The 116773-nt window shown below is 38.3% G+C and overlaps 2 protein-coding genes across 5 annotated transcripts; one reads left to right on the forward strand and one right to left on the reverse strand.

The window, feature by feature from the left end:
• The first annotated feature begins 12624 nt into the window (after positions 1-12624).
• LOC5574256 lies at positions 12625-13609 on the forward strand. Its single transcript, XM_021840078.1, has 2 exons — positions 12625-12917; positions 12972-13609. The coding sequence occupies exons 1-2, from the start codon at positions 12823-12825 to the stop codon at positions 13198-13200; spliced, it is 324 nt and encodes a 107-aa protein (XP_021695770.1). The 5' UTR covers positions 12625-12822; the 3' UTR covers positions 13201-13609.
• On the reverse strand, positions 13212-115519 carry LOC5574257. Of its 4 annotated transcripts, XM_021840066.1 has the most exons (7): positions 91601-91962; positions 80897-81206; positions 47985-49032; positions 47772-47919; positions 29896-30934; positions 28223-29503; positions 13212-13822 (listed from the first exon to the last, which is right to left on the reverse strand). In XM_021840066.1, exons 3-7 carry the CDS (start codon positions 48841-48843, stop codon positions 13667-13669), a joined length of 3483 nt encoding a protein of 1160 aa, XP_021695758.1. In that variant the 5' UTR covers positions 48844-49032; positions 80897-81206; positions 91601-91962; the 3' UTR covers positions 13212-13666. The 4 variants fall into 4 exon arrangements, with proteins under 4 accessions (XP_021695758.1, XP_021695746.1, XP_021695755.1 ...); XM_021840054.1 differs by lacking the exons at positions 80897-81206; positions 91601-91962 and adding an exon at positions 115050-115519; XM_021840063.1 differs by lacking the exons at positions 80897-81206; positions 91601-91962 and adding an exon at positions 98960-99255.
• Positions 115520-116773: the final 1254 nt, after the last annotated feature.

The following is a 116773-nucleotide window of genomic DNA, read 5'->3' on the forward strand; positions in this document are numbered from 1 at the left end:
CTGTAAAATGTAGTTAAGGTGATTATAGAACGAAGCCATACCTCAAATTTTCAAGAGCACAAGACATGAGAACCAAACAGCGCTCCGCGTTGAAAATTCATCCCATTGATCACCACCAGCAAGCAAGTAATTTGATTGATTTTCAACGCTAACTGTTGTAAAAAGACCTGAATCACGTGAATGTGGCCTATAAAGCGAATCAGAACTGATGCACTTGAATACGCAATGAATTCGACACGAACCACTCGGATGTGGAACGAATGTAACATGAATCACTTAAATATGAAGTGATTCTGACCTGAATCACTTAAATATGAAGTATGACAGACCTGAAACTTTTAAATATAGCGAATCAGTCTCGATTATGAAGAGATCTCAATAAGAAAATTTTTAAAAATTAGGAGATTGACTTAATTACTTGAAAATGAAGTTAATCCAACCTGAATTACATAAAAATGAAGCAAATCAGCCCTGAATCTCTAGAAAATGCAGCCAATCGTACCTGAAACACTTGAATATGAAGTGAATTAGGCATGATTAACTTGAAAATTAAGTGAATCAGCCCTAAACTGTTTGAATCATACCTGATCAACTGGAAAATTCAGTACCGTAATCCGGGGGCAAATTGATCACTGGGGTGAATTTGATCAGGTCGGTGCCAAATAGCATTTCCTTTCAAGGATGCTAAATACTTCGTTGCCATCACAGACAGTTCCTAGTTTTCTAGTTTATAGATGTCTAATGATGATTTTAAATTATTTCATTTTTATTAAGGTCAGTTTTGCTTAGAAATTCACAGTTTTTGAAGGTGTTAGCAATACTGTTGGAAATGTCGGCACTGTAGTCTTCCTATGCTTGACGAAATAAATAAATAAATAAAATAAAGATAAACAATCCGCTGGTGCTAAGCCTGCATGTAAACTTTTGAGTGTTAAAAATATTGTGTTAGCTTCAGTGTGAAGTGCTGAACTCATTTTTGAAATCGTACAGCATTACAAGACTAGGTTTTCGCTCGTAAAACCGTTTATTGTTGAATAACGTGCTAATTTCAAGGGAAATTGCATACTTTTAGGCGTATTATGCAGATTTACAAAGTAATTTCGCAATAAAATGATGAAATACACGAGTTGTAAGAATTTTGACATAATTTTCAGATTCAGGAGACCCAAATTTAGTAGATAGGGAAATTTTACATTCTAAAATATGCTTTATTATATAGTGATCAAATTCGCCCCAATATGTCATTTACGATTTTCATATTAAAACTAAATTTATGAAATGTTGAATTTTATTTCATAAAAAAAACGATTACATAAACTGATAGAGATCAATGAAGTACTGATTTTACCGAAACAATTTTACAAATTTTTGAATTCTAAAGGAAATCATGACAAAAAGTTGTGAAAAAATGATCAATTTGGCCTCGATATACGGTAATACAAAACTAAATGACCTAAATTTTAGGTGGATCAGACCGGACCTATTTGAATATCAAGTATTTCATATTTGAAACAGGTGAATGTAAAGTAATTCAGACCTACATCACTTGAATATCAAGTGAATCAGTTATGACCGACTTGAATATGCAGTGAATCCGGCATGAATCGCTGAAATATGAAGTGAACCAATTCTAAATCACTTGAAGTGAATTAGGTATAAATGAATTGAACATAAAGTGAATCAACCTTGAAACACTTGAACATGAAGTGAAACAGACATGAACCACTTGAAATCAATCGAACATTGTGATTCAAACCTGAAACAGTTGAATATGAAGTGAATCAGGTATGAATCACAAGAATCTGACATAATTTATTTAATATAAAGAAAACCAAACCTGAGTTACTTGATTATGAGGTGATTCAAACCTGAAACACATGAATATAAAGAGGATCAGAAATTAATCACTCATTCCTTGTTGAGCTACCGTGCGAGACAGTCGATAGTTCTCGTGTGTCCGGGTTCACCCCCGTTTTTCCAAATCTTTGGTATTTCGACGCCTATTGCAAAGTGTTTTTAGTGCAGTGAAGAGCCTTAGTTCGGCTTGGAAGCGGAACACTTTTGGCGAAGCCATTGTGTTGCCGATTAATCGAGTTTTGCGCAAAAGTATTGAACGTTTTCGCCATTGCGTGGTTATTTTCCGATCACGTGTATTGTAGAAGACAACTCACACCTCGTCCCGTGTGCTACCTGAGTGATCATCGTTTGTGGTATGCATATAGCGTGCACAGCGGTGCGCTCTCCACACCGACAGTGGTCACCATCGTTATCGACGCCTGTGTTGGTTGGTGGCAGGCAGTGAGAGACCAACCACACATACACCGTACCAGCGAACCAGGAACCAGACCGTCCTTTTTTGATCACGTGTATCATCGAAGGCAGCTCGCACCCCGTCCCGTGTGCTACCTGTGTGCAGTGCAGAGTTCATCAGTGCGATCATCGTCTGTGGTGTGCGTATAGCGTGGACAGCGGAGATCAACCACACATCTACGCGTCCCAGCGAATGGTCGTACGTTACTTGCTACCTCTCCCCAAGCGTAGACGCCCATCGGTTACAGCATCGACGACGCCAGCGTGGATAGAGTAAAAGATAAGTACCTCTCGTTGTCATTCTCCTCTTCACGTCTTTTTTGATTAGTTTTTACTGCGTGTGAAAGTTTTCCCTCTTCCCTTTCCCCTTTGTATGTTTTTTTTTCAGTTTGATTCAATTTCCATTTCTGTGAATAGTGTTAGTTTGAGTTTTTCGTGCGCCCTTTGCGGTGTTAAGCTACCGCAATGGGTGTAGATGATGATGGCGGGGGAACGTCGTATCCCCTCACTGAGTCTTCGAATGTGTTGAACCAACAAAACACAAACACCTCTATGCCCAATCCATGTGTGTCCCCTCAATCTGATGTGTCTCAAATGGACACCAATATTCTACCATCTCCGACGTCCCCTCGCCTCAAGGCCTACCCGCCCGACTCTGGTGGGCCTTTTGTTGTTTTCTTTCGATCCAAAGGCAAACGGTTGAACACTATTCAGATTAGTAAGGATCTGACTAAGCGATTCTCTTCCGTTGTCGCCATTGACACAGTGGGTTCTGGTAAGCTGCGCGTCACCGTCAGTGACCGTAAACAGGCCAATGAGATTGTGGCCTGTGAGCTCTTTACTCGTGAGTACCAAACTTATCTGCCAAGCCATCGGGTTGAGATTGCGGGAGTGGTCACCGAAGGCAGTATGACCTGCGAAGAATTGATGCAAGGTTGTGGTCGCTTCAAAAACCCTTCTCTCCCATCTGTCCCCATACTGGAATGCAAGCAATTGCATTCCGTATCCCTGGTGGGAGAAAAGAAGATCTATTCACATTCTGAATCCTTCTGTGTGACCTTTTCCGGATCTGCTTTGCCGAATTTTCTTGTAATCGGCAAACTTCGTTTACCTGTGCGGCTGTACGTACCGAAGGTAATGAATTGCACAAATTGCAAGCAGCTGGGCCATACTGCCCAGTATTGCTGCAATAAACCTCGCTGTGCTTCTTGCGGGGAGAGACATGTGGATGGTGCATGTAGTATACCGCCAAAATGCGTTTATTGCAACGAAAGTCCACCACATGCCCTCGAAAACTGCCCGACGTACGTACGCCGGCAGCAACATCAGCGACGATCATTAGAGCAGCGCTCTCGGCGTAGTTTTGCCGAGATGTTGAAAAAGGCTGCTCCGTCTGCTGAATCCCAAAATATCTACTCTTCTCTGTCTCTTGATGATCAGGGCTCCGACTCTGAGGTTGGTGAAGGAATTTCCTTCGTTTTCAAGGGTTCATCGAGGAAGCGTGTGAGACTCCAGAGACCCACAAAAAAGCCTCGGAATCTGTCTAGCAGTGATGACCCACCAGCCATGAAAAATACTAAGCCTGTCGCGAAAGTCTCAAAGCTTTCACCTCCTGGATTCAAACTCCAAGAGGAAAGAGACTTTCCGCCACTACCGGGAAAATCTAAAATCCCAAATATTCCAAAATTTCAAACTGCTCAGCCAAAAGAAAGTTCGCATTCGGAGCCCCTAGGGCAACCTCAGGGCGTTCCAATGTTTACGCTTTCTGGCATTGTAGATATCATCCTTAATTTCTTCAATGCTTCTGACCCAGTGAAGAACATTGTCAAAGGATTGCTTCCATGTGTGACTCCTCTTTTGAAGCAACTGGCTTCTAGAATGCCCCTCCTTGCAACGATCATATCTTTTGATGGATAAATTATCCACAGAGGTCGAAGATATGATTTCTGTTCTACACTGGAACTGTCGTAGTATTATGCCTAAATTAGATAGTTTTAAATTTTTAGTTAGTAATTTACAGTGCGATGTTTTTGCGTTATCAGAAACATGGCTAACACCTGATGTGACCCTTCCTTTCCATGATTTTAATATTATTCGCCTGGATCGATCCGACTCATATGGAGGAGTGCTTTTGGGGATCAAAAAGCATCACTCGTTCTACAGAGTCGATCTGCCGCCGATGTCAGGCATTGAAGTCGTTGCATGTCAGGTGACTATCCGAGGCAAAAGCCTCAGTGTCGCCTCCATATATCTTCCTCCGAGATCGGCGATATCTCGCAGAGATCTCTCTCACATCTGCTCTGTTATGCCTGAACCACGGTTGTTCATTGGGGATTTCAACTCCCACGGAACAGGCTGGGGGGAACTGTATGACGACCACCGATCAACGTTGATATATGACCTCTGCGACGACTTCAATATGACAATTCTCAACACTGGGGAAGTTACACGAGTGGCACCTCCAGCTCAAGATGGAAGTCCTAGGGATAGCCGTTTAGACCTCTCAATATGTTCAAGCTCGTTATCGCTGGATTGTTCATGGAGGGTAATCCAGGATCCCCATGGTAGCGATCACTTGCCGATCGTAGTTTCAATTTCCAATGGAACACAACAGTCTTCATCCATCGATCTCGCCTACGACCTCACAAAGCACATAGACTGGGGAAAGTACGCGGAAACGATCATTGATGGAGAACAAGCGGTAGAAGTACTTCCTCCGTTGGACGAGTATCGCTTTTTATCCGAGTTGATTCTCAACAGCGCTCTTCAAGCCCAACGCCGTCCTGTGCCTGGTCCGTCGGTTCGCAAGAAGCCTCCCAATCCGTGGTGGGATGAAGAGTGTAAGGCACTCTATCGCGAGAAATCCGCCGCGTTTAAAGACTTCCGGAAACGTGGTTCAATTGACAACTATGAGCGCTATTCTTCCCTTGAACGCAAGTTTAAAAGCTTGGTCAAAGCGAAGAAAGGCGGTTATTGGCGTCATTTTGTGGAAGGATTATCACGTGAGACCTCGTTGAGAACGCTTTGGACCGTCGGAAGAAGAATGCGTAATACATCGTCGGTTAATGAAGATCGAGAGAGCTCTCCTCGGTGGATTATCGATTTCGCTAAGAAAGTTTGTCCGGATTCCGTTCCTGTTGATCGCGTGCGACGAGATATTCCGGTGGATAGGAACGCCATGGATAGACCTTTTTCGATGGTTGAATTCTCACTTGCTCTCCTTTCATGTAACAATTCCGCTCCAGGAATGGATCGAATCAAGTTCAATTTGCTTAAGGGCCTACCTGACGTCGCAAAGAGGCGCCTATTGAACTTGTTTAATCACTTTCTGGAGTGTAACATTGTTCCGGATGACTGGAGGCAGGTGAGAGTAATAGCCATCCAAAAACCCGGGAAACCCGCGTCGAACTATAATTCGTACCGCCCAATTGCGATGTTGTCGTGTATTCGCAAGTTGTTAGAGAAGATGATTCTCTTTCGGCTGGATAAATGGGTTGAATCGAATGGCATGCTGTCAGATACACAGTTTGGTTTTCGCAGAGCCAAAGGAACGAACGACTGTCTTGCGCTGCTTTCTTCAGAAATTCAACTTGCCTTTGCCCAAAAGGAACAGATGGGTTCAGTGTTTTTGGATATTAAGGGTGCTTTTGACTCAGTTTGTGTTGATGTCCTTTCCGACAAACTCCACGCAAGTGGCCTTTCATCAATTTTGAACAATTTTTTGTACAATTTGTTGTCCGAGAAGCATATGAGTTTTACTCATGGCAACTTGTCAGTTTCACGAATTAGCTACATGGGTCTCCCCCAGGGATCATGTCTGAGTCCCCTTCTTTATAATTTTTATGTGAGAGACATTGATGACTGTCTCATGGAAAATTGCTCGTTAAGACAGCTTGCAGACGACTGTGTTGTTTCTGTCACAGGACCAACAGCAGCCGAACTACAAGGACCCTTACAAGATACTCTGGACAATTTGTCTACTTGGGCCTTAAAGCTGGGTATCGAATTCTCTGCGGAGAAAACTGAGGTGGTTGTCTTTTCAAAGAAACACAAACCTGCCAAGTTTCCGCTTACACTCATGGGTAAGACAATCACTCATAGCTTGTCTTCTAAATATCTCGGGGTCTGGTTCGACGCCAAATGCACCTGGGGGAAACACATTGTGTATCTGACACAGAAATGCCAAAAACGAATCAACTTCATGCGAACTATAACCGGAACATGGTGGGGAGCCCATCCGGAAGATCTGATCAAGCTGTACCAAACAACCATCTTGTCGGTCTTAGAGTACGGTAGCTTTTGCTTTCAATCCGCGGCGAAAACACATATGCTGAAGGTACAGCGGATTCAGTACCGCTGTCTTCGCATCGCGCTAGGCTGCATGAACTCGACTCACACAATGAGTTTAGAGGTACTTGCAGGAGTACAGCCCCTGACAGATCGTTTCGCGGAGTTAACACTCAGATTCCTCATCCGTTGTGAGGTTCTCAATCCATTGGTTATTGAAAACTACGAAAAGCTGCTTGAACATAACCCTCAAACTCGTTTCATGAGTGTGTACTACTGGTACATGACGCTGGAGGTTAGCCCATCTTCGGTTAACACCAATCGTGATAACTTCCTAGAATTCGACTGTTCCTCTGTAGTATTTGATTTGTCCATGAAGCAAGATATCCATGGTATACCAGATCACTTTCGTTCAAAGTTTATCCCTCCCATGTTTGCAAGTAAATTCGGGCATGTCAGCGAGAGCCGACAGTTCTTCACTGATGGGTCAAAAATGGATGATATCACTGGTTTCGGTGTTTACAACGTTTCTCATAGCGCCTCCTTCATGCTTCAAAAACCATGTTCTGTATATGTTGCTGAACTAGCAGCTATATATTACACCTTAGAGTACATCAGTTCTCTCCCACCCGAGCACTTCTTCATTTTTTCCGACAGTTTAAGTTCTCTGGAGGCTGTTCGGTCAATGAAGCCGGTGAAGCACTCAGCGTACTTCCTGAATAGAATACGCCAGGCATTGAGTGCTTTGTCAATTCGCTCTTACACTATTACCCTAGCTTGGGTCCCTTCGCATTGCTCCATTCCTGGCAATGAGAAAGCGGACTCTCTGGCTAAGGTAGGCGCTAAAGAAGGCGATGTTTACGAGCGTCAAATCGCCTTCGAAGAATTTTTTGCATTGGATCAAGGTCTCCCGATCAGCTGGCAACAGAAATGGAGAGACGGAGAAATGGGTAGATGGCTGCATTCCATATTTCCACAGGTGTCGAAAAAGCCATGGTTTAAGGGGTTGGGCATGAGCCGTGATTTCATTCGTGTCATGTGTCGGCTTATGTCCAATCACTATTCGTTAAGCGCGCATACCCACCGTATTGGGCTCTCAGAAAGCAATCTCTGTGTTTGCGGCGTGGCTTACCAGGATATCGAACATGTTGTGTGGGGATGCGTTGAACATCGTGGCGTCAGATCTGAGCTGACTGAAACTCTCCGGATCCGAGGAAAACAGCAGAAACCTGTCAGGGAAGTGTTGGCGGGCCTTGATTTAGAATATATGAATTTAATCCATCTGTTTTTGAAGCGTATCAATATCCGGGTTTGATTGTGTTCGTTCCCTGTCTTTCTTTTTCCCATTCAAATTGTCCTCTTCTCGTCGTGTCTCCCACAAACCGTTTCTGTTTAGTTTCATTACAGATCTGGACATCCTGTCCCTTCAAGCTTCATCAGCTTAGTAGTCTAAGTAGCTTAAGAAATTCCAAAAAATCCTTTCCTTCCCTGTTTCAAATGTATCCACTAACCTTAAAACTTCCGCAAACTAACATAGTTTTTAAAATAAGTTCAAATTTCAAAATGTAAATAATGTAAAAAAAAGAAAAGATTTCGGCTCTGTTATGCCCTACGGCGCCTGAGCCTGCCAAATAAACGAGATAAGTAAAACAAAAAAAAAGAAATTAATCACTAGGGTATGGAGTGAAGCAACACGAATCACTTGAATATAAAGACAATCAATCCTGAATCACTGGGATATGAGGAGTTTCTGACTTGAATAATTTGAATATGATTTGCGTCAGGCATGAATCACTCGCACATGCATTTAAACATACCCGAAGCCTTGCATCAGATCTGAAACACTTGAATATGATATGATTCTGATCATAATCACTTTCACTTCCAAATGCCAAAGGCTATCTGAACAACAACAATTCTTCAATAAACATGTTCACTACACTCAGCCAGCACGTCGTTGGCGAGTGATGTGTAATATTTCAATACCTAAAACATAATGCGCTCTCGGGCTGGGCATTGGATATAAATAGAAAGCGTTGTGTTTGGATGGGCATTTAAGGTGATTATAAAACGAAGCCAAATTTTGAATTTTCAAGTGCACAAGACTGGAGAATCTGTCAAAAGTTCGCGTTGAAAATCAATCAAATTGCTTAATTGCTGGTGGTGACCAATGGGATAAATTTTCAATGCAAAGCGCTGCTTGGTTCTCAAGTCTTGTGCTCTTGAAAATTTGAGGTGTGGCTTCGTTTTATAATCACCTTTCCGCTTTGCGAAAAAGGACCACGTGATTATTGAGCTGAAATCGAATTCAGGTTAACTTCTGCGTCCATGAGTCCTCTCGTGGTGTAGGGGTAATGCGCCCTAAATAGAGATCAGAAAGTCGTGAGTTCGATTCTCACCGCGAAGACGTGTAACTTTTTCGCAAAACTTCACATCGATTTGTTTATTTAATCCAATTGCAAAGTATATTTAATGTTTAGTTTTTCGGTAGTTGTCAAACTTCCACTCGGCTGGTTAGCCGTAAACCATGAATCATAATTAAGGCCCAAGTAAAAATGGTGCAAAAGTCAAAAATGAAAAAGCAGTTTTCTCTTTTAAAATAAACAAATCGAAGAAAATAGAAACACACAGCTCTTTTATTTGCCAAATAAAAAGTCTGTGTGTTTTTATTTTCATCAATTTGTTGTTTTAAAAGGAGAAAACTGCTTTTTCAGTTCTGACTTTTGTGCCATTTTTTCTTGCACCTTAATAAAAAAAAACATGTTCATTACTGCTACCTAGTGACAAAATTATGAACTTAACTCTTTGCCTTCCGAATTTCCTAGACCTCGTGAACAACTTTACCAAAAACTTGAATATTCTTTCTAATTAAAATTATGAGATAAAACTTGTATGAAATTAAAAATATATAAATCAATCTGTTTTCCACTTGACTTTCTAAATAACTTTGCCGAAGACTCGAACTTTCAATTTCATCTGGTGCTACACGTAGCGAACTGGACTATCGAATTTCATACGTTTTGCCTCATGAAAGGTGGAACGATTATTGCAATACGAACGCTTTATGTATCGTTTCAGCATCACCCCACATCAAGGCGTCGATAGGCGCGGGGTGTACGCACGAACCTACCGATCGCAAGGTTCTTGGTTCAATTCCAGGTTGCCGCGAAAACTATTTTTGTTTTCAAATTTCGGTTTCATAAGGCAAATTTATGAATTTCAATCCGATTTCTTGTGGCGAATTGTCATAAGGGGTTCCTATTAGAGTGTCCATCCCGGGACATCCCGGGACAAAAGGTCCCGGGATTTGACAAATTTCGGGATTTCCCGTTTCCCGGGATTTTATTTCTGACATCCCGGGAATCCCGGGATTCCCGAAAAGTACGTAGAATTTGATGAAAACCACTAATTTTCAATGAAAAACAATGACATTTTTCCTCAATGAAAAAAAGAATAAACGCGTAATTATTTTCATGCAAAGATCAATTTAACAAAGAAGAAACACATATTTTAATTTGTCTAGTTGCAAAATTTGTAATGCTTTTCTTTCTAACATTAGCCGTTTTAATAAGCCTATGCTGAGATAACAAATTTGAAAGTACATCTGGACTGCCGCAAATCGCAAGTCAGTACCATATGTAAAAAGTAGATATTGAGAAAATTGAGAGAGAAGTTTTCAATCTCGTTTTACATACAAATATTCTAAAAAAATCCAGAAGATTCAAACATTTTTCGATCTCAATGAAACTTTCATAATTTGCTTTTCACTCCGTTACGTTTCCAAGAAAAATATAAAGATGAGCAAATAACGATTCATTTTTGTGTTACACGATGCGAAAATCTGCAGTGGGAATGACATGCATTTATTTTTTTATTATGGGACAATTCGACTTGGTGTTTTCTTTCCTAATATAACTGAACAAAAAGTGATTGTGGATACGAGTAACTGACATTGAAGGGATTTCTCGTTAGTGCAGCTGAAAGATCATAAGAAGATATAATGAAAACTGATATTTTGAAACTCAATTTTGACCAAAATGCAAATGGGACTGACTTGCTATTCACGGCAGTAAACTTCAGTCAATAATTTTTAGTAATTAACTTTCAACATGATCTGCAATACCTTCAATGATCTTAAATCGTTTCTTTTATTCAAAAATTTCTATCCTTTTCAAATGTTCGAAGCAAATTGCTTTAAAATTATGACTTAACTTTTTATCATACTTCCATTCATAAGTGTTATAGAGAATTTGCATAGCAAACCCGTACGTTATTTTGTCAAGTTAGGTTACTTCATCAGAATAAGAAAGTCTTATCTGAAATGTGATTTGCTATAATTAACATATTATTTTGAAAAATTACATTATCTGTTTATTTCGTTGAAAAAAAAACTGTATTGTTAAATTTGTACTTCCATTTCAACCGAAATGCTAGTATTATTGAAAATTTGATAAATCCCGGGATCCCGGGATTTCCCGGGACAAGCACAGATTTTTGTCCCGAATCCCGGGACGAGCAAAATGGCCGGGAAATGGACACTCTAGTTCCTATGTTTATTGATAGTCCATTTGCATGAGTGTAAACACTACAAGTGTCGACTTTATTTTCTTCTACTGGTCAATTTTTCATACCAATTAAAAATATTATACTCAAAGGCATGTTTATATCACAAATAATTGTTTATCATGGCCCAATCGCTTATCAAAGTGAATCCTGGGATCCAACGATCCTTCCCATTAACAAACATCCCTCCCAGTAATCTTTGTGGAGATGCAGAGGTAAACACGGTCTCCAAATAGCAAAGGTTACACACTAACATTCCTTCCTCCAGTCGCACGTGATTACCTGGCCGGCGCTGTTATTGATCCTGTATAAATAGAGGCACTGAATTATGCACACTGACGAAGATTATGGCCAATCCCAGCCAAACTTCTAGTCGATTCTTTGTGCATCTTCACTGACTTCGGTAAATCACGGAATAGCAACCTTTGATAGGTGTAGTCAGTCTAAGCTAAGTTATAAGTAAAAACACATTTTATCGCTGTCCAATTATAACTTTTGACAGCAATCGCAATTTTGGACTAGTTCAAATGGGGTTCCAGGTGTTCCTTCAGGAAAACTTCCAAAGATTCCTTCAAAAACTCCTCTCGAAATGTCTCCTGAGACTCTTCCAGAGGTTTTTCTCCAGAAACTCTTTCGAGAATTCCTCCCGAGATTTTACCCGAAATTCCTCGAAAATAATCTCTATCGTAATTCCAACAGGTTTTGTCAGAGATTCCTCCAGGAAGAACTTTTATTCACTACCAGATTTTCTCAACTGGTTCCGATAGGGCTCCAGAAATACCTTCAGCAATTCGTTCAGGAGTTTCGCCAGGAGATTTACAAAGATTTCTCGTCTACTCCTTCAGAGATTCTTCCAAAGATTCTTCAAGCGATTTCATCTGCTATTCCTTCAAAAATTCTTCCAGAAACACCAACAATTTCTCTAGGAAAATCTCTGTAGGGTGTTTTGCAGAGATGTCTTCAAGGCTTTCTCCAGGTTACATTATAATAATTTCTATAAAAAATCAGATATTTTTCCAGCGATTTCCCCAAATATTCTTTAGGTAGTCCTCTAAATATTCCTCTACAAATTATTTCTAAGAAGAATTCCAACGAAAATTTATACACTTATCCACCAATTTATCCATTTATTATATTATATTATTTATCCAAAAATGTAGTTGAAATGAACAAATTTGAGGGCAGAACTAAATAGTTTTACAGATTGATTTTTTTATATGGAAATGCACCACCTTGATGTCACCTGAGTTAAAGATATCGTACCTAAAACAAGTTCGGCAAACATAATACCATTATATTTCGTAATACTTTCAAGTTGTTTGATAAGGACTGTCCTCATTTGAGGACGCTGGGCGTTAACGAGTTGAAGGCGCAGGTTCGATGAATGCAATCAATGTATTATCTATTCTATGCAGACGGTGTAATGTATCCTTGGAAACTATAGAGTCATAACATATGATTTCCAAAGAGTCACGCAACTGCTGGGAATACGAGACGACACGAGGAAATGACGTGGTGCGGTGCTGGCTGAATACTTTACTATCGCACACGCAGATTGATTGGCAGTTGCATTAGTTTTGAAGTCAACTCGAGAAAGCTTGTGTCGATTCAAGGCAAAATATTTCGGACAGTTCCAATTATAAATCGACCGCTGGGTAAGCGATGAAGCATCAACAGGTGGTTCCGGATTATTCCGCGATGGTGCAAACCTCCGGCACGGTGCTGTGTTTGGTATTTTCCGGTTGGGTTCTTTTCAGGTATTGATCGAGATAAAAAATTACTTTAGGTAATTGAATTTGCGTTTCTTTCAGGCTAGTGCAAGCGATTTTTTGGTTACCGGGATATTTGGAGCAATCCCAGGGTAAATTGTATGACAAAATAGAAAGGAAGGATACAGCGCAAAAACCTTCCAACAAGAACGCCAAGGCCAAGGACTCCGACGCTGAGGATAACGATGACGACGATTTGGAGAAAAGTGAAGAAAAAGGCAATGGCGACGCGAATGAACCGGAGAAGACGGGAAACAAAAAAGAAAACTAGAAATCACTTTCTGATTGGTCATATTACTCTCTTTATTTACACAAGAAAGTGCTGGTTTCTTTCTAATAGCTACTCGATCCACTAAAACAGTACACACTATAATAGTCAGGCCTCAACAACTAGATTCCACTTCTCTCTATGTCTACGTGTCTTTGCTGGGTTTTGAATCTATTTCTAAATTTGAATCACGAATTAAAATAAACTATCGTCAGAAAATGTTTCCTATAATTGCTAAACCAGCGATTTGCGCCGCTGCTGAGTTTGGAATACAAACGCACAAAAAGCTAAAATCCTTAATCGATATAGGGTAACAACACAATTCGAACAGCATCGAAACGGAAATTGGAACACAAATGCAAATGAAATGAAATTCAGTTCTCAGGAGAGGAACGAACAATACTTAACACAGGTAAACCAGAACTGGAAGAAACGGTTGCTCTTCGTGGGGACACAGTTTTTTTTTTCTTCAATACGAAGAAAATCTTTTCAGTTTGGCATGCAGCATGTCTGCGACGTTCAAGGACTTGGGCGTGCTGCTGGCTACGACGGAAGATGATTCCGGCTGCGGAGAGGACGTTGGCGTGGGGAGCTTTTCCTTGGTTGAAACGATGCCGTTTTGTTCCTGCAAGTAAAGAAATAGTTTGAAATTAATATTTGAACAGAATCGATGGGTAATAAGGTAATACAACGTTTGAGATTTAGGGATAAAAAAACTACTAGCATTAAATGCGGTCCATTATCCGAAATCTGTCTTATTGCCTTTTTCATAGAGACATCGTAGAGCGTAATAGATTTCCAGGAGTTTCCAAGTGACTTAACCTTCCTACATTACCTAATGCATTAAGAAAAAGTAACACATTATGCATTGAGGGTCAAAAATGACCCATGGCTTTGAACCGATTTTCGTTCTTTTAGGTTTATATGAGAGATATGGTACACTAGAATGGAACCTTGGAAATTGTTCGTGAGTATGGCCATTCTGGGCACAAGGGAACCTGGAACCTGTTTCAGAAGGAACTGGCGTATATCATATTCAATAGTTCATACACATGTATATAACGACGGTTAAAATTTCATGGTTTTTCATTCAGATTTACAAAAGCACCAACAGGACCAACATCTAGATTTGGCCGGTTTTTCGGAGTATTACGGAACCGTTTCCGCTAGGGTGTGATGTAGACATTTTCAGACCATCATATAGCTCCATCATGCGACGGCTCAAAATACATGATTTTAGATGAAAATGGTCACCATGCCATATACCAGGCGTTATGCCCCTACTGGAACAGAGCCTGCTTCTCCGCTTAGAGTTCTTGTGAGCACTTCCACAGTTATTAACGGAGAGGTTTGCCATTTGACTGTTTTTGCCTATGTTTGTCGTTTGGCAAGCACGATGATACTGTATGCCTGGGAAGTCGAGAAAAGTTTCAACCCGGAAAGATCCTCAACTGGTGGATTTCGAACCCATGCCCCTCAGTTTGATCTTGCTGAAAAGCTGCGCGATTACCACTAAGGCTATATGGACCTCTCAAATATGAAGTTATCATACTCGATTTCCATTTCCATTCGAAATTAGAAAAAATGATATATAAGGAATCGCAATCATTAGACAAGGCATAATTCAAGGTTTGGATATGTAAAACGACATTCTTTTAGGAAAACCCCCAGAGATTCCTTCAAGAATTCCTCTCTAAATATATAAATAGACTCTTCCAGAGAATTCAGGGATAATCTCTACTATAATCCTTATAGCAATTTCTTCACCAGAGCTTTTGCCAGATATTCCTCCAGGAAGAACTATTGTTCTCCATGATACATTTTAGACCAGTTCCGATAGGTCTCCATGAATATCTTAGCAATTCCTCCAGAAGTTTCTCCAGGGATTCGATAAGGAATTCATTTAAGGATTCTTGCAAACAATATTTACAGGGATTCCTTTAGAGATTCCTCCAGAATTTCTGCAGAAATGTCGCTAGTGATTCATCCAGAAATTTTTTTACTGCGATTCTTCCAGGCACTTCTTCCAGAAATCCTCCAAGATCTGTTTCAGGAATTCTTTCAGGGAAAAATCAGAATTTCTCCAGATAATTTTCAAACGATTTCTTCTGGTATTTTTTTTCTCTAGAAAATCAAGGATTCTTGCAGAGAATCTTCAAGGCTACACTGTTTCAATTTTATGGAGGGATTAATGTTTTAATGATGAATGCTTTTATGGAGTACTAGTGGTCCCGGAAAACTTCGTCTTGCCATCAAGTAGGCTGGTGAAAAATATCATGGAACCTCCCATACAAAATGACACATGGGGCTCTGCACAAAAATCTGTCTCTCTCTTTTTCTCCTTCGTGAAATTAGTAAACAACAAGGCCAGTAAACGTCAAAATCTCATGCAAAATCAAAACAGTGCAGAGCCTCATTAGTACTCTCCCGTTTTACCATTTTTTCCGAAAACTTCCCTAAGCTTTTCCGTCACACGAACATGTCGGAACACTTCAAGAAGACAACAATGAAAGAATTGTGCAAATCAGTTGCCCCGTTCTCAAGTCATTTCGTGACATACGAACACCACTCCATTTTTATTTATATATATATAGATAGATGTTAAATCTTGAAGAGAAGAAGCACAAATTTTTTACTTATGACGACAAAACTGAACGTTTGTTCAAAGTTGTCTTGAAAGGTCTCTCAAGTGACTATAAGTCACCTGAAGAGATCAAAAATGGAATAAATAAATGATTTACTTGGATTTTCCCCAGTCCAAGTAATCATTATGAAAAAAAGAACCCATTATTTAGTTCACTTCAACAAAAAAGAACTAAATAATATTAAAGCTTTAGAAAAAGCTAAACTTATGTTCGATGTCCGTGTGACGTGGGAACATTTCCAGAAACCTGGAGGAAATTACCAGAACCCCACTCAGTGCCGTCGGTGCCAAAAGTGGGGTCATGGTACAAAAAATTGTCGCATGTATGCTAAATGCATGATTTGCGGAGGTTCTTCTCACGCTAAGGACGACTGTCCTGTGAAAGAAGATACCAGAAAGTTTGAATGCGCCAATTGCAAGGGCCCTCACAAAGCTAACTTTTGGGAATGCATTTCACGCAAAAGAGTCGTTGAGGCTCGTGCCAGGCAGATAAAGGCTAATATCCGTTACGATAACGGTCGTTTCCGGAATTTGCCTGGTAGAGTATTGAACAATGCTCATTTTTCAGTTACGATCGCTTGATTAGAAATCATACGCATCAGGAAGATCATAATCATGCTCATTCACAAACAAATTTTAATCCGTCGAGTAGCCATTCGAATCTTTCAATTTCGAATGTATCTACACACGGTAAATCCTTTGCCGATATCGTAGCAGGTAATTTGAACTCTTCCCCTATTCGTTCCATGAGTACCCATTCTGCTTGTTTCAAATCAAATGGAAAAAAACCCTACCGCCACAGGTAACTCCTACCCCGCTTCTTCGTCTACCGAAAATTCCAATGGGAAATCATCAGATGATATGTCTGCCTCTGATTTTAATTTTCTAACTGAACAATTGAATCTAATGATTGATGCAATGTTCAAAGCCACCACTATGACTGAAGCAGTCCAAGTAGGTGTAAAATTTACAAATCAAATTGTTATTGGATTACGTTTTTCTAATGGATCCAAATAATAATTTAAATATTTTAAATTGGAATGCTCGTTCTCTGAATGGTAAAGAGGACGAGCTGTTTAATTTTCTTACAGCTAATAACGTGCATATAGCAGTTATTACCGAAACTTATTTAAAACCTGGATCCAAACTAAAAAAAGATCCTAACTTTTTTGTTTATCATAATGATCGACTTGATGGGGCATGTGGGGGAGTTGCAATCATCATTCATAGGCGTATAAAACATCAACTGTTTTCGTCATTTGAAACTAAAGTTTTTGAAACTTTAGGTGTTTCTGTTGAAACACAGTTTGGTAAATATACTTTCATAGCTGCCTATTTGCCTTTTCAATGCTCTGGACAGCAGGTTAATTTGCTCCAAACTGACTTGCGAAAATTGACTCGCAATAAGTCAAAATTTTTTGTCATTGGTGACTTTAATGCCAAACATCGGTCATAGAATAATTCTCAAAGTAATTCCAACGGCAGAATTTTATTTGATGAGTGCTCTTCAGGATATTTCTCAATATAATACCCTGATAGCCCTACATGTTTTTCCACTTCTAGAAATCCATCTACGATTGACTTGGTCTTAATCGACTCTAGTCATCTTTGTAGCCAATTAGTTACTCATGCTGTTTTTGATTCTGATCATGTCCCTGTTACATTTCAAATATCGCATGAAGCGATTCTCAATCCTATCAGCTCCACTTTCAATTATTTACGAGCCGACTGGAATATATATGAAACGTATGTTGACTCTAATCTTGATGTTAACATTTCTTTAGAAAATAAAATTGATATTGACAATGCTCTTGAAACTTTAACAAATTCCATTGTGGAAGCCAGGAACATTGCAATTCCAAAATGTGAAGTAAAATTTGAATCCGTGATTATAGACGATGATCTTAAACTCTTGATCCGTCTTAAAAACGTGAGGAGAAGGCAATTTCAGCGCACTCGTGATCCTGCTATGAAAATTATATGGCAGGATTTGCAGAAAGAAATCAAGAAACGTTTTGCAGATTTAAGAAACAAAAATTTTGAAAATAAAATTTCTCAATTGGACCCTGGCTCTAAGCCCTTTTGGAAATTATCTAAAATCTTGAAAAAACCTCAGAAGCCAATACCGGCATTGAAAGAGGAAAACAAATTATTACTAACTAATTGCGAAAAAGCTCAAAAACTTGCTATGCAGTTTGAAAGTGCGCACAATTTTAATTTAGGACTTACTAGTCCAATTGAAAATCAAGTTACTCAGGAGTTCGAAAATATTCTCAATCAAGAGAACGTTTTCGAAAATGCCTGGGAGACTGATTTGGAAGAAGTGAGAACTATTATTAAAAAATTCAAAAATATGAAAGCTCCTGGCGATGATGGAATTCTTTACATCCTCATCAAGAAACTTCCAGAAAGTAGCTTATCATTTTTAGTTGATATATTTAACAAATGTTTTCAATTAGCATATTTTCCTGACAAATGGAAAAATGCTAAGGTTGTTCCAATTTTAAAACCAGACAAAAATCCTGCAGAAGCTTCTAGCTATCGTCCAATCAGTTTGCTTTCCTCCATCAGTAAACTTTTTGAAAAGGTTATTTTGAACAGAATGATGGCCCACATCAACGAAAATTCTATTTTTGCCAATGAACAGTTCGGGTTCCGCCATGGACATTCGACCACTCATCAACTTTTACGTGTAACAAATTTGATCCATTCCAACAAATCTGAAGGCTACTCTACTGGTCTTGCTCTTCTAGACATAGAAAAAGCATTCGACAGTGTTTGACATGAAGGTTTGATTGTAAAATTGAAAAACTTTAATTTTCCAACATACATTGTTAGAATAATTCAAAGTTATCTGTCAAATCGTACACTTCAGGTTAATTATCAGAACTCCAGATCTGAAAGACTTCCTGTAAGAGCTGGTGTTCCCCAAGGCAGCATTTTGGGACCAATATTATACAATATTTTCACATCTGACTTACCTGAGTTACCTCAGGGATGTCAAAAATATTTGTTTGCGGATGACACAGGCCTCTCCGCCAAAGGACGAAGCCTGCGTGTCATCTGTAGTCGATTGCAAAAAAGTTTGGATATTTTTTCTTCATACTTGCAAAAATGGAAGATTTCTCCTAATGCTTCCAAAACTCAACTAATAATACTCCCACATAAACCAAAAGCTCTTTATTTGAAACCTTCAAGTAGACATGTTGTCACGATGAGAGGGGTTCCAATAAATTGGTCAGATGAAGTTAAGTATCTAGGGCTCATGCTAGATAAGAATTTAACTTTCAAAAATCACATTGAGGGCATTCAAGCCAAATGTAATAAATATGTAAAATGTCTCTATCCCCTTATTAATAGAAAATCTAAACTTTGTCTTAAGAACAAGCTTTTGATATTCAAACAAATTTTCAGGCCAGCCATGTTGTATGCTGTACCAATATGGACTAGCTGTTGTAATACCAGGAAGAAAGCTCTGCAGAGAATTCAAAATAAAATTTTGAAAATGATTCTGAGGCTTCCTCCCTGGTATAGTACCAATGAGTTACATAGAATATCCAATGTTGAAACATTGAAACAATTGTCAAATAAAATAATCAATAATTTCAGGCAAAAATCGTTACAATCTTCTATTACCACGATTAATGCGTTATATGTTTAGGTTAAGTATATTCAAAGCGTTTTTTTTTTCTCTTATAAGCAGGTGAAATCAACTCACCTGTAAAAAAACTGAATTGCTACGGCAAATGAAATGTAATATGTTATTAACAAAATGTTAATAAAATCTTAGATTTGTTTTACCAAATTAGGATGAAAGTGTTGTCTAATAACACAGAACACCTAGATATAAGAAATAATGAATGTAATGTTTGGAATGATACTAATAAAAAAATTTAAAAAAAAAGATAGATGTTAATGTTCAATTTTTGGTTTTCATATCTCCAAGGTTTCCTCCAGGATATTTTTTTCAAGGAATACTCAAGATATTTATCTAGTGATTTCTTTAGATATCTCCAATTAGTCCTCTCAAGATTCTTTCAGGAATTATTCCAGAAATTTCTTTCGGGATTCTTTCGCGGATCGCTTCAGGAATTACTGCAGGTGTTCCACAACTCACAAATTCCTTTAGAATTTCATGCAGGAATTCTTCCAGAGTTACAACAAGAAAAATCACGACATGAATTATTTTAATGATTTCTCCAGATAACCCTCCAGGGACTCCCAAGGAATTTCTGCAAGGACTCGTTCTGAGCCTCCAACGAATCCTTCGGGGATTCCTCCAAGAGTTCTTCTTGAAAATCCTTCAGTGATTCTCTTATAAATTCCTGCAGGGATTTATTCAGAAATTATCTTAAGAACTATTTCAGGGAATATTTTAGAAAAACCTCTACAAAAATATCTCCAATAAACACTCTACATTGATTCTTTTTGGAAAATCTCTTCATGGAATCCACCTGAGATTACTCCTGGGATTTCTCCAAGAATTATTAGAGGGATTTCTCCAGAAGTGTCTCTACAGGGGTTTTTTTTCCAGGAACTTCTCTTTAAACCCTAGCTGCAAATTCTGTACAGTGATTCTCCGTAGGATACCTCTTCAAGATTTTTTTTTTTCAGAAGCCCTTCCTACAGTAATTTCTCCAGAGATTCATCCAGGGATTTCTCTAGTAAAATCTCTTCAGTGATTTCTGTAGAGATTTCTTCAGCTTTTTCATCAGGAATTTCACAAAGGATTGCTTCAGAAAAATCTCTAAATGATTTCCTCTAGAAATTGTTCCAAGGATGAGCTGGTAGACAATTAACTGCATATTTCAATAAATATGCTTTTCTTCTACGCAGTCGAAGCCGATGAAAAACAAACAGCGTAGCCAAAAAGCATATTTTATGTTCCAGGGTTTTTTCATAAATTCCCCCAGAGATTTCCTAAGGAATCCCTCGATAGGCCCTGTAAGAATTACTTCAGAGATTGTTCAAGGGTGTTTGAGAAATATCTTGTACTTGACGCAACGCAGGATAGCAGGGTTTAATGTGAGAGCTTTTCATGTGTAGACTGTTTGCGCGCCTAGACTGAAAGCTTGCTAGCGTGTGTGAAGAGGTGAATGGTACAGCCGATAAAAGGAAGAATGCAACTGAATGAAAACCCCAATCTCCTGAGCTGTCTTAGGAACATGTTGGTCCTTCGAGCCGGATGTTGTGAGTGGTTTTCCCGGATGTTGTGTCCGGAAGTTGTTGCTGTTTCGTGTGTGGTAGAAGAGCACCAAGTGCACAAGTGCGGCCGTGACCGAAAGACGATCATGTCCGTGGCATAGTGTGTGTTCGAAAAAAAAATACTGTATTATGTGCAATAGCGTAGCCCGTGATCAAATTGCGTTTTTGATTATGATCGCATTTCCTTCGGAATTTACGTCGATCCGTGATCGATGATTGGGTGAGATCGTGTCCGTAGCATGATCCTACGTGTGTGTAGTACCAATTTCCGGAAGTTAATTGCACCGTGTGCAGTGTAATAGCCCGTGGCTATTAGCAAACACTGTGTGGAGTGGCCCGTGGCCAAAGACAATAAGTGAGCGTGTACGTGGCGTGATGTTGCCCGGCGAGTGCTTCGTGCAGCCCGTGGCTGAGTTTAAGAATTGATTGTGCCCGTGGCACAGGAGTAAGTGAACATTCGTACGCACTGGTTGCGTATTTCGGCTGAAGCCAAAGAAATATTTTGAAAGCACTTATCGTGCTCGTGACACGAGTGGTGATTTGAGTGACACGGTGTGTTTCGTAGAACAAGTTTATTACAAAAAAATATAGGTAAGTCTGAAACTTCTCCACAATAAAGTCTAGGTTTCTCGCGTTCATTTGCTGCTAAAACCAAAATAATCGGTCGGGGGGTCCAGAGTATTTTTTTTTGTTTGATTTCGAGAGACTTGCACATATGTTTGAATTTGCCTATCTATGTGTTTATGTACATTAGGGCGGTTCAAAATTAAAAAAAATGTTTGAGAATTCAATCTCACATGTGTTGCTTACTATCCTAGCTATAAAAATAGTGTTCTGTGAAATTTGCAGCTTTCTAGGTGGTGATTTAAGATGGCCCAAAGACAATGTAGGTTTATATGGAAATTACTATGAAGAAATTTTGAGGTATGTTCCAAACACGCTTGTACTGTAATGTAAGTACCAACTTATTATACCATTGTAAAATCTCATTCTTCAAACCATAATAAAGAAGTTTGATGAAGAGAGAAATTCAATTCGACAGATAGCAGAAGAGATATTCATGAGTTTGTTTGCTATTATTTAGCTTAACCCCTCTACCGGCAGCTTCATTTTTTCAGCACAAAAATATATTTGAATCGCGATAACTTTTTTGTTTCTCTATATTTTTCCACCATTTTTTCACAACTTCTCAAAAAACTCTTCTAATTTTGGAATCTATGTCGGTATTGACCATTGGTCAACTGGTTTAAAAAAAAATTCGGTGTTCCTTGGGGGACCGACACTTCCCATATAAAATTTCAATATGATGTTTTAAGAAGTTTTCAAGATCTAGATACGGCTAGAATGGTACCAAAACATAAAAGCTCATTGCTCAAAAACAGTTACACCGATTTGTTTAATTTCTTCACAATAGACTTTCATCAAAGTTTAGGTTTGAAAATCGAATAACCGAATATGAGAAATAATCTGTAGCCAGAGATAATTACGAGAGTTATGGCTATGCGTCGGTCCCCCAAAGAATTTTGGAATATCTCCGAATATAGATGACCAATGCTCAAAACCGATACAGAATCTGAAAATAAGAGAGTTTTTTGAGAAGTTGTGGAAATTTTTTTCAAAAATATTGAGAAAGAAAAAAGTTATCGCGATTTGAATATTTTGAAAAAATGAAGCTGCCGGTAGAGGGGTTAATATGGGGTTATAGTACTGCAAACAAGTACAAAAATTCCAAACCCATTTTAGCCTCATGATGTTAGTTTCTGATCTGTTCATAAGCATATGCCATCAAGAAAATAACATTAAAGATATAAGATTTGAAACTTCTCAAATACCATCCAAATTAGCGTATTTTTCAGCACCATGGGGCAAGTATATTACATGCCTTCTAACAAGGTTTATCACATGCGAAGCCCTCTACTAGTTAATTCGAATAACTGAAATTGTGTTGTTTGAAAGGCGGATAAGTTACTTTTGTATCTAGGGGTCATGCACAAATTACGTCACGCTCCAAGAGGGGGAGGGGGTTAAGCCATGCGTGACAAGCCGTACAAAATTATTGGAAGACTCATACAGAAAGTGTGACAAAGGGGGGGAGGGGGTGGAAAAAAATGAAATTTAGCGTGACATAATTTGTGTACCATCCCCTACGAGTAAAAAGAGAAATCTCGCATAATTTATGATCTCGTCTTAAAAGCCATAGCTTGTTACAGTGAAACCTCCATGAGTCGATATTGAAGGGACTATCGACTCATGGAAATATCGAGTCATGGAACAGAAATCCTTTGGAAAGCAGTTTCGAGTGGGACCATCGTAGTAATCATGAAATTTTGTTTCTAGTATGGTTCCATGAGTCGATATCGAGTCATGGAACATCGACTCATGGAGGTATCACTGTACTACTGAGCAAACGAATGGATTTACACCTAATTTCACAATGCTACGACGAAGAGAAGATCCTCCTCTGTCTCCCAGCGGTGACAGTTTTTATTTTGGTCCGTTTATCTGCTTAATAACAACGAGCTACACACTCGGTTATCAAAAGGGTGAATATACATAGAAGCCAAACCTCGAATTTTCAAAAGCACAAGTCTAGAGAAGCAGACAAAGGGTAACTCACTGGTCACTCGCTGGTGGCGACTAATCAATAAAATGTTCAACGCAAAAGGTTGTCAAGTTCTCAAGATACAAATCTACAAACAAGCTCTTGAAAATTCGAGGTTTGATATCGATGCATCTTCACCTATTAAAAATATTTCCTAATAACTTCTTAGCGGAATTTGGGGCAAGTGTGCCACCTTAAGCAAATTGTTCTCTAACTTTGGTTAAAGCTTATAAAATTCACCAATTTAGCCTCATGGTGTTAGTTTCACATCTTTTCAAAACCACTGTGCCATTTAAAAAGAAAATAACTTCAAAAAGTATTAGTTTTGGAGCTTCTCAAACATCATCAAAGATAACCTATTTTTCGACACTATGGGGCAAGTGTGCCACCCATATGGGGCAAGACGGCCACCGAATGAACATCGCATGTTATTCTACTTGTAATTAAATTTTCTTTATTTCCTAATAATATTACTTACAAAGCAGACGCAAATCGATAATTTAAAAAAATAATTTAAGTTTACCGTAATAAGGGGGTGCTTTATAACAAGGTTAAAAACATGCGTAGCTCTCTATACTCAATTCGAATAACTAAAATGTTTGTTTTTGTCTCCATTCAATACAATATATGTATTACCCTTATATTACGGCGAATATGTATAATATTATACTAGATCAGCACTAAATAACGGTAAAATATTGATGTAGATATGTAAAACGGTACTTAATAAGCCGAAAAACAAGTTATCTTTGAATATTAAAAGAAAAAAAAAACACTTTGGGGGGCAAAATGTCAGTTATTCCCCTATTATACTTCAAAAACCACTACTGGCGCTTCATTTTGGTTTATTATTATCATTTTGTTGATGATGTTAACATTTTTATAAATTTCACTCCAACAATTTTCGTTTACAAAATAGGTGGCACACTTGCCCCAAAAAGTATAGGTTTCAACCAAACTGGATTTCGTATGTAAAACTAAATACTTTTTTCGTTCAAATGCCACAATAACTTACACATTATAATAGTTTCACGATGCACAGCACGCTAGAAAAATCTTTTAATAATTTACCTTTTACCATGCTATTTAGAAACAACGAAATCTTATAAAAATCCACTCAAATTTGGTTGTCTTTGCAAAAGTCGATGTAAATACGTGAAAAATAAAGCAACTTTCATCATATTTTGATCATTGTATTGTGAACTATAAGGAAATATATTGTTAAGCTCAAAAAGAAAATATACATTGTAGTTTTCATAAAAAAAAACAGGGGTGGCTCACTTGCCGCTTTGGCACACTTGCCCCAAAGTCCGCTACATCATTATGACCAATTTAAGTACGATTTTCAAGGTTTTTCGTGGACAATAGCTAAAATGCCGTTTGAGACAGTTTTGCAATTATGCGTATATCATATGTCATATATGCTTATTACAGCTCTTTTGAGCAAGAACAACTTTACCTTCCAAGCCAAGGTGTTCAAATGGTTTGATCTTGCAGTTTGTCCCGTATCTATGTTCAACGCAATGTGTGTCGGTACAAAAACATATACACATGAATACTTCACACAAAATAAAAAAAAATGTTCTGGACCCCCCGAGCGATTATTTTGATTTTGGTCGCAAATGAAAGAGCAAAGTCTAATTGTTTTTAGTTCGAAATTTCAGACTTACCTATTTTTTTGTAATAAAGTTACTCCACAAAGACACCGTGAGTGAATGTGTCCGTGACGCATTGCGAACTCGATTGAACAAGAGTGAACAAGTTCAAACATGAGCGACAGTGAAACACCACGTGAAGTGTTGAAAAGAAACATTTTGGAAGAGTTAATGGAATCGAATAGTGACAACGTGCCGCCAGTCCCGTCGGTGGCAGATCAAATAATTGCGAAGCAAGTTCTCGAGCAAAAGAAGATGATGGAAGCCAGGTTGGAAGTGCTGAAAGATCGGCGAGATCTGATAACAGAGAAGTTGATACGAATGAAGGAGTCTTTGAGAGGGGAGGGTGTGAGCATACATTTACTCAACCTTCATCTTGAAACACTGCGACGATGTGCAGATGAATTCGACAGGATTCATAGCGAAATCTCGGCACTGCTGCCGAAAGAACAGCGAACCGTACTACGTCAGGAGTACGCGGTATTCGAGGATGCCCATAACGAACTTTATGTAGACTCTGGATTGCGACGTCATCAGCAGTGACAACCGTGGGAAATCAATTTCACAATTGGTTGAAACTTGTTCGAAGCATGTTGATGCTTTGAATGGTCACAGCTATCCTGTCGAAGGTTTAGGGGAGTTGATCCTGCTTAGCGTTCTCTACAAGAAGCTTGACGAGGAGACACAGGAGCAATGGGAAATGAAAACACCCAGAGGAGAGGTACCAGAATACGAAACGTTTATGGAGTTCCTTCGTGAACGAGGACGCGTTCTGCAGCGTACGAACCGCTCACAGCAGCAGGTACAGCAGTCAACGGTTCAAGCGAGACAGTATGTTGCAGTAACTGGTAACAAAGCACCAACACAAGCATTGAAATCGTTCATGCAAACGGGTAGCGAAACGTGTCCATGCTGTCCGGAAGAGCAAGCCATCTACAGATGTATGAAATTTCAGGACATGAATTTCTCGGAGCGCAAATCCGTTGCCACAAGGATGGGCTTGTGTTACAACTGTTTGAAACTGAATCATCGAGTCAGTGACTGCCAATCCGATCAACGGTGCAAGGTGCAAGCACAGACAAACAGACGTAACACTTAGAACAATTTTCTTTAAAATCCATCGCCCACTTTACTGCGTCATCATCTGGTGAGCATGTTTCACGAAACACTGTTTCGTGCAACAAGACCGACAGAGAGCGCTAGTGACAAACGTCAAACACGTAGAAAAACGATGCGCGCGCCTCTTGTTGTGAGGATTGCAACATAGCGAATTTGAAATGATCGTTAATTGTGTGGTCGATGGAAAACTCGATAGTGTTACGTCTGTTTGTCTGTGGTGCAAGGTTGCGGTCGTAAGCATCATAGCCTTTTGAATCCCGAGGCTGAGATTTGGCAGAATAGTGGAGAGAGGTCTCCGACGCCAGAAGTTGATAAAGATTACGAGTCAAATCAACAGGAACCAAATGGTCGGCGTGCGACAACAATGTGCGCGCTGATTGATACAGCGAAGCGGCAAGTGCTGCTATCAACCGCAGAGGTCTTGGTGGTCGGACATGGAGGGTCCATCATCAAGTGCCGTGCCTTGTTGGATTCAGGATCCGATAGCCATATTCTCACGGAGAGATTGGCCAACAGATTGAGGTTAAAGATGAACCGCGTCAACTTTCCGATTAGTGGTCTCAACGACTTCCAGACCACAGTGAAGTATCTTGTATCGACGAAAATTCGCTCTCGAATCAATTCGTATGCGACGAGCGATTTGGATTTCTTGGTCGTACCGAGAATATCAGCAAAGCTTCCACAGGTGAAATTCAATTCCGGATCTTGGAGGGTACCAACAGGTTTGGAGTTAGCAGATCCATCTTTTCTTGTACCAGGAGAAGTGGATATGATTATCGGCAACGAGATATTCTTCGACTTGGTGAAGTCTGGACGCCTAAAAATAGAGAACACTGCGATTACGTTGGCTGAAACAGAGTTTGGATGGATTGCTGGAGGATCAGCGCAATTGAAGAAAGATGCACCACGTGCAGTACAGTGCCAACTAAATTATCGTACACAAGTTGGCAAGATCATGGCAAAGTTTTCCGAAATCGAGAACGATCATCTCGGTAGTGTATCAGCAGCGGTCGGTTCAACTGTCAAGAAGAATGCGAGAAATGGACGAGGGCGTGGTGGAGAACAACTCTCATTCAACGGCAAAAAGTATAAACTTGGTAATTCTTTACGGTAATTCTAACGGAAAACCCGTTACGAATCTTCAATCTGTTCATCAATGAATCTTGGAAGGCGAATGTTGTGTAGCGAACGAAACAACAAGGTTAATCCGTAATTTCTAAAATATACATTTTAATAAATATCAAGATATTAAATAATTCCCTATACAAGAAAAATATCCCAGAATCAAGAAAGTCTTGAAGTTGTCGATTGGCTAAGTTGGTTATTAGGCCATCTCTTATTTTTTCGAAAATGTGAAATGTTATAAGTTTCTTATTGTAAAGTGCTCATTTTGGTAAGAAAAAAATCAGGTAAACATTTTAAGTCCGTACGTGGACGCTAAGTGGTCCCCCAACGGCCCTGAAGGTAGATGACATCGCTCATACGGTGAATTTCACCGTAATCTCCACAGCTAAACAGTTCGGTGAAATAAAACACCGTAATTCCGTCGAAATGATTTTTCACCGAATACTGTAAAAATTTACCGTACTCCGTTAATTTATTTCACCGAACATTTTCAGCTGTTGAGATTTTACAGGGATAATTTAAGTGTGCTAAATCGAGCTCGCTGCTCTAGTGCACGCAACATGAGTACGAAAAGCCACGAGTAACAAATGCTCCTGCGCGCGTTGGTAGTCAGCACAGTTCATTTTCATTCATGATGACGAAGCGGATTTAACTCAAGAATAAGCAATGTCTTACCTGCATTCGCTTGGTACGGTTCTCCTGCAGACGCTGCATCAGAGTGATGCGTTTCTTCGGTGACACCGCTTCACCTTCCTGCGATGCCGCCTCCATGCTCAATTCTTCCACTGTGGTCCCATTCGGATTGGCCTGCGACATCGTTTCCCGGAAGTCCTTCAGATTGGCATCGATCATCCGCCGGAACTCGGCCTCGGTCGGACACTTCACCATCAGTGGAATGTCCGCCATTTGCACCACGTCCAACCCGGCGGCCGTTCGCGTCGCGTTCAGCTTGTTGAGAATCTCGATGGAAGCGGACAGCTTCTGCCGCATGGGAATGACGCTGTTCCGCCGGGGTATGGTTTTGCGCTTTTCGCGAACCAATTCCTGCAGGTGCGTGTTGGCAATGGAAGCAACTCGTTTCATGTAGCGGCGCTTGATCTGAATGTCGGACTGCTGCTTGGCGATGGCACCGGCTTTGCGGTCTCTCTTGACCACTGGCCAGTCGTGAATCATGGTGGCGCGTCGGGGAGGTGACATTTGCGAGGGGATGAAGGTACGCTCGTGGGGAACCTCTGGGGGACGATGAAGGGTAGCCAAGCCGAGTTCAACTTGTCGTGTGGCCATCTTGAGGGCCGCACCCCTGTACAGGTGTGATGGGATGGGTTTTGGAACGTGCGAACGCAAGGATTCCCGCTTGCTTGGGGAAATGGTGTTCACAGGAAGAACACGACTAGATTCGGATTTGGGCTTGGCCGGAGGCGATGGCTTGTCCAGGACTAGTTCCGGCAGGGGGAAGTCATCAAGATCTTCCTCTTTGTGCAGGAGGTGCGTTAGGTCGTACACAAAATCTTTGTCCACGGGTTTTACGCGATTCCGAATCGGTCGCTTCGAGGTAGGACTATCTTCGGGTGGGTCATTGTTTGGAGGTTTTTGTTTCTTGGCGAAATCTTCTACAGGGGTGATGCAAATTGATTCACGAAGAGCGCGGGTTGGTCTCCGTCGCTTCTTGAGGGAACTCGGTTCGGGAGTTGGCACGCTTGTGGTAGAGCTAAGCGTCACATTTACCGACGACGTCGCACTACTGTCCAACGTCACGTGGTCAGCAGTGACTTCCACGAAGGATATATCCGTCGTGCTGGTATCACAGATTCGACTCACAGCCTCGACGATTGAGTTGATTGGCTCGCAGTTGATTGGAGGGGTTGGTGGTACAGTCGCAGTTTTCTTGGTCTTTTCCACCGGCTGGAAGTTGATCAGCGAGCTAATGTCCTCCACGTCACCTTCGTAGTTGTGTTCCTGAAAATTCAAAAATGAATATCAATGAATAGGGCCGGTAGCGATTGTGCCTGAATAAGAGACCGAACAGAAAGCAAAAAGAGACCAAATACAGGGCTGGGAGCTACTGAGTGTCTCGAAAATAGGAACTGAGAAAAGAGATTAAACTAGATTTAAGAAGGAACCGAAAAGAGACCAAACAAAAATGAAATAAAGAAACCTAACAGGAACTAGAAGATAATAGTCAGATTTCTTATAGAATTAGATATTTCTCTAAACACATTTTTTTTATTTGGGAATTCGTGACATGACGACCAGTTTTACTGGTTGTAAATATCACAGTATGTATTTCTTCCAATACTTTCTAAAAATTTCAAAATATATTGAACAAAAAAAGAAAAAAATGTAGGTACCTGCATCAAATGATTGATGGTGTCCACCTTCCTGTAGCCCTTGAACTCACAAACGGCGCACCAGAAGCGCCTTTGCCTGCTGTGAAAAACCTTCAAGTGTCGTTTGTACTTTTCAGTGTCATTGTACTTTTTGAGACAACGGCAAGTTATCTCCTCTCCCAGTTGCAGCTTCTCCATTGATTCCTTCTCATGCAGTTCATCATTTTCGTCGACCTTCTTCTTTCGATTCCTTGGCGCTTTCTTCGCCGCCTTCAACGCTTCTACTTCGCTACTTTCGAACACATCTTGTTTGATTGGCACACTCGGCTGAACACTTACTTCAACGACAGTCTCTTCCACTAACTCATCCGTTTCCCAACTAATATCATCCGTTGCGTTTCGCAGCATAATCATTGGCTTCTTCCGCTTGCGTCGGTTGCTGCTCTCCAAATCGTCATGCAATGCTAGTTCTTCCGGTTTGATTGTTACGACGCTCTCGACTACTCTCTGCTGCTGCTTGTCGGCGTCTTTCGCTTCTTGACTGATACGTGCCTGCAACGTCGACAATGGCACATCATAAGAATTCGAGTCGTCACTTGCCGGCGGTTCGACCGGTTCAAGTTTGATTTTCGTTACCACCGTGGAAGGCGGTAATGATTCATCCTTAGTTCTACTTCTCCTGCTGCTGGATGAGCTGGACGAGGATGCCACAGGTGGTACCGAACCGTTTTCGGTCTGCCGCAGCTTGTGCACACAGGTTTGCATGTGAGTGCTGAGTACGGCCCTACGCTCAAAGGTCTTGCCACAGTATGAACACATTGGTCCCTGGTCAAAGTGTTCCAGATTCTCCATCCAGGCTCGGGTGGCGGCGGCTTCGTCATGTTCCAGCATACCGGCAGAGAACGAGCTGCCACCATCCTGGGACGAACAGGTAGTCGTGGAAGCTCCCTGCAGTAGACGGGAAACTTCGCGCGATTGACCCTTGACGACCACTTCGTCTGCTCGGACGCGCCGTTTGAGGATCGAGTCACGCATCATCTTTATGCGGCGCATGGATTTTCTGAAAAAGAATAAATTTATCAATCTTCGTATGAGTCACAGTTGAAAAAATAAAATGGAAATTCCATTCTGGAGAATTTTGAATTCATGTTCGGTTGTCTCTCGTTAAGTTCCTCCACCTAAAGCTATCAGTACACGCTCTGTCAAACATCGGTTTCAACTCTGACAAAATCTTTGCAATGTTAAACATCTATACCAATGCAAGCCAAATATTTGCCATAGTGTTCTGATAGCTTAACTAGTAGAATAATAAAAATGAACGTGACCGTGAATAGCGTTATTCATGCTTTCAGTGTTTTTGTTCTGGATTGTAGGTTAACTGCCCAGTTTTCTTCCAGAGAGAAACATAAATGTTGTTAGTATTCAATCCACAAAGTATACAACAACTACGCTAAAGCTAACGAGAATTCTTTTAGGATCAAACAACTATAATCTATAAAGTCTTTAAATTCAACGTCAGTCTAAGATTATTCTTGAATCCTCTTGAATTTAGGCTGTCGACATATTTTTTTTCTTCTTTATTTTAGTGTTTTTTAACTTAAAGCTAGTTCAACACTCGTCAGAAGAGGTCACCGAAATGGTGCCTCAGAAAAGAAGGACCCTTAAGGGGTGCCTCTTTCGAGCCCAACCAAGGGGTCTCGACAAACACAGAGTAACGCTATTTTAGCTGACTCACTGGACAGTCGACCTGTCGTTGTTTTACATGTAACACCCATCGACAGTCTTGAATTGAATAATCCTAATTGTGAATGCGCACCGCATAGTGCGAAACTTCCTTGTTTTTGAAAAATTTGATAACCTAATTGCGTATAGCCGCCGACTTTGGCGGTGGACATCTGCTTAGCCGGACTAAGCTGGCTTGTAGTGTTGGGTCATATTTGTCCGTACAGGTTGATAGCTTTTAGGAACTCTATTAAAGTTGACACGGTGGCCGCGTCGTTTCCTAGGGAGCTGCGGATACTTCCCGAAATTCCGAAGGATCTCCGGGCTGATTCGTATTGCGGACATGTACATATAAAGTGCTCGACGGAGTTCTGAACGCCGCAGATTGAGCACATCCGTCTGAAAGGACCACGTCCATCCATGTTATGAGAAACCCGCGTATGCCCGGTTCTTAAGCGGGAGATGACTCGTTGATCGTGGAGAAGAGGACAATCAACCCAGTTTTCGGTTGAGAGTTTGATTTTTCGCAGGTGCGGAGAGTAAGACTGAGCCCATTCAGTACCCCATACGTTCTTGAAAGTTTTCGTAATCCACCTTTTGACGTCATCGAAAGGAACCGTTTCTTCGAAACGAGGAGAAGAATGGCCAGTCCCGGCGAGGTTATCGGCAGCTACATTTCCGGGTATCCCACAATGTCCGGGAATCCATGCGTAGGTTGTGTTCGGCAGAGCATTCTCTAGCGTCCCCTGAATCCATGGATGTGTGGGCCTTTCAGATTGCAAGGCAGAAACCACGCTTGCTGAATCTGTAAGGATTAATACTGGTCGGTCGGATGGTATGGTGGCTGCTATGAAAATAGCAGCGGCTTCCGCGGAAAAAACGGAGCATATAGGAGGAAGACTAAGGCTTAGTGAAATGTCGGAGGCCGAAACTCCCAAACCGACGCCAAGGTTCGAGAGTGACCCATCGGTGTAGCGTTTTTCGTGACTGGGATACTTGTTATGTAGCCAAACGAGGACGGTAGCTCTAAGAAACGATTAATTGTCACCTGCGCGAAACTGATTTGCAATTGCGTTGTCTATGTTTGGTTTCGATGAGTGCCAACAAATATCTCCGTACCAGTGAACTTTGGCCACTGGGGGGAGGTCCACGTTGGCGGCCGACTGGAGGATTCTGCACGCTTCAGATAGGATAAAAATCCTGTCGTCTCCGGATGTTTTTTCGGTAATAGCGGCAGCTTTTCTGCAGACAGCCGTGTAAATGAAAAAACGGAAGGGAAGAAGACCTGCTTCGACGCAGCTTGAGTCCGCCGGAGTTGAAGGAAGCAACCCTGATATTATGCGTATATACCCGTGGTATACGGGAGCGAGAGTGCTAACGAGTCGGTCTAACGCTATACAAGTGAGTTCTAACCCGTATGTTAGCCTGCTATCGATTATGGCTTGCGCAACCCGGAAGCGCACTGCCCGATTGTTTGTTCGGTGGGGGCGTGAGATCGTCCGGATTATATTTAGGCGGGTTTGACAACTCTGCTTCACCGAGTCAAAGTGATGCCGGAAGGTGAGCCCATGGTCCACAGTGACCCCAAGCACCTTGACGGTTTTTTTGTTAGGAATAACTGCCCCATTGACCATAATTGGGACGGGGTTACGATGATTAGATGGACACACATGACATCTAACGCTTTTCGATGCGGACAGCTCGAAGCCGACTGCAGAGGCCCACTTATATACCGCGTTGACAGCTGCTTGGGTTTTAATTCTGACACGAACTGGTGTTTTACCGCTAACGACAAGAAGGATATCGTCAGCGTATACAAATACATATATGCCACTGGGAAGGTAGCTAAACACTCCGTTCATTGCCACCAGAAATAAGGTGACTGCTATCACGGATCCCTGTGGAACGCCGGTCTCTTCCCGATATGAGTCGGATAGGAAGTCACCAACAAGGACTCGGAAGGAACGCTGTTGTAAAAAATTCTGCACGAAACGCATGATGTGCCCTGATAGATTCCATTCAACTAGTTGACGGAGAACTAATGGACCCCATGTCCGGTTGAACGCCTTCGATAGATCTAGGGAAACGATCTCGGTATGCAAGCCACTGGAGTAAGCCGTATGTAGGACATCACCGAGTTGGGAAAAATAGGTTGAAGTCCCGTGCCCTGCTCTAAAGGCATGTTGTCTATGGTCCAAGAGGTCATGAGATTCCAGGAACTGTTTCAGTCGACGGTTCACCATCCGCTCCATCACCTTTGACATACAGCACGTGAGTGCAACTGGCCGGAATTTGGATGGGCCACGAGAGTCACTGTTAGTCTTCGGTATGGGGATGATAAGGCTTTCGCTCCATTCTGACGGAAAACTGTCCGTGAGCCATGTATTGTTGATGAGATCCAGGAGTTGTAGTTTGCCGGAAGGAGGAAGATTTTTTATGAGAGGATAACCGATGCCATCTGGACCAGCAGATTTACCGGTACTACATTTGATTGCGAATATTAGTTCACTGAGAGTGAATGGATTGTTGATTGGCGCGTTATCATGATCATCAGGAACGGAAAAATCAGCCACAGAACTGAGAGTTGGTTGAATACGGCGTTTAAAGAAATCGCTGTAGCTATCGATGGCTGCTAGCTTTGCGAAATATTCGCCTAGAGCCATTGCTACTGCTGGAGGTTCCGAAACATCAGAGCCTTGAATTTGAAGTGTAAGTGGTGTTGCTTTACGCTTTCCACTGAGAGCATTTATCTTGCTCCAGAGGTCAAAGGAAGTTTGTGTTGGATTGATGCTGTCCAAGAAATTTTCCCAGCTGGCACGCTTGGCGTCCGCGATTATCCTTTTGCATTCCATGTGTCGCCGCCGATATAGGTTAATTGCATTCTCCTTGTTAGGGTGGCCAATGGGAATACGCTTGACCGTGCGTAGTGCTTTCCTCCTAGATTTGACTGCTTTTCTGGTGTCATCCGTCCACCAGTGTAGAGCCTTCCTGCCCGGTCGATTGCTAGTACGAGGTATAGATGATTCCGCGGCATTGTGGATCACTTTGGCCAAATCGGTTAAGTTGGTGGGTGCATGATTTCGGGAAAGAAAGCGAAAGCTTTGAGTGTATTCGTTCCAGTCTGCCTTCTCGTACATCCATCTAGGCCGACGGGCCAAAGCCGGCGGGGAGGCACATGAGCCTATTCGAATAGGATGGTGATCGCTACCGTACATATCGGAGTCCACACTCCACTGAAAACGGTTAACGAAGGAGCGACTTACTGCAGCTACGTCGATGGCTGAGGAGGTATGCCCGTTAAAGAAGGTATTTGCACCTTTGTTAAGGACAATAAGGTCATGTTCCTCGAAAATATTTTGTAGGGCGATTCCTCTGGCATCAGAGCGGTGCCCGCCCCAAATAGGGTGATGAGCATTCATGTCGCCAACGAAAAGGGTGGGTCCGGGTATCACCTCAAGGATTCGATCAATCCGCTCACGCAGGTTGGGTAAGGTTCCGCAGGGGAGATAGACGTTTAAAACGGAAACCCTGATAGGCCCGTTAAGGCGTATTCCGACAACGGGTAAGTCTGAGTCGAGCCTGAGGACCTCAAAAGGGATCGACGTTAATACACCCAGGGCGACTGAGTGTCTCAAATTACTGCCACGGAGCATAGTCCAACGATATTGGCCACGAAGCGAGCGGTTGAGCTGCTCAACCGATACCCTGTTCACTTCCTGCAGAGCTAAGCACCACGGTGCAGTGTCATGAACTAGAAGTTCGAGGTTTGCGAGGTTATTATAGAAACCAATCATGTTCCATTGAAGGAGAAAGGTAATTGGTTTTGGCAGAGTTGGCGTGGGAAAAGAAGTTCGGGAAATCGATGAGGTTCCGCTGGAGTTCTGAGAAGTTTGCCGTAGAAAGGATCTGCCGCCCAGGTTGATGTGCTGAGAATGAGCTGCCGCTGCAACATTGGTGGTCAAGCTGGCAGTTTCGGAAGGCCTGGTTGTCAAACCGCTAATGACGGAGGGGGACTTATCACACGGGTTGAAGTGCCCGTGGAGCCCAGAGGGGGAGTCTATCCGCTGGGACCGGTTGTCCGAGAAGGATGTTTCGGAAAACCCTGACGATGGTATTGAAGGAGCATTCGGTGATGGTGAAGTTTCGACGGGATTTGGGTAGCGTTGCATGTGATGTCTAACAGGCACTCCAGGTACCATGGAGTTGGGCGAGCTGAGAGTACCGGAAAAGCTATTGACGGGGTGGGACTTACCACCCGGGTTGGGGTGCCCGGGGTGCCCAGGCTGCATCGCGAAAGAGCCGGCAGGGATACTGGAGGGTAATAAGGCTTCGAAATTGCTGGTATTGGTTGATTTGGCATTCGTTTGAGGAAAGAGGGCTTGACTTCCCACGTTGTCCATTGGGGTAGCGGGTAGAGCCCGACGCGTCCCGATTACTTCAAAACCTTCACCTCCCACGTCGTCCAGGAAAAATGGCTCAGAGGCCTGATTTCCCTCTTCCAGATCTTCTCCCAACGCCAGAGGTTGTCCGCCAGTTCCGGAGTGGGAAACGACCGCACCGACGGGGCTCTGGCTACCGGGAGTTTTAGCTGGGCAACGAACAGAAAACAGGAGCTCTTCGTCCATTTCTCCTTCAAGACGCCGAGGTCGACCCAACGATTCCGGTTGGGGTAGAGCGTCCGGTACATTGGCGCCCCGACTGTCAAGAGAGGTGAGAGGACTGATACGTTGGGCATGATGCCGGAGTCGATCCGGCGATGCTGGTTGGGGCAAGACTTCCAGTTCGCCGGCGCTCCGACGATCAGAAGCCATGAAATCGGTGTTGGGCTGTATGCTGCTATTTACGGTACCATTGAGGAAGGCTCTTTCGGGGGTGTCAGGTTTGGGGGGTTGGGGTGGCGGTGAGAAAATAGAGAAAAAGTTTGATGGACTTACCGCTTCTTGGGAATGGTCCCAAGACCTTCGGAGGCCTTCTTTTTCGTCTTTTTCTGTAGTTGGAATAACGATTCCGTTCGGGAGACGGCACTGATTGGACGTTTCACTGAAGGTGTGACTTGGTCGCTGGTTATTTCACTTTCACTCGGGAGAGAGGTTCTGGTACGTGTCGGTTTTGGTGTTTTCGGTGAAACCATGGTTTTCATCGGATTGGGTGAATAAAATTCAGCATTAACACTGCGGTCAGAGGAGGCTGATTCGGAATCTGAGAGTACATTTTGGCCCAAGTCAGTTTCAGTGCCGGTGATTCTATCGTTTGTATGGTGATTTTTTGATGGAGTGTTGATCGAACCGTCCGAGGTGGTCGATAGCATCGAGGTAGTGGTGTTTATTTTGCTAGAAACGGGTAATACGACTGTGGAAGTAGCTGACGGGATGCTGGTCGCAGTGGGTTCTGATGGACATGACAAGTTAGCGGCTGGCATCACAGCCTTCAGGAAGACCGAGATTTGCACTGTGAGTGCCTCAATTTGCTTAGCCTGCTCTGCAACTAAGGCTTTTAGCTGTTCAACTTCTTGGTTAGCGGCGGCCGGAGGGGCTGAACGGGCGGCAAGTGCCGCTCGAAGTTCAGCAATTTCGGCGTCTTTTGCTGCCAGCATTGTTGCCTGCTCTTCTGATCTCACGTTAGTTTGCTGAACAATAGCAGTGGTAGCGGGACCAGTCACCGAGGCGAAAGATCTACCACTTCGGTTCTGCTCCACTATTCTGCGGGCTGAAGGGTAGGAAAGGCCCTGATCGATCTTGATCCTTTGGACCGCGTTTTCGAACTGCCATAGAGGGCAGTCTCGGCTTGAAATTTTGTGATCTTTGGCGTTGCATGATTTGCAAAAGCTTTCGTGGCTACACTCTCTGTTCTCGGCGATCGGGTGATCCCCTGAACAGGTCCCACAGGTAGCGTTCTTGGCCTGGCACCTCAATTTAGTGTGACCGAAAAGCCAACAGTTGAAACACTGCATTGGACTCGGATAGTAAGGTCGAGTCCTGCAGCGAATATAGCCGAAGTCAATAGCATCAGGCCGAATAGTCCCACGGCAGGTGAGGACCAAGGCCGGAGTATTTTCTCTCGTTTGACCATTTCGTCGTGTGATCCTGCGGACTTCTTTGACACCCTGCTCCTTAAGTTCCTCTAATAGTTCATCCTCTGACCGTTCGATAACGTTCCGGCAGCTTACCACACAACGGACAGAGTTGAGGGTAGGGTGCTCGGTAACGCAAATTGCTGTACCGTCAATAAGCTGGCTCATTGTTAACAGCTTACTGTATTGTTTCTGACTCCTAACTTTCAGCGCGTAAGAAGAGGTCCTTCCTTCAGGAAAAGCCCCTTCGATTTTTCCACCGATAAATTTTTCCACCGACCGTCGGATTACGAATGGTCGATTGGGGAGAGGTTCATTTGCCCCCGACATCCTCATTAGGTGTAACTCTCCATGGAAGCCTTCCGGGTCCATAAACGGTGGAAGCGTAGGACCAGAAAACGTGCCATCAACCCTATTTCCTCCGAAATCGTTTTCGGGACCGTCCCACCAAGGAGTTGGGGGAGGTCCGGACGAACTAGCCGCCATGGCGGCCCCTTACTCTAAAGACACCACCACCACCAACTCACCTGAATTACGGCCTTGATGCAGATAGCGCCCAGAAACACCAAAACAGGAAGCAACGGTTGAACAACTTTGCACTCGCGCACTACAGAAAACTTTTTCCCAATGCGTAGGGATAATTATATATCCCGCACTAATTAAAGGTTCTACTGGTTTTACAAAACCTTCTCAAGGGTCTATTTCGGCCCCAGCACCCCAAGACTTGGGGGAGAAACCGTGTTCTTTGCTAAAATGCACTGGCGTATGCGAGGGAAATCACATTCAGGGGTCTATTTTGTCCCCGAATCCCCAGACTTGATCTTCTCTGCAACCTCAAGTTTTTTCACCACCGTTCACTATACGTCCGAATCCGTAAGCGGGAGAACGAAAGCGGCAAACAATGCTCTGCTTTAGGTCACCACCGGTCAGAAGTGTGCCTTTCCACCGATATGCACTGGCTGAGCGACGTTAAGTTTGGCAAAGTCAAAACTTTGCGAATAGTGGCGCACTCGCGGATGACCTTTTACAACAGAAAAGGTTCTGGATAAAGGATGTTCCATGCCCCGAAGGGCTGGAAATAGGAACAACTTCTCTTTGGAGTGTCAAGTAACACTGGTCGTGCACTAAAATAGTCACGAAAAAGTGACACGGCCGCGCGAAACCGTGATAAAAACGCGTTTTGCACTTCCCTCACCCGGGTGAAAAAAACTCGCACCGGCAAGAGGGGGACAGCCACCTGTGGCTATTAAAACTGTTAACACCAATCACTACAATCACGCACGTACCCCGTGAAAATAGTGAAAATAGTACGGTAATAACACTGATCACAGAAGAGACGAACGGTAATAAAAACGATAAAAACAGACGCAATTAAAAACCGTGTGCTCTCAAGGCCAGCTCGAAGCAAACTGATGCTGTCGACATAATCGTTTGCCTATCTGACATTAATGACAAGGCTTACATGTCCAAACATGTTCAATAAAATATGTCCTCTATGGTTTCAAGCTAAACGATTGTTATAGAATGGAAGTTAATATATCTATGAATGTAGTTCATAAATCTTCTAGAGCTTCCTTTGCCGATTGACCATTTTTGCCTGGCAAGCGCTCTATGTCCAGGTAAATAGAGAGAAAAAAAAATCCCCGGGGTTCAATCCCACAACCTTCAACATGATGGTGCTGAACAGCTCCGCGTTTCCGCTAGTCTATTTGCACCCCATGTTATTTGAGGTATTTCTTTCGAAATTTCCAGGTTTTATAAAAAAAATGGTAAACCTACTGGAAGAATCACTGAAACTATTTTCGATTAAATTCCAGGAGGAGAACAATAAAGAACGCTTCGAAAAAAGTTACAACGAATTCATAAGGGGTTCTTTAAGGAGGAGGGGTAGACTAAAGAATTCCTGGTAAAGTTTTAAGTCATCCTTAAAAAAACCTGAAGTAGTATCTAGAGGAATTGTAGGAGAGCCGCAAGGCGTTTCTTACACAATCTTTGAAGATTTCCTTAAAATCACTAAAAATCAGTAGGAATCGCTGCACGAGTTCCTGGAAATAATTCTTGATCTAAATTCTAGAGAAATGTACACGTAAAAAAAATGTGCTGTAGGAACTACCATTTCAGGGGGTTAACTTAAGCGCTCGCACCGACAATTTTCAGCAGACCACAAATGCGCATGATTTTACCATGTCTGTAGTCGAAATCAGATTGACGAAAAAGATTTCTGTCAAATGTACCATAAAGGTGGGTGGGATGTACTACAATTATATTACAATTGTACTAGTTATTTTCCCTGAAATTCCATTGTAATTTTAAAAATGGACGTAGTCAGCAAAAATATTTTTTTTAAAATAGAATTTTATCCCGTATAGGTATGGAAGAATTCTTGTTACAATTTCAGATGAAATTCTCAAACTTTCCAAGTCGAATTGTCTGAGAATATGTTCAGAAATTCGCTTTATAGTAAGGCATCTTCCACAAATTACGTAACCAGTGTGTCTACTCATTTACAGAAATGAAATTCCCTGATATTTTCATTTTTTTTAGATTTAAAGAAAAAATAATTCCAGGTTTACGAAATTTTCCAAAATACATAAATGATTGACAAACGGTTAAATTTAGGTGACTAAAAATTTATTTTCAAAGATTGGTTGTTTCAAAACCAACTTAAAGAAAAAAATCTAACGATAAATTTCAAAGTTGTTTTCACTTCAATTAAAAAAAATGTTTATCTGTTTGTTCTAAATGCGTAAACAACATACGAAAAATTTAGTGAAATTTTATGTTTATTATTTAATTTCCACGAAAAACAAAAATGTTCATAAAATTTTCCAAAGTGTCTTCAATCATCAAATCAGATATGGAAAAATATTCTATTTGATCTTAACCCTCTAATACCCAAATTTTTATTTTCGATCTAAATATCATTTTTAGTTATCTAAAATCGTTCTAAACACGTTTTGGGCAATGATTTATTTTTATTCGCAAATCTATGAATTTTGATTTTTGATTTTTATAATTTTTATTTTTGAACATCCCTATCCTTTTTCATTTTTTCTTGAAGCCTCTTCTAGTTACCTATTTTTGGCAACAATAAAAATTCAAGTTTTCACGGTACTTTTAGAAATAATAAATTTCAAATATTTTTCTGAAAATATTTTTATTTTCCGTGTAATTAACGGAAACACAGGTTTGGAATTATTTCAATACCACCAAGTCCTTCTTCTGTTATAGGTTAATAATAGAAAAATATAAAAGGTACGATTTTTTATATATCACGTTAAATAAACCCCAGGCATTTGTAGGTTATATAAGAATACAATTTTTCAAACAATTTTCAAAAATACAAAAAAGTTTCAAAAGTCATAAAAAACTTTTCTCATATGCGTGTTATGAGTCAAGGTTTAAGCCAAAAATAAAATCATTTTGATTTCCGAGCTACGAAAAAATACACAAAATTCCAAAGTGTACCCCGTCTAAAGGCGGGGTTGGGTATTAGAGGGTTAAAGAAAAAGTAACCTTTCCCTTAAAATGGGATTCAGATTTATGGACATTCAGTGACGTACCCAGAATATTTCTCTGGAGGCCGTATTATAATTTTTTTTCTGGATGGTATCATGGGGAAATTAGGGCTGGTAGCGTCTGATAGTCTTAGAATTAGGAACTTTAGAGAACTCTTGCCTGAAAAAAAAAATAAACCATCCATGAATTATAAATATAATCCTAACATGAATCACGAGTCGTGATCACGAACATGAATCACGAGTGATTCATGACATGCGAGCTGAATTCTTCATTTGAACACATTCTAAGAAAATGAAAAGATGACAAGTATATTACTGTCAATTTGTTTCACATATTACTCCGAAAACTTCTTCAGGAGTTTTTTTTGTGATTTTTACGAACTATTTTTTGTCATTCTTCGAAAAATATTATAGATACCCCTCAAAAATGAAACCACGCTAATTCAATAAAAACCACACTCCTACATCTATCACGGATGGTTTTCTACAGTTTTGGCTAAGAGATTTCTTCGATGATTCCATCAGAAATTGCTAAAAAAGATCGTTTCAAATATTCTGGAGTTCTCTGGAAATTTATACATTGATTCTTCAATTGATTTCTCTAGGACTTACTACAATTAAACAAAAATCCCAAGGAAGTCTTCAAAAAAATTCCAATTAATGATCCTGAATTCTCTACAGGAAAATGTAAAAAAAATCACGAGGAATTTCTAAAGAATATCCTAGTGTAATTTTTGATGAAAGTTGTGTGAGTTATTATGATGAATTTCCTAGGTTTTCTTGATAAATTGCTAAGATAATAAATAAAAAAAATCTAAGGTCTGAATATTGTCTTTTTGAAGATTTTTTTCGGACATAATCCAGCAATAACTGTAATAATTTCTGTAGCATTAACTGGTGTGGAACCTTGAATGAAATTTTTAAGAATCCATGGTGATTTGTAAATTGTATTTGAAAAATTATTAGTAAAGTTTTTGAATCGCAGCACTAATATTTTGATGATATGCTGCAATTTATAGAGGAATCATTGGAAAAAAATATAATATATTTCATCGAATAATGCCAAATGAAATAAAAATGGAAGTTTTGAGCAATTCCGAAGAGTCATTATGGATGGTTTTTGAAAGAATCCTTATAAAAATGCCTGGATCAAATGAAAAAAGGTATTATTGTAGGGTTTCTTGTAAAATATTGATTTCTTTAAAAAGATCTGGAATAAACCTTTGAAGAAGAACTTCTGTAGGACCTGTGGGAAGAATCCTAGAAGTAATACTTGAAGAAATCGACGAAAGACTCAGTGGAAAAATATGCGAGAGAAATACTGAGATTTTTTCATCGGAGTAATATCTGTAAATATTAACTCCAGTAGCGTAAAAGTGTTTTAAAATGTTTTGGAACAAATTCTGAAGAAATTCCTCTGAGCCTCCATTGAAACATTGCTGTTGTCATTCCTGGTGGAGTTCTTGAAAGTATTCCAGAAGGAATCTCTGAAGAAATAGTTACGTAATATTCTCTGAAGGTTTTTCTGGAGCCTCTAGAATGTTGCATCAGAATTCACTGCAAGCCTATTAACTCTCTCTTTCCCACGACTTTGATCGACAATTTCTTTATGAACAAGCGTTTTATAAAAAGTAATTAAACAAACAAATGATTTATTTTTTCAAAATCAATTCAATGTTTTGGTTGTTTTACTATAGTAAATTGATTGTTTATCATAAGTTTTACTATTTAAACAGTTAGTTGACTTTTGGATTAATCTGATAAGTATAGTATTCATCTGGTTCGGTTTGTCTCAAATTCGTCGAAAATTAATGGATCTCTGAAGCTACCATGGGAAAGGGAAGGGTTAAGGCGGAAAAGGTGACTTTAGAAACCATACTAATTAAAATTTCGTTAGAAACCTTAACCAAAAGAAGATACTTTTTAGAGACATGCATTGAAATAGTAACCAATCCTTTAAAATGGGACCTGCTAACCTGAATATATACTTTTTTCGTACCTGTTGTAACCTTTAATCTTTTCCTAGAAAATTATTCTTTCATATGCTCATGAAAGATACCCAACTGGAACCGGGAATCTCACTTGCATTTACCATTTTGGCAATCCTAAGCCCTGCTTCTTTGTTTAGACAAGTTGTATTCGGAATAAATAAAAATAACTGAAAATTAAATGATTGAATATCTCAAGTAGCGTTGTAATAGCGGCACAGCCGAAAATTTTGATGATTGGAGAGATTTTGTGTTTTAAAAAGGACATATTCTACCATGTTTTACTGGTTCGAATTATTTCCCCTGAGTATTACCGCAAAAAAAATGCAACGTCTAGATGTGGAAATATTAACCCGAGATATTCGGCAAAGTTGAAGCATGGGTTGAGAACTTTCCAAAATGGCCGTTCAAGTTGTCATATTTTGGCAACACTGCTATCAAAAGAGCCAATTATGTGAGGGTGTGATATGCAAATACCAATAAAAAAGAAAAGATCAAAGCCATAAAATTTGAGCGGAATAGAATAATAGAGTGTTTGGCAACATAGCAATTCTCTTCAACTGTAATCCAGTTTTTCATTAAGGTTTCAAAGCTTTGTCCTAGCTGGCAACACTGCTCAAGTAAAATTCCACCACCAGGCAGTGCTAGTGTGCATGAAACTTTTGTTTTGCGGATATCTTAGGATCCCGACCACTTAGAAAGATGGCGTCTTCGCCGGAGTTTTTCAGTAGCTCAAAGACTATCATTATTCCCAGCCAAGAGATTTGAGATTTTGCCACCAGGCGGCGCTAGTGAGCATTGAATTTTTGTTTTGCGGTTATCTCAGAATCCTGACCACATGACGACGTCTTCGGCAAAGTCGTTCAGTAGCTCATGGGCTATCATTATTAAGAGAAAACAACTTCACAGAAGACGCCATCTTTGTAAGTGGTCAGGATCCTGAGATATCCGCAAAACAAAAGCTTCAAGCTTATTAGCACCACCTGGTGGCAAAATTTTGAATCTCATGGCTTTTACAAAGTTAGCGCTTGAGCTACTGAACAACTTTGTCGAAGACGCCATCGGAAAAGTTAAAAAAAACAGCAAGTCAGATTGTCCCATAGTGAAAAGTAACCGCATATCAGTCCCATTACAGATTTCCGCACCGTGTAACACAAATAAAGGACTGTATTCTGATCATCTTTATATTTTTCTCAGATAGATATCGTAGTGTATCGTATCGTAGGTTGTGCTGGGGTCACGAGGGTACAAAATTTGGGAAATGTGATTATTTTTTTATTCATTGCAGTTACAACACTGAAGTTTTTATGTAAAACGTTTGATAATGATCGATTGTTATCATTTCAACATAATTTTTATAAGTGGACCGTCCCGGAACATCGTAGCCGGTTCCACCAAGGCCAGTTTGGAGACATTTCCGTTTCATGTCCAAAACATACCGTGCGACGTCTCAATCTTCTTGAATTCGAAAGAACATATCAATAAAGGAAAAATAAATTAAATATCAATAGATTTGGCCACTCCAGAGCACCTGACACAGTTCTTTGGTAACGACTTTTGTTCAAAATTCTGCTAAGAATTTTCTTATAATTCTGCAAAATAATATTTTCCGGAAATTTCTCCAAAAAGAATACAGGTCGTTTCAACAGACACTCTCAGGTGAAAAATATCTGTGAAGAAGTTGATGAGAATACCTACAACTCTAATGAAAAGTAGGTAAGGTACCGCGGGACAAGTGGGTAAATGGGGTAAGTGAAAATAGTTAATATATTTTTAAGAATATGTGAATTACCGTATTAAATTAATGCGTAAAGCCATTCAGAACATTACGATAGGTAAGAGATTCCTGAGATTTTTCAGCCATTATTGCATACTAGAGTGAAAGATTGTTAACCTGTCAACTATCACTCCGTAACAAGTTGGCGGCGTGCAATCTTATTTTAATAATTTCAGTGGAAAAAAGTTTCGGAAAATAATTTTCTGTAACACTTCTAAGTTGTCCCGTCTGACAGTTTCAAACTGCAATAAAAAAAGTTTTATAATTAATTCGACGTAGACCTAAAAATAACTAAATTTAAATAGGGTAAAAGCACCGGTTTTGGCCAGCCTAAAATGTCAATAAAATTACATGGGAAGCCGCATTTATACTACAAATACGTCAAATGCAAGCTTTCAATCCATATTATCTATGTAAAATATCGAAACTGAGCCAAAACCACTTTTTCACTTTGAAAATCTTGTTGGTTAATATAGGTCACCAGTACCAGTTTTGGCCAGAGATTTACCTTCGGTTCCTAAATTGGCCAATCGCATTGATTTCTCATGAGAGTGGCCAAATTAAGAGTACCCTGGCCAAATTAGGTGTATGGTAGTTAAAATTATAAAGAAAATGAATTGTTTTCCTTATGCTTTCAATCAATTTGGACGTATAAATTAATGTAGTTCTATCATGGGAATGTGATCTACTCAATACGAAAGGTTTTATACTAATTGGCTATGTAAAACGGTGTATGATTCACTATGGCTACAATTGGCGTATGGCCAAAACCGGTGCTTCTACCCTACCGCCAATTTTCTAATCACGTGGGGCAAGTGAAAAGTTTCTCATTACAGATTGAATTTGTGTTTTCTCTGAAGGTAGCTATAAGTAAACATGGTTCACATTTATCATAGAAGAACAGAACGTGCTTGTAATTCAAGAAACACTACTCAAAGCGTTAAAAGCTATTAGAAATCATGAAACTTCTCTAAAAGAGGTTGCCAGACATTACGATGTAAATATGTCTACTTCGGACAGCCGATTAAATGGAAGACGTTGATTGAAAAGTTCCAATATAAGATAACGCACGGAAATCTCGAAAAATGTCTATGTAAAGCTATTTCAAAACGTAAAAATGGGATATAGGCTTTTCCACATAAAAAAGATTCCAAATACTTAATTAAAGGATTCCGTTTGATTTCTCCCGAAAAGTTATCCGACTTTATTAAAAACAAATATCGAGCGGTGGAAATTCTACAAAGCAGAAATGCAATTGCTGTACCATAATGTAAGAACTAACATTGAAAATGTTGCAGTTATAATGTTGTCGAATCATTCAACAAACATAACTGAACAGAAGAAATATAACAAAATTTTCTTTGTTTGCATGTTACTTATGTTATTGTTCATTGTGACGCCTAAACAAATGTCAAAGATAATAGAAATCGTGAATATAACTGTTAGTTTTTGAGTTTATTGTTCAAAACGATAAACCCATAAGTGGGGCAAGTGAAAAGTAAGGAGACATTTTTTAAAAACTTTTTCTGTATTGTTATCTTTAATTTTACATAAAAATTTATTTCAGCATACTGCTTATATTTGGTGGGAGTCAAGCTAAAAAATATACAAGACCTCATTTGTTTCAATTCAAAGACTCTAGAATTTAAAGAATCTCAACTATGCGAATTCCATTACCCACTTGCCCCACGGTACCTTATGTTAAAAACAATCAAAAAATGAGTTTTTTTTTCAATCTATAAAATTTTCAGCGCAGCTCAACTACTTCTATCAATAAATGTTTTCAATATTTTACATTTCATTACGATTATTTATTTAGATATAGAGTAGAAGCACCGGTTTTGTCCAATCTAACAGCACAATTAAAAAAAATAGTAATATACGAAGAGCTCTACATGTACATGTGTATGGAAGATATCGAAACTGAGCATAACCCTCAATTTCGCATTGAAAATCGCGTTGGTCAATTTACAGTATTAGACAAAACATTTGCAACTTTTTCGATTTTCCATACAAAATGCCCAACTTTGGTAAGCTCTATCTCAGTTATTTATGAACCGCCATGAAATTTTGGCAGAACATCAGACATAACTTGAATTTTAACATATATTGAGTGATTTTTCCAATCGCAAGTTCAAAAGCAGTGACGATTTGACTGAAGTGAATTTTTTGAAGATTTTTTATAAATGACATAACTAAACATATTGAAGGAATAGCTTCATGGTATCTTTAGCAATGTTGTAGATTTTAACGAGTTGAACAAGTTTGCTGAAGACAGTTTTTTGTAAGGTTATCAGATTTTGAGATAAAAGTTTTGAATTTTTCGTCGAAAATTACACTTTAGTTAAATCGTTATTACTTATAAACTCGTGATTGGAAAAATTATTCAAAAATATATGTTGAAATTCAAGTTATATCTGATGTTCTGTGAAAGTTTCATTCGAATCGGTCCATAAATAACTGAGAATCAGCTTACCGAAATTGGTCATTTTGTATGAAAAAAAAAGTTACAAATGTTTTGTCCAATACTGTAAAACCTCTTGTTTATCAATTTGGACGACTAACTGAATGTTGTTCTACTAAACAAGAAGTTTTTTATACTAATTTCCTGTGTAAAACGGTGTAGATTCTACTATGGCTACAATAATTAGCGACGTCCAAAATCGAAGCTTCTACCCTAAGAAATCTACAGATAAATCTCCCATTCCATTTCGTATAGAACAAGTGTTTTCAAAGAGGCGAGCCAGCCTCGGGCTGCAGATCTCTCAAATAAAAATATCTATCCATAGACCAACACATTGCTGTCACTCATTACTTACTTGTGATCATTGCAGAGATGCCGAATAACCGCCCCCGGTTGCATGAACGTTCTCGGGCACGAAGGGCAGGTATACACGTAGGTCGACGGCGTGTGCTTCATGTCGGTGTGCAACTTTAGCGTCTTCTCCGTATCGAACCGAAGATTACCTAACGATGAAAATCAAAACTAGTAAAAACCCTGTTTTGCACACACGGAATCACATCACACTCACACTCTAGGCAACTGTGACCTGCGGATGGCTCACTACTGCCATCCTCCGGCACCTTGCCATCCTTCTCCAGTTCGATGGGCTTGAAGTACTGCTCCGATGGTCCCCTGATAACGGGAAGCGTAGATTGGGGACGAGACCGCGGCTCGAGCACCTTACCGTCCGGTCCTAGCACCGTGTTGTTGTTATTGTTGTTCAGGTTCTCCAGTTCACCCACCTGTGTCCGCATGCAATCCACAACCCCCAGCCGAACGGTTTGGAAAACAGCTGCCTCCGTTGTTGGGACCCGATCCAGCTGCAGCAGGTGCTGCTGCCGGCTCAGATCGTCCTGTGTTAGCTTATGGTTAACCTTATCGTAATAATCAGTCATGCTCAGTTCGGTGCTGAGCTTGTGTTGCTTCCGCCGCAGCCGCTCAATGATACTGGACAGGTCTTTGTTCAGGATGTCGGCATGGGCCTTCTTCGCTTTGTTCTGGCTGGCCTGCTCGGCTTGCAGGATCGTCGCAATGTCCTGATCCAGGAAGCCATCATTTTGGAAGTGGAAGTGCTGGGCCGCATTGAACAGCTTCCGGCAGTAGACCCGCTTGTGCGATATGAAGTTGGTCAAGCTGCGGAAAATGTTCCGACAGACACGACATTCGTACAGGACGTCGCATTCGCTGGTCAGGAGCTTCCGGATTTCCTCGGTGCCGGCTTCGTACGCTTTGAATGCTTCCACGAATCCGGTGACTGCGGTGAGGATCGGTTTCCGCAGTAAACTCAAGTCAATGTGGCGCTGGGCGGTGGCACTGGATCCACCACCCGATGAGGAACGCGTGGCATCGTCATCCGACTCGGCGATTGATTTACGAATGGAGCGCATTTTGTTACCTAAGCTCGCACGCTTTATCCGGGATTGGTTACGTTTGTGATAGCAAGGCGCTTATCGATTAAAAGTTACAAACATTTGCGTTCAATTTCAGTCTAGGAGGTACCGTGAAGCAAGCCATCGTAACGGTGAATGCCGTTTGAATTCTGACTAATTACTCATTATAGCCGTTGAAACGCCAATCTGTAAAGAAAAACAGAATGAACGATTAATCAAATGATAATGGGTTATTTTTGCTAGTAATTAAATATGCACTTAATTATCTTTCAAATTGCAGGTACGATTATACGCTATGCCCAGGAAATTCAAGGAAATTTCCATTACGAAAAGGTCCTGGACCGACCAGGAATCGAACTCAGACTCCTCCACACAGTCGCGGACTCTAACCATTTGGCTAAGGAAGGCCCCCCTCAGAGACACCTCCAATGCAAATCCTAGCTACGTCCCTGAATTGGTTGTTCCATTTATGCAAAATGGTACACGGTGGTTATGTTTCGTCGAAATAATTAAGTTCCAAATGAAATGTGACCTCATGTCGCAATTACTTCTTCTCACTCCCTCTCTCTCTCTCTCTATCAAACCGATTTTACCCAAACGCTCGTTGGTAGGTACCTCTCGGGACAATAAATCACAGACATTGTCGCTCAGGTTAACCCGAAATAATGGTTTCGTCGATTATGTGCATTTTCTCTGCTTTGTCGATGCTTTGCTGTTGCGAATTATTTTCATTGAGAGTAGTTGTTTCATTCACAACAGACAAGAGCGCTTCTATCGGCTGTCTACCGTTCGATGCTAACGAACGAATATAACGAACATGTGTCCGTCCTTGAGTGTAAGTATGAATGTAGATATGGGGGGTGATAGTTAGAGGTAAAGTGCATTGATTGACCTAGAAAAAAGTTGGCAGCTTTTTTGCTAAAATCGTCGGTTGTTGTATGAGTATATGGGTAGGTATAGGCAGTATTCAACCAGCTCACATAATTATGTATCGTGTTACATGCCTATTTAGGAATCTGTTTATGAGGCAGCAGGAATATTTTCCGTCCGATATGTCACCGCAGACGGAAAAAATAATAAAAATTGTGTTATTTAACATTTTTAGCAAAATCGGTCTATACAGAAATTACTATGGAGATATTACGAAAAATGTTTCAGAAACCTTAGTACTGTAATGTAAATACAAATTCATTATCTCAAAGTAAAAACATATTATTCAAACCATAAAAAAAAAGTTGGAGAGAACAATTCAACCTGATGGAGGGGAAAAGAGTTACCGTTTTGTCTCAAATTCCGAACAGACTCATATTCCGAACACTTGGTTTTTGTATGGCGATTTGGTTGAAATGTTTCGTTGAAATATGTCACCAAACAACAAGGAAATGGCAGTCTATTGCAATTCAATTTCAACGTCTCCAATATAATTTATACCGTGGGAGTAATGATGATGCTCTAGTTTGAGACCAGTAAAACAAGCTCATATTTATTTATTTGCCAAATTATTCATTTGAATACGATTTATTCGTGCTGTTCGGAATTTGAATCAAGGTGTTCGGAATATGAAACAGAATGAACACAGTGTTCGGCATTTGAATCAAAATGTTGTTCCATACTTTTACGTAAAACAATACTAAAACTAATAAAATCAACATTATTATTGGTATAACCAACAGCTAACCGTTAGACTTTGCGAAGAAATTAAAATTTACACAAATATCAGTCAATTTATACCAATCAGATGCATTTGAAGTCCTTGTTGGCCTTAAGTGTTCGGATTATGAGTCAAAACGGTATATATCAATTATACTATGTAGAGATTAATCGATAATTCATACCACAAGTGTAGTAAACTATGTGGATTTCGCTTATCAGTAGATGCTAGTAGTAAAATTAAGCGTTTTTTATTCATACATATTCAAAGTGTGTGGCAATCGTGTTCGTGTTAGGTGAGCTCGTTTCATGCTTATGATAACACATTTTTATCGTGGCAACGTTTATGTAATTTTCTATCAAACTTAGGATGGTTCGCCACAACAAGTGTCGACATTACTAAAATAACCTTTGAATAATACAGCGTTATGAATGTCGACGTTATTGATTGATCTTCTATCAATATATTTTCACCACGAGACAAAAATTCAAAACTAGTTTTAAGTAAGAGACGTATTTTTTCTCCTTATCCATGGATGGATTGCATCACTGACCAAAGGTTTATTTTCCTTACTCAACATCCTTCCCGTAATGATTGTGGATATGCAGAGGTATTTTCGGTCTTTAGAAGAAACAATGATTTACACTACAATTCCTTCCCCATTCCTTCCCATTCTACTGACTGTAAGGACTTGGTCGTTGCCATTATTGATCATTAGAAGAAGATGCTAAATTGTACATTTTAAGAGTAAGCGGAAAGTCCCATCCCTTATTCATTTGGAACGAAGTGCAATTCTCACCTGTTCCGATCAATCACGGATTAGCAACCATTGACATACACAGTTAGTTTATGCTATATTAAACCGTTAAACTTCTGCAAAAGCCTTAGACAAAATAAGCATAGAACAATAATCTCAATGAAGGCTCCTATTAATCATATTGGCATTATTATTTAATATTCAAAGCAGTCTTCAGAGGATATTAGACTGGCCCTAAAACAAAAAAGTTGTAAAACTCAACGGGGCACCCCCTAGATATGTGCCTTAGGGTAAGAAAAAAGGTCTCTCAAAATTTCAGCACATTTGGTTGAGCCACCAGCTAGCGCATTCAATTCAAAGTTTGTGTGGGATATTCTTTTCAAATATATTGAAATTTGACCCTTTGTCACGGTTTTGTTCTGTATACTAATTGATCGTGTTCAATTGGACCCAGAATGACAAATACACTAGTTGATACCCTAATGAACATAATTGCAGAAGGTTGTATCTGGATTTAAGCTAATTTTCATTACCCTTTCAGTTGTTGAAAGTTAGGCTCAGATCAAAACTCCCGTACAGTCACATATATGCATGTGCCTTACACAGCAGCTCGCCCAGCGTCATAGGTGGCTATGATGCGGATAGTGGTAACCATCATGCTATGTTGAAGAAATACAGAGCTGTATTGCACATCTACTTCAGAGAGTTAAAAGGCCAACTTTATCAATTTTAATCATGATACAACCTTCTACAATATTGTTCGCTATGGTATTAAGTAGTGTTTTTGACATTCTGGGTTCAATTGAACGCGATCAACAATTTTCCTGAACCAAACAGTAGATGATGTACTGTTTCCCATATGTTTGAGCTGCAAATCCCATATTAACTTCAATCCAAATGCGCCAGCTCGTGGAACGACCAAATGAGCTGAAAATTTCAGGAAGTCTTCCTCTAACCCTAAGTAATAATTCTAGAGGGTGCCCCGTGGAATTCTACAACTTTATTTTTCTCCCATACTGAGCTGGGCCAGTCTAGAGGATATACTTGGCAAGATCTTACCGAATCAGAGGGAAATTCTTTGGAAAAAACCGAGAAATTCTTTCAATCTTGAAAACAAAATTGCGATCGTTCGCGAGAGAACTTTTAACGGTTTCCTGGAAAAGCTTTCGACAATTTGTTGATGGAATTTTTCCTTGAAACCATTCTTAGATTCTCACTTTGAATTTTGTAGTACTTGGGCAAAGACTTCTGGCTGAATTCTCGGCGGATTTCTACATAGGATCATAGTAGATATTGTATTTAGGTCATCCAATTCAATGGCTTAAAATTTTATTTTAAGGAGTTCAATACCTAGGAATCTACGGCATGATTGTTGAGTCTAAAAAAGGGGCGCAGACGCAGGTGCAAACGTTAAGGGTGAAAAGTATCATTTCGTACCAATTTGATGTATTGAAATAATTCTCTTGAAAGCATATACTCTATCGCTAATGATGAAATGTACAACATTTTGAAAAAGTTTAACACAGTTTGTCTAGCTCAAGTAAAAAGTTTAAACTATGAATCTTGCGAAGGCCTGCCTTGCTCATTAAAAAAAATAGTTTTTTTAGAAAGTAATATCACAGGAAAAGTTTTGATTGTTAAATTCTGTTCGTCATTGAAGGTTTTTTTTTGGTAAGGCAAGTTTAAATTCAGTATTACAGTAAGGTGGGGCAAAAGTTCGACCTTTAGTGGTATAATCGAAGATTCCAGAAAAACAATAGCAGTTGAAACAAAATAAATACCATACAGTGAATATTCAGCATATTGGCTATAATTTTGCTGCACAAACTTGCGTCAAAATATTTACCCATTTTAAGTTATAACAGTTTTAAAATTTCTTGTCTTAAACGAACTTTTGCCCCACCGGTGGGGCAAGTTCAAATCTAGTGTGGGGCAAAAGTTCGCTAGCTAAAACACAAAATATCTATACTTTTATGATAGGCATACTTTAAACCAACCGTAAACTTAAGTTCGCCGAAAAATACACACTAAACTTTCATCAAAAACTTACCCAGAATAGGGTTTATTGAAATATACCCAAAAATAGCAGTTTTTCACAAAACTAAGTGAAAATGTAAAATGTTGGTGACATTTTTCGCACGATCGGGCAAACTTCGCTAAATTTGAAAAAAAAAACATGTGAATTTTAGGCAATTTTAATTTTTTATCCGTGAGTTTATACCATTTTGATTCAAATTACGGACAGCTTCAAATTCCGGACACTGTACTTTGTATGGGAAACATTTCACACGAAATGTTTCAATTTTTGCCGTTCGAAAGTTCTCACTTTCGATGCTCGATTCAGTTAACATTTTGCCTTAAACGCTTCTTTAGTGGTTTGCTGATCTCAATTAATGATTTGACTTTTCTATCTATGATTTTCATGAGCTGTCCGGAATTCGAATCAAAGTTTCCGGAATATGAGGCAAAAGTAAGGAAGCGTCCGGAATAAGAACCCTGAAATGTTCACACATTTCTATTTATTTAAAATTATTCGTGTTGCGGAATCAAAATTTTCATCCGCCTTTCGAAAGATAATTGTTTTGAAGGCTCGATACGGCGAAGGAATCATAGAGAATGATTAATTTTATATGCTTTCTTCTTCTTCTTCTTGGCATTTACGTCCTCGCTGGGACAGAGCCTACTCAGCGTAGTATGAGCACTTCCACAGTTATTAACTGAGAGCTTTATTTGCCAAAGTTGCCATTTTCGCATTCGTATATCGTGTGGCAGGTACGATTATACTCTATACCCAGGGAAGTCAAGGAAATTTCCTTTACGAAAAGATCCTGGACCGACCGAGATTCGAACCCAGACACCTTCAGCATGGCTTTGCTATGTAGCCGCGGACTCTAACCGCTCGACTAAGGAAGGCCCCTATATATGCTTTCTGATGAGTTATACTTCACTGAGGCCTTAAGTGTCCGTAATATTAACCAAAACGGTACATGGGTCGAACTTTTGCCCCGCTGATTCGAACTTTTGCCCCACTATGGGCCAAAAATTGTTTCGAAGCATATATGCAAAAACTAATACACATCAAAACATCCTTATGATAGACCTTGAAATGCCCTTTCATAGAACATTGAAAAAGATTTTATCTTTATTTGGTTCCATGCAACGAAAGTTTGACCAAAAATTGCAATATTCACGTCGAAAACCAACAATTAGCCATAACTTTTCCAAATCTCAATCGATTTTTATGATATTTGGAGTGAAAGTTTCTTACTTGAATAGCATTCGAACTACCATGGCATTTATAAGTTTTGTTTTGAACTGAGCTAGAAATCTTAGTACTTTTGTCCTACTTTACTCTATGTTTATCATTTAGTTTGCTTCTTTTGGCAAAGAGTATTGATGAACATTTTGAACTAAATATGTTTCAGAAAGTTTACTATAACCATTGGCGTAGGAACAGGGGGAGCCAGGGGGACCTGACCCCCTCTAGAATCATCCAGACCCACCCCCACCCACATAGACCCTTAAGGAAAGTTTTATTAGAATTTCTAAAGGAAGAAAAAAAATGAGCACTTCATCAGTATGTTTACCATAGTACCATCGGATTTCAAAAAAAATACCTAAAATTTTAGTTACAAATACTCTCAGTAGAAATTTTATCATAAGAGACGAAGAAAAAAGAAGAATGTTTGTAGTAAATACTAATAGGGCCACTTAAGCTTTTCTGTAAACAAGTTTCAGAAATTTTACGGTTTAATTCTTGAATGTTACGACAGGAATTTAGAAATTTTTTTCCGAATTATATTTAAGCTGCAATTATTTGAAAAAAATACCCATAAAGTTCTTTCGAACCTTTTTGTATGTGTCTCTCTAGAATGGAATGATTTGTTTAGGGATTTGTAAGGTAATCTCTTAAAAATATTGATATATTCCTGGAATTTTTTTTTACCAAAATTGGAGAGTGGATAATTTTTTAATGTTTTTTATGGTTACCATTCGCAAGAAATTGGAGTTATTTCCAGAATCTGGAAGAATACTTCATGGAACTTCTATAGACATTTTTTGAGAAGTTCATGAATAAATTGTAAAATCTAAATAAATTTGGTGAAAAATTTCTTCAAAAAATTCCCGAAAGAATCATAAGTGCGTTTTAAAGAAAAAAATAAATCTTTGAAAAATATTTAGATGAATCTCTGGTAATTTTTTATGGAGAATCTTAGGGAAACAAGAATATACTTCTCAAAGAAATCCCTAAATAAATTACTTGCGAAATTTTTAAGTATTTTCGTGGAAGAGTTTTTGAAAGAACAAGTTGAACGTATTCCGGTAGGAACTTTATAAGAATATATATTTTCGAGAAAGTTTCGAAGGAATGCGAGTTGTTGCTCCTTGATTGTAGAGAAATCTAAAAATATCATAAGTGAAAATAAGGTACCCCGGGGCAAGTGAGAATCCGGGGTAAGTGGGGCGTTTCGTCATAGCTCAACTAGGAAAAGTTTTTCATGGGGGTATTCTTCTAGAAAGTTGAAAATACAATGACAAAGAATGTATTTAGTACTAATCATATTGTTATTTTTATTACCATGTGGTTCATGTAACAGTTGTTAGTTCAGCGCCATTTTCAACTTGCATGACAAATTGTGACATGTTTCACGTCTTGCATTGACTCGCAAAAAATAAATGTGTTTTAAATCGAATTCCCATCAGTAAGCTATATTTTTTAGCATTATTACAAGCTGTTAACGATACACCAGTATTTTGTTTTCATTGCATATGAAATTTTCGATGGTCTATCTTACCCCAAAATATATTTGTACCAAAAACTAGAATCAAAACTTTTCGTACACGTTTCATACATTTTGCTAGAGAGTAGTACTAAAACATTCATACAAATGATTTTTATCAAAAAAGATTAACCTTAAATTACGTAATTGCATAAGAGGGAGACGAAAAGTGTTATTATTCTTTATTTTTTAATTTATTTCTTATTTTTGAAATAAGACTTCTAAATTGAACAAACACACAGCTGAAATTTGAAATGCATCATGAGAACGATTACTTTTCTATGTTATTTGAACTTTATTTGTTATTTCTACTAAATTAAGTAATGATGGAAAACAATTCCATCCCATAAGGTGGTTTTCTGCCATGCATATAAATAATAACAAAACAAATTTATAATTCCGTCAATTATTGGTTGTTCATGTGCTACATTTTAATTAACAACTTTTAAATTATATATTTTGAACATGTTTAATTCCTCTTTACGCTTTTATTGAGGAATTTTCAGTTAATATTAAATGTGAGGTGACATACTATTAAATAAAGGGTTTCTTCCTAAAACGTAACGTATTTTATGATTGATCCCTTATGTACATCAAATATGTACTTAAAATTAAAAATCTATGACTTATCAATCCTATTATTGTAATGGTTGACTTACTGATGTGGATTGACGCATGAAACTGGATGTGTCCCACTTGCCCCGCTTAGCGAGGTAACTGCGTCCATTGACTCGTTCTAAAACTTTCTTCCAAGGTTTTCACAATTTCGAAATTATTCGATTAGTTTCATGCACACACCAGCAAATATGTTGCCAAAACGTGATTGTGTTGTTGGATTTGAAAGATATTGACATTTGATAATTTTATTGAACAATTTGTTTGAACTATCGTTTTTTTCGTTCCCACTTGCCCAGCAGTACCTTATACAGATAGATCTGCGGTGAACTTCTCTGAGAATTCACGAATAACATTTTCCCAATTTTTTTTTTTTATTGCTCGTGAAATTCTTGCGGAATATTACGAAGAATCTTTACAGTAACACCTGAAAGAGTTATTATTTTTCTTGAGGAAATCTGGATAATTTTTACTGCAATTTTTACAAACAATCCTGTAGAGAAACTTTGGGAAGGACTTCAAAAGCAAAGTTGAAAAAACTCTTTAAAGAATTCGTGGAATGAATCCTTGCTTGGTGATCTGGAAAACATTTGGTGAGACTCATAGAATTTTGTGTACTATTTGTTGGAGAAATCCTCAGTAATTCCTGAAAATCCTAAACATACTATTAATGAACTACTGGAATATACTTGAAACTAACAATTGGAATTTATATGTAATAAGTACGTAGAGGACCTTCCAGGAAGAAATGATTGAAAGAATTTCTAATGCATTCTCTGGTGGAATTCTTCAAGAGATTTTTTAAGCAATTCGATAGAGATTTTTCGAGAAATTTTCTGGTGAGATCAGAAAGTTCAGGGAATGATTTTTCGTAGGAATCCCAGGACGAACTCAGTGAAAACTGGCAAAGGAACACTGAAAAGTACGAAAATAATGCACGAAGAAATTGTCGTAGGAATTCTCAGAGGAATCTCTTCAAAGCACATGATTCAATACCTGAAAAGTTTGTGGACGAATCACAAAAAACATCCCTTGTGAGTTTTTTTTGCTAGAATTTTTAAAGGATTTTCGACTGAATTACAAAAGAAAAGAATCTTTTTCGAAGCGAACATTTAAATTCACAAATATTACTGATGTGCCGTGATATAAGACAAAATAACAAATAATAGGATCAAAACAAATCTGTTAATTCGTAGTTTTATGAGTTTTATTTGTGAAAATCGTGATTATCGCATCCGACATTACTTTTATAAAACAAGTATATGATAGGCCCCCCCTAGGCCCCCTTCTGAAAATAATCCTAGCTACGCCAATGACTATAACGAAGAAAAGATACTGTTGAAATTAAAAAAAAAACAAGTTCATAAATAGAAATATGTGTTCATTAAGATAAGAGCAATCAAATCTATATAAATAAAAATGGAATGGTGTTTGTATGTCACGAAATGGCTTACGAACGGGTCAACGGATCTGAATGATTATTTCTCCGTTTTGTTCGTCAAGGGTTCCGACGTGTTTGTGTGTATAAAAATCCCAATATATTAACCGGGAAAGTCGGAAAACGAGAATGGACGGAACTGTCCTTTTGCATGGATCGATCCATAGCATTTATCAACAGCCTACTTGATGGCAAGACGAAGTTTGCCGGGACCACTAGTTTAATATAAAAATCTCAAAAATTGGGCTGAATACATAACTTTTTTTAAGATTCTACACGCATCTAAATAGCTAAAAATCAATAAAATTTCGCTCATTGAAAGACGAATAACGTAAAGACAGCTGACTTTTACCAAAAGTTACTTCCACAATACTTCCGGGGCTTAAAATTCAATGAAATTTGTAATTCAAACAAACAAAATATTCAAATACTTTTCTAAATACTTCCCTGACTCAAGTATTTTTTTTTGTAAATTTGGGTTTGGAGCCAGTTCGGAATGAAGAATCTGAAAATGAAATGATCTTAACAACTCTTAAAAACTTAATTTTCGAAATTTGCGCAAGAAACTCCCTTTTTAACTTGCCCCTCCAATATTTTCATGAAGTTGGCGCCTCTGATCGCAGGTTCTAAAAGTTTGGTAATCCTTGTCCTAGAACTTTCTTTGAGTAAATCGTTGTAGTAACTAAAGAAATCGATGAAATAATGGAAGATTTCCGAATGAAATCCCGAAGAATTTATTATACAATCTTTTGGGAGATTTTGTAGGAATCCTCAATGAAACTATTGACCAAATTCATAAAAGAAGAATCAGTGTACAAAAATGTTGTAGCATTTTTTGGATAAAATTACTAGAATAATTCCTGGAGGAATCCCTATACGGGGATTTCTGAAAAAAACTTCTGAGAAAGTTCCCTGGATTCCGTGAACAAATATATGAAATAGTAACAAGGAAAACCCCTATACGATTTATTAAAATCTATAAATCTCTAGAAATACCTGAAAAACTTCCAGTAAGATCCAGGAAGATCCACTGTAATAACATGAGGTATTACTGGAAGAATCCTACCTGAATTTTTGGAGGCCAACGCTTTTTATGGAGAAATAATATCGTTCAAGTGCACATCTACACCCTCCAGCGTTATAAAATTTGTGAATATGTATGCGTTTTTCACCAGACATTTCAAATCAACTGACTTTGAATCACTTTGACAGTTTTTCTATGGAGATGACAGACCCATGTGCAGTTATTGGGTAAAATTTCCCAGTTTACATTTTAATGAAAATAATGATATTTATGGTACTTACTGTCTTAAGTGACTATTTTCTAGTAAAACTTTGTTATATTTCTGTAAAATTCGATTGTGCTTAAGATGGCATTTAAAACCATCTTCCCCTGAACAGATACATGAACAAACATGTCAATTGAAAAGGCCTATTGACCCATTCTGCCCTAAGTGAAAACTCTGGTCAATAGGCCTTTTCACAAGACGTTTCAAATCAGCTGATTCGCTTTCGCTGTTTGACAGTTCTTCTTCGGAAATGACAGTCCCGTGTATGCACCGCTTCGGCAGATATAAACAAATGCATACACGGAGCTGTCACATGAAAAGGCCTCTTCTTCTTCTTCTTTCCGGCGTTACATCCTAACCTGAGACGAGACTCGCGGAGACGGTCTTCTTTTTCTGCGATTGCTGAGTTTTTCCTTATTCCACTCAGTGTTTACATCAATCTTGCACAAGCCGTTCAAGCTCTCACACGGCCATCTCAGCAAAAAACTTTTGCGTTGGCATCACACCGAAGCATAAACGGCATTTTAAGTGAAATTTCATGCCAGTAAACGTAGCAGACATTATAAATAACTAGTCTTGTGTTTAGATTTATCAGCAACTTTGGAAAAAACTGCTCCGCTGACTGAGGTTTTTTTATGATAGTTTATTTTAAATACAATAATTTTCACTTTTTCAGCCATAAAAACGACGGGCTGCATTTGACGGTTCGTGACAGCGGAATCTAGGCTGCATATGACGTTGATATTTTTCCTCTTCGCGAGTCGTTCTCAGATCCTGACATGTGACATAAAAAATAAGCTTCGTAGATTAGTGCACGCTATGTCTGAACCAAGAGATTATAAAAATGGAATGTACATCGGCTTTTCTCGCTAGAGATTAGTTCTTCTTCTTTCTGGCGTTACGTCCCCACTGGGACAGAGCCTGCTTCTCAGCTTAGTGTTCTTATAGCACTTCCACAGTTATTAACTGAGAGCTTACTATGCCAATGACCATTTTTGCATGCGTATTTCGTGTGGCAGGTACGAAGATACTCTATGCCCTGGGAAGTCGAGAAAATTTCCAACCCAAAAAGATCCTCGACCGGTGGGATTCGAACCCACGACCCTCAGCTTGGTCTTGCTGAATAGCTGCGCGTTTACCGCTACGGCTATCTGGGCCCAGCTAGAGATTAGTATTTGGTCTATATTTTCATAATCAGAAGGTCTCAAAATATTGTATCGGTGAAATTTTGATTTTTTTCCACTTCTAAGCTATTTTATATACTAACATCTATGGAACTCCACTTTTGTTAACCAATGTATGGGAAAAAATCACCGAATATTTCAAAACTTTCTGATTATGAAAATATGGAGCAAGAAAAAATACGAAGTATATACGATTTTAATAATCTGCTAGTTCAGACATAGCGTGTAGTGTCCTTATGAGCACTTCTACTGCTATTAACTGAGATGAGAGCATTCTTTGACAATTTACTATTTTTGAACTTATACATATATCGATCAACAAGAACAAATATATTGTATGCCCTCGTAAGTCGAGAAAAATACCAACTCGATAAAATCCTCGACAAGCGGGATTCGAACAGACGACTTCCATAATAGTATTGCTGAATAGCTGCATGTTTACTGGTACGACTACATATTTGGTTGAATAATAAGATAAATTGTGCAATCCCGGCTTTGCATACAATGCAATTTTGCTCTGGGAAAAGGAAAAAAAGTTTATTATGTTCTTCGATTTCAAGCATTTTTATTTCCTTCTTCTGTCCTCCATAAAGTAAGGCCTTGTTTAGGAGTTTAGCTTAGTTTAGCAACTTTTTTGCAGTTCGCAATCGTTAAGTTTCTCTGTATCTTGTGATAAGCAGCGCGTGAAACCCTTATCTTACATCACGGAATCGGTCTCAAGTGCTGTGTTTGGGTCAATATTTCCTAATCGAATCCCTTCCTAGTAGAAAAAAAAGTGGAGCCTAACAGATTATTGCCTTCCATACTCTTCGGAAAGTATACGTTACATTAACCAAAAGAGTGACGACTAGAGTTTGAAGGAATAGATGACAGACAAAATTGCAATGACATTGTACCTTGGAGGAGTGTCTACTGAATTGAAGTTAAACTGTGTCATAATCATCTACCAGTCGTCATTTCTTATCAATTGACTCGGACTGGTTTATTGGTTGACAAATCAATTGATTTTTTTCAAGATTTTTTTAGTTTCACTTGTTTTATAAATTATCTGCACAGTTTTTCCCCTTTTCTCGCTTCACATATTAGCAAAGCCATGAAAGCACATGTCATTCGATCACGATGGCACGCGGCCAGTTCACAGCGTGTGGCAGACATAGATGAACGATAACATTCACGTTTAGTTACACTCACACCGTCCCAAACGGAAGAAAATCCCAACGGCTTTCGCTGTTTAGTGTAAATACAATTTGAGTAGATAGCTTTACTCACATGTTACCGCATTGTGGTTAGCGGAGTGGCATGCTCACTGTTTTGTCGATATCAGAAAACGAGAGCCGTCAACGAGTCGAGAATACCTCTATCAGTCGATCGGGGAAACACTGTCAACAAAATTTCGCATTTTCTCGATAACAGCCAGCAGCCAGGGATTATATGCTGAAAATGCAGGATCTCTTACAAGCTACAGCTAACTAAATATAGCAGACCGACCAGCATTGTTCGCACTTGGCTCAACTTGGCTCACGGAGGCTGAGTAATTCAAGACGAAGCCATTCATGTGAAATAACGATCCAAGGAGTTGTGACTGAAATGGAACACCGGGTTCAGATATAACGAGAACGCTGTTCCTTGCAGAGCTTAATACGGTTCTTGCACCTGAGAATAGTGAGCGTTGAATGGTGACCATCATCTAGAAGGCGCTTCGAGGCCTACTTTTGGACACCGAATTGAGCGTTTCGTAATAAATTATTTTCTAGCTTATTTGAGTTGCGTAAAGACTTATTACGCAACGCTAATTCATTACACTACTGATTTGAGTTGCATAACGAAGAGCTCTATTTTTAACAGCACTCATCATACAGTTATGCAACTCCGTAGACTTGGTTGGATAACACAGCGCAACAAAAATGACATTTTTGCGTGTCTCAAGGATCAAATTATGTGTCTCTAGTAGATTTTGGATTGCTGAATCTCATAACGTTTTCAGAAATTTTCCAGCACGTCAGGATGTTTAGCTACAGGTCGCCAAAGTTGTTTAAAATGCTGGTTTAATTGATGTTTACATGAAATTTAAACAATGATTTATCAAAAATTTTAGTGATCTAAACCATCAAGCATGCAAAATAGGCCTTTGACTTTCATTTCAGGTATAATTTGGTTGAAATCGCACGATTAAATTTCGATTAAATCAATTTTTTCAACATACCAACAGTCTTCATACAAAACATTTCGTTCCCTTGTATGGCAATATACAATACTTTTCTAATTCATCAAAAAATAACTTATGAGCATCAAAAATATTATGAACTTTGTTGATAAGTATTGTTATACACTTGAAGTATGAGTTCTGAGGCAAATTTAGCAAATAAATTACCATACAAGTTGGTAAACTTGCATGCAAGTTGGCTGAAAAAGTCAAATTTAGTATTTTCAACATCAACCTAGACGTGCTATGATGTTTCTGAAAACGGCAATGAATTCAGCAACCCTTAATTAAGTTAATAGCGGTATTTTGATGCTTGAGACAAAACCGTGTTTCGCAGTGTAATTTTTTACGACTCTGCGATTAAAATCATCATTTCGCACCTTGTTAGGAAACTACTGAAACCTATAAGGTACAATTTTACGGTTTCAGACAAAACATGCAACAACAATCAAACCAATCGGCTCCAGTTTTGCTGTAGAATAAATCTCCAAAGCAAGGTATCACATTTGCTTGGAGGTGAATTGATTCTGTTGGTTTGAGGTCGACTTATCAATAGGATATATTAACCGGGCGCAAGTTCGTGTAGGAATGGAACATCGAAAACATGGCACCAGCAGCGATGGAAAGCCTTTTTTTTATTGAAAAGGGCACAGACAGAAAAGCGCAAGGATATGCCATATGTACGTGTGTGCTTCGGCTGCTGTGTTCGCACTCGTTCCCCTCTTGGAGTAATAATGCGATCAAGTCTATCCCTCAATGTGGTGAGGTACGTCCATGTTTCACCAACCTGAGTTCCAGCTGTGTCGGAGATGCTAATAAGATGTTTTGGAGTGATTTATAATTTGAAATTCAGGTTGCATAACCTGGTCAACTGTAATTTTATATACAGTAATACCTCGATATAACGTAACCTCTTTATAACGTAACTCGATATAACGTAATTTTTACCTCGATATAACGTAACTTTTTTTTGACCCCATTTATTTTTACAATTTTTATCAAAAACATGGTTTATGAACTGCTATAAACATTTTTCAAGATTCAAACACCAACCAATACTAAATCAAAGCAATTCAAGCGTTTATCTCAGACAAACAGACGTAACACTTATAACAAATAGCGATCAAAATCATAGTCGAGAGAGCATGTACGCCCAATGCTAAAATTGATGTATTTGGCCGGTAGACCAACAGATGGCGGTAGTGTATAAACGTCAAACACGAACAAAAACTATGCGAGCGCTGCCGGTGGTGGACTGACCACCTACAATATATTTGAATCGACCGTTAAAAAGGTGGTCGATGGACAACGGTAAGAGTGTGACGTCTGTTTGTCTGTGCGTTTACTATCACTGAATACAGTCATAAATCGATATCGAAATTTCTCGACGGAGTCTGAGGATGCCTTCAGATATTCCGACAATAATTGCTCCATGGACTTATCTTAAACTTTCCTGGTAATCATGTATAAACTTAAAACCTATTCTTAAAATAATTCCGACAGGGATATTTCAGAAATTCTACAAGTTGACCCTCCAGATATTCATGTGTTATTTCTCCAGGATACAACTATGCATTTTACAAACAATTCCACATATGATACCTTATACTTTTCCGGAGTCTAGAAATTTATAAATTATTTCAGCATTTTTTCATGAATTCTTCCAGCGGCCTTTTTAAAGAACAATCCAGTTATGATTCTTGGAATGCTCTACAAATTATATAAAAAACCGTACAGGTATTCGTCCAATAACCTGAAGAACAATTTTCTTGGCATTTCTCCACCAATTTAATTATGATTTTCTGCAGAACTTTTTACAAATATTTATGCAGAAACCATTCTATATACTACTTTAGGTTCTTCAAGGATTCTATGTCAAATGAAATCTTTCATTGATTCCAACACGAATTTGTAAAGAAAGATTCCAATGATTTCATTGGGTTGTTCAAATAATTCTTGAAGACGATAAGTCTAGAAATTTTTCTATGGATTTTTTTTTATTACAAAAATATATTCAGGGATTCCAAAAACTGAGCATTCTCCTCCGGAGATCCTCCAGAAATCTCTCCTAAAATACTACCGAAAATTCACAACGTATTCGTTCTGAAACTTTCGCATGAAAAATTACTCGAAGATAGTTCTTGTTTTCGACAGTTTTCTAGTGATTTCTTCAGGAATTCTAAAAAAACATTTTTCAAAGAATTCTTGGGACATTCATTCTAAAATTCTGTCCAGAAATTACAAAAAGATTTGCTTTAAGAGTTTTACCACGAGTTCCTCATAACAAAAATCTTGAAATTCCATAACTGCTTGCTAGAAATGTTCATGGATTGCTCAACATTAACATTTTTAAAGAATTCTGAAAGATCTCATTTATGAATTTATTGTATAGTTTCTCCGAGTGTTCAAGGATTCCTCCAAAGTTTTTTCCTGAATACATTTCATTAGGAAATACTGAAATAAAAAGGTAAAAGTAAAAAATAAAATAAGAAGAAAAATATAAGAAAATTTCATATGGAAAAATATTTTAAAAAAATATGTGAGATAAACTGAAAATGCCTGCTAGTTCAATAATATCAATGTAAGACCCATTTTCTCACCAAACAATACATGATGAACGAAATTCAGAAAAAAAATTTGCTTCGATATAACGTAACCTCGATATAACGTAACGAAAATTAAAATCGAGTTTCGTTATATCGAGTTATAACTGTACTCAGTTTATAAAACACAGCAAAAAATAAACTGTAATATCGTGTTATTTCAGCTGCACGTCAGTCTCGTCGCAAATACTTCTTTTAACGTAAAAAAATCGAACAGCGGCAGAAATTGCAAAGATAATGTATAAGAAAACTAACATGATTTGATCCTAGGTCTAACGATCTTCGGGAAGGAAAAGAATGTTAGTATGATATCATTTTTTACTAAAAATCGAGTATACCTCTGCATCTTCATGGTATAAAAAAAATCGTTTAAACGCACGGTTCAAAATCAGGATCTACCAATCGATAGAACCGGTTTGAGAGGTTACCGAAAAAAGATGTAAAAGTTTGATTAGGATTTGAGCCCTGGTCTAGCCAGTGTTAGTGACACGTCCGATGTCTCACCGGTCATCTCACCAGGATGAGGGATGTGAGATCAATTTAGGACTGTGCACAATGAGGATCTATCGATTTAGGCGATATCACTTTGATTGAATATCGGATTTGGAAATACCTATATTGGATTTGACATTATCGATATCGAACCGATATCCGATAATTTGAGGAAGAGATATTCAAAAGCAATACTGACAATTTAGGATTTATTCTACGATTGCATAGTCCAGTACCTGAACTTTGTAGTAATGCAATGCCATACCCAGCGGCTACCTAATTTTCGATTGAATCATTTTCGTTTATGTAAATACTAGATAATGCGTTCTGAATTTCGGACTTGTTATCGGACCGACAAGAGTACTATCGTAAAATGTCGGGCCGAGAGATATGGGATATCGTATAGATAAAATTGATCCGATAATATCGATATTTGCACAGCCTTTGTTTAGTTTGCTACAAGAATAGTTGCTGCTAATTGAATATGGTTTCTTGCCATTTTTGTGAATCGAATCCGATTACTTTTTGAGCAGAATATTTAGATCGGTTCGAATTCACTTACGTCCAACTAATGATACATTGCCAAAAATTACGTCGGCCGATATCAATTTAAATTTTTGCTGTGTACTCAGAATATTTCTATTGGATTTCCCTGGGAGAATTCTACCTTTTGAGACCATCTTTACGATAAACCCGGAAGAATCTTTGAAGTAATAGCAGCAACGATTTTTAAATAACTTCCAGGTGAATTCTTGGATACAACCGAAACAAAAATCTTGGTGGTGTTTCTTGGGGAGTTCGATTGAGAACCGCGGAATAAATTTCTAGCGAATTCCTAGTATCATCACCGCAGGAAATCGCACATGCTTGAATTGGTTTCTGGTGTAAAGAAGGGGAGAAAAAAATACAGTTGGGAGAATATCGGAGTAATTTCATTGAGGGTCTCCGAACATCTCTTAGAGAATTTAGAGTTTGAAATCTTCTGAAATCTGAATCCCATCCCCGAGATAATCACTAAAAATTTCTGTTAGGACTTCCGGAAGGGAAGCAAAATGTAGTAGGCTTTGGTGAATAAATCTAAATTGAAGTAGGCATCGACTTAGACTTATGACTGACAATGACTATTACGTAATAAACTATTGAAAAGAGAACTCCTCAATCTTATTATTTCCTGCAACATCAGAAGTGGGATAACCAAAATGTTTCTTCGAAGCCAGCGAACTTCAGAAGAGTTAAGCCAAAACCAACGTGGATCAGCGGATTCCAATCTAGGGAATGGAGATCTTGCGCATCACGAAGTTACTTGGAGAATTACTTCGGCAGCATCCATTTGCAAAAATGAGCTGTCCACTAAACGTTCTGAAGCATAACAAAGCCTACTTCAACTCGGGAGTTATAGTAGGCTTTGGTGAATAAATCTAAATTGAAGTAGGCATCGACTTAGACTTATGACTGACAATGACTATTACGTAATAAACTATTGAAAAGAGAACACCTCAATCTTATTATTTCCTGCACAAAGCCGTTGGTCCTGAGATGAATTAGCCCAGAGCTAAATATCTCGTTAATAAAGATAGAAAAAAAAGAGTTCCTATAATGCTCCAGCGAGCATATTGAACATATTTCAAGCTTGACAATGGATATATTTTTAACGTCTTCAGAATTTCGGGAAAAAGTTCTTACTTTAGGAAATCATCGTTCACCTTTCTACAAATAGTTCTACGGATCAATTCTGAATTGGGTAAGTGTACCAGTTATGGACAAAATTGTTCCCTATTTCGCCATACGTGATAATTTATTTATTTTCATTTTTTTTATTATTCTGTGTGTATAAGTAGATTAATTTGATGTTAAAACGATCGAAAATAAAAAAAAGTTAAGGTTTTCGAGAATTTATATATAGCTAAATAACGAACAACTATAGAGCGGTTCCACAGAAAATGAAGACTTTTTCCCCAAATTTTATTTTTATATTTTTTTGATTTTGATGAAATTTTGCACATGCTTTCTTTATGCCCAAAAATGCCTTTTTGCATCATCGGTTCGCCATTTTGACTCTAGCCTTACTTTTGAGAAGGGCCTAAAAAAATTCCTTAATAATTTACAAAAAATATAACTTAGAAACGGTTTGTCCGATCAGTTTGGTGTCTTCCACAAAGTTGTAGGTTATTGTTGGGACTGTCTGGAAAAAAATATACACTCCAAAAAAAGTGTTGTAATTTTTTATATTTAGAAAATAAAGCTTCAAAATCAATTTTCTCAAAAATCGTATTTTTGATTTTTTTTAATTTTTTATGTGTTAAAGTAGACAAAAAATAAAGTCTTTTGCACAGTGGGTCAAGATGGAGAAATCATGGACAAAAAAGTTATGATTTTTTTTTTAAAAAAGGTGAATTTTTGAAAATGGTCAAAATAAACTTTTCAAATGTTTTTCAGCTCGATTTTATGAAAGTACGCAAAATTTACAACAAAAAAGGTACACGGGAAAATCAGCCTAACTTTTACCGTTTTAAAGATACAGCGATTTTAATACAAAATTATGATATAATTTTCAATTTTCGGTCATTTTTGAATGTTTTTCGGGGCTCATAAGCCTAGAAATTTGTTCATTGTCTGAAAGAGCAGATAATTTTTGACTAAAATGTTTGAAAAAATATTGATTTGGTAATTTTTCATGCTATGAGGCGAAATAAAAAATGTGCCCTGTAAAAATGATTTATTTTATTTTCTTTTTTTTACGAAACATAACTTCAACATTCAACATTGTGATATTTTGATATGTAATTATCAAGAAAATATGGAACAAAATGTTAAAAGTTAATGAATAACAAAATAACGTGAAATGCATTTATATCGATTTAAGATAATGAAATATTTCCATTCGAAAACAAAAGCTTTATGAGTAGAGGAGTAACGTGCCCAGTTGTCTCACACAAATATACCTGATGTTTTCTTAAAGTACAGCACGTTGGTATATTTTTGTGGTCGAACAGAAACGTACCTAATAGTTGATTCAAGTACCCATGTTGGTATAAAAAAGAGCTGATGCAGCAAAGACTCAAGCAAGTGATAATCAAGTGAAAAGTAAAAGATAGCTTAGAACAATGAAGTATAAAACGAACACCATCAACAAAGGTTGTGTAAATGTGTTTACAAAAAAGTTACCGAAATCTCACGGAAGTAATATTGCCAAATTAGTTGAACTAGGATTTGCAGATGAAAATCAGCTTAATAAAAAAAAAAATTTGCGATTCGTGTCGTTTACAATTGTCCAAGAGAACAGCATTATCAAGCAGTGATGACTTATCAAGTAGTGAAGAGGAAGATGTTTGCATGGAAGAGGAAACAATAGAAGCATCAGCATCAGCAACTTCAATACAGTCAACGGATTCCAATATGAATATTCCTAGTCAGGAGTCATTGGAAGCAACGTCAGCAACTTCAATATAATCAACGAGCTCCAACTTGAATGTTTCTAGTAAGGAGACATTAGAAGTTAGGCAATTTTCAAACTGTAATGATAGTAAAAATATGTAAACATTATGAAAAAGTAAGAAATCTGTATCAAAATAGGACGCTCCATCATTGTATAAGAACATGAAATAAAATGCTTTCAGAAAAAAAAATATTCTTCATTTTATCAACTCGAAAAACATCCGAAAACAACCAAAAGTTGTGAATTTTCAGTAAATTTAATTTTAAAATCGCTGTATCTCGGAAACGGTAGCAATTAGCAAAATTTTCTCATATACCTTTTTTGTTGCAAATTTTGCGTACTTTCATAAAATCATTCAAAATTCAAATTCGGGTCGAAAAGCATTCAAAACGTTTATTTAGACCATATTGAACAATCAACCTTTTTTTAAAAATCATAATTATTTTGTCCATGATTTCTCCATCTTGACCCACTGTGCAAAAGACTCCATTTTTTGTCTACTTCAAAATATAATATCAATATAATATAATAAAAAAACGATTTTTGAGAAAATGGATTTTTAAGCTTTATTTTCGAGATAAAAAAAAATACAACATATTTTTTACAGTGTATATATTTTTCAAGATAGTTCCAACAATAACCTAAAACTTTGCGGAAGACACCAAACCGATCAGACAAATAGTTTCTGAGTTTTAATTTTTGAAAATTGTTAAGGCTTTTTTTCCTAGGCCCTTCTCAAAAGTAACGCTAGGGTAAAAATGGCGAACCGATGATGCAAATTCGTGATCAAACGTCAACATCCCACCGCAAAATTGCTAGTGTTTGGAGGTGATTTTAACCTCCAAATTGCCAAATAACCTCCAAATCATCACCTCCAAGTTAGTTCTAGTAACCTCCGTTATATGCAATATGGTGGCGCGTCGATCGTCGCAAGTTTATCGTTAAACAGTCAATAGGCATTTTTGGGTATAAAGAAAGCATATGCCAAATTTCAGCCAAATCAAAATATACAAAAGTAAACCGACATTCGAATTCAAATGGAACCGCTCTATAGCCGTAACTAGTATACTTTCCGTATGCCTGGATTTATTCTGTAATTCTTTGAGAAAAGTTCTGTATTTTTCCTACGACTCCTGCAGGAATCTTTTACGGATAAATTGCAATTGTGTACTGTTTGTTGCCCAGAAGAATTACAGAATGTTTGTAGATATTTCAACGATATTCTTAATAACGTTCCTGCAGAAATTCCTAAAGCATATACTTGTGGCATTCTCATAAGACATTTTGCATGATTTCAAATAGCTGTTAATGGAAAAATCGCGGAAGATTTACAAAAAGTAATTCCTATCAGGCGTTGTCTGAAAAGTGAAAACTCAGTGCAGTGCAAAAAAACATGCGTACCAATCCGAAATTAATTGTTCGTCTCCCAATCGCTCCCAAAACGACAATTCGTCCGCAAGGGGTGTGCTGCTGTCGTCATGATTATGGTTTTCGAAAGCAATGTCAAACCCTGGGAGGGAGAAACCAATACAAAATTTCTGTACGTCATAGTGAGCCGAGATTCCGCTGTCACGAACTGTCACTGTGAGCCCAGATCTCAAACATTGGACTAACATGAAAAAAGCGCGTAACTGATTAATACACATTTTCGTATTTCTTCAAAAGTGATAAAAATCGAATGAAAATCAATTCATGCACATAACGCAAGTAATGTCACGTGAGCACCATTTAATCTGATTGAACATAAAGCATTGAAAAACGCATCGTTCTACTTTTTCTAATGAAAATGAATATTTAGTGCATAGAAAACTGTGGCCCTTTTTCATGTTTGTCAGGAAAGATCGAAGGTGCACAACAAAAGGAAACTACCGGTTTTCTCGAAGCCTGCCTTGATTCTTTTTGGCAAGCTGGAGTTATCTTGCAGTTCAAAATAAAGTTGTCTTATATTTCGTGTGTAGTATCGGTGCCTCCCTCCCAGGTCAAACCCATTCATGATTTCAAAACATTCGGAAGAATATATTTATTTTCATCGCTTAAGTGAAATAATGTATGAAATTGAATGAAATCCAATGGTAGAAAACACATTTCTCTATCCAATGATATATTTAGAGGCAACGGAGAATGTTCCGAAACGTGGTTTATTCAAGCGTAAAAATTCGCTCCCAAAACGACAATACGTCCGCTGGGGTGTGCTGCTGTCGTCATGATGATGGTTTCCGAAAGTAATGTCAAACCCATTCATGGTTTCAAAACATTCGGAACAAAAAAAATATTTTCACCGCTTAAGTTAAGTTATGTGTGAAATTGAACGAGATCCAATGGTAGAAAATTCATTTATCTACCCAATGGTATTTTTAGAGACAGCGGAGAATGTCCCGAAACGTGTTTTATTCAAGCGCAAAAATCGCTCAGGCGAAAGTTCCAATGAAACTAACCTGGTTTTCCAACCTCAAACTAGTGCTCCTACCAGCCGGATCTCAATTTTTATGAAAGTAGTGCAATAATACAAAAAACGAACGTATGTAGAACATAAAGGATGGATATTCCTACCTTTTCCGCCAAAATATTTCACTGTTAACCGTCTTGTATCAGAAAATAAAACATTTTTCCCCACAGCGACATGTGATGGATGCGTGAAATATCAAATCTCTCATCTACTGACTAGTTGCGCTACCTACACTGAGAACAGCGTTGCGGTTGAAAATACTATATCAGAGGGTTAAAAATTAAATACACAACGCCACTTGATTTGTGCAGACTAAATTCGCATTTATTTAGAATATTTTGTGCATTCAATTTTACCATGGCACCATTTGTATAGTAAAAATGACTATATCATGGTTAAAAACTTGCTGCAGACCAGAATCGAACCGAGGATCTGGGGATTGTCAAGCGCGAACGCTAGCCGCTCGGCTATCGACGCGGTTGGAATGAGAGGGAACAAAACGCAAATAAAAAGCGTTCATGATAGCTCAATCGTGGTTGGAATAGTAAATTTAAAAACACGTTCATGGTTCTCATTACTGCAACGCTTGTTTCAGTGTAAGTATAGATGGCTAACAGTATGTTGCGTTTCGCGCTTGGAGGCGTATTCTGGACAAACATTTGAAAAGGGCACATCGACATTGGTAAACATTGGCTTTGCAAGACGCTGTTGAGCCCAATTCAACTCGATCACGCTCACCAATACCACTATCAGGAAGAGCTTACACCAATATTTCTGATAGTGGTGTTAGTTTACGTGGGCGGGCTGAGGAGGACTCAACAGCAACGTTTCTAAAAAAAGGCTCAAGACCAAAGATGGAAATCTAGTGATCATGACAAAATAAATGATTCATCGCGGTTGTTCTTTATCCTGCGATCATAGCAACAACGATCAACCTTTTGTCGTTAAGCTATCACAACAAACTACGCTCCGCGAATAATGCATCGTTCTGCATGTGCGCTAGCGATTAATTGTTCGCTAGTCAAAATTTCATTATTTTGATGATTCTTTCGTCTTTTATTAGTGATTTGAATTCGGATTTGCTGTTTATTGATCTTTAATCATTTTGGCATGCGCTCCAAGAAAAATAACAGCGCGCAGGCGGCATGATTCGAGTTTGATCGCTACTTGTAACAACATTCGATAAACTCTTTGTCCCACGACAAACAGTGCATCGGATGCTTGATTTATCGGTCCAACGCGCGCGTAGTGAGGTCTTCAAATCATGTTGCTGCCAGAGCAACGGCCCTCTAAGACCGCTCAAATACCATGTTGTTTGTCGCTAGAGTCAATTTTTTTCCATCCTTGCTCAAGACCTCTTGGGCCCTTTTCAAATGTTTGTCCAGTATTCTTTGCGAGTAAACTCAAAGCAAGGTGCAGGAGACAATTTGTTTTTGTGCGAGACAATGCAAAGCACAATCAACACTCTTTCAATCTCTTTCCCGTCAGCACAAAAAATCACTCTAGGAAAATTTCAGCTAGGTTCGCTTTGAAGGCGGACAAGCTAAATAAAAGCTCTTATAGTTATGGATCTTAATGTATTTGGTAAAGTTATAAACATAAGGTAGTAATAAATTATGTTTATCGTGCTTAAGAGTTTTGACAGTCACAGATTAGTGAAATGAATACAAGTGGAATTTTTGGCGTGTGTACAAAACGAAAAGAGTGAAAATGAAACAACTGGATACCACGCAGTCCATTGCACATTGCGAGTCAGCACTGCCGGGGTGCAGTGCAGAAAAAGTAATCGTGCACGTCTCTTTCAAGTTTAAGGTGCTGTCTTGCAGCAACGCGTGTAGCACCGAAAGAATTTTGAGTCGCACCCCATCCCTGATTCCTATACAATTATTTGACGAATCACTGGGGAAAAATAAATGAATTTTACAATGTTTGAAATTATTCTGAAGAAATCTGTGGAAAAAATGCAGAGGTGTTCTCTATGTGTATGAATTTCATATGAAAATGGACATGGAAGAATTTTCTCTAAGATGCGTTAGAATTCCTAGATAAGATATCACGAAATGCGCCACAAAACAAGATATATTCCAGTAGATGGCTTATATCAAACCCGAAATCGGCCGACTGAAAGGTATTTTTGCTTCCTCTTTGACGATAGTAAAATCTGTATACGAAGTGTTTAGTTGTGTTTCCAGGAGATTAAAATTAAAATACATATGGTACTAATAATTGGTGAAATCCTTGATGTATTTTTGAAGTAGTTCTTGAAAGGTACAATCCATGGAGTAATTTCTCTCGTTTTTGAAGAAAATTCTTCTGGGATTGCTAGATGAATTTACGGAAATGTTTGATATGGAACAATCGCTGCAGTAAATTTAAAGGCCCAAACGCAATGATAGCGGAAAGTGGAACGGCAACGGAAAGCGGAACCAGTTCGCTAGCATAAACTATGACATGCTTGTCGACTCAGTATTGGTTCAGTTTCATTCGTTGACAGCTCAGTCGAGATGGTGTGATTTATGCTGGCGAACCAGTTCCGCTTTCCGTTGCCGTTCCGCTTTCCGCTATCGTTTCGTTTGGGCATTGAGAATCCCAGAGCACTTGCTTCAGAAATGCGCAGACTTGGTAACTTCTGTGTAAAACCATGGAGTAATTCTTAAACGATTTCTGGAAAGTTTTGGGTTAGACTTTGGGAGGATCTTGGAGAAATTCCACAAAATTAATATTTGAAGAAATCTCCAGAGTAAACCTTAGATAGACGTTACGTCAAAGGTCAGTTTTCATTCAGCTAGGCAGAGTTCTCGCATACTCTGAGATAACGCCCTAAAAGCCATTGGTAGCCACGTGCGTAGCTCGTTGTTTCTGAGCAAATGGAAGAATAAGCATTCAAACCAACATCACGGACAGGTCAACATGGATCCTTTCTTCCCCATAACGTTGTAAAATAACATGAAAATCCATTGAAATGTTCAGAAACAACTAGCTACACACATGGTTACCAATGGCTTTTAGGGCGAGATCAGAAGTTATGCGAGAGTTATAGTCCAACATTTGAAAACACTCTCTTTGTAACAGAAGTCACTAACGGAGATAATCGATTTAACATGTTGAGTCTTATAGCAGCTTATAAAAGCATTGAAAAAATGTTTTGTTTTCGCAAATAAAACTCTTAGATGAGTGCAATGAACAGTCTTTAAGGAGTTTCATCACTTCATGACAAAACCACGTTTTATTTACATTTGCAACATATGATGTTTTCAAATCTATAGTCTAGAATCGGGAAGGAGTGATACAAAAACGGTCTCTAGAGCAAGCTGAGATCCAGTTATCGCTCAGCTTCTGAGACGCATAGACGTTTTCACGATTGCGCTCCTCATTAGTCAAGCATTTTTTTCAGATCGTTCAATCGATATTTCTGTTTGTGCCGCGTCGCGTGTGTGGTCGCGATGAGGCGAGAAAACACTTTTCGAATAGACTATTCGTGCTTCCCAGTGAAGCCGTCTTTCGAAAAAGTGCACGGCTTCTGCCGTTCAGTGCTCGGGCTGAAGAAAGAAGACGTCGAAAGACTACAGTGCCATAAGGGTGAACAGTGTGCGTTCGTCAAGGTCAGTGACCTGTCGCTCGCACAAAAAATCGTGGACGAACATGATGCCCGTCATGAAGTGGATTTAAACGGGAAGAAGCACAAGCTTCGTATCACCATGGAAGATGGTAGTGTGGAAGTGAAGATTCACGACCTACCCGAACATGTGTCCGAACAGAAAATAGTCGATTTCTTGTGTGCGTTCGGCGAAGTGATCGCTATTCGAGAGCTAACGTGGGGAGAGGGCTACGAGTTTGCTGGTATACAACTCGGCATATGGTCGGCCCGTATGCTAATACAAAAAAACATCGACTCGTGGGTCACCATCGACGGGCAGCAGGCATATATTGTCTACAAAGGGCAGCTGCAGTCATGCAAACACTGCAAAGAGCAGGCACATACTGGCATCTCTTGTGTACAGAACAAGAAATTGCTAGTACAAAAGAGCTACGCAAACGTAGCGAAGCAAGCTGGATCGACACGACCACCACCGAAAAAGTCAGCTGGCGCGAAGCCGCCAAGCTCAAAGCCGACCGGGCCGAAACCTTCTTTTCTCCCTTCACTAACGTCGGATGCCTTCCCCGAACTTCCGAAACCTTCGAGCCAGCCCGAACAGCCTGGCTCGGCATCTAGGATCGATTTGACGACGTTCCCCCGCCCGCAAACCCAACGCGCGCATGGCTCGTCGTCATCGCTCCGAACTCCACAAGTCGAAGAGTCACCAAAAGCCAGCATTGTTTTGGTTGACTGCTTCAAAAAGCCAACGAATGCGATACGATCGCAGAGTAAGAGCGGCAATGGCAACGAAACTGACGATTCTTCCACGAACAGCAGACGAAGCGCGCGAGGCCGTCCACCCGGCAAAAAACCCCGTCGGGAAGATGGAGACGACGAGCAGGATGAAGACTATCACCCATAAATGGCTCTCTCGTCCTATAATATCTCGTCCATCAACATCGGCACGATCACCAACCCCACGAAACAAAACGCGCTACGTAACTTCATTAGCAGCCAGAGCCTCGATATTGTGTGTCTGCAAGAGGTGGAAAACGACCAGCTCTCCTTGCCTGGCTTTGTCGTATACACCAATGTAGACCACACGAGAAGAGGTACGGCCGTTGCGGTGAAGGAACACATCCAGGTCTCTCACGTCGAGAAGAGTTTGGATAGTCGACTGCTTGCGCTGCGAGTGCAAGACACGACCATCTGCAATATTTACGCTCCCTCTGGCTCTGCGCAACGTGCTGCTCGTGAGGAGTTCTATAATGGAACTCTCGCCTATTACCTCCGTCATCGTACAGCACACGTCATTCTCGCTGGCGATTTCAATTGCGTATTGCGCGCATGCGACTCGACTAGCCCCAATACAAGCCCTGCTCTAAAGACAGCCGTGCAACAGCTACAGCTGCATGATGTGTGGGAAAAACTGCGCCCACGAGACCCTGGCTTCACCTACGTTTGCCGAAACGCGCAATCGCGGCTCGATCGCATTTACGTCAGCAATGGTTTGCGAGAAAATTTGCGAACTGCGCACACTCACGTGTGTTCGTTCACGGACCACAAAGCGCTAACCGTTCGACTATGTCTTCCCCAGCTCTGACATGAGCCTGGGCGCGGATTCTGGTCTCTGCGGCCGCACCTTCTGACCGACGAAAACGTTGCCGAGTTCCAGTATAAGTGGCAATATTGGACCCGGCAGCGTAGAAACTACAATTCATGGATCGATTGGTGGCTCACGTACGTTAAGCCGAAAATAAAAAGTTTTTTCAAGTGGAAATCTCGAATTGTTTTCGACCATTTCCACGACCAGCATCAGCGTTTATACGCTGAGCTACGATAGGCGTACGATGGGTATTACCAACATCCAGAAATGCTACCCACAATCAACCGGCTCAAAGGGGGAATGTTGGCTCTGCAGAGAAATTTTTCCCACATGTTCATGCGCATCAACGAAACCTACGTGGCGGGTGAACCGATGTCCATCTTCCAATTGGGAGAAAGGCGACGTAGGAAGACCGTCATCACGCAGCTGCGAACGGAAGAAAATGAAATTATCGACGAGCCACAAGCGATCGAGGCAAATTTGTTCAATTTCTTCTCCAGCCTCTACTCGGAAGAAGCAGCAAATAACAACGAGGACGGCTTTGCCTGCCAACGTGTCATCCCACCGAACGACCCGGTGAACGAAGCATGCACAAGCGAGATTACCACGGCAGAGATTTTGTCTGCTATTAGAGCGAGCGCACCGAGAAAATCCCCGGGATGCGACGGTATCCCAAGAGAGTTTTACCTCCGCATGTTCGACGTCATCCACCGAGAGTTGAACCTTTTGCTCAACGAAGCACTCACCGGCAATCTCCCCCCCGCGTTTGTGGAGGGCATCATCGTCCTGGTGAAAAAGAAAGGAGGCGACAACACGGCCCGATCATATCGCCCTATCTCGCTGCTCAACCAGGGTTGCCACATTAAAATCTGTATTTTCGTCTCGAAATATCTGTATATCTGTATCCTGGAGCAAAATATCTGTATTTTAAATCTGTATCCCTGAAAATTGATGAAGACATGGGAATTTATCATGGAATTCAAGGAAATACCAATCATTTGTACCTGCAATGACGACTTTTCATAACAAAAGCTTGAATTTCAAGGTTCGCAAAAGTATTATTTTAGTTTTTGTTCGAATATCTGTATGAATCTGTATAATTTTGTTAAAATTCTGTATACAGAATCTGTAATTTTCTAAAATATCTGTAATCTGTATATACAGATTCTTGGTACCTTAATATTAGAGAAAATCTGTAAAATACAGATAAATCTGTACATGTGGTAACCCTGTGCTCAACAGCGACTACAAGCTGCTATCACGCATTCTCAAAACCAGGCTTGAGTGTGTGATGAAAGCACATGGCGTTTTGAGCGGCGGCCAAAAATGTTCGAACTCGGAGCGTAATATTTTTCAGGCCACTCTCGCTCTTAAAGATCGAATAGCAAGTCTACGTCACCACCGGCGCGCCGGTAAGCTCATTAGCTTCGATCTTGAGAACGCCTTCGATCGGGTCCGTCATTCTTTTCTGTTCGAAACCATGCGCTTGCTCGGGTTTAACCAGGAACTCATCGCTCTGCTCTCTCGTATCGCCAGCCGCTCATCCTCTCGGCTGCTCATCAATGGGCATCTCTCTCGCCCGTTTGAGATACAACGTTCGGTCCGGCAAGGGGACCCCTTGTCAATGCACCTCTTCGTGCTGTACCTCCATCCACTGGTGTGCAGGCTCGAGCAAGTGTGTGGCGACGATCTCCTGGTGGCGTATGCGGACGACATCAGCGTCATCGTAACATCGACGGCGCAAATCGAAGCGATGAATGAAATATTCACTCGTTTTGAGATAGTCGCCGGAGCAAAATTGAACCTGCGGAAAACTGTTGCCATAAATGTTGGGTTTTGCGAAGGCAACGAAATAGATGCCCATTGGCTGCAGACAGCCAACACTGTAAAAATTTTGGGGGTTGTTTTCTCGCGTAACAGTTCTAAAGGGCCAATGATCAAATTGTAAACAAATCGGGTTTTGATACCATTCGATAGCATCTCCCAACACCCACAAACTATGCAAACATTGTCAACATAATCATAAAACTTACCGTTATAAACTCGGTTTTCAAAACGGCCAATAACCGCTTTTTTCCAAATCATTCATTGGCCCCCACTCGAAAAGGCCAATGATTGGTTCTCGCTCCATCAAGAGGGCCTACAATCGGAAAATTTCGCAAACTGTCATTGGCCTTAGCATGGTGAGAGGCCAATGACTCTCTCTTGCTCATTCATTGACAACCGAAAAGGCCTAGCCTTCGGCCAAGCACGCTAATAAAATTCTATTTTGGCCAATAAAAAAGGCCCATGCCTTGATGAAAATCGAAAATGGGCCAAGCATTTAAACTTATCATTTTTTCCACATTTTTGTCAGTTTTCAGAATAAAATCAATTATTAGCGTGTAGTAATAGTAATTCGTCACTCAATTAGCAAGAAATCACATTGATTGAATTGAATACTGAAAAATAGGAATTGAAAATGTGGTGAATAATATTCAAATCGAATTTTCTCAGAGTCAACGATCTGAGGATTGGCCCTTTTGAATTGTTACGCGAGTTTTCGCGAACTCAATACGTTTGATGACAACCCTCAACTGGAACGTAATGATTGGGAAATTTTCGCAGCAAATGTGGCTGCAATCTTTGCGTACGCTCACGTTACAGCAGAAGGTGATTATGCTGAACACGTTCGGTACCTCAAAATTGTGGTACATCTCATCAGTGCTGCCACCCCTTGGGATCCACACGGCGAAAATTACATCAACGATGGGTGCATTTTTGTGGAGAGGTGTAGTCGCCCGTGTCCCGATGATGCAGCTAGCTCGTAGTACGGAACGTGGTGGGCTGAATTTGCACTTACCAGCTTTGAAATCAAAATCACTGGCAATTAACCGACACATCCAAGAGATCGATTCCCTTCCTTACTACAGATCCTTTCTCTTCCACGCTCATCCCCGCCCTGCAATTCCAATAGATCATCCCGACATCAAAATCATCCTCTCAAACTTTTCCCAAATTCCACACCTTGTCCAACAAAGCCCCTCCGCCGATCTAATCCACCGGCATTTCGTGCAGCAAACTGAATTGCCAAAAGTGGAAAGCAATAATCCAGCATGCAACTGGCCACGTGTGTGGCGAAACATAGCGGACAAACAACTATCTTCGGCACAACGTACTCAACTGTATCTGTTCGTAAATGGCAAAACGGAGCATCGAAAGCTGCTGTTCGTGATGCAGCGAGTGGCTGACGAGTACTGCACACACTGTGGGAACCAAGTGACTGAAACGCTCCAACACAAATTTAGTACCTGCGCTCGTGTCGGCCCGGCATGGACGAGTCTACAGCAGAGGCTTGCAGGACTGATGAATGGATGGAGACGATTCTCTTTTGAGGACCTGCTGAGACCTGCTCTGGCAGGAATAGGACGAACGGCAAGAGTGAAAGTATTGCGAATGTTAATTAATTACATCTGCTTTGTTAATTCATGTAACGATAGAATTGATGTAAACGCTTTGAATTTTCACTTAGATTTAGAATTTTAAAACTGTGTTACAAATGAACTGACCATAATAAAACCAAATTTTATACCACAAAAAAAAAAAAAAATTTCAAGAGATCAATCGATTTGTTTGAGCGGATGTCATGGATATTTATACCAGAGCATTCAAAATGGTTTTGAAAGGTAGTTAAACAAAATTGATGAAACTTATCCGTATTTGAATCTTTTGGTTTTCGCAAACTACATTTGTGTTGCTAAAATCGATTTGGGACTGATTTGCACTGTGAAAAATATGATTCGTTTCGGGATTACAATAATGTAGTGCAACTTATAATGGCGATGATTCGATTATGTTTCTTAAAGAACATCGCATCGGAATCAAGTTAGGAAACTGGATGCAAACAACTAAGATGAAAAAAAAACTCACTCAGAGAGATAATGGTATCGTTATTAACACTCCCATTGATTTCTATTTACCATCACCAACTACCTTCTTCGACAAACACGTTCCAGTAGATTACGCACTGATAACTGCTCAACTTACTCCTGTCAGCCTTTTATTCTTCTTCACCACTTACAGTCCCACATATACCACCGTAAAACACTACAAACACTTTACTCCATTGTCAGATACCGTCCACTGTCGTCATTGAGCAGAGCATAACCAAATAACGTCAAACACTGACTCCTCGTGAGGTAGCACTTGATGTTTCCTTCCACCGCGATATGTTGAATCGTTTCTTCCCGCACAAACATCCTTCTGGTATTCAAATATGTAGTCTCGTTGCCACTGGTGGCGGCTGTAATTAGAACTCACGTTAAAAATAGCACCAATCACTACGACGAGACAGTCACGTCTCTATCGGTTTTAACCAAGCACATGCAGTAGCAGCACAGGAAGGGTACGGCCAATCCGAAACCGAATTGCACAAATTTCAATGCCGACCAATTACCGATTCGAGATCTGACTGAAGCTGTCTAGCGCACAAGAACCTGTTGTGGGTATGACGAAGCCTTATGTGGCTCTTTGCGGTTGCCAATCTAGTCGGCTATGCTGGAATGATTCATCACATTTCGCGTTTAGCACTAAATCGGCACTAGAATCTCAGCAATTGGTTTGCCCGTTTTCAAACTGGTATCGTTGCACTTTCCCGCAAACTTACGCAATTGGTTGCTTTGATTGCACACCACTGCCCTGTTCTGTGTAGCACTCGGCGATGCACTTAATTAACCCTATTAGCCGGAGATCGGAAGTTGCCCACGCTGTTGATGGGAGCACTAACTTAATTTTCTTCTCGGTTTTGATGGATTTTCCGAACCGTGTGGTTTCGATACCGCACTGTTTTTATGATGAGAATTATCTGCTGCGTTGTGGAGGGTGTATGAGTACGAAAAAGCACGTCCATTATTTCCTTCGTCGATCGCTCGCCGCTGAGATTAACTGTCATTAAAATCCCACAAAAGGATCGAAGTGCTGAGCTTCATAAAACATAGGGACATGGATGCCAGAAAGACGAAAGATATTTGGAAGACAATCTAATTATTGGATTTTGTTTGGAGTTGTCCGGTTAATGGACAATTTTTTTCTGGATTTATCTGCAGTATCTGTGCCTCCCTCGCAGGGCCAAACTATTTAAAAAATAATAAACTAACAACAATAAACTATACTTTAAATAATTTAACTTTTTTGAATTAACTTTTGTTCGAGCTTTATTTTAGAAACATCATTTTGTCAGTCGAATTGTTGAATAGAGCTGTGAGCTAAAAAAAAAAAATACATGCATTCTGTCAGATACTCATCTAGGAATTATTTCAAGGATTTCTCGCTGATCTTTACTAAAGAACATATTTAACAGTAAGAGATTCTCGATTATAACACTTCAATAATAAAGCTTTTGGGAAGTATTTAACTATAGATCGAAAGACAATGCTCTTGCTTTGCGTTTTATACAAAAAAAAAAAACGCAACAGAAGATGATTATGCAGCTCAGTTATTGATTGAAGAGAAAGTAAATAAAGAGAGCTTGTCAATGATAGATAGTTCTTTTTGAAAAGTTACACGAATATTGTTCCATGATTTATGCCAGGGTATTTACGTCAAAATTCTCTGGAATTTTCAATCATAATCGGCTCGAAAGTTCCTTAAAAAGAATTCTAGATTTCTGCAAAAACTCTTTTCAAACTTTCTCATGGTATGTTGGGCTAAATTACTCCTCGTCGACCAACTACAACATAGCGTAACAAAAATGATATTTTTGCGTGTCTCTAGAATAAAATTATGAATCTCTAGTAGATTTGGGGTTGCTGAATCTGATGCCGTCCTCACAAATGTTCAAGCACGTCACAATTTTTTGCTACAGGTCGCCAAAGTTATACACAACACTAGTTTCATTGATGTTTGCATGCAATTTTAAAGTACGATTTTTGGTGGTCTTATCGATTTTTTGAACACAATTGCAGTCTCCATACATAATTCTTCATTTCTCTTATATGACAATATACAATACTTTTCTAAACCATCAAAAAATGGCTTTTGAGCATTGAAAGTAAAAGTTTGAATATTGTGGCAAATTAATCAAATAAATTACCGTAGAAGCTGATAAACTTGCATGCAAGTTAGCTGAAATAATAAAATTTTGCATTTTTAACAGTCCTTAACTCAAAATCTAGATGCGTTATGATATTTCAAAAAAAAAAAGGAAAAGGATTCAGAGACCCTTAATTAATTAAATAGCGGCATTTTGGTGCTTGAGGCAAAAACGTGTTCCGCAGTGTAATTGAGTGTCCAGTGATTACTTCCGTCCAGAGACATCACTGAGTGCACTTCTTGAATTCTTATAAAAATCCATAAGAAGTTCTCCATGATTTTCTTCTAGAATTTTACCAGGACATACAACGGCAACCACTGCACTGTGCTTTATTTGGTCGATTTCATGCGCTTTTTAAATAGCGCCCAAACCGTTGATTTTAGCGATATAGTTTGTTCGGAGAAGTTTCTTGGTATATTAAAGCGCATCTTCTGATGAGAAAAGTTTTGTGATCAATCCACCAAGCAGTGAGATAGAAAAACTTTTTTTTTTCAAAACATTTAGATAGACATATGGTGTCTTCGGCAAAGTTGTAGAATTGGCAATTTGAAACAACTTTGTCGAAGACATGATTTTTCTATCTCTTATACTTTTTTAGATATATGCCGTTGTATGTGAATGGCCCCTAAAAATCATATTTTGAATCCTAACTTTTTTCCAAGAATTTTGACATTTTTCATGCTTTCTACAAAGCTTTTTTTGTCATGAAAAACCCGTGTTTTTGCTGAGCATATCATCACGCTATCTTTTGAAGTAACAAAGTTATTTATCAATTACTCTTTTCAAGGGGTAGTTTAGGCCCCTATAACTGCCTTCGGCGCAAAATGGCGCAAACAGCTCTTACAAATCATGAAAGAACCATATCTTCCCTTTCGGCAGATGATAAAAAACATTTGTTTATAAGCGTCTTTTCATGGGTTCTAACTAACAAATAAGCCTTATTAAAACGATTTCTACGGATAATTCCTCTACTTTAAGAGATAGAGAGGTGCGATGTTCAGCAAAAACACGCGTTTTAAGATATCCAACAACTTTGTGGAAGACATGACAAATGTTAAAAATCTTAGTAAAAGAGTTACGATTTTTTAACAGAATGTACACAAAGCCGTATGAAAAAAAATCGTTCGAAATCATTATGTTTTTATTGTTCTTTAAGGATAAATCTTTATTTTGTTTGGAGATTTGCCAAAAAATTTGTTTCAAAAATCCACCAAACAGTATTCAAAAATTTCTACCATGAAACTATCAGCAGAAACTTTTCAAAGGAAAGTCAGGATGTTTCATATAGATTGCTTTAGTGATTACTTTTGAAACAGCTTAAAGTATTGCTAAAGCTGCTAATACATCCAAGAATTATTCCAGGACTTCATTTAAAGCAGGTCTGCCCAACCATTTTAGCTCTTTTTCGACATAAATGGTTGGTGCTTTTGCAAAAATAGACCGATGTCTAATCCATGTCTGAAATTCAAAATTTATATCAACCTATTTGCTGCCGTTGCAATTAAGTCCAAAAAATTTACTCACTGATTTTTACCTTTGCTTGCATCGCTAGCGAAGAGTTCGATAAAAATTTAAAATTTTCAGCATGGATTAAACAGATATACTACAAATCTTTCATTTCAGACTAATTTTGTTCATATCGGTCTATTCTTGCAAACGCACCAACCATTTATGTCGAAAAAGAGCCAAAAAGGTTGGGCAGGCCTGATTTAAAGGTTTCTCCATTATTACTCTACACGCAGCGAACTGGACTATCGAAATTCATACATTTTGTCTTATGAAAGATAGAACGATTAACGCAATACGAACGCTTTATGTATCGTTTTAGCATCACTCCACACCAAGGCGTCGATAGGCGCGGGGTGTACGCACGAGCCTGACGATCGCAAGATACTTGGTTCGATTCCAGGTTGCCGCGAAACCTATTTTTGTTATCAAATTTCGGTTTCATAAGGTAAATTTATGAATTTCAACCCGATTCCTTGTGGCGAATTTTCATAAGGGGTTCCTATGATTATCGATAGTCCATTTGCCTGAGTGTACAGTTGTTTGTTTTTCTTTTGTCAGAGAGGTTGCAAAAATCCTTTCAAATTCAGAGGTATTGTAGGAAAACCAAAACGAAAAATTCTTGAAAGAATTAAAATACAATTGAACCGATCTTGAAAATAATGGTAATGTTCCTGAAATGTTTCCGAGTGTTTTAGGGCGTAATGGGGGAACGTGTCCTATACTTTGAAACTTTTGATTGATTTCGGCGGGGTCCTTTCTCTAGATATTAGGCTCATATTTGGATAGAATATGCGTCGTAAAGAAATGCTTCTTATTTATTTTTTAAGACAACACGCCCAAAAAAAACATGTTGAATAGACTGATGCAAATTCAGAAGTTTCTGTTCCCCTATGCTTAAACGATGTCAATTATGATAAAAATCATTCTCCCAAAATTTGAAGTGATTTGAAAGAAATTTGGTTGTGCACACGCCATTTGAAGTTTATATGGAAATTACTATGGAAAAGACAAACCTTTTGTGTTCAGTCCTCTAACTGCTCGTAAACATAATTTATGGAAAAGTGAACACACTCTTCTCATGTAAATTCTTCCCAGCTACAACTTTGCCGAAGACCACATTTTGATTGGACGTAAGGATAATTTGTTATCATTGATGAGAAAGTCTAAATCATGCTGAGATCATCATTACTTGCATGAGGTGACCAATCGAATAAGTTTTCAGCTCAAACGGGTGTTCGGTTCTCCAGATCCGTGCTCTTGAAAATTTGAGGTTTGGCTTCGATTCATCTTCACCTTCAGAGCAACACTGCTTTTTTACTGTAGAACATAGTAGCCTGGATTACTTTGATCTATTCTTCCCGCCAGGAGCACCACTGTTGCCTGCTGGGCAGTTTGTACCGTATGCAAAATGCGTACCCAGTTTATGATTATGAATAGCAATTTATTCTGACGTCCAATCAACATGTGGTTTTCGGCAAAGTTGTAGCTGAAAGGATTTCGCACGAGAAGAGTTTGTTCACTTTTCCATAAAATATTATGACGAAGAGATAAAGGGCTGAACACAAAAGGTTGGCGTTTTCCATAGTAATCTCCATATAAACTTCAAATGCCGTGTGCACAGTCAAATTTGTTCCGAATCACTTCAAACTTTGGGAGGACGCCTAATCTGAAAGCCTTATAGAAATATCCAGATAAATCTATCAAAAATCTCTTGTAGTACATGAAGAAATTTTGAAAGAGATTACTATCGGAATCCATAAGCATTTTTTTTTTCAATTAAAACAAATTTCAAAAAATAACCAAAACAATTTTTGACGCAAAATTTTGATTTTTTTAGTTGAATTTTTTGAGTATTATTATGAATAAATTTTTAAAACAACACCAAATTCATGTAGTGCTATAGCGCCATGTAAACTTAAATGAATATACAATCAGTTTTGAATTAAAGATGCTTGAATTTCACATGACCGTGTAAATTTAAAGTGAATTCAATTGAAAATAATTGGTCGTTGAAATTAACATTTATTTTGATGCTCCAAATATGTGCCTGAAAATAAACATTAATTTACATTTTTTTTAACTTTGAATATCTCAAATAATCCTCCAAGTTATCCACTCAATAAACAAAAGATATGCTAATAGTTTTTGATGTCGACAGAAAAAATATTAATTCAAAAGTATTTTTTGTACATTTATGACTGTTAAGCATTTAAAAATTTAAAATTAACAGCACAACAACATGAAACAAAGTGAAAAGGATTGTTTTACATTCCATTTTTTTTTTTTCAAAAATAATAATACCAAAACACTTTTGAAACTACAAATTGAAAAGTAACACTTCACTTTTGCAAAAACAAAATAAAATACTAAAATCACTAGTAAGCCGAGCAAATACCTTTAAACTCTAATATGTGTTGTTTTGAAAGAAATTTAAACTAGATAAAAGATTGGTGGAATCAATACAATGCGTTACAATATCATTAACAAACAAAGACTGGAATTTCGAGAAACTCACGTGGCTCTTTCCAGTAACCCAAAAACGTGAATCTCATCAAGTAGCCTAATTTTCTAAAACACTAGTGTCATTGAAGGCTGTAGGAATGCTAAATGTGAGAAATGCAGCGGAAAATAGAACATTTTTCACAGTAATTTTGGGTTGCCCTTAGCAACGGGTGTTTTGCTATTTTCAAGGCTTTTTGCCTACAGCAGTGATGAGCATGAAGTTCACTGGCTTTGCTGACTGTCATTTACTTTGCTTGGCTACTGTAGAGTGAATTTCAAGATTCCCCCCAACTCTGCTCATGTGTTATCATATGTGGATACCATACAATACTACAATATTCTAGAACTCAAGCGTGTGCTAGAATAAGGGCGTAAGTAACATGTTCGATTTCTCTTCATTGTCTCTGTCTTCAGTGAATAAAGGTGGCAACTTTTCCAGCGATGCAATCTTGCTTCCTGAAGTGCAAAAGTTCCAACAAACCTGCATCTTGTCACCCTTATTCATCATGTTACTTATCGATCATGTTACTTACGCCTTTATTCTAGCAGTGTTGTCGATCTGTAAAATACGATTGAATCAAGTTGAGGAGTCTCATTATAATTCCCATTTTATTGAGCTTGAAAATAAACATAGAAATGTCTAATCCGTCAAGTACATTACTGAAGTCGGTGTAAAGTGATTCGGATTGGTTATCTCTATCCATTGCATTTAAAGTGTAATTTATAAATTCCAAAAGGATTTTTGTAGTAGAACGACCTTATAAAAAACATGTAGTACATTGGTTTTTCATGCAAAAAAAATTGTCCATGCGTTATTATGCAAAACAAATGTCCATGAAATCCGAGCACAGAGCTCGATTCCTGAGGTCATTCTGCACCTCTGGGCCAATTTAAAAAAAATCCTTAGGAGGAATCTCGAGAAATCTTGATTTGAATTTCTTGACTTAAAAATTCAATATGATCCATATTAAAATTTTGCAATAACACTGAAAAAACCTACAAAAACGCTCAAAAAGTTGGAAAAACTGTGCTCAACTAGTATATAACGGTTACCGTTGTTATAGATATAGTTATTATAGAAATATTTACAACTGACTTAACATACCAGAGTGGCTTAAGTATGTTTTACATGGTTTAATAGAATACAATCTAAGAAATTGATATTTAATATACAATTGATGGTACGTTCGATAAACGTGAAATATTCAATGCTGAATATTTTTAAATTACAGCTTATTTTTCGACTTTCACACTAAGTGACCAGCCCACAAAAATCTGCCGTACTTTTGCTTAATAAAACTTGCTTTTTTGTACATCTGGCTCTACTCTTGATGTTTACTTTTAGTTTTTCACTGAGGATTGCCCTCAGCAATTTACGTACAAAATATCCTGTTCTATAATAAATCTTCGAGCTGTTTAGTAGAATACCTATAAGTAGATGAAAAAAAACAATTTAGTACTATACCATTTAATTCCTCTAGAGTTTGTATCCTTTGACAGATACGCGTACTTTGACCTCAACTGTAAGGCCGTCTTCAGTGTCGTGTAAGTCGAGTCTAGTACACGACACTGAAGACGGCCTTACAGTTGAGGTCGAAATACGCGTATCTGTCAAAGGATACAGACTCTAGTGGAATTAAATGGTATAGTACTAAATTCGGTTTTTTCATCTACTTATCCTGTTCTACATTCTCAGCCACAACAAGTTATCATCCTACACGGGAAACATGATAGTCATATGTCACAAGTGTTCGAAGATTAATAAAGTCTTTAACAACTTCAAACAAATCCCCAATAAGTACTTCTTTAGTATTAACATCACTAGGACTTTCACACTATATACCTGTCCTGTAACCATTTACTTCGTTTTATCTTTTTCTGGATTCATCGTCAATCTGTTTATTGATTTATAGGTCGCGTTCAACTCAGTAACGAAAATCAAGCTGTTGCAAATAATATTAATGGCTTAAAAATAAAACTTATAGCTCATTAAGCTTGCAAATACAATCAAGTGTAAGAATTGTAGACGAGAAGTTTTTTTTTTTTGTAAAACTACACGGAATGAAAAGAGATGAGTTTCCGAATTTACTGCTCAATATTGCGTTTTGTCGCAAATACTCCTTGAGTTTGCAGACGATGACTTTATTGGAGTCGATCGCAGTGCAGTAGAGCAGGGTTTCACTATTTTACAGATGGACAACTAGGATAAGCTTATAATGCCATTCTCTCTACCCAAACGTATATGGTTGCATGTAGAGAAAAAAGCAAGTTCAGAGCAACGAAATCATTCCAGATTTGAAACAAATGGTTGATACTTGCTCTAATCGACTACAAAAGTATTCACATGGCTTATCTTCTAACTATTATTGTGCTACATGTAAATTTCATATTATAACGACGGTAACAATGTTAAACTAATAGAGAACAATTTGGCCAACTTTTTGAGCGTTTTTGTAGATTTTTTCAGCTCTATTACAAAATGTCGTTAAAGATTATATTGACATTTTTAGTCAAGAATTTCAAATCAACATTTCTCGAGATTCTATTTTTGTGTTCTACTCTTCAAGTGCAGCAGATATGGCTTGATTACGTTGGTTGATAATATATAAATAATTTTCTAAACTTTCTCGAGCTCTTGAGTTGGTTGCCTATAAATTTTATGAGCCCTTTGCTTACGATTTTTCAAATTTGTTATTTGCTTATTAATGCGAACAGAGTTTTTCAACGTCTCCGTAAGAGTGGAATTTCCATCTGAAAAAAAAATCCGACATTCTATCTGATTTTTTAAAACGGACTGCCAATCTGTTTGAATCCATCATAATTGGCGTTAACTCGCTTATTTGGAAGGCTCAGGTACCGTAGGGCATAACAGAGCCGAAATCTTTTCTTTTTTACATTGTTTACATTTTAAATATTGTTTTTATTTTAAAAACTTTGTTAGTTAAAATAACAAATTAAGTAGGGGAATTTACGTATTCCCGGCAATCTAAGCCGATGCCGTGCTTCTTTTGTAACTTTCTCGGACATCAGCAGACAAATTACGTGTTTGTCTGTCTACATTTACGCATTGCTCAAATCCTATATTGATTTAAACCGACAAACTTGTTAAAAGCTTTTTGGAAACGTTTTTACAACGCTTCGAGCATCTCTTGTCAGTGTCACTATTGTCGGCAGCTTTCCCATAAGCACTGCAGGCAATTCTCTTCGGCAGCTCCAAATCAGTCGCATTTTGAGGCATCTCTGGCGACATTGTATGTTCAGTCGCAAACAATCATCGGAATTGGTGTGTTTTGGTAGAAAAATACAATGAATTTGGCGTTTGAAAATTGATTGCCGATAATAGTCGAATGATGCCGAAGCCGTAAGTCTCCCTACTTTTAGTAGGAGATGTTTTAATTGTTACCTCGGCATTGGACAAAAGTTGGCACTAAATTTTCAAAACAAAACAATGAAAATACCTTCAACTGCTTCAATTTGATATATGAATGTAAAAATACTACTAAAAATGAATGAAATGTACAAAAGATAAAACATTATTGTTACGTAATGTTTCATTACGCTACTCAAAACAGAAGCGTAATGGTCATTACGCAACTGATTCCAGTTGCGTAATGACTATTACCACATTTTGCAAAATACCACACTTCCTAATTCAGCGCAGGAAAGTAGGCCGTTTCATGACAGATTGGCGCAATGAAAAACAGCCTATTACGATGAGAAATTGCTAAACCCATTTCATCTGAGATTCCCGGATCCTTTTCCCAGTGGATCCGAATTTCAGTCTTTTCCCGCTTTACTAGTTTTTTTCCCGATTTAGTAGGCATCCCTGCTTAGAAACGACATTCTTCCATGTACCTATGTGTAAGTGTGATGTGGCTTTTTATTGCAGATATCTATAACAACTCCGGACATCAATCTACGTTCGATTGAAAGACATTTTCCGAGAACAAGATGAACCTATTCACCTTCATAATAGTTCAAGTACCTATCTATTCATTTCTCGAAGTCAGAGTCAGATAAAGGGAATCACCTTACATCATCACAAACCGTCAGTGATAACACGCGAGAATTATACTCACTCAACCACAATAGGGAGCATTCACGTAATCCAAATCAAACACTTCTTTCGCATGTCTAAGCTATTGGTCATCTGACCGTAAGTCCAGCGTCAAGCAGGAAATTAATCTTCTCTCATTGTACAAAAAAAAAACGACGACGACGAGCAGACTATCGGAGAGTTTCGCCAGAGCGCGTGACATTTTTAGAAAAGCCACTACACTATACTTGCCCGTATGGTAACTTTTTTACCCCTGCAAAAGCGCTACAACTATACCGTTTCGTTGTTTGGTTACCCCGTATCTCTTCGAACAACCCGTCGAGAGACTGACTGTTCACCACTAAACGACCGAAGGTGTTGAATGTTAAGCACGTTAAGTAAGCACCAGAAACTCTGAATTACCCACTAATACACTCTGAAGCAGAAACATGTTTCGATTCGATTGTTCCATACACGAAGAGTAATAGTATGATTCAATCGTACAGATGGAAAACTCAACGGGATGAAAACGCCCATACGAGGAAATCGGTATACTAACAATTTTCGAAGAGTCGTTTATGATAACCAGATGATGAGAATGATGATACGACAGCAGCCTGTAGCGAAACACGATTTAACGGCACGGTAACTGTTAGCGCCACGCGCCTTTTCTTCCCCCCTTTGCAAGCAATATGCAGTGCACTTGTACAACACCGATAATATGTATCGTCCGCCCGAGACTCGATGGATGTAGAATAGCAGAAGCCAGCGGCAGGCCTTGGATAGAGTAAGCTTTGCACAGACACAAGTAGTCTTGAACCACCACAGCAGGCTGTGGAGAACGCGCGCACGATACCAACAACAACGTGGACTTACCGGCGAGAGACGACCGAAGCTAGCGAAAGTTACCGAGAGACTAACGGCCACGAAGCACGTGAACACAAATAGAGCGAAGTAGGCCTTGTCGCGGTGCTTTGAATCCGGAAGATCTCATGAGAGTGCAAATGAATCTAGAGTGGATAACACTCCTTACAATATTCACGCAAGTTCCACTGGTTCAACGGTTTTAACACACAGCATGTGTTGAATTTACAATAGAAGAACGGTAAACTTTCAAAATTCATGTTTTAGATTTTTTTACGATTTTAAGGATCTACTGCAATGCAAAATTTAATTCCAAAAGCAGGGTGGCCATCCAATTTCTGTTTTGAAATTTCCGTCGCTTCCAGTTTCTCCAAAAAAAATTATAAGGACTGTTTTTTTTTGGATTTCAGTTTCCACATCCTAAACTATTTTTTACTGAATTCAGTAGTGTCTAACAAACTAAATCAGCTAAAAAAATAATCGATGCAGAAAAAACAATCACTACAATGACGCATTTATGATATTGAACGTGAGATTTCATGAACATATACCTCGATTTTTTGACAATCAAATTTCATGTTTTATTGTGTTTATTTTGAAAATTCTCTGTTCTGCGTTAGCCGCCTAGTTCTACAACAGCGTTCTGCGTTCTACGGCATGCTTGAAAATCATTGTATTGTTAAACGAAACTGTCTAATCAAAGTATGCTAGTAGAGTTCAAAGCTTTGAAAAACAACATAAAACAACAGTCAATAGTGTGGTTTCCAAGGTATCATAGCAGCCAATAAATGATGCCTTGTTTTGACAATTTAAGTGACATTTAGAAGTTCGACAGTCAAAACTTCGGCGAAGTTCGGCATCGGCATTCTAATTTGGTGCTTCGCCGACGCATAAGAATTAGCTTTGTCAGCGTAACACTAGTTAGAATGTCGACGCCGAACTTCGGCAAACTTTTATGGGAGATAATTCATTTTCTTATGAACTTCAGTCTAAAGTTAATCTGAATGCACAATAACAAACAGTAATGTGACAGCTTAGGTAACTTTCTGTTCAACCGTAGAACGAAAAATTATCTCTAAAATTGCAATATTTATTGTTGTTCAATGTCTTCTAAACATGCGTCATGTTAACTTAAATACTGTAAGGGTTTTTCCAACATGCTTGCTATGCTTAAAGAATGATGGTGTCCGGGTTTGTTACAAAAATAATAAATACCTATACGACTAAGTCACGTCACCATCATGATGTCCATTTCATCACCAGTGCATTGATGGTGATGGACTATGGATATCAGGTGACAGGTTAAAGAACCCTCAATTAAGAAAGTAAAAAGGCACTATTTTTTCTACGAATTCTCACGAAGCGCTTGCCAAGGACAATGTCTTTTAATCTATAGTGAAAACATTTCCAAAAGCTTTAATCGATAGAGAGTTAGAAAGGAAAAAATCTCTCATTGTTACATAGGCGCTTTAGTAAAATTCAGTGACGATTGTTCCGAAAATTCCACAACTACAATATTTTTCTTTCGTGGATTTATTGTGGTTTGGAGATTGATCCAATAGCTCTTCCAGATTATTCTCGAGGAATGGCTTTAGGAGTTGTTCAATCTAGTCAAGCAAGAATTTCATAACAGATTACTCTGAAGATAATGCATCATTCATCAAGATTTTTTTTGATTAGCCTTCTGCAGTTATTTCGGTGTTTCTCTATTTCCAGAACTTCCTCCTGGAACTCTACCATGAGTTTTTCTACGAATTCTTCTAGGGATACAGACATTTTTCTAATGATCCTTGCACGAAGTTCTTTAGATCGATGTTTTCCAGAGATCCCCAAGAAAGAGAATGTGCATGTGTGTATTATTTAGCGCTAAGACAACCTTGGCCCCGCAACAAAGAATTATAAACAGGATTTTTTTTAGAACCCGGGGCACAGAAAATCCTAGACCGAGTTTTCACATAATACTCCATGTCTTTCTGACAGAATACTAGGTGGATTTTTGTCGGAAGTCTGAGAAGTATTCTTTGAAAATCCCAATTGGGCTAGCTGGGCTGAATTTTCTATCAATATTCGAGTTTCTGACACAATCCTGGATACTAATCTCACAGAATTCTGATGGAGTTTCTTCTTCAGAATCCTAAGCACGAATGTCAGAAAGTTTTATAATAATATTCTTTGTTTTTTATTTCTAAACAACCAATAAAAGTAAGAGCACAGCACACGCAGTCCACTCACACGTCCCTAGTAGCACTGAAACTACTTGATTGAAATTTAATAAGAATGTTCATTCTTAGGTTTAATTATCTATAAGGATATTTTATAAATTTCTTAAGAGTCCATTTTTGTTTTTGCATGAAAATTGAAAATAATGTGTCGTTATGAAGGAGACCTTGATATGATTTATCGTTTGTGTAGATTAGATGCTTATCGAATAAATAATCAGAAAAGACATAAATATTCTTATTGTACAATCACAATGGTTTGGGTCCCCTAACACTACTCGATTCCGGTTAGTGAAAAATTGGACTTTGTTGCCATAATAGGCGCTATGGAAGGCTATATTTATGATCGACAAATAATCTATAATATTGTCAGAATGGGGATGGTGGGGACTTGGGAAAGTAGTTTTCATTCTAATGAAGAAGCTGTGGTACAAAGGGTTGGACTTAAGCCGAGACTTTATTAAGACTTTTGTTCAATAATTACTTATTATGCTCACTGCAGCTGTGGTGCAGGATACTAAGATAGCAACCATGTATTGTGGAAATGCCTCGAACACGCTATTATCAAACCTGTTTTTTTTTTGTTTGAGTAACGCTCAAGGCCAAAAAAAAAACTAAATCTAATATGGATCTGGATACTCATCTTACATAACTCCAATGTGATTTCTTTCATCATCCTGAACAGGAATGTCAGAAAGTTTTATAATAATATAGTTTGTAAATTCTAAAGAACGTTTAACAATGAACATTTGTCTTTACAATAATTTTGTAGTGAGAATAGTTGTTGCTGATATTACAGAAATTGCTTGATAAATTCTTTTGAAATATTTGACATACAACCTCAAACGTAGAGTAGGGTTAGGGCAAAAGCTCAACCTTAGAGGAATAATCAATATTTTTTATGGTGCCAATAGTGGATAACTTAAGTAAAACATTCATCACATAAAAACAAAAAATCCTAAAAGAGTGTTAGTGCTCCAATAGTAGACATTCGGTGATGATGCAAAATAGTTGATTTAACATTTTTCATCGGAGCAGCAGCTAAAATCTTCCGAATGAAGCATAAAGATCATCTCTAGGACTTGTCTTCGTTTTTATATATCGTAAACCGGGGTATCATTGATCAGCGGGGTAACATTGATCGGAATGACTCATCTCGTAATAAATTGGTATCATCATTTATTTATGAAACATTTCCAAAGCACGAATATTGCTTCTCTTTCATATATTTATGAGCCATTAAAAATTAAGATTTTTGCAAAAATTGCGTAAATTTATCAAGTTTGCGAAACAATGATTTCAATGGTTAAGGAAGACACTACTGAAGATTCATGTCTCACATAGGAAAATGCGGTTCTCGCTAAAAATGACATCGCCAAAAAAAAATCCGCTGTCAAATCTTTTATAAGTATGTTCAATTAGGCAACATTAACGAATTACTGTTAAGAATGTAGCGTCCCCTCAGGAAATTGCCTACCTTTAAGTGTATTCCGCTGTTCGAGGTGTTTTTTTAAATTTTAAATAACTTAAAAAGTAAATGAGATGTAAGCGTTTGGACATCATATTCGGCCTCAACGACCATGATTCACGTAAGTAACGAAATTTTCAATATTGCCGAACGTTGTTTACATGGATGATCAATGTTACCCCATATCAGCTAAATGAAAAAAACACATAAAATATTTTTGTAAACATGCCTAAATCTTTCAAAAACCAAAATTCAGTATATATCCACGAGCTATGGGTAGCAGTACTTGTTTTAAAAATATAAAACTCAGAATATTTACATTTTCGAATTACATATTATCCTAAAAACTGATCAATGTTACCCCGGATTACGGTACCTATTTTTGAAATTGCTTCCATTGGTTGATCCACTACTGGAACACGACGCCAACTACTGGTGAAAGGGAGCTTTTTATGACTTTTTGATAAGGTAAACAAGCAGAAAATTGGCAAATCGACTAATCTACACGCGATCGATCCACCAAAAAAATAGCGCACGCCGCTTTATCGAAAAATATACGATTTATCCCTGGACATCCAATATCAACGTCATATGCAGCCCAGATTCCGCTGTCACGAAACGTTTGTGGAAAAGTGAAAAGTATTGTATTCAAAATAAACTGGTAATAAAAATCTTAGTCAGCGGAGTAGTTTTACCAAAGATGCTGATAAATCTAAACACAAGGCTAGTTATTTCTAATGTCTGCTACGTTTGCTGGCATGAAATTTCACTCAAAAGCCTATTTATGCTTCGGTGTGAGGCAAACGCAATATATTTCTGCTGAAATGTTCATGAGAGAGTTCGAACGGCTTGCACATGGTGGATGTAAATAAAGAGTGGAAAAGAAAAAGAAAACTCAGCAATCACAGAAAAAGAAGACCGTCATCGTGAGTCTAGTCTCAGATTACAACCATTGGTACCGGCACCCTAATAAATGATATTTTGTTCCTGAAAAGTTGTTTATCCTTAAGAAATTGGAAATTGCGTTTTGCCCCGGTAGTACATATTATCCCATGCACCCCTATTTCAACACTTTTTTTACGGCTGAATCTTATGGCCGCACGGGACGTCATCATAATCACCCTATCCATTTCAAGAAGCAAATCCCAAGAACCACTCCATATATCGATGCGAAAAAGTATCACTATGATTCTATATATGTAGTGCACAACCCGATAAATTTTCAGCTTCATCGGTTCACTAAAACTCGAGATTTGCTTCCACAAAGTTTTGATGATTATTGTTAGAGTGAGACGAAAGATAGGGAAAATAACACGGTCTCCGGAATAAATATATTCGGTAATGCGATTCCATACATTTGGCCATTTATAGTGTCCTAAGAATAGAAAAGATGTTTTTTGATATGTTCAAATTTTAACGTTTGGAGAAGGAGTGACAGTATCGAAATATTGGGGCAGTGATAAAAAATGTGAAACATGTTGTAGACATTTTTGATTCAACCAGAAACTTTGAGTTTATTGCGGTGTTCAAAAGGAAGTCTAAATTTTTAAAGATTAAATTGTGGTACCGAATACAGTCGCCTCTCCACATCTCGATATCGAAGGGACCATCGAGATAAGGAGAGATCGAGACAAAGAACAATTTTTTGATGAGTACTAGATAGAAAAACACTCCGTTGCCAAGAAAGTAATACACAAACAGACGTCATTTTGCGCTCCTAATTTGTTTTGAAACCCAAAACTTTGGTCTAGTAACCTTTGATATTGGTCATATCGACATACGGAGAGAAAATTAAGAACGAAAAATCAACAGAAACACATCGAGATATGGGGATATCGAGATAAGGAGGATATCGAGATATGGAGAGTGAAAATGTATGCAGACTGAAGGGACTTATTAAATCATCGACATAGGGAGAGATATCGAGATGTAGAACATCGAGATGTGGAGAGTCGACTGTATTACCATTTTTCTACAATTAACGATTATCTGTAGATGTAATCTCTTGTTTTCCGGTGATTATCTCACATTCCAGGAGTTGCCAGTAAAATGATCCCGTCTTTTCCCGCTTTTCTAGGTTTGGATTTCGATTGAAATAGCTTCCCACAAGTTCTCGTGAATCACTTTTAGGGTGTGCAAACTATGCGGTGAGAGAGCATGTTTCTCAACCTGCATATAAAACACGAACGCCACAGCAAAACGAACGGAAGAAATTGACATTATTATCGAAGACGGTCGAAATGGGAGTTGATGTCGCTTTCGTTGGAAGAATCGAACAATTTCGCAATGAATTAGGAAACTTTACCGCGTGTAAAGCCGTCATAAGCTAAACGTGGTGCTGGGTGCGATAAAGTTATGGCTAAATAACGCACTGGAATATGATAACCGGTAAGCCGATGGGCAGCAAACGAAGAGACGTCGATTGGACGTCGGTGGAGTTCAAAAATAGATCTTGATGATGGAGGTCAATATGGTGTTGCCGCGTTCATGGACGTAACAATTTGCTGACGTATGCCGAATAAAACCATAAAACGATACTTAACCGTGTGGTTAAAACTTCGAACATGGATTGCAGCACGAAATGCACATTACAGAAGTGGAACACTTTTTTCAATTTATTAGTATCTTCAAACATTACACGAATTTCTTTTATATTCTATGATAGGTCTTTGGATTGGATTTGTATCGGATTCGGATTGGCTTTGAATTGAATTCGGATTGGATTTGGATTAGGTTTAGATTGGCTTCGGATTGGATTTGGATTTGTATTGAATTTGGAAACAGGTTTGCTTGACCACGAAAAGCATATATTCAAAATCTATTTAAATAACATAGTCTTGTCGATAATTAAACACAAGTTGTTTAACACCAATAAGTTTTTATGTTGTCGAGTTATAATTATTCGGTAGTGTAGATGAGAATACATAACTTCTCTTCCGCTTTGTATTCACGTAGGTAGAGTGCTTATCATCGTGACGAACAAATTCACTCTCAGTTTAACGTATAGTTTGACTCCAATCGCAGTAAGCTCAGTTTGCATTGCAGATAATGACTGTGCATTGCATACATGGTTTGCTTCGATATGGTATGGTTTTGGCAAAGTAAAGCGCAGACTACTAGATTGATTGCACCACTAAATCGAGGATAAACTCAGAAGAGGGAATATCGAGTCAACAAACCTTCCTTACCCCAGTTTTTTATCTATCAAAAGTTAAAGAGTCGTTTTGTGACGATAGAGATTGTACCATCCATGTAGCCTCACAAAAAGCGACAATCTAATCTTTCTCCGCATTCGCACACACAAGCAGCGAAACTATGCCTCTGAAGGTGAGTCTGTACACACTGAAGACGAGGGGAAGAAACTTACCTCAATACTGAATTTTGTAAGACCAACCAGGAAGTATAACTTCACCAGTAATCTATCAAACAGTTGGCCATTTGTTAGTCTCTGTTGATATTTGGATTTTCACTTCACAACTCTTTTTCACACCACAACAACAATCACTTTCCCTAAACACTTGACTTGCACTCGGAAAACCATTCAAAAATGCATCAAATACGGAACATGTGTCAAACGAAAATCTCGCGGAACCGTGAAAGAGTGATGGAAATTCCCGTCCAATCTCGCAGCAACTCACAACTCCGATCCGAAGTTAACATAGGAGGGATTACGACGACGTGTTGCGAGCGAACTCAGCACAATATGTTGTTTCGGCAATGTTTAACTCAACAAGCACTCTCGTTTTCTTCTTAGATCGGGACACGACAAACGAGCGAACAACACGACCACGGTGTCAGTCGGGCCCGCTGTCGAATTCGCTGTTCATGTAGGGGAAGATGGTTCAAAATGTCCTTATTGAACTACTACTAAATTATTGGATTTGTGCAATATTATTATTTATTTAAATTATATGAAGGTTTTAGAAGATCGAGGGGACTAAAGTCGAAAATAATTTGTATGATGATGAGAAATTTTGCATTTGGAAAAATACGAAATAAACTCGGTACAAATCGGCGTCGACGGCGAAGCCATGAGTTTTTTTTCTGTAGGGCCTATCAAATTATTGTTTTACAGAAGTTATGTTGGTCTCAATTATTACGATTTTCACAAGTTTCGCAGTGTGCATAGATATGTATTGATTTCACTTGTTTGTGATTTTGTCTCATATTGGTGTTCAACCAGTGATATTTGTCAATTTCAATTTTCACTACGGAAAATATTCATTCCAGTAAAATATGTTTCCATAACTCTTCCAAAGAACTCACGAGGAATATCCCTTGTGATTCCTCCACGAACTTTTCAAATATTAAATCATGTACTTTTAAGAGATTCCTCTGAGAATTCCCTCGGGTATTTCTTCATGATTTATTTCCGTACTTTTTCTCTGAGTTCCTGATGGATTCCAAAGGAACATCATACCCGGGATTAATAGTAATTATTCAACATATTTTTCCTGAGGTTTCGCTTTTTATCTTAACAGCAAATTTCTCGAAGAAGGGTTCCGCCAGAAAATGCGTTAGAAATTATTTTAAACATTTCTTCTGGAAGATCCTCAACCTAGTTATTACAGATAAATCCCATGGGTTAGTTTAAAATAGTGATGCCCAACGTGATGTTTTTGTTCCAGAAAAAATAAATTGTGAGACTAATTATGGGTAGTAACGTAGAATTTACTCTAGTATGGAACGAGTGTTTTCTCAATGATAAGCTGCTATTTTGAGCTGTGTTGGCCTAATCGATTGCATTGCAGATAATCAGTTTGATGTTGTAGTATATCATTGATAAATTTTCCCTGATCTCTAGTGGAATTCCCTAACTTTCCAGATCAACAATTGAATTCCCTGACTCTCTAGGTTTTTTGAGGTAGTCGACACCCTGTAAATTACTGTTTCCCCTGGAATGTCGTCCTAGGATTCTTCGAAAAAAAATATACCAAATACTCATCCAAATAAAATACCAGAGAAAAGTAGATTTTGTATGAAAATTGACAGGAAAATTAGTTCATCCACTTCTCCTGGCCTATAGTAAATGAGCGAGAGAAATGGGTTTGATCATCACTCTCTCTTTGGGGCTCTCTCTCGCAGCTGCTTGGCGACTTGTAGCTAAAAATTTTGACGTGCTGGAACATTTCTGAGAACCGCTTCAGATACAACAACCGCAAATCTACAAGAGACACATAATTTGATCCTTAAGACACACAAAAATGTCATTTTTGCTAAGCTTCCTTGACTTCTGGTTTCCCCAAAAACCCTATAAATATTATTGCGGAATTCACGTTATTAAAAAGCTCTCACAATAATATTGAACTAATTTCCAAGAGATTTGTAGCAAAAGTTCTTATGCCACCCTTCGATTTATCTTGAGGAATTAAATTCTACAAAAATTCCTTAAGGAATATCGAGGGGTGTCCTCAACATTTTTGTTGCAGATCTGTTGAAAATTAGTAAAATATATTTTTTTAATTTCCTAAGAATTTAAAACAAAATGAAGTTTAGATTTTGAGCAATAAGTTTATTCATGTGACATTACTTAAACAATTGAAGCAAAATCAAAGAAAGAATTTTTTGATTGAAAAAAAATCAATGGCTGATTATACACTTTTAAAACTGTACACCGAGGCAACAATATTTCTCGAAAAATTATTCAAATAGTCTCAAGTCAAAAAAGTGAATAAACTTACTTTATTGATCCTACGTGTTTCGCAGGCGAAATTCCACATGTTCCACTCCTACCCAACTAGATTTTTCACTTTTAGAACGTTTAATTTTCGGATTTACAAAACGACGAAAGTAAGATTTTCAACTTTCGCAACCTAATCACTACTTTCGCCGCCCCGCTGTATAGAGAGACAAAGTGACTTAAACACGAATAAAAACAAAACACTACTTGAGCCGATTTTACACTGGTAGAAAAACGTCGAAAGTAACTGTATGAAACGGCTTATCATTTTGTTATATTTTTTTTGTTGAAAATAATAGAAATTACCTAGTTTTTGAACGCGATCTGTATGTATGCAAAATATGAGCGATGTACACGGCGAAAAAATGTTAAAAAGGTGATTGATTTTAAAACAGTTTTAGAAGACAGGTTGTGATTCTTCTCAATTAGTTTTTTTTAAAACCGTATGAAAGTTACTTACGTCGATTTGAAAAAGTAATCGAGATTTAGGTTTTCCATAAATAACGACTTATAAGCCAGTCAAAACCTATGATTTCAATGAATAATATAAAATAATTTTCGAGCAATCGCTAGAATAACTGATCCGATTTCAAAACAGGGAACAAGTCAAGCGAATTCGGATCACATGCGTGTTATTGGAACAATTTTTTTTTTCAAGAAGGGTACATTTTCTCTAAGTTTTCCTTCGAATTTTTCGTTTTGAACATCTTTGAGAAATCTGCCAAAAAGGTTACTCTTTTATGACTTTTCTTTATTATGTTATGATTTTTTTGCTGATGTAATCCACCATTAGCACCAGAACTATAATTGTTAAAATTCCCAAACAAGCCTTCGAAAAAATATATCCGAAAATTCATGCATAGTTACTCGTAAGAAAAAAAACCCGGTATGAATTTCTAAACGAAATCCTTAAGTAACCTCTGATGAAAATGATGTAGAAATTCCTGATGAACTCAAACAAGGATGTCTGAAAGAGTCCAGGAGGCTCTTGAGAATGTATTGGAGAGTTTTCAAGATAAATTGCTAAGATGATTATTGAAAAAAATCATTAGAAATTATTGAAGCAGTTGGGTTGTTTAGAAATGAAAAATTCACAGTTTTTGTAGCTTGACCGAAAAAGCACATTTTTCTAAGTGTAACACGTTTTAATTGCGCTTTTTGATATAGTAAATAGTAAATAATTTCATTCCGTCGACATAATGAAAAAAAAAAATTGCCGAGGAGTGATTCAAACCCGGGGTGATTCACACTAAATTCAAACGTTTTAAAATAGTTCCAGGGCACAGAACATCAGAACATTATAAAACTTTGGATTCTGGCTCAGTTTTTAACGTAGAATCAGAATATGTAAAAAACGGGATGCATCTAAACAAGCCAATTCCTAGGTAAAACTGTGGTTGCATTCTTGAAAGAATTCCATATGGAAATGGCGAGAAAAATAATTGGACAAACCAACGTAACTGGTGGAATACTTGTAGGGTTTCCTGGAAAAAATGTAAACGAATTATTTCAAATACTTAGGAATAACACTTTTGCTTCTATTTTTGGGAGAAATCCAGAATAAATCTTTGGAATATTTGTCAGAGTAACAACTTGAGATATCAACAGAAAAGTTAAAGGGAAAATCTGTGGAAGAAATCCTGAGATGTTACCTGGAAAATTTTTCGCGGCTACAAATGCAAAGTCATGCTGAAGGTGTCAGGATTCGATTCCCGGTCGGTCCAGGAACTTTTTGTAATGGAAATTTCCTTGACTTCCCTGGGCATAGAGTATCATCGTACCTGCCACACGATATACGAATGTGAAAATGGTAACTTTGGCAAAGAAAGCTCTCAGTTAAACTGAGAAAGTGCTCATTGAACACTAAGCTGAGCAGCAGGCTCTGTCCCAGTGAGGACGTAATGCCAAGAAGAAGAATGTGTAAGAACTTAAGCCAATGATTACAAAAAATGGTTTACACTTTTTTAGTAACATCTTATCGTACAGACACATTCTACCTTACTTCCCCCTAAGACGGACTTATTTCTTCATCATCTGTTGTTTTGCTTTGCTTTGCTAGCCATGCTTCGCTGCCCGAGTTTTTAACTCTCGCGCCGCGGCTCGACTTCGAGAATGTCAGATGGTCTCTCGCAGTTTATTCCTACAGTTACTGGTATGTACGTTCATCCCCATCGAAGACGGCCGGGCAAAAGTCTCAAGGTTTGCTTTGTATTTTTTCATGAACAACTAAGCCGTAACTAGGATACGCAGTAGGCCACGATGGAAAGAGTTATTAGGGGACGAGCACCAATTTTCGAACCATCCATTTTGGTCTACTTTGTCTCAAAATTAATTCTGATGACAAAATTTGTTTTTACTTGTATGCCACTCTGCTAAACTGAAGAAATAGTAAATCCTCTTATTTTACTTTTTTAAGAATTGCACTGTTGCTTGTTACTTTGTTCGTGAGATTTGTATCTATTAAGTTTTGGAGCAACGGAACAAAACACTTGCTACGGCATCGACGAACTGAGTAAGGCCGATTGATGAACCGGACGACGACGAAAGCTCGAAAAGAACTCATTCTCTGTCCGATAAACTCCGACTATACTTCAACTGAGCTGAGCTCAATTCTTTTCTTGCTCACACATCATTCGAGTGCTAAACGACGAGTGAAGTTTCGGTATCAATAGGCCTTTTCACATGACGTTCCAAATCAGCTGATCGGGAAGCTCTTTGACAGTTCTTCTATGAAAATGACAGCCTCGTGTTTGCACCGTTCCTCCACCGATGTAAACAAATGCATAGACGGACCTGTCACATGAAAAGGCCTATATTAGTAGGTAGGTATATGATTGAGAAAAATAAGCGAATGGAAATGGGGAGAGAAAAATGGCTTGTGTCGGAGACATTACTCCTTATGGCATTATACGCTAATCATTTTTAGCATATAGTATTTTATTGAGGTGACACCGCAGGCCAAGCGGATGGCGTTAAAATCGACTGTCAGACATTGGGGGGCTCGTCGCATGTGTGAGGAAATACGTACGTGCGATTAAATTAATGCAATCAAAACGATAAAATGGGACTTGATTCCACGATTGGATAAAATCTATTTTTTATCTCATAACACGGGGAGAGGCTTTCATTAGTCTAGAGGTAAAGTCCGTGGTTACAAAGCAGTACAATACTGAAGGTGTCTGGCTTGATTATCGGTTGGTCCAGGACCTCTTCGTAATTGAAATTTCCTAACTTCCCTGGGTATAGAGTATTATTGTGCCTGCCATACGATATGTGGATGCGAAAATGGAAACTTTAACGAACTAAGCTTTCAGTTAACAATTCTCAATTACTTTTTTCAAATCGACACGCAGGCTTCGTCCTTTGGCGGAGAGGCCTGTGTCATCCGCAAACAAGGATTTTTGACATCCCTGTGGTAACTCAGGTAAGTCAGATGTGAAAATATTGTATAATATTGGTCCCAAAATGCTGCCTTGAGGAACACCAGCTCTTACAGGAAATCTTTCAGATCTGGAGTTCTGATAATTAACCTGAAGTGTACGATTTGACAAATAACTTTGAATTATTCTAACAATGTATGTTGGAAAATTAGAGTTTTTTTAATTTTACGATCAAACCTTCATGCCAAACACTGTCGAATGCATTTTCTATGTCTAGAAGAGCAAGACCAGTAGAGTAGCCTTCAGATTTGTTGGAACGGATTAAATTTGTTACACGTAAAAGTTGATGAGTGGTCGAATGTCCATGGCGGAATCCGAACTGCTCATTGGCAAAAATTGAATTTTCGTTTGTGTGGGCCATCATTCTGTTTAAAATAACCTTTTCAAAAAATTTACTGATGGAGGAAAGCAAACTGATTGGACGATAGCTAGAAGCTTCTGCAGGATTTTTGTCTGGTTTTAAAATTGGAACAACCTTAGCATTTTTCCATTTGTCAGGAAAATATGCTAATTGAAAACATTTGTTAAATATATCAACTAAAAATGATAAGCTACTTTCTGGAAGTTTCTTGATGAGGATGTAGAAAATTCCATCATCGCCAGGAGCTTTCATATTTTTGATTTTTTTAATAATAGTTCTCACTTTTTTCAAATCAGTCTCACAGGCATTTTCGAAAACGTTCTCTTGAAGTCCTGAGTAACTTGATTTTCAATTGGACTAGTAATTCCTAAATTAAAATTGTGCGCACTTTCAAACTGCATAGCAAGTTTTTGAGCTTTTTCGCAATTAGTTAGTAATAATTGGTTTTACTCTTTCAATGCCGGTATTGGCTTCTGTGGTTTTTCCAAAATTTTAGATAATTTCCAAAAGGGCTTAGAGTCAGGGTCCAATTGAGAAACTTATGTTCAAAATTTTTGTTTCCTAATTGTGCAAAACGTTTCTTGATTTATTTCTGCAAATCCTGCCATATAATTTTCATAGTAGGATCGCGACCAACGAAAAATCGAAGGCACGGGTCCAAACAAGGATCGTAAAGGGATCAATAGTAGAAAAAATAGTACTGAAAAGTACTGTTTTAGTAGCACTTAAAAGTACTGTTTTATTGCTTTAGGTAGTTTTTAAGAAAACTTCCAATAGCAGAGATAATCCGTGTACGCACAGCACGAAGGTACGATGCGCACTGGAAGCAATTCCTCCATTGATTCTTCTAAAACACCATTACCAGAGTTGTGAACAGTCATAAGATTCACACTACAGTAGCCAAGCCAAGCATAAATCACGGTCAGCTAAGCCAATGAATCTCACTTCTATCGATGTTGTAGGCAAAACCCAAGTAACAATGAGAGCTGAACAGTAAGAGTATTGGCTGAAAATTGACTGGTTAATGGTGTATATGGCTGAATACGGAGATAGCTGAACACTTGTTTGAAGAAAGGTTTGTTAAACCTTTGTATTCATCGATATACTTAAGGCTGAACACCATGCTGTATAAAAGATTGTTAATCTATATAATTCACTTTAATGCAGCTATTCCTTTTTGTATTTATTGAAGGTTGTTTCAAACTGTACAGTAACTATTGTACCTCTATATTTTTCCAATAAACAAAATCTGCATCAATTATATAAATGCAACCTGATTGGGCGCTGTATGTTTCTTTATTTTTTTTTGTTACTTGATACTACAATGCAAAGTTATATTTGTTTTCACCTGTTTCGAAACACAACTGCTCTTGAAATTAATCTATAAGCACTAAAATAATTCATTTTTTTGTTGAGCTAGAGCACGCATAATAAAAGTACATTTCACCATAAATATTACCAGTAAAAATTTACGACACAAATTTAGCACAATAAAATATAAATGAAGGTGCCAACTTGTATATATGTTCCACATCATTATTGCGGCGCTTATATTAAATCCACATCCAGCGGCGGCGGTAACGCGCAGAAGATATGCACGCAATTCAAACGCAACGTCAAAATTCAAGTAGGCTTGGATTTTTTCGTCCTTCAAGGACACAAATGTTTCAAATTTGCCCAATCTGAAACATTTGGTGATTTTCATTATCACTGCGACGGTATATCGACATTTTCAGATAATCGCATTACGTGGATTTATCTTGCATAGCACAATATTAATCAGAACATTCAAATTCCATCATACACCATTAGTGTGTGTTTCGAACTGCCAGCGCCATTGTATATCCTCATAGTCGAAACCATGTAAATATTTTGGACATCTACTGACTTCTGACTTATTGCTGAATTGAAGTTGCACAAGCGATTGTTATGCTTCGCACAATTGCTGCTATTCTAAAAATAGAATCGTTGTCATTCAAAAGAGTTCGTCGCATGCACATGTTAAACCTCAATTCAGCTTTCCAAGTAGCTTTAAATCGCCAAAATTAGATGATTAGGAGCTGAACAATCGAGTGTAGGGTCTTGGCATCACCTTTGTTCAAACAAAAGCTGTTTTAAATTAGTTATAGAAGCGTTTAAACTGCATCAAATTGTTATCTGGGAATGTCTTGACAGCAGGGCCGTACATTTTCATTTCATTGAAAGCATTTTCAGTCCCCAGCTGAATGACTCAAGCTTGCCCTTCAATTGAAACTCTACTGCTTCGTTTCAATCCGATAAACCTTTCCTTTCATCGCAGCAAGCGTAGTCTCTCATTTCTTTCGTGCTGCTTGTGCATCGCGCGTCATAAATCGGAGCCTCACCGCACCGAGCTAGTTTTTCAATCGGTAGCCTCTAACTTTAGGAGCTGATTAACTCAAATGAACGACGTGGTAGCCCGCATTGTTTCTCTATCTTAATTTATCATCTAACAAGTTACATACATTACTATTGCAAAAACAAGAGTAAAATATAATTTCAAACATATAAATTATTATTCCCAGTCCTGACCATTGCAAATTCTGCGGATGGTTCTTTCAAAAATATTCAAAAATAATTGTTCTGAAACTGTGATACTTCATAAAAATAATAATCAAATAAAAAAATGAAATCATCCAGCGAGTGCTCCGAAGTTTCATGTTCTTCAAGTATTTCTGCCACATGTCTCTCAATGATTTCGTCAGTAAAATAGTAAACTTATGTTGGACTGATAACTCTCATAGAAATCATCCAAATATTTCAATAGAAAATTCAAGAAATCTTCCGTGATTTCCTATCTAAAACACATAAAGGACCGTTTCGGTCCTAGCTAAGAATTAAATTTCAAATAATCACTCTGGACTCAATTTTCTACCGATTTTTCTGAACATTTTAAGAATGATGCATCTACATATCTGGTTTTGAGGAAAAATATGTAAGAGGTTATTTGGAATTTCAGGCTAGAGTTATAAAGGGGGTCTCCTGGGTCAAATCGGGTCGAAAATCGATCTACTTCCTCGTTAATTGTTGAAAACTGTAAAAAAATCATCGCAAATGTAGTGAATTATTCTTAATTTGATGTGAACGTCATGTTATAGTTGATTTGACTAATCAGATTCAGGTTTTGAATGCACTAGGTTGCAAAAAAATAATATTTTAAGTCCACTTTAAGGTAACTTTGTGGACAAATCTGAAATTACGTGCTTTCCCGTATGCCTTTCAAATTTCGTTATTTTCTTTCTGGAATGTATCTTATAATAATCTTATCTATCTATCTAGTTTTCATTGCTCCCTATTACTTTGAGCAAAACAGACCGATTTGCCGGTAAACAAATTAAATAGATGCTTAACGAAATATTTAGCTATTGCTTTAGAAATTATTACAGCTATTCTTCAAATGATTTCTTCAAAAAAATAATGTTTCTCCTGGAATTTCTCCACGGATTTAAACTACAGTCATCTCTCCCTAACTCGATATTGAAGGGACCATCGAGTTAGGGAGGTATCGAGTTACAGAACACAAAACCAGTGCAAATGCAATCCAAGGGACCATCGAGGTAGCCATGAAAACCAACTCTTACTATGGTTCTCTAACTCGATATCGAGATACAGAATATCGAGTAAGGGAGAGTTAACTGTAGAATCATTCAGAGGATGCCTCCAGAGGTTCCTCCAATAATTTCTCCATGGACTCATCATATACTTCCCTGATATTCATGTATAAAACTTAAAATAAATTCTTAAAATAATTCCGTCAGGCATCAACCAAAAATTCTACTGCCTTAAAACTTCTGAGATTTTATTCAGAAATTGTGCCAGAGATTCCACCAGAATTTTCTTTTTTTTTTAAAGAGATTCCTCCAAAAGTTTCTAGGAACATTTGATCAGTATAAACTTAACGGAACCTTGAGGAATTTCATCAGAATGTCTTCAAAGAATTCCAACAAGAAAAGGTTCAAATATTCCTCCAGGAATTTCTCCAGAATATGTCCAAGGAATTACGGATTCTAGAAATTTTAAATTCATTGTTTTGAATTTCTGCGATTGTTTTTTTTTTAAATATATCTTTGAATTCTATTATTTCATAAAGTAATTTCTCCAAGATTTAAAGTGGATTCAACTATGAATTCTTCGAACCATTCCGCCTACGATACCTTAATTTATTCCAGAGTCTAGAGATTCATAAATTACGCCAGCAATTTTTCATGAATTTTTCCAGCAGCCTTTTTAACGAACAATGCAATTATAATTCTTGGAATGCTCTACAAATTATCCCAAAAAATCGTACAGGTATTCGTTCAAAAACCTGAAAAACAATTTTCTCCGAATTTCTTCTGCAATTATGAATTTTTGCAGAGCTTTCCCAAAATGTTTATGCAAGAACCATTCTTTGTACCGTAAAACGGGGTAACTTTGATAGTTTTTTCGAAGAAAACTTGAATATTGATGCATTCTGTTTCAAAGAATTATAATTTACATTTTTAAAACAAGTACTGGCATACTAGCTATCGATTGCAGTTGATAGATTGCCAAAAGATTTATTTTAAAAGGATATATAATTTATCATACAATCGAAAGTCGGGTTTCTGTTTTGGGGTAACCTTGATAATGGAGTATAAATCGAACAAAATTGAATGAATTACGTAACATTTGTAGGGCATTGCATACCTCTAGGCGTTTAACGTTATATGGAAATTTCTGACTTAGATTACAAAAATGTTCACAGTTTGTGAAAATGCTTTTCGCTAAGAGATTTGATACTGTTTTCAAGTTCTATGATAACTAGGCTGTCAAAGATAAGTGGCCAACTATTCAAAACTACATCAAATAGTGATCGTAGAACAGATTGTTTGTAAGCGTTTCGAAAATGCTAAAATTGTGTCAATTTTTGATATTCGTTTAAAAAGCCTCAAATGTTCTTGATTCAAGTGAAAACCGCTCTTACATGAAGTGTCATACTAATATTCTTTAGTTTTACATTCGTTCTGCTTAACTGATTAACAGAAATTATGACATTTCGTTTAGTATGTGGTGGGTTACGTACTATCAAAGTTACCCGCATTATCAAAGATACCCCGTTTTACGGTACTACTTATGTATCTTCAAGGATTCTATGGGGAACGAAATTCTCCATTGATTCCATTAGAAATTCAATGATTCTTTTTTGACGTTAACTACGTCTTACGGCAATATATTGGGTGTCAATTGAAAATCTAAAATTTTGCGACCGTCACGAAATTATGAAAGATTTTGAACGCTAATAACTCAGTCATTTATCGATAGATTTTAAAATTTTTCCCACCAATCGGTCGGAAATGTATACAGCAATTTCCTCGAATAAAGAAAACTATTGAATATCGACAATAAACTATTGAAAATTTGGAAAATGTCGACCCCTTTCTTACGCAATCAATCACGTGCAAGCAGTTTTCCACGCTTCTTTTGCGTTCCGCTTCGCACTATAAAAGCAGACTGATTCCTGCTTCTTCGCTCATTCTTCTTTTTGCCGTTAGACTGTGAACATGGTCGGCAAGCAAGTCTCCAGTGCCTTTCGCATTCTCAGCTCAGTTTTCAATGGAACGCGAATGGAACAACAACACGCCGCCACGACTGAAGCCGCTTGTTGAAGCGCCCATCGTCATCGCCACCGTAAACCTCATCGGGCGAGGAGGATTTCTACCAGTGCGCCGTCAAAATGTGTCCGTGTTACGCAAATTCAACAATTCAATCGGCCCTTTCCAGAGCCAACAAATGTGTTTTAAAGAGTTGATTGTGTAATATTCCCAAATTTGTTCGAGATGGCTGAAGAAAATCGACCAAAGCCGCTTGTTGAAGCGCATATCGTCATCAGCACCGAAAATCTCACCGGGCGAGGAGGATTGCAACCAGTTCGCCGTCAAAATGTGTCCATGTTACGCAAATTCAACAATTCAATCGGCACTTTTCAGAGCCAACAAATGTGTTTAAAGAGTTGATTGTGTAATATTCATTAACTTGTTCGAGATGGCTGAAGAAAATCGACCAAAGCCGCCAAAATGTGTCCGTGTTACGCAAATTCAACAATTCAATCGGCCCTTCCGGAGCCAACAAATGTGTTTTAAAGAGCTAATTGTGTAATATTCCTTAATGTGTTTACCACATACTTGCTATAATTTCTTAATTCATCTCATAGCAGCATACAATAATTGATTTATTACGAATAATTGACAATACGGCAATTTGAGGATGTTTCCGAGGACGCTGCTGCAGTACCGTCGGGATGCAATAACAGCATGATGGTAATCTTGTACATCCCTTACCCAGACATCAGTTTCATATAGCCTATTTCCCAGATAAGAAAACGAAGAATTTGAAAGGAGGAGCATCACCTGCTATTCTAAGGGTATAAAGCATCCCTTCTTTGTTGAATTCGGTTTCATTCTGTTTTCGCTTTCGAGCTGGTAAGAGCTCTCCCAAACCTGCTCAGCTCCTCGCTACCAGAGGCAAGCTGTTTGTACGAGATGGCTGAAGAAAATCGACCAAAGCCGCTTGTTGAAGCGCACATCGCCATCCGCACCGCAAATCTCATCGGGCGAGGAGGATTGCAACCAGTGCGCCGTCAAAGTGTGTCCGTGTAACGCAAATTCAACAATTCAATCGGCCCTTTTCAGAGCCAACACATGTGTTTTAAAGAGTTGATTGTGTAATATTCCCTAAGGTGTTTACCACATCTCTTTATTCATCTCATAGCATCATTCAACAACTGATTTATACGGCAATTTGAGGATGCTTTCGAGGACGCTGCTGCTGTGCCGTTGGGATGAGTGCTCAACATTTCACAACGATTGTAAAATAGAGTGGCATTTCAAATAGCGTCTTTGTTTTCCCATATTTTATGGGACAACTTCGATGAATCACATGTAACAAAATTGCGCAGTCGATTCTAGTACACGACACTGAAGACGGCCTTACAGTTGAGGTCGAAATACGCGTATCTGTCAAAGGATACAAACTCTAGTGGAATTTAATGATATTGTAGTAAATTTAGTTTCATAATCTACTTCAAATTGCACAATTAAAATAATTTTGGAAATTGTGATAATGGATCAGAAATTTACCTTCATAATAAAAAATAAAACAAATGATTATCAATAGCTATAATAGCTAATATTGAATATTTAGTAAATGTCAACCCTTCCAACAAATCATTCATTTCTTACCATTAGCATTTTCTGAGATTTTCAAGTAATTCTCAGCCCAACACATCATTGGCACATGCCCATTTCCCAGATTGGACTATCAGAAAGAGAAGAACACGAAAGGGAGGAGCATCATTTGCTATTCTAAGGTAATAAAACATGCTTTCTACGTCAGATTCTGTTTCATTCCATTTTCGCTTTCGAGCTGGTAAGTGCTCCGAACCTGCTCAGCGAGGAGTAGCTCGCTGCCAGAAGCCTGCTGAGATGTAGGTTTTCAAGTTGCCAATCCAGCGTCTGGTTTGTGAAATCGAACAAGATTTCTAGATTGGCTCGCGCTTTGAAAATTGGACCTGCAGGAATCAGTGTGCGCTAATGCAAGATTTGTACGAGATGACTGAAGAAAATCAGCCAAAGCCGCCTGTAGAAGCGTTCATCGTCATCGCCACCGCAAATCTTTTCAGGCGAGGAGAAATTTAGTCTGTGCGCCGTCAAAATGTGTCTGTGTTACTCGAATCTAACAATTCAATCGGCCCTTTCCAGGGCCAACAAATGTGTACTAAAGAGTTAATTGTGTAATATTTCCTAATACCACATACTTGCTATAATCACTTAATTCATCTCGTAACATCATAGAATATCTGATATGTTATGAATATTTGCAAATAAGAGCCTTCCTTAGCCGAGTGGTTAGAGTCCGCGGCTACAAAGCAAAATCATGCTGAATGTGTCTGGGTTTGATCCTGGTCGGTAATTTCGTAATGAAAATTTTCTTAATTTCCCTGGGCATAAAGTATCATTGTACCTGCCACAGGATGTACGAATGCGAAAATCGCAATTTTGGCAAAGAAAGCTCTTAGTTAATAGCTGTGGAAGTGCTCATTGAACACTAAGCTGAGATGTAGGCTCTGTCACAGTGGGGACGTTATGCCAAGAAGAAGAATAATTGACAATACGACAAATTGAAATTTACGTTGGCGATGACGATATCGATAACTGGAGCACTTTTCCGAACGAAGAGCTTCTCACTGTTCTTAAATTCACAAACCGTTACATTCTGGAAGGTTGCTAATATGACAATTGACTTAAATTCAAATGCAGCAAATCACATGGCGTAGTTAACGTCATGCGGTCGTGTCTTGTACACAACCCCCACTGATTTTCATTGGGTTTTTCAAGTAATTCTTGAAATTATTGTCTAGAAAATTTTCTATGGATTATATTATTACAAAAATATATTCAGGCATTCGTCCAAAAACAGAGCAAATTTTCCAGATCGCCCAGAGAATTCTCCTAGAATACTGGGATTATCACCACTACGTATTCGTTCAGAAATTTTTCCATTGAAAATCCCTCAAGGATAATTCTTGATTTTAGTGGAGTTTTCTAGTTTTGTTTTGTTTATTGTAGACCTTTTAATCCAACAAGGATCATTCAGGTCTGTATATTTATTAAAAACCATTTGAAATTGGAAGTTTTACAATCTTTCATTATTTCATCGTACCGTTTCTGTTGTCGTTTACTTCGCTTATCAACTTTAATTATCCATCCTTCGACATCTTTTGAGTCTGGATTTGGTCCGGAATCCGTATCCATATCCACAGTTTTCTAGTGATTTCTTAATGAATTCTGAGAAAAAAACACTTTTTAAAAAATTCTTGGGACATTCATTCTAAAATTCTGTCAACAAATTACCGAAGGATTTTAAGAGTTTTACCACGAGCTCCTCATAACAATATTCTTGAATCTCCATAATTCACTGCTAAAAATGTTCATGGACTGCCCAACATTATCTTTCCTAAAGGTTTCTGAAAGATCTCATTTATGAATTTTCTTTTAGAGTTTCTCCAAGTATTCAAGGATTCCTTCAAAGATTTATCCTGAATACATTTCTTTAAGGATCACTAGAGACTTCAAAAATGAAAATGAAAAGAAAAATAAAAAAATAAACAAGGAAAAAATTCGAAAAATTATGTAGGAAAGACTGAAAATGCCTGCTAGGACAATAATATCAATGTAAGATCCTTTTTCTTATCGAACAATACAAATCGAGTTACGTTATATCGAGGTATTATTGTGCTATTGAACAGTTGAGGTAAGACCATTGAATAAATAGTATATTACGTTAATGAAATGGTTGTTTTTGGATAGATTTTCCTTTAATGGGCGAATAAGGCTTGAATGATGGTTTTGTTTTAACTAAGTGACTAATAGTTTAACAATATAACTCTGTGAAACTTTTGTAAAGGTAAAATGTATTCCTTGAGCTCTCAATAAATAACTGTAGAAGTGCTCATAAAAAACACTAAGCTCAGAAGCATATTCTGTCCCAGTGAGGAAGTAACGCCAAAAAGAAGAAGAACAATGTAATACTTCATACTTTTCATGAAGCATATAATGGCATTCAATCACAAAAAAAGCGAACTGTTATGTCGATTGTGTGCAAGTATGCATAGAGATTACATTAAACACGAAATGAGTCACAAGCATGTCACAAAAAGAAATAGATTGTACTATTTGTGTCACTAAAGTAGGTAAGAATCAGATCTCCAAAATTGCTAGTGTCTAGCGATAAAGAATCCCTAAAAATCACAAAAGAAGAATGTCTTACTTTCTATGGTTATCTGGTATGTCGGTTTCCTCCGCTCTATCTTTCAAACCAACACCGACATGTTACGTCAGAAAATGAAATCCGCAACGCGAAATAAGACGATGATGAATCAACACGAGGAATCCAAACTCTGCAAAAAATAAGTCGAACAAAAATGTGCATTGTTGCTTACCTTTTCGTAAGAGCAAAAATCGTCCGTCTGCGCCGGGCTAAATATGTTTCAAGTTTCCTTCTTACGCACTTTACCCCAATAAAATTCAATTCACAGTTTGTTCCCCTTGCTCTTGCTCGCACTTTGATGTTGAAACTTCACAAACAGAACCACCACTAAACTCCCCGCACTGACACTCTCTACTTACAAATTGAAGCAAAATCCACAAAGTTAAACGATTATTGTTCACTTTCTGTCACCACCAGTTCACAAAGTTGCACTTTTACCGTCCTCTTATCAAATCTTTCCGATTTAGAAACAGTTTTCCTTGCATACGTGATCTCTTCGCTGTCTACATATCTATCTATCCCTGCCTATATGTAACATATTATCATCTCCCACGAGATGTTTGAAAACCATCAAATTAATCACACAGAGGACAAACAACCACAAGTCAAGCAGTAGGCTGCTCTGAGGCAAAATGAACCGACCGAAAGTGGCACGCATTCAAAACACCGACACCGACAACAGAACCACCAGCCAGCAAGCTCTGAACTCAGAGAGGAGAGAGGGCGATGACACGCTTGGAAGCGCTCACGCTTTAATTGAATTCGGTCTTCGAAGAATCATTTCTTATTTCTCATTGTTCAAATTTGATCAAATAAGAAACTGATAATTTTATTAGACTTGAAATTCTCAAGAATTAATGCAATGTTTATTTTAGGAAAACTGTACTGGACTCTTTTGAGGATGGTATCAATCCAGGATATCATAATCCATCATCACTATGCGAAAGTTTTTGTTTTTAGTGTGTAAGTGAATCGAGAGCGAATATTTATGTTGCGTGAGTGTCGATGAACCGATATGCCGGCGATGCGAAAAGCTTAACGAATGCTGTCGGTTTTATCTGAGCCTTTGCATAAAGTAAGCATAAACTTCTTCGGAAGCTGTTATTTATAAAATGTGAAACAAAATGGGTGTTTGTCTCATTTCTTTTTTTTTAATTTCTTTATTAGTATCATTCCAAAAATTACATTCATTATTTCTTATATCTAGGTGTTCTGTGTTATTAGGCAACACTATCATCCTAATTTGGTAAAACAAATCTAAGATTTTATCAACATTTTGTTAACAATATATTACATTTCATTTGCCGTAGCAGTTTAGATTTTTTACAGGTGAGTTGATTTCACCTGCTTATAAGAGAGAAAAAAACGTGTTGAATATACTTAACCTAAACATATAAAGCCTGATTCGCTGCTGACAAGTAATTTCTCGGCCTATCTTGATGCATGGGAAATTTCTGCAAGGAATCGATCAAGAATGCGCTTTTTCTGATCGCAGTACGCAGTTGAAAAGAACTGTCGGTTCAAATGGGAGTCGCTGTAGAAAATTTCTGCAAGGAATCGGCGAGAAATTTCTTTAGCGATTCCTTTTCAGTAGCAAATCAGGCTTAAAGCCCGGTTTGCTACTGACAAGAAAAGGAATCGCCTATCTCGATGCGTGGAAAATTTCTCCCAAGAAATGGTCAAGAAAATCACTTTTTTCTTATCGCAGTACGCAGTTGAGAAGAAATGTCACTTCAAAGGGGGCTCTCTGTAGGAAATTTCTTGACCCTTTCAGTCAAGGAATTTCTTTACTTTTCTTGAGCGAAACAGCATACTTAGCTTAACGCATTAATCGTGACAATAGAAGATTGTAACGATTTTTGCCTGAAATTATTGATTATTTTATTTGACATTTGT

Source organism: Aedes aegypti, chromosome 1 (genome assembly GCF_002204515.2).
Source record: "Aedes aegypti strain LVP_AGWG chromosome 1, AaegL5.0 Primary Assembly, whole genome shotgun sequence".
Lineage (NCBI taxonomy): Eukaryota > Metazoa > Arthropoda > Insecta > Diptera > Culicidae > Aedes > Aedes aegypti.

What these genes read in the sequence shown, in the direction of transcription:
- LOC5574256 (XM_021840078.1), top strand. Translation starts at nt 12,823, where the DNA reads ATGAAGCATCAACAGGTGGTTCCGGATTATTCCGCGATGGTGCAAACC. An exon ending in TCCGGTTGGGTTCTTTTCAG is followed by an intron (nt 12,918 to 12,971) that starts GTATTGATCGAG and finishes CGTTTCTTTCAG; the next exon opens with GCTAGTGCAAGCGATTTTTT.
- LOC5574257 (XM_021840054.1), bottom strand. Translation starts at nt 48,843, where the DNA reads ATGCGCTCCATTCGTAAATCAATCGCCGAGTCGGATGACGATGCCACG. An exon ending in CATCTCTGCAATGATCACAA is followed by an intron (nt 30,935 to 47,771) that starts GTAAGTAATGAG and finishes ATTCTTTTTCAG; the next exon opens with AAAATCCATGCGCCGCATAA. An exon ending in ACCGTACCAAGCGAATGCAG is followed by an intron (nt 13,823 to 28,222) that starts GTAAGACATTGC and finishes CTTTACTTGCAG; the next exon opens with GAACAAAACGGCATCGTTTC.